General features: G+C 42.8%; 1 protein-coding gene across 1 annotated transcript; it reads right to left on the reverse strand.

The window, feature by feature from the left end:
* Positions 1 to 28,437: 28,437 nt before the first annotated feature.
* On the reverse strand, positions 28,438 to 105,276 carry LOC126234242 (UDP-glucosyltransferase 2-like). Its single transcript, XM_049942935.1, has 7 exons — positions 105,194 to 105,276; positions 104,438 to 104,616; positions 97,571 to 97,749; positions 74,118 to 74,577; positions 41,337 to 41,559; positions 38,979 to 39,198; positions 28,438 to 29,301 (listed from the first exon to the last, which is right to left on the reverse strand). The coding sequence occupies exons 1-7, from the start codon at positions 105,198 to 105,200 to the stop codon at positions 29,016 to 29,018; spliced, it is 1,554 nt and encodes a 517-aa protein (XP_049798892.1). The 5' UTR covers positions 105,201 to 105,276; the 3' UTR covers positions 28,438 to 29,015.
* Between the last annotated feature and the right edge of the window lie 16,620 nt (positions 105,277 to 121,896).

Here is a 121,896-nt window from a genome sequence, read left to right on the forward strand (position 1 = left end):
CCGTGAGGCTATTTGCAGATGACACGGTTGTCTACAAGAAAGTAGCAACATCAGAAGACTCGTACGTACTCCAGGAAGACCTGCAGAGGATTAATGAATGGTGCGACAGCTGGCAGCTTTCCCTAAATGTAGATAAATGTAATATAATGCGCATACATAGGGGCAGAAATCCATTCCAGTACGATTATGCCATAGGTGGTAAATCATTGGAAGCGGTAACGACCGTAAAATACTTAGGAGTTACTATCCGGAGCGATCTGAAGTGGAATGATCACATAAAACAAATAGTGGGAAAAGCAGGCGCCAGGTTGAGATTCATAGGAAGAATTCTAAGAAAATGTGACTCATCGACGAAAGAAGTAGCTTACAAAACGCTTGTTCGTCCGATTCTTGAGTATTGCTCATCAGTATGGGACCCTTACCAGGTTGGATTAATAGAAGAGATAGACATGATCCAGCGAAAAGCAGCGCGATTCGTCATGGGGACATTTAGTCAGCGCGAGAGCGTTACGGAGATGCTGAACAAGCTCCAGTGGCAGACACTTCAAGAAAGGCGTTACGCAATACGGAGAGGTTTATTATCGAAATTACGAGAGAGCACATTCCGGGAAGAGATGGGCAACATATTACTACCGCCCACATATATCTCGCGTAATGATCACAACGAAAAGATCCGAGAAATTAGAGCAAATACGGAGACTTACAAGCAGTCGTTCTTCCCACGCACAATTCGTGAATGGAACAGGGAAGGGGGGATCAGATGTACAATAAGTACCCTCCGCCACACACCGTAAGGTGGCTCGCGGAGTATAGATGTAGATGTAGAAATGGTTATGCTGCCATTGCACATAGCCAGCTATCCCGGAGCATCCAGTCTCACAGAAAAAAAATTAATCATTCTTTGAATGGATTATCACGTAATATTAAAGAAAGATTTTTAATCCATCTTGAGTAAGACGGATGTCTTCACGTTGGGATACGTATGATATTCTTGGAGATAGCGCCGTGTGAAAAATCAGCCGTGGCTTTTAACAAACATGAAAGAGTACTTTCAAAACCATTCCATACGATAGGAAAAACGGCACAGTTATCGTTGTATGAAGTAGTATTCAATTTAATTCACTCAAAATAAAAAAAAATACGCGATAACCTGACATAAACCTTTAAGCAAAGCAAAAATGAAATTGCTTCACCTAATAGTTTCTGTAAGATCGTTTAGGAAAAACTGCAGGGCGTTCGCCTCGATTTTGTCACAAGCGATTGGGTGAGAGGAGGTAAGACGCTCATGGCGTCGCCCTGCACGAATGGATGAACTCGCACAGCGATTTGGAGGATCGGCCACCGTATCCTGTGCTGACTTCACTAGGTTTGCTAGTATCTGTCAGGCGCTGGTTTCAATCCTCAGATGCATTTCTGTATTGAGTTATTTGTTTTGTAGGCAATGTTAAGGTCCTACTTCTTGCAATGTTGATCTCTGATTTTTTAATATATCATTCATTTTCCATGTGAGTTTACCGTAGTAGGTCACTGTATGCCATTTTCTTGTGACTGTAATGCACGTATGTGTTGGTGTGATTTGGCTCATTTATTTCGTCATCTGTGTCTTAATTTTGTTAGACACATCTACTTGTGCTTCTTTATACCAAATTTATTAATGCCATCTTTTTTATAATGGCTATATCTTTTTGGTAATCAGATGGGTTTAGTAAAGTGTTATTGAGCCTGTTTAGAATGAATCTTATTGCTGCTTGTTTGTGACTATGTGGGTGATTGAAGGTTGCACTTAGTAGTGAGTATGTCGTTGTGGGTTTTCTGTATAACCCAGAGGAGCGCATGTCATAGTGTTCTCTTGCATTTGGGTGTAGAAAGTTAAGTGTGTTTTCTTGTCCTTCTTTCCTTATTCATATGTAACTATTATGGTCTGATGTAAAGTACTTATGTCTTTGCGTAATGACTGTATTTTATTTTGAGGCTCATCTACCATAGGTATTATGTGATCCATATACATCTACCGGCAGATGATGTTGTAAATTTTCTTTTTTATTAGATCTTCAAATATTAGTAAGTCTATACGATTCATGAAGATTTTAGCCAGTATTCACAAAATAGGTGAACCCATGGTTAAACTTCCTTCTTGTATGTAGTACAGCCGAGTGAATTCAAAATGGTTTTTTAGTGTTACTAATTGTAATGAATTTATTGTTCTATGTAGAAGATCCTGATATCGCTCTCTGTGAATTTTATAGTTTTTGTTTTAGTTAGGGTGATGGTTTCATTAATAGGGATGCAACTGTGAATGCATTATACATCAGAGGAACGCAGTGTTGCTGTGCATGTAATTTTTATGTCTCACGCATGTTTCATTAGCTGAGTGGTCTTTCTTATTGTCCCATCATTTTCGAATTATTAGTATTAAATAGGGTGTGACTGCATTTGTTTTGCAAGTAGGTACATAGAAGCGACTCTGAAATTTCCTGCCTAAAAGATGGGAATATCTTACGTATTTTGGCAGGCATCTTATTTTGGGTGATGCGGATTGTACTGTACATATCGCTCATAACATCGGTGAACAGGCATAAAGAGTCAGTCACGTACAGGGCAGATGGCGCCAGGTGCCCAAATGTATGTAATTTCTATGCCATCTGGTAGAGGTCACTAGCTGATGGACACTGAGCTATAGTCAAAATACTGTCATTTTCATTTACAGTTCTGTTTGTTTACTTTTGTAATAGTTTATTAGTTTCTATTACTTATTCTTAGTTATCAGTGTGAATGAAGGTGTGAATGTAGCATAATGTTTGGTGTAAAGTTTTTATACTATGCATTGAAGTAACTGGTCTCGTGAGGAATCTTAGAGAATGGCGTACGTGTTAGCCATCCATACTGGAGAATTTGCTGTAAACCACTTCGTTAGTTTATGGTCCTGGGAAAATGGGATTATGATTTTGGTAAAGTAGTTTTCTTAAGAGGGGATTATGATTTCTCAAAATTCTTTTATGTTAATTTACTGTTCTGAATCAGTGATAAATTTTAAGTGGTTCCATATATATGCGTGGGATTGAGCGGGTTTGATGCTGCTTTCCGATTGGCTGTGATGTTTCTCTCCCAATCAGAAATTAGCATATTCGCGCGTATTTTGGGGACTAGAAACTTCTTTTGTGTCGAGTGATGAGTATAGTCAGCGCTTGGATCTCGCAGTGGTCAGAACTACTGATATGAGCTACAATGAAAATTACCAACACTGTGATATTTCTGTACCAAAATGTTTGAGAAGCGCCACAAAGCGTGGAAGAGAGTACGATTTAACCCACGGTTTACATTCAGAACTTTTGGTAACATTTTAAATAACTAAATTCCTCGTGGCGTGTTGCTCACTCGCGAACGTGGACAATTTGTTGCGTGACAATGATTATATCAAGATTTGAGCTAGCTATTCTAAAAGAAACTTGAAGTTTGCAAACTTTGGGTGAAGGATACTTAATGCTTACCATAAACTGGCTGTGTTTATGAATTTATACGTGCGTGTGGAGTTTTCAGACTTTGTACAACGTAGAGTAAGTCTCGGTAGTAACTGGTGTACACAAGCTTACAGTAATGCAGTGAAATTTCAGCCACATAAATGCTTCTACTTCACTATTATTAACATTCCACCAACAAAATATATTTAAATTGCTTAAATGGCTCCAACCACTATGGGAGTTAACATCTGAGGTCATCAGTCCCCTAGAACTTAGAACTACTTAAACCTAACTAGTCAAAGGACATCACACACATCCATGCCCGAGGCAGGATTCGAACGAAAGGAAATGTGGGAAAAAGAACTGAAGGGTTTTGATGAAAAGGCCGAAGTTAAGGTTTCACAAGTTAAGGAAAGTTGTAAGAAATACGCAGGTAGTGTAATAAAGGAATTAACAGAGACTATACAAAGGGTAGCTAATGAAAACAAGCCAAGAATGGGTCAGAGCCAAGAAAATTCTCAGAAAGTAGAGCATAAAATTGCTGCAGTTCTAGGTGTATGTAAAAGTGAGCACACAATTTTGAATAGTAAAAGCAATGAAGGAAGTGAAAATTGTTTAAAATCTGTAAAGGTTGTGCTTCACCGATTGTAACAAATAGAAACTAACATATATCATTTGACTAATCAGGTGTGAGTGGTACCAACTGAATTGCATGACCATAACAACAAACTAACGAAAGCTGAACATCATACTCAAGCAGGTACTAACAGCGTTGGTATTAGGCAGATAACCTAGTCGGCTACATTCCTAGCAGACAGTTCTTACGTTTTGATCCTGCTGGACATATGCATTTTAATGAAATTAAATTAAATAAATAAACAGTTACCTTCTTTTATTTGTTTTTAGTTAATTTGCCTTTCTTTCAGTACGTACGAACTTTGTTGTAGAACCTCTTATTTACGTGTGGTAATAAAAATTCATTTAGACAGAATTAAGTACATTTAAAATTACGTGAACTTAGTCAGCCCTCTCATGCTGATAAATTCATATTAACTGATTAAGAATATTTAGTTGAGAATTATATCTTTTACATAATTCGGCCTTGGCACACATTTTCTAAATGCAGTGGTTTTTTTTTTTTTTTTTTAATTTACTGAATTCTTTCCCGGCGTTAGCTATGGAACGCAAGACTGTCTCTATTAGCAGAAAATGGTTAAATATTGCCAAGCCGACGTTTAATTATCATTGATAAAACACACTTCACTATACATTTAAGTTATTTGAAAGAACCAACAAATTGTTAAATTTCAACGTTAACTATCCGCCTATGAATGCACAAATGTGAAACTAGTAATAAATTCCGTCAGTCTCAGGATCGCTGTAAAAGAAAAGCATTTTCTTAATTCACTGCTAATTTTTATCTGCTCCGGGTTTGGTTAATTTTTCTTAGCGGAACAATTTTTTAAATGTGCCGCCGCTGCAAATCGTTCGGTCGCGGCACAGCCCAGCAACACCGCTAAAAATGCTGAAAATTCTTTAAAGAAATATTATAGATGACTTGGGCAAGCTAATTTACATTAGTAATACACACTTTTGATAAATTATAATGTGTTTAGACCACAACAATAATTCAACTTACATTAGTTTGTAATTTCTCCTCCAATGGCGGCTAACTCTAGATACAGACAGATGAAGTCTACCCATTCATAAAATGCTACGTCACAGGTTCCTCTCTCTCTCAGCTCTCGAGGAAGACGACAAAGAATGCACACTATGTATTCCTATTTATATCACTATCAACCGTTATTGTCTCTTTGCAATCTGCGGCTGTATTTTACATTTTTCTTATCGCAGATATTGACACATTTCGTAATTACATTATGAGTATAGAAATATTACAATCATAAATACATCGATAATATTATTACAGAAAATATTACAATAATAACGAATGTCCTTTACACAAAATTAAATAATATTTTTTGTTAAATAATTACAGTATAGACAAATTGCTTCATAGCTGCGTATATATTACAATTAAATTTTAGTTTATTAATAGTGTGTGTGCTGCCAGGGAACGTTACAGCATCCAAAGGAATTTTGAAATGATTGTGAGAATGTGTTACCAAGATTGTGGACCGATAAGCAGAAGATCGGTTTTATTTCGTCAAAATTTACGGGATAGATAGGTCATGGAGTGTGAATGCTACTGAATGGTACGATACTTTGCAAAAGTTTTAAAACACATTTCTGACAGACTACTTGGGTACACAAAAGGAGATGGAACTGAAAAACAATTTCGGGGACGGGGAAAAGTTTGATCCCAAAAAGCAGAGTGCGGAAAGTTTTGCTTTAAAGTGGGTTGCTAATTTATCATATCTCAATAACAAATAAGAGCCAGAGCAGATTATAAAGGGTTGAGATGGGAAGTTGCCTGTGAACTGGCGTAACAAAATAATTGCTGCTCCCAGGGACGATATTAATAAATTTATTAATTATCTGGAAGAGTAGAGAAACTAATGCAGGAGAAGGAGGGGGTTAATAGAAACTTTAGGACCCCGAATAATGCAGACCCCAGAGAGAATGTAAGTGTAAGCAGAGTAGGTGTGACTCGAGGTAATGATAGGAGAACAGGCGCAAGAGGCTGGCGCCATGCTACGGCAGATGGGTAAACTAACTCCTATCAAGGACGTACTAATATATCGATATATCCAGTATACGACAATAGTAATGTCCAAAACAGACTACACAGGGGAATGCGAGCGGAAGAGAGCGCAGAATCACCGAGTATGGGAAATTAGATCCTCTCTGTGAAGAAGCTGGCGTTTGCAAGACGGGAAATGGTAGTTTTAAATCGAACTTCTTTTGTGATGTGTAATGATGAAGTGACTGAATTAGGAAGTAATGATGTGGGCAGTACAAATGAGTCAAGTAACATCGAAACATGTGTATTTAATGATTGCGTAGGTGACGTTTTGAGTAGGAACAGGCTCAGGGAACACCGCAGTAATGACGATTTGATATGTATGTGTGTACAGATGATGACACAGCCTCAAATGAACAGGGAAACATGTGCAATGTAACAGATGAATCTTTTCACGAAGAAGGGGAGAGCGCAGATAGTAGAGAACTGCAGGATTTAGATGAGAGAAATATTGTGAAAGTGATGAATGAGAATTTGTTTGCAGTACTTGCAGAGGTGCATGCTGAGGATGATTATAATTGGCGTCAGTTAAGTAGTGGATTAGAGGAGTAAAAGGTGATGTGTCAAGAAGTTCTGTTTTGTCATTAGTCGACAGACTGACTGCTACTATGAGGATAACTAATGAAAATATCCTACAAACATCTGTCTAATCTCTAGGCATGGTGAAGGTTTTGAGAGAAGGGAGTTGCATGCGATTTGCTAGGTGAATCTGAAGTCAGGAATAGTGGTCAGAAGACAGGCCAAGTTCTATTTAAGTTAGTGCTACAAGTGGAAGAAGCGCAGTGTTCAGCTGACACTGGCAGTGATCTATGTGCTGATAATCTAAAGTGGTTAGAGGCTTTGCCAGACAATGAGTAATTAGTAATAATGCCTGTTGTGGGAATTCAAATAATCGTAGACAGAGGAAAGGTTAAGAAACCTGTTAAATATGAAGTGTTCCTGCCTCTTAAACTAGATGGTATACAGTTGTATCATAACTTTCTGGTAATTGAAGGATTAAGTTTGGAACTGTTGGTAGGGGTGGACTTCTTCAATAAATACAGAGGGAAGCTAGATTTCAACGAGGATTTTATGGTATTGGAAATACAGGGAAGAAATATAATTATACCATTTTGTAGACAAGAGAATTTAACTACTGAAGCGAGCGACAGCTTTTGCATTAGGTATTGCAGAAAAAGTTAATGTATGGAAAATTATAATGAATATGGGAATGAGCAAACGGTGGTTGAGCCAGCAGTGTTGCTGGTTGTATAGGACAAGATAGAAGGGAAAGTAGAAGAAGTACCTGAATGAAATGAATGTCAGAAGGAAGAGTTCAAAGAGATTTTGCTTAACATAAAAGTGTTTTCTCAGGTCAGCCATCATTGGCAAGCGACTATAAATGTTATTTGACTGAGAAAGAAATGTAAAATTTTTCAAAAACCCTGTACCGACTGCGGAAAAGGGGGAACGGGGGGGGGGGGCATTCATTTTTTCTGGTGTGGTGCACTCTGTCCTAGATCTTTCCTATCTGGGTTCTCTTCATCCTGTGCTCTTCAGTTTTTGTTTTACTCTCCTATTTGGGGTTATCCAATTAGATGTGACCGCAGCTTATATAAATTAGGTGATTTGGAATAGGAATCTTTGGTACAGTTATACACCTGTCATCTCTTGCATAAAAATTCTTGCAAAGTAGGGCATGAAATAACTTTTGTCGTAGCATAATTTAATATGCTGAAGGTTCAATGTTCTGTGTGGAAGTTAAATTTGGAAACAATAAGGTTCTGGTATCCACTCTCGATTGCAAATTAGAGTCAACTGTGGAGTTCGGTAAAATTAATGTGTACTGTGGCGATAGGGGCTAGTGATGGGCAACAGAGGCAATATTGAAGGAAGTAAAGTGGAGTCTGTTTCAGTGAAATTCAGTGGTTATTGAGGACAGAGATTAAGGGCTGAAGCTGGTGTTTTTATAGGTAGTAATGCCAAAGAAGGGGTGCTTATTGCAATGATGAGGTGGAATTTTGGAGTGAAGAGGCAATGGTTCTTGTGTCACATGTTGTGGTTGAAGTAGTAATGTACAAAAGGGTGCTTATTTTAAGGAAGTAAGAGAAGTTTATGTGGCGGGAAAAGGTTCAAAAATGGCTCTAAGCTAGGATTTAAGATCTGAGGTCATCAGTTCCCTAGACTTAGAACTACTTAAACCTAATGGACCTAAGGACATCACACACACCCATGCCCGAGGCAGGATTCGAACCTGCGACCGTAGCAGCAGCGCGGCTCCGGACTGAAGCGCCTACAACCGCTCGCCCACAGCGACCGGCACAGAAAAGGATTGATGTTGCTGCGATAGATGAAGCTGTCTTCATGAAGTTAAGTTCTGTTGCATGTGGTATGAATGTTAGTGTTAAGGGGACACATTTATTTTGATAAAGCATGTGAAAGTAAGATGGAGAGAGAATTGGATTCCAGTAATTTGATAGCCAGAGAAAAATAGATTCAGAAATGGGCCACTGAAAGTCGTGAGTTCAGTAATGCTGAAGGTCTCAGGAAGTTAAAAAAAAAAGAAGGTTTGGGGTAAATACCTCAGAGGGCACTGCACTATTTGCAGCGCTAGGATAATGACGGTTACCGGATGCCGAATTATTGACACATACTTCAATTTCCTTTTAGGTTGTCAGTCTTCCTCCTCTGTCATTCTGAAGTTTAATCTGTCATTTTTAATTTTTTCACTTATGTAATTATGTAGAAGCAGCATGGGGTATTATTAAGCTGAAGGTTACAAAGAGAGAGAAATGTTTAATTGTGGAAGGAAGGGTTAATGAAGTATGGGCAGTTGAATTTGAACCGATTATGTGAAGTTTAATGAAGGTGACATGTGAAGGAACATTTTTGCAAATGGAGACTCATGAGGAATAAAGTGTTCTGTTGAAACCACAGGTCAGTTCTCATGATAAAAAAACATATAAAGGTGGAGTAAGATGACTTGTTGCAAGGAAATTGCGTGTTGTTCTGATAGAAAATGATTAACAGATTTTTGTAACATGGAAAAATAACTGATGTAACTGTTGAGATTAACTGATTAGTACTGTAATGTAAAGAATGTGATGAAGTTTGGAAAGAAGAATACTAATCTTAGTATTAGGTAAACTCAAATGTGAGAAAGATGGAAAGTAAGCAGGCGAAATGGAAAAGTTCTATATAAGTTCTCTGAATTGTATATAATCTATGTCTATATTAAGTCAAAACATTATATTGAAGATAGTGAGAGGCATTGAGGCTTCACAACGTTATTTCTACCGAATGAGCGACTGTACGTGACATGTAATGAAGGAACTGGTATAAGCAGTGGAAACTATGTTATGTGGTAAATATTGTCAAAGAATGATTTCTACTAGATGTAAGACAATTTTGAAAGAAATTGAATCTACTTAAGGTAAATATTTCAGTTACCTAAGTAAATAAATAAATGCTTGCACTAGCTACCATAGTTTGCTGAAGTTTTGAAATTATTTCGGTTTAATTACTTATGTTTTCAAGTAAATTTAATTGGATGCCACTTGAACACACTAATTAGAGTAAAGTTTCTGTTAATTTTCTGGAAAATGGAATGTATGAAACATATGTATTAATGATTGTTTTTTGGAAGATGTAACTGTCATTTGTAGGCTGAGACGAAACTCTTTTTTTCTGGTTCAAAATGGTTCAAATGGCTCTGAGCACTATGGGACTTAACGTCTGAGGTCATCAGTCCCCTAGAACTTAGAACTACTTAAACCTAACTAACCTAAGGACAGCACATACATCCATGCCCGAGGCAGGATTCGAATCTGCCACCGTAGCGATCGCGCAGTTCCAGACTGTAGCGCCTAGAACTGCTCGGCCACTCCGACCGGCCTGTTTTTCTGGGTTTCTAACTGAAGCCTGAGTTGAAGTTTAAGGTCAAATCTTATGTACCCCACATACTTGGGTGCTCTACATGTATGAGGAAGTAATGAAAAAAATTGTGGCGCTAACGATGCGTCAACTTCAAGGTAGGAGAGATTTTAATTGGTGTAAAGTAAAGAAATGCCGTCTATATCAAAAAAGAAAAAAATTATAAATACTATAAAATGCATTGTAAATATATGTTTCATTGTTCTGTGAAACAAATAATTTTGCATGAAAAACTATTTTCATTTGTTTGGAAGCAATATGATTTTGTCAAGTCGTAGGCTAAGAGAGTTTTAGAAGTACCATGTAGGAAGTAAGGGGAATGAAATTTACTACATTTTGGTTTTCGAATTGGCCCGATGTTTGCGTTTAATTATTCAGAATTTTTATTTGCAAGGAAAACTTTTTCGTAATTAAAGTGGGTGTGAGGTATAGCGCCGTACATCTTGCCTACTGAGATCGTAACAGCAGTGAACACACGTGGAGTATCAGTCATGGCCAAGACAGGTGGCGTAACATACCTGACTGTATGTAGTGTCTGTGCGATAGAGTAGGGATCACTAGCTGACGGACGCTGTTTGAGCTGCAGTCAAAATATTATCCTTTTTATTTGCTTAATTTTCTAGTTGTTTATTAATTACTATTATAATTCTTCTTAGCTATGAGAGACAATGAAGGTGTGAATGTGGAATAATGTTTCATTTAACGTTTTTGTGCTATTCATTGAAGTAACTGGTCTCGTGGTGAGTTTTCGAGAATCACATCTGTGTTAGTCATTCTACTGGGGAAACGGGATTATGATTTTGGTAAAGCAGTTTTGTTAAGATGGTGTTAATTTACGTAGTTACGGGTTTTCAAAATGTATTTATGAGAATTTACTGTTCTGAACCAGTGACAAATTTGGATTGGTTGCGTATATATGCATGAGACTGAAAGGGTTAGATGCTGCTTTCCGACTGGCTGTGATGTTTCTCTGCCAATCGTAAATTAGCATATTTGCTGGTATTTTGGGATTTAGAAACTTAATTTTGTGTAGACAGGTGAGTAGAGTCTGTCCTTGGATATCATAGTGATCAGACGTATTAATAGGTGCCCCGATGAAAATTATCAATTTTATGTTATTCAGTATGTTTGAGAAGCGCTTAAAATGTGGAAGAGAGTTTTATTTAACGCAGGGTCTGAAAATCTGAAGTTTTGGTGACATTTTTAATAACGAAGTTCCTCTTGGCGTGTTGCTCACGGACGAACGTGAACATTTTGTTATGTGAGAGTGATTACAGCAATATTTAAGCGAGCCATTCTAAAAGAAACAATCCGTTTATAAGCTTTCGGTGGAGGATAATTAATAATTAGCATAAAGTGGCTGTGATTATAAATGATGCGTGCGCGTGGACTTTTCAGACTTTGTACAACTTGGAGTAAGGCAGTGAAATGCTACGCACATAAATACTTCCGTTTAACTATTATTAACCTTCTACTGACAAAACAGTTTTAAGTGCGACTTGTGGTGACGAGGTGCAAAGCTTTTTTTCCCTATAGCTCTTTCCAGCTGAAAACTGCACTTCAGTAACTTCAAGGGGGCGCGCGTGTGACAAGAAACTCACCACAAGGTGAGTGTAACTTTATACACACCAGCACTCGCAACGCCCGGCGCTGTTTCTCTGTTTCTTCTTGTCTGAAAATGTATGATGTGTGTTTTTGAATATGTTTTTAACATGTGTTTGAAATGTGGTGTTGGCTTTTATTTTAACTTTTTTGCTGTTTTTGTGACGACTTCCTCTGTTTTTTTTTCTATGTATTCTTTTGCTTCCATGAACACTGCGGTATTGACTTTGTAATTTTTGTTAGAATAATATTTTCATTACGTGTTTTTTTTTTTTAGATTTATAAGTTTTGATTCATCAATAATTACTTTGAATTTTTTGCTTTCTTCTCTGATTTGTGTTGCCATGTTTTTTAATTCATTTTTCATTAATTTTCCAGTTAATCTTGTTTTTACATTACTGTGGTCTTCTTTTTTCTTCTACGGTGAGAATATTCTCAGAGTATATAATGAGATTTTCTATTCGCTGTTCATTTGCTGATGAGTCTTTATTGTGTATTAACCCTTTTTCTAATAGCTGGTTTTCTTTGTCGCCTCGTGTCTTGTTTGTAAACCTGGCGACTCTTGTGTAGAGATGATTGTGTACGTTTGTGTGTGTGTATGTGTGTGTGTTGTGCAGAGGTCTTGTATTTTACATTTCGTGGTTTGCTTCTACGATGCGGAAGTCGCCCAGTATGGCGTCGAATGCAATAAGTACTTGCCCTCGGCGGCCGAATATCCCCGAATGGGGGACTCCCGGACCACAATGCCGTCGCTCATTTCCATTTGTGGTTTGCCGTTTTCTTTTTGAGATTTAGTCGCAGTTTTTCCATTGCTGTGCATGTACAGCCTTGGAATCTTTCCATGATGGAACCAAAAATAGCGAGAGACGGAGTTATGCCAAAAAAAATTAAAAATTGAGCTTTGGCAGTTTTCTATCGCCATCTAGCGTCTATTCTGTGAACTAGAACCTCTTGGCATGGGGTCCCGCTCTTTCTGTGGAAGTTGTTCTAAGTTCTTGAATGCGACCTTATGACCATTGCAAGTGAGAGTAGGTGCTATACCACTTAACGATATTGTCTGCTATGTGACCTGCAGATGTACCAACATAGAAGTGTTTCAGAATGATTTGTCAGTTATAAGGGAAGAATATATTGTTCCAGTATGTAATTCTTGCTTGTATATCCCTCTTCGTTTATACGTATTAAACAAAATTTGCATTTTGCCCCTAGCTTGTAATAAACATGTCATTCTTACATGTATGTAAGTTGTTGTGCTACTGGTAACCCTGTTTTACGTTAGTGAGAGAAACATGTAGTGAGTGATGAAAATACCGATGTGGATAGTCGCGAAAAACATGACAATGTTAAGCACAGAATGAGTGAAGCCACGTTGGAAACTGTTCGAGACCATATTAAAAAATTACCGAAATGTAGAAGCCATTATTCACGGAAAAGCAATTCACATAAGGTGTATATTACAAATGTGGAATCCGTGCCTAAAATGCACAGCCTCTACGAAAGAGAATGCAAATCAGAAGATTTACCAGTAAAATATGAAGCGTGTGCTAAAGTTTTCAACACAGAGTTTAATATAAGCTTTAAGTTACAACCTTCAGACACAAGTGAAGCGTGCAGTACTTCTCCGAACGACGACATTCTTTTGAATGTCAGGTTACATCAGCTTCGAGCTGACAAAGCATATGCTCTGTTGAAGAAATACACAAAGACTTCTTCCAGTAACGATTGTGAACACTGTCTAGTCGTGTACGATTTACGACAACCGCCTACAATTCCGACAGAGACATTGTTCCGTCTAAGACAACTGTGGGTAAACAACCTTGTCTTCCAAATATGCAACTCTAACACAGGTATTATAAGCATGACGTATCGTGAAAGTGCTGAGTGATCCCTCAGATGTACATTACAAAAGAAAGTTGACTTTTTTCTCTGATTCTAGCATTGAATAAAACAAAAACAATACAGTGATTAATGTGTACTATTATCTCATTGTCAAAAGATTCTGTGGCCCCATTCAGCATATTTCCTTGTTCCTGGACATATCTACACTCCTGGAAATGGAAAAAAGAACACATTGACACCGGTGTGTCAGACCCACCATACTTGCTCCGGACACTGCGAGAGGGCTGTACAAGCAATGATCACACGCACGGCACAGCGGACACACCAGGAACCGCGGTGTTGGCCGTCGAATGGCGCTAGCTGCGCAGCATTTGTGCACCGCCGCCGTCAGTGTCAGCCAGTTTGCCGTGGCATACGGAGCTCCATCGCAGTCTTTAACACTGGTAGCATGCCGCGACAGCGTGGACGTGAACCGTATGTGCAGTTGACGGACTTTGAGCGAGGGCGTATAGTGGGCATGCGGGAGGCCGGGTGGACGTACCGCCGAATTGCTCAACACGTGGGGCGTGAGGTCTCCACAGTACATCGATGTTGTCGCCAGTGGTCGGCGGAAGGTGCACGTGCCTGTCGACCTGGGACCGGACCGCAGCGACGCACGGATGCACGCCAAGACCGTAGGATCCTACGCAGTGCCGTAGGGGACCGCACCGCCACTTCCCAGCAAATTAGGGACACTGTTGCTCCTGGGGTATCGGCGAGGACCATTCGCAACCGTCTCCATGAAGCTGGGCTACGGTCCCGCACACCGTTAGGCCGTCTTCCGCTCACGCCCCAACATCGTGCAGCCCGCCTCCAGTGGTGTCGCGACAGGCGTGAATGGAGGGACGAATGGAGACGTGTCGTCTTCAGCGATGAGAGTCGCTTCTGCCTTGGTGCCAATGATGGTCGTATGCGTGTTTGGCGCCGTGCAGGTGAGCGCCACAATCAGGACTGCATACGACCGAGGCACACAGGGCCAACACCCGGCATCATGGTGTGGGGAGCGATCTCTTACACTGGCCGTACACCACTGGTGATCGTCGAGGGGACACTGAATAGTGCACGGTACATCCAAACCGTCATCGAACCCATCGTTCTACCATTCCTAGACCGGCAAGGGAACTTGCTGTTCCAACAGGACAATGCACGTCCGCATGTATCCCGTGCCACCCAACGTGCTCTAGAAGGTGTAAGTCAACTACCCTGGCCAGCAAGATCTCCGGATCTGTCCCCCACTGAGCATGTTTGGGACTGGATGAAGCGTCGTCTCACGCGGTCTGCACGTCCAGAACGAACGCTGGTCCAACTGAGGCGCCAGGTGGAAATGGCATGGCAAGCCGTTCCACAGGACTACATCCAGCATCTCTACGATCGTCTCCATGGGAGAATAGCAGCCTGCATTGCTGCGAAAGGTGGATATACACTGTACTAGTGCCGACATTGTGCATGCTCTGTTGCCTGTGTCTATGTGCCTGTGGTTCTGTCAGTTTGATCATGTGATGTATCTGACCCCAGGAATGTGTCAATAAAGTTTCCCCTTCCTGGGACAATGAATTCACGGTGTTCTTATTTCAATTTCCAGGAGTGTATTTACCCAGTAACCGAGATTTTGCCGCAGTAGAAAGAAAATCCGAAAAACAGATAATATTTACTCATACGACCAGTGTTATGAACTCGTAAAAAATACCAGAGCCAAAAACCCGTTTATTTGGTCATTCCAGTGACAACGGAAGACATCACGGATTTTCAGCAGGAAAACGATAAAGATTGGTGTCACAGTACATGGTGTTATTTGCTAAACACGATGCCAAATTACCTTAAACGGGTTCCAGTCTAAAGACTGTCTTTGAGAAAGTTACATCGTCCAAATAGTTTCATTACTTTAATCACATTGTAGCAGAACTTTTATAAAAAAAGGGAAAAATAATATTGATTGATTGGCTGACAAAACATAATTAGAATCCAAAAACAAAAAATTGAAAACTTAGAACTTGACAATTCAAAATTAACTTAGTGAACGAGCAGTTTCTCGCCAGCATATTGCTGTTTACCTGAGTGTCCTAGAGGAGAACTTCAGGTCCGCTCACATTCCAGCTGGGACGTACCCCTAATGTCAGTAGCGGTGACTGCAATTCATTTACTGATAATACCACTACATCCGCCACACACGTATATGCCACCAGATCCGTGGAATTCCCGAAATGTTTCTAAGACAAACTATGATCCTAAATACTATGCACTGCTGGTATTTTTTAATAAAATGAAACTACTACAAGGCATTAAAAGTAGAACTAGATTAAAATACTGCTTCTTAAACATGTGATTAACATTTATATCAACTTCCTCGTAACATCCGCTAGACTACCTGTGGCTGTTCGCATCAACAGTTAACAGACTACGATCGAAGCACGTTGCGATACCTATAACCACGACGTTGTTCTATCTGGTAAAATCGAAAACTGTCGTAAAGGAAAGACAACTCATGTCATGGATACAGAGGTAGACAAAATTAAGAATCGTAGAGAAATTATATCCTGTTTTAATGTAATGGTATTTATAGAAATCAGGAATTTAGTGAAACTCCTTGCGAAACTGTCCTAACGAGCATACTGCGACGCTTATCAGAATACGAGGCAAAGTTCACCTACGACGAGACTGAAACATCAGTGAAGTGTGCGGGAATACGGAATCCCCCGCGACCTCACAGCGTTACTGCAGAGTTCTGTCACTGTTATCTGGACATTCTAGGACCTGTACGGGTGAAATGGCAAACGTAATGTGGAACAATGACAATATGTCACACTCTCATACTATACCAAAGAAGGGCAATAACAATAAGGTGGAGGAAACCCGCCCCGTTCCACCACTGAAAAGTAATTTTCAAATAATATGGAGAACAATAATGTTTGTATGTAAAAACTTTCAAAGGTGACTTTCGGAAGTTAACAATACCAAGTAGTACCTGGATGAAATGTCATAAACGCTTTCTCTGGATTCCGAAAAAGTATACGTACACTGTGTGATCAAAAGTATCCATACACCTGGCCGAAAATGACTAACCAAGTTCGAGGTGCTCTCCATAGGTAATGCTGGAATTCAGTATGGTGCTGGCCTACCCTTCGCCTTGATGACAGCTTCCACTCTCTGCAACATACGTTCAATCAGGTTCTGAAAGGTTTGTTGAGGAATGGCAGCCCATTCTTGACGGAGTGTTCCATGAGGAGAGGTAGCGATTTCTGTCGCTGAGGCCTGGCAGGAAGTCGGCGTTCCAAAACATTCCAGAGGTGTGCTATAGGCTTCACGTCAGGACTCTGTGCAGGCCAGTGCATTACATGGATGTTATTGTCGTGTAACCGCTCCGCCATAGGCCGTGCACTATGAACAGGTGCTCGATCGTGTTGAAAGATGCAATCGCCATCTCTGAATTGCCATTCAGCAGTGGGAAGCAAGAAGGTGCTTAAAACATCAGTGTAGGTTTGTACTGTAAGTGCCACGCCAAACAACACGGGGTGGAAGCTCCCTCCATGAAAAACACGACCACACCATAACACCACCGCCTCCGAAATTTACTGTTGGCACTACACACGCTGGCAGACGACGTTCACCAGGCATTCGCCATACCCACACCCTGCCATTGGATCGCCGCATTGCCTACCGTGATTCGTCACTCCACACAGCGTTTTTACACTGTTCAATCGTCCAGTGTTTACGCTCCTTACACAAAGTCAGGCGTCGTTTGCTATCTCCCGGCGTGATGTGTGGCTTATGAGCAGCTGCTCGACCCTGAAATCCAAGTTTTCTCAGCTCCCGCCTAACTGCCATAGTAATTGCAGTGGATCCTGATGCAGTTTGGAATTCCTGTGTGATGGTCTAAATAGATGTCTGCCTATTACACATTACGATCTCTTCAACTGTCGGTGGTTCAAATGGCTCTGAGCACTATGGGACTCAACTGCTGAGGTCATTAGTCCCCTAGAACTTAGAACTACTTAAACCTAACTAACCGAAGGACATCACAAACATCCATTCCCGAGGCGGGATTCGAACCTGCGACCATAGCGGTCTTGCGGTTCCAGACTGCAGCGCCTTTAACCGCACGGCCACTTCGGCCGGCCAACTGTCGGTGGTCTCTGTCAGTCAACAGACGAGGTCGGCCTGTACGCTTTTGTGCTGTACGTGTCCCTTCACGTTTCCATTTCACTATCACAATGGAAACAGTGGATCTAGGGATGTTTAGGAGTTAGAAATCTCGCGTACAGACGTATGGCGCAAGTGGCAACCAATCATTTGACCACATTCCAAGTCCGCGAGTTCCGCGGAGCGCCCCATTCTGCTCTCTCACGATTTCTAATGACTACTGAGGGCGCTGATGTGGAGTACCTGACAGCACAATTCACTTAATATGAAAGACGTATGTTTTTGGGGGCGCATGGTGTACATAAACTGCAAATAGGGGACCAGAAGCCCTACTGGTTTCTGGCTTCGAAAAGGCTTTCAACTGAATAAATCACACCTACTTCCACAAGGCAACAAAGTTAAAGGATCGCTTTATCTAAACCCCGTAATTGTCTCCCATTGCGACGCTCAAGTCTGCTCTAATACCTGAATGTAGGCAAACCAAACACAAAGGATGTCGAAGAGGTTGCCTGACCCTCAGGCGCTAGAGCAACCGCCGGGCTGATTTGGTGTCTTTCTGAAGATACATTACTAATGCGCTCAACAAAGAGGGAACCTTTGCTGTTCTATCCAGGCCTATGTTAGTGTTAAGATGTAAATGTCGTGTGACTAGGGCCTCCCGTCGGGTAGACCGTTCGCCGGGTGCAAGTATTTCGATTTGACCCCACTTCCGCAACTTGCGCGTCGATGGAAAAAATCTCCGACCCAGCCGGGAATCGAACCCGGACCCTCAGGATTGACATTCTGTCACGCTGACCACTCAGCTACTGGGTGCGGACCATGTTAGTGTTGCACTCCCGCGTTATTATGCCACAGGATTGAGGAAAATAGAAGGTTTAGAGAAGTGTAACTACCCTGTGATGCTTCAGGTCACGTTCAAATTTCGTCGAGCGGTTTTGAAAGGTACCTAGTGTTTTCGACCTGTACAATAGAGCAAAAACTGCGGTTGCACAGCACTCAAAACGGGTGCTATCACGTTCATTGGGGATGCAGCCGCTAAAGTCTTTTGGGAAGAGCTGATGCGTCCAAAGGTGTCAACAGTGTCAAAGGTTGTCAAGAACATCTTCCTACTGCTCACACACTGTAACATTCACGAGATAAATTTTTACTACAGTGCGACGAGCGGAAATGATGCCTCTAACAGTTATAAACATTATCTATTCGACATATAAAAAACAGTGATAACGATAATAAATATTAATTATTTATATATTTTGTGATGTAATTGGACATATCGATTTGTTTAATAGAATGACAATGATAATTGTAAATTCCTTTTATGATCTGCGTTTGTCTTCCTTTGTTTTTACTTTTTGTTGGATGGCTTTTGTAGGTTGCGGACGCTTATCAAACTGAGGTCTGTTAAGAAATTGTAATTATTTGTTAATTATTACTTGAGAATAGAGTTCATTATTATTATAAATATGAGTGAATAATTATTCGTAACTTTAATTCCTCTCTCAGTAAGCATTATCTGTGTTAATTATTTCTTTCCACTGCAAGGAGAACAGCCATTGATGATAGCGATTTGTATCGCGTTTTTTGTCTGTGTCTTCCTTAGAAAAAAATCAAATGTTTGCTTGATGAAGTCTAAATAGTGCACGATACAAAAGTAAAGTTTAATAAGCATTTCAAATACTTGTCCTATTTGCTCTAACAATAGAAAGTCTCTATCAATTGTCTGCCGCCATCTTAACAATTATTTCAGCGGCAAATTCAAATTACGCAACACTGCAGATATAAATGCCGAAGGTAGCAAAATTGTGTACAAATAAATGAGCACCGGTGGTACCGAACTCATTTTAATGAAAATAATTCGAATCAGATTGGGTCTTTAATAAAAGTGCTCATAGCAGGATCCTTATAACAAACTTTTCTAGCTGATGTATGGAGTCGAAATTAATTAAGCACGAGTTGCGAAGAATATTGTTTCAGGTAACATACGTCAGTGCTGTGCGCGGCTGATATTCGGTGGTTTTAATGATCATTTTGCTGAAGATAACTGCTTCCATCATAATCAATAGTTGTATAGAATCTGTTGTATGAACTGCGATTTAGTGACACACAACTTACAGACAACACTTTAACACGACGTTAACTTGGAGTTCTTTAGCAACTTGACCAAATTTTTATACGGGAGAAAAATTATTTAGTAATTACTGAATGTAATAAAATAAGATTATTATTTTCATTTACAATTTAGTTAAATACCAAACCACTGAATAAAACAGCGAACGCCACAACACTGACTGTCGTTTCCGACCCCGAAATACACTCCTGGAAATGGAAAAAAGAACACATTGACACCGGTGTGTCAGACCCACCATACTTGCTCCGGACACTGCGAGAGGGCTGTACAAGCAATGATCACACGCACGGCACAGCGGACACACCAGGAACCGCGGTGTTGGCCGTCGAATGGCGCTAGCTGCGCAGCATTTGTGCACCGCCGCCGTCAGTGTCAGCCAGTTTGCCGTGGCATACGGAGCTCCATCGCAGTCTTTAACACTGGTAGCATGCCGCGACAGCGTGGACGTGAACCGTATGTGCAGTTGACGGACTTTGAGCGAGGGCGTATAGTGGGCATGCGGGAGGCCGGGTGGACGTACCGCCGAATTGCTCAACACGTGGGGCGTGAGGTCTCCACAGTACATCGAAGTTGTCGCCAGAGGTCGGCGGAAGGTGCACGTGCCCGTCGACCTGGGACCGGACCGCAGCGACGCACGGATGCACGCCAAGACCGTAGGATCCTACGCAGTGCCGTAGGGGACCGCACCGCCACTTCCCAGCAAATTAGGGACACTGTTGCTCCTGGGGTATCTGCGAGGACCATTCGCAACCGTCTCCATGAAGCTGGGCTACGGTCCCGCACACCGTTAGGCCGTCTTCCGCTCACGCGCCAACATCGTGCAGCCCGCCTCCAGTGGTGTCGCGACAGGCGTGAATGGAGGGACGAATGGAGACGTGTCCTCTTCAGCGATGAGAGTCGCTTCTGCCTTGGTGCCAATGATGGGCGTATGCGTGTTCGGCGCCATGCAGGTGAGCGCCACAATCAGGACTGCATACGACCGAGGCACACAGGGCCAACACCCGGCATCATGGTGTGGGGAGCGATCTCCTACACTGGCCGTACACCACTGGTGATCGTCGAGGGAACACTGAATAGTGCACGGTACATCCAAACCGTCATCGAACCCATCGTTCTACCATTCCTAGACCGGCAAGGGAACTTGCTGTTCCAACAGGACAATGCACGTCCGCATGTATCCCGTGCCACCCAACGTGCTCTAGAAGGTGTAAGTCAACTACCCTGGCCAGCAAGATCTCCGGATCTGTCCCCCATTGAGCATGTTTGGGACTGGATGAAGCGTCGTCTCACGCGGTCTGCACGTCAAGCACGAACGCTGGTCCAACTGAGGCGCCAGGTGGAAATGGCATGGCAAGCCGTTCCACAGGACTACATCCAGCATCTCTACGATCGTCTCCATGGGAGAATAGCAGCCTGCATTGCTGCGAAAGGTGGATATACACTGTACTAGTGCCGACATTGTGCATGCTCTGTTGCCTGTGTCTATGTGCCTGTGGTTCTGTCAGTGTGATCATGTGATGTATCTGACCCCAGGAATGTGTCAATAAAGTTTCCCCTTCCTGGGACAATGAATTCACGGTGTTCTTATTTCAATTTCCAGGAGTGTATGTGGCAGTCAACGCTCCAGGGTGTAATGGGGCACTCTCTTCTGACACTACCATTTTTTTTATACGTAGGTCGGAACTTAAATAGTGACAACACTGCAGCGGAGACACTATGCAATGGAATCTACTATTGTCGTTGTTGACATACCTGACTTACGTCCGAGCAAATGGACTCGCCCGTCCCACGTCATCGGCGTGCGCACAATCGAGGGAAACACAGTCGCTTGTGAGCGATTGGTCTAACGTAAAGGTGTCACTATGTTTTCGAAATCGGATCAACGGAATTGGATCAAGACTGAATGTGCCAGAGGTCGTACAACACGACGGTGTCATCAAGGTCTTCAAGAGGCGTGCAGGGAATCGGCATTGCCGTACAGAACAGTGGCACGTTGGGTAAACGCCTTCAACGAAGGTCAGCAAACTGTGGCTGACATACATCGGGCGACTGTGTTTCGCATCCTGAAGGAACGCCTGGGCATGCGAAAAATTGCATCACGATGGGTTCCGAATGACTCGACGGAAATGCAGAAATGGATGCGTTACGTCGCTGCTCAGACGTACTTGGAGTGCTATGATTGCGAAGGAGAGGCTTTGTTACGCCGTATCACAACACTCAATGAGACATGGGCCACTCGTACGCCGGTCGGAGTGGCCGAGCGGTTCTAGGCGCTACAGTCTGGAACCGTGCGACCGCTACGGTCGTAGGTTCGAATCCTGCCTCGGGCATGGATGTGTGTGATGTCCTTAGGTTAGTTAGGATTAAGTAGTTCTAAGTTCTAGGGGACTGATGACCTCGCAGTTAAGTCCCATAGTGGTCAGAGCCATTTTTGAACCACACCGTACGAGCAAAAACTGAAACGCCAATCCGACGAATGGCGTCATTATGGGTCGCCGCGAAAGTCGAAAGTGCGTCAGAGCCACAGCAGGGTGAAATTTATGGCGATTCTCTTGTACTATGCTGATCAGCGTTATCCTAACGCATTACGTTCCTCCTTGGCAGACCGTCAATGCACAGTATCACTGTTCGTTTTTGGCGCATAACCTGTAACCAGCTTTGCGAAAGAAGTGGTGACAATTTCTGCGGAACCCACCCATCATTTTGCACGACAATGTGTGGGTGCATACAGCGCAAGCTGTGGTTGCTCTATTCGGTCGATGGGACTGGGAAATACTGTACCATCCACCTTACTTCCCGGACTTATGTCCTTGTGAATTTTATTTGATTCCGAAGAAGAAGGAACCACTTCTTGGCATTCGCTTCAGAACTGTTAAAGATATTCGACAGGCAGTAGACTTCTCCGTTCGCACCATCAACAGAACAGGCTCTGCTAACGGTATACTACGTCTTCCACATCGCTGGCAACGGGTTCTACACAACGCTGGTGACTACATGGAATGACAGTAACAGGTGTAAACATGTAACTTTTCTGTATCGGTTGTGAATAAATAGTTGCCACTATTTAAGTTCCAGTCCTCGTAGAAATCACCGATACCATGTATACTATCGATTCTTGTAAAGGTCAACATTATCTCAGTTGTTTAACTAAATGAATTTCGTATGATTTTGTGTACGATGTATTATATTTCAGGCTAAATTGTATCAAAAGAAATTTATTTGTTACACTCTGTATGTATGGTTAAAATTATTCTTGTTTTAGAAATATTTGAAAGTACGAAATATCTGGCACACTTAAAATTCCTATCACTGATTGCACAATCTGACGATAATTATGAAATTTATTTCAGGATTCATTGACAAAATCATGATGTATTTTAGCGAAGATTCTTCTTGTGCGAATAAAGTTTGTGAACTCTTTTGCATTGTAAACTCTTTCGAAATTTGTGAGTATCGCAGAATGTAAGTTGTAGTGGGCACGCCTCTGATGGATGAGACGCGTCTTTGATTGTCACTAATAATGTAATTTGTGGTGTGATAGAAATGGAAATTGTAACGTCGGCGTGATATTGAAAAATGTGATAAAGAATAAAATTCAAGAAATATACAGGCAAATCTTCATCAATATTTGCTATCAGAAACAGTCTTGATCACAAATTATTTATTCCGGTGACCGGTTTCGACCACAACTGTGGTCATCTTCAGACCAATGAGCAAGAACCTCCTTCTGGTGGTAAATCAGTACTCATCTTCGTCAGTTATTTAGTCATCAGGAACCCACAACGTTGAATCAAAATTCCAGTCTTAATAACTGGAGCCACCAAGAACAGAAAAAGAACATAAGTGAAAAGTTTTTCTTTTGTATATCTTACGCCTCTCGAAGCTTTCAAAACTTGTGCAGAGACAGATTACAAGGGGTAGGGGTTATTCAGTGACGGCCCTCTATGCCATCCTCAGGAGCCCAACCTTATCGTTCCTGAGCGGCGGAGTGCCTGAAATGTTTCTCTCAGCCACCCATAATAAAACCGCTGATTGCAACGCCGGATGTCGCGGTTCTGGCCTCCGACGCAGAGACCAAAAGAAAAGTTGAAATGTGGGTAAGAGATGCTGTGATGATTTTCTCATCGTCCGACACGTCTACGATGGCACTGGGCATAACTTTGATGATATCCACGACGTCTATGACCCATCTTACAACCCACATGAACTTCTGAGTTCTGACCTTCTTTCTCGCATGTGTCAACACTCAGCTGTTTGAAGCGTTTCCGAGCCCGAGGTTGAGGTCGCAGGGTGCCACTGTTTTGTATCATTACAGAGGAAAGCTGTAGGTGCCTTTGAGCCAAATTTCAGTCTTATGAGTCTTAGTGGGAGACAATTACGAGGTTTAGAAAGGGCGATTCCTCATTCGGTTGAGCAGTGTAGTTCTTACATGTGACGCTTAAACAAATAGTGCGTCCAGTTTCTGTGAAGGTGGCACCCAACGCACACGGAAAAGCGGGCACGCCCCGTTGAAACTGAGGGCTTCCAGTTTGTTTACACTCACTGTAGATGACACACCGAACCCACACATCCACAAACATTCATTCTGCGGAAGCTTAAGGATCGTATCCTACAATGCGGCTAATTTATACAGTCAATGACTATGATTTTCTTTTAGAATTACTGATTTTGTACATATATTTCTTTAAAGACAGTTATACATACCGCTAGGGGTCATTCAATAAATGACTACATCGCATTGCTTCGTAACAATCTTAATTTGTTACTGTATGGAGTTTAAATTAAATTAGGCTGAGCATTAGGTTACAGACAGAAAATAAATCCTTATGTGCTGATAAAACAGGAAATAAACTGTTTGCATCACAGTATCACAATTCAAGCTTCTCACTTTTCTTAATACTCGGTAATTAAAGGATAAAGCGAAATTGGTTAGTGCATCTGAATTGGGGAGGAAGTTGTGAACTTGAAAGAGATGGAAACAAAGACTTCAGTTTGGATCCGGAAATGGTCTTCAAATGCTGGTGAAGAATATTACTAACTTTTTTACGGGTAGCGCAAAGTGAAGAGAAGAGTAAAAGTGTCCAAAATCCGAAAGTTTGTGTGAGTAACATGATGCAGATGGTACATTGTTAAACTCCGACGCCGAGTGGAGCGCAATTCAATGACCGATCTTAATATAAACTTTACCTTTCATAAAAATTTATAACAACTAGCATTTTTATTATTATTAATGTTTTATCAACATTATTAAAACAATATCAAGTTAAACAAACTGTAAAATAAGTCGTCGCTATCGTATTGCTTTTTCTTGGCATATATTGTCAACAGAAGAAGCTATTTTAATGCAATCCTTCCTTCAAACTCAGGAATGCTGCTGTATTTGTCCTTTTCTCCGGTACTAATAAACCGGTTACACATTCCTGAAACGATATGAAATACAGATTGTTATAAAACAAATTTCTGTCAGTATTTCAATATCTAATTGTACGTTCTTTTCTCAGCAAACAGTCTTTTATCACACTCCTGGTGTCATATTCAGAAGTGATAGATTTACCTCTGATTTACCAGTGCCACAGTTTTGAAACGATATGAACACAGACTAGCTACAGTAGTAGTCGGTGCTAATCGAACGGTCATAGAGTTTTCGGGAAAGAATTACTTCAAAGCAGTTCTAATTTTCCGCCTACCTTTCGCATTTCGAAATTGTTATTTTTTTATATCTATAATTTTATAACCCGCATGAGAAGTGAGAATTTCGATCAGAATTTCGTTTTGTGTAGAGGCATATTTCTCCCACTCTCAATGAGCTTATTTTTTTGATACAATGCTGGAATCGAATGTGTTACACTGAACGCCATCAAACAGATTTTAAGATTTGTAATTTAAGCAGCAACCAGTCACAAGTGTGCCTTAAAAAAGAGTATTTAACTGAAACCATCACTGGTTTCGGACGTATTACACACAAACCCATCTTCAGATGGCTGTTGCACCTTTCCTTCCTTTCTGTCGTTTCGTTTTGCTTTTGGTACTGGTGTAGTGCACTAAACTAAACAAAATGTCTTCAGCTTACAGCTTTGTCAAGTTGCATGAACTTTTTTTTTCATTTTGACCTTCACGGAAACAATCATGAAACGATTTTTAAGTTTATAAAACATGAAATAGGGTGGATGATTATGTGCGACCAATTCGTGCTGTATTTGTTTATTGCATTATAAAGTTAACACATATTTGCAGTTAAAATTATAAACCTTACGATATTAAAAAAGAAAAACTTCCTAATATTCTGCAAAACTATATTTAATCGATCACGAACCGGCTTTTGTCTTCTTAGGCCATCTTCAGTTGACAAATGAGTGTTTCAAACGCGTTGGAGTGACGTCACGGTCGCCGCCCCTGTTCGCGCTGTCAGCAATGCCGGACGTCTATTGTTTCACATCAGAGGCAACTGGATTCCTCCACCAAGCTGTTCCTGATCTACGACGTCTGAGGACCGGAATAAATAAGTTAATTAAACAAATCGACTGCCGTCCTGGCGTCTCGTTTCACTCTCTAAGGGCGACAATCAAAGGGCTGTCTAACGGACGGAACTCTTCTGCAGAAAGCCACATTGAGATTTCCCCGAGCGTCTTTAAATCGATGGTTTGTGACCGATTTTATTGAGGCGCCATTTGGCCCTGTGATAGAATGCTCATGTGCACTATAAGTGGCCCAGGATGGATTCCTGGTTGATGCTACTTTTTGAACAATAGTGCATATTGAACGAGTCCGCACCGATAGCTGAGTAGACGGCGCGGCGGAATGCCGCGCCAAGGAGCCCAGGTTCGATTCCTGGCTGGGTCGGGGATTTTTCTCCGCTGTGGGACTGGGTGTTGTGTTGTCTTCATCATCCTCTCATCCACCGGGGTGGCTACAGGAAGGGCATCCGGCCACCCCTTAAGTTAACCTTGCCAAATCAGACGATAACCATGCCGACCCTGCGAAGGAGCGGGTCACAGGCACAAGGAAAGAGAGAGAAAGGGTGCATGTTCAACGATCGTAAAACGAGCAAAACAGAAATTTAAAAATTTTAATATATGATTTTATTCAAACAATTCTTATTAACAATCTGTTATAAAAGATCAGTAATTCAGAATTTACATTCTGTGTGCGATATGTAATTAGAAATAAGAAGCTGTGAATTTTTCATAAAAAATTACATTTATGTATGTTATGGATACCTGACATCATGATTCATGGCAGGAGGCGATCTGTAATATCTTACCCTAGTCTTCATTTGAAAACCAATTTATTTGCCAAGATCACTTTTTTAAGGTCATTACTGTATTAATAGTTTCAGCACTATGTATTGGCGTCCTCAGAGTCATAAACAGGAAATATGTCGAGGTTACATACAAAAAATACATTTGAGCATTCACAATAGCTCAATGACAAAAATTACATACCCATAAAACTGGGCATTGTTAGTTACATCATACAATGTTTACACACTGTGTCACATGAGAACTATATAATATGGTATAAAATAATAACTTCATAAAATTCTATTCATTTGGATGGATACAGCCCGGAGTCAACAAATAGTTACGAATACCTCCAGTAAAAAATGGTTCAAATGGCTCTGAGCACTATGGGACTCAACTTCTGAGGTCATTAGTCCCCTAGAACTTAGAACTAGTTAAACCTAACTAACCTAAGGACATCACACACATCCATGCCCGAGGCAGGATTCGAACCTGCGACCGTAGCAGTCCCACGGTTCCGGACTGCAGCGCCTAGAACCGCACGGCCACTACGGCCGGCACCTGCAGTAACTAAAATTTTAAATAAAAACATACCACAAAAAGTCAAGGAATTACAGTGACATGCAAAGTGTACTATAATAAAATATGTACAACTGTGAGTACAAAAGGCACGAAAAAGACAGACACATACCACATTTTGTCACTTCGTTGTATTATGCGGTGTAGGCTGCGACAGAATACTTATTAGACTAATCTGCCACTGAGCTGTTGTGTATATCTTACTAAACTGTTTATTTTATTGTAACCGTGTAACTTCGATATAGTTTCCTTTTTATAGCTCTGGGGATGACAATACATATTTCCGAGACTATTAATCCAATAAATGTGTGAAGATAGTGATCATGGCAGTTACATTGATTTTGAAAAGAAGACTACAGTACATTTATATATGTACTGATTAGTATATATTTCATGAATTTTACATTTCAATGACGCAGTTATTAGATCGTAATGGAAAATAGGAACACGAGACTCAAACCAGCGATTGCCAACTTTGTTTCGTATTTACGATTTATGAGGTTCATGCAAATGCTCGTAGAACATCTACCATAGCTATAAAAAAAAAATTGAATCGGCTGAGAATCGAACTGAGGCCAGCCACGTTGCAAGCGAGCAATATATGACGATACAATGACCTCCAGCAACAAAATCGGCAAAGAATTGGAGAATTATGGATGAAGTCGATTTTGAGCATGTTATTTTAAATTTCAGGCAACTGAAGCCATATTTCCACATTGTGAACGAAACGATCCGCACTCGCTGCAAAATACTTTTTATTTAAAGTCACGACCGCTTTAGCGTCAATTGAAGACGCATCTTCAGGTGGTGGAGATCCTTTTTAACATGTGATAGAGGAAAGCTAACTGCCTTCGAGCCGCTCCCCACTATTCTCGTCAAGTTAGAATCAAACAGCACGCTAAAAGCGGTAGTCCACAATAAAAATAAACAAGGCGGAAGAATCGTGCCACGGGCAGGAAGATGGCAAGGCAGTACTGACCGCTCTGCGATCATTTCCGTGGTTTACTTAATTGAAATAGTCGATTTTCTCGTGAATTTTTGAAAGCTCCATCGATTTTGTTTGGGCTGTGTGATATTTCAGTTCTGTTTTTCAAGTAAAAAAAAAATATAGAAAACATAAAACTCCGATTGCCATTTGGTTTTCTTGCAAGACTACAGCTTGGATTGCCCACCCAGGAGTGCCTGAGAATTATACAATACCAGACTGCAAGCTATCGCAACGTTAATTTGATGTACACTTCGTCTGGCAGAAAATAAAACACATGTAATGTGTTACAATTTGGATTTTCCTATTCCTTAGGAACTGGGGGCATGGCAAGATTATCGAAGCTCAGATTACGAAATAGTACACTGCCCACAGTGTATTTTTTGGTTTATCACTGTTTCTTCTGCTTCTGCTTTTGTTTGCTGCCTCTGAAGAAGGAGACTATCCGCCGCGTGACGAAGTAGACAAGGCAGAGTGTGAGAGCGGCGACCGCCAGAACGAAAGCGACGACGTCTATCAGCAGCAGCTGCCACCAGTGCAGGTCGAGGGCGGCGCTGCGCAGGTGTGGGGCCCCCCTGTGGCGGATCACGTACTCGATCCACCACACGGCACGCTCCAGCGAGTCCGCCTTGTGCTCGCGGAACACGGCCGACAGCTTCTTCATATTATCCATGTACCTGCACAGTGGAAACAAAACGATAAGTTCAGCTGTCCTCTAAAGCAGCGAATGAAGTCGTTAATTCCTGTACAACAAAAATACATCTTTTGGCATTACGTGAGTTACTGGTGTCAGTGTATTCACAACACGCCAGGAAAGTCAATGACGGTGAAAGCAGCAGAGAGTTCTCAACTCTGGGGTGTTTTATGGAGCCAATGATATTCATGACAGCACAGGTGCATGAACTAGTGCAACTGATACCTGCCTTGTGATTGTGATTTTGCCCGCATAGAACCGAAGAAAGGATAGCGCGTGATTTTGCCCGCATAGAACCGAAGAGAGGATAGCGACTTACGTCTACACACCAAACCAGCGGATAAAGGTAATTCGGGAGAGTGCTTAGCAACAAAGCATTGTTGATGCTGAGCGATCCATGATCAGAGATCAGAAAATCTTCTCCATCTACATCCACATTTATAATCTGCAAGCCACCCAACGGTGTGTGGCGGAGGGCACTTTACGTGCCACTGTCATTGCCTCCCTTACCTGTTCCAGTCGCGTATAGTTCGCGGGAAGAACGACTGCCAGAAAGGCTCCGTGTGCGCTCCAATCTCTCTAATTTTACATTCGTGATCTCCTCGGGAGGTGTAAGCAGGGGGAAGCAATATATTCGATACGTCATCCAGAAACGCACCCTCTCGAAACCTGGACAGCAAGTTACACCGCGATGCAGAGCGCCTCTCTGGCAGAGTCTGCCACTCGTGTTTGCTAAACATCTCCGTAACGCTATCACGCTTACCAAATAACCCTGTGACGAAACGTGCCGCTCTTCTTTGGATCTTCTCTATCTCCTCTGTCAACCCGACCTGGTACGGATCCCAGTGTGAAATAACCTATTCTTCTGGCAAGTAATCAAGGGAAGTCGAAAATGACGTATAAACTCATCGAGTGTCATAAGAATTGTATGACTGCAAACAGTCTGGTCACATTTCCGTTCCAAGAGAAACGGGTTCGTAATTATCAATTGCATAACATGCTTCTGAAGATTTTCACTGAGGTGACAACATTCACGTGATGTGCATATAAACAGATGGCGGTAGTGTCGCGTGCACAAGGTGTAAAAGGGCAGTGCGTTGACAGAGCTCTCATACGTCCACAGATAATTCATGTGAACAGGTTTCCGATGTGATGACTATGGCCGCATGACAGGATTTATCAGACTACTGGACAATTCTAGCATGCTGGTCCCCGGCACGTATCAGTTCTGCGGATTAGTGTCGAGGTCCGGTGCGCCGGCCAGTCTGTGGATCGTTTTTAACGCGGTTTTCCATCTGCCTCGGCGAGTGCGGGCTGGGTCCCCTTGCTCCGCCTCAGTTACACTATGTCGACGATTGCTGCGCAAACACTGTCTCCACGCACGCGTACAGCCTAATTACTCCTACCACGCAAACAGGGGCTACACTCGCCTGGTGTGAGACGTTGACGTTCTCGGGGGGGGGGGTCCACTGGGGGCCGAACTGCACAATAGCCCTAGGTTCGGTGTGGGGCGGCGGTGGGGTGAGTGGACGGCTTTAGCCTGTTGTGAACCACTGAAGGCTACGGCGGGGACGAAGCCTCTCCGTCGTTTCTGTGTCCCCATTTCCATACAGTACAATACAGTACAAAGTATCCGAAAATACATTGCTATAATCTGAAAGCTTAAAAGTACATAGAGTACTGTGCCGTCCCCAGTGCAAATACTGCAAATAACTCGAACATTATATTCAAAAACAAATACAGTCAACGAGAGTTTTTATACTAAATATTATGTTGTGTGTGATACTGACCGCTCACGCGGTGTATAATTTTTCTCCTGTGTATTGTGATTATTATTAAAATATGGACGTAGACTTTCGATTGCAAAAAGTAGTCGCGTGTGCGCTACTGCCACAATGAACAATTAATGTGAAGAAGAACTGTGTTCAATTGTCTTCTTTTATCAGTTCACTCTCTCTCTCTTGTCTGCTGTCTGAGAAGTCGGACATATTGGTTCACGGCAGTTGAATGTAAGCTCAGTTTAATATTAATCTGATAATATATTAGTTTAATGTTATTATTCACTTTTATTTGTAAGAGGTGAGCCCTATCTCATGTCCGTTTCCTTTGAATACCACTATTCTGAGTAATTTTCAGCACAACAATTGCTGCCGCCGCTGCAGTCACAGAAGCCATTACGTTGCAATCTCAATTCATGAAATTCGCGGAAGCGAAGAATTCGTCGACTTAAAATATAATAAACATTTTTCCCACAGCCGACTGACGCAGCAGAAGAAGAAGACGTAGTTTTAAGATTTTCATTTTCAATTCTAGGCCGAATCCAGAGCCACGACTCAGACTACAATTTAATTATTAAAAGTGGTAAGAAAGAAACCTCTCGCGCGTGTGTGGGCAATTGCAAATAATAATCAAAGATCTCGATAAGAATGTTCAGCCGAGGCAAAAATACCAAAAAATTATTTTAGTCCTTATTTTAAATGTAACGTGTTTCAAGATTAGTTCGTATTACAGTAATTAACGTGAGCAATTAGTTTTCTCAGAAGTAATCTTTATTAACCAACCAATTTTCAAAAAGTAATTTAAATTCAAATCAAAACCAAAGTATGAACTATTTTGAAACAAAAAAGCCCACCACGTCACAACATCTAAATATTTTATTATATTTTTTTATTATTAACAGTATTAGGGAGAGTATCTCTGGATAACACTTTTGAGTGTCTCAAGTAGTATTATAACCAACAACACTGAGCATACCCAAATCTCCATAAAACCGGAACTAAGCCCCTCCCCACACCCCCTGATGTACGAGATCGTGCCATGTCAGCTACTTGTCGCTACTGGGTAATAGTGCCAGTTCGGTTTCCAGATACCAAGCACGTGCGGCATCTAAGTCGTAAACTACACTTCAGGGAGATGCTGTTAAATGCAAACCAAACATCAAATATAGTACGTAGTCACATCAATGTCAAAAACTGCCAGTGTTAACTATGTCACACCCTATACAAACACAGCCATCCCTCAGTTTAAAAGCTGATTAAAAGAGTCAGTCTTAAAAATCGCACTTCGAGAGAATAATGAAGCTCCTTGTTACAGACATACGGTTACATCAGCTCAAGAGAGCCGGTGGCAGCTATATGTTATAAGGTGCATTGTAAGAAGCAACAAGCTTAAAATGTTCATTTTCCAAACTATAATGGTTCTTCTTGTTAAAAACGTAAAGTTATATGAGCCCACGAACGCTAGTAACAGGTGTATCTCACAGTGTCCGCACCATAGAACACACACTGAGTGTAAAAACCAAAAATAAAAATCAGTAAACTCTAAAAAGTTAAACATTTAACAAGATAACCTTTCAGAAAACGCAGTATGTAGCATAATTCAATTACACAGCATCCAGCGCGTAGCCATTAATATTAAATAATGATCTCAGTGTGTCGAAATACACTTGCTACCTTCCAGCCAGTTACTCATTTAGGAGTCGCCTGTGTGTTTGTCCTATGTGCTTAGTTCGCTACTTCCATTTCTTTCAGGATGTTAAATGCTTTTCCTTTTTGAGCATAGTGGGGAATCTTTAAATTTTTCAACGTGGGAGGGCGGGGGGGGGGGGGGGGGGGCACTAGATTTTAGCTATGACGCAAGGCCAGAGTGATGTCTAACTTGGCAGTTTTTATTTAAGAGGTGTTCTTGAAATCTGACTTACAGTGTTCTGCCACTTTGGGAAACGTACGCAGCTTGACATTCGTCACATTTTGGCAAGTACACGCTTCAACATCGGTATCTACCTCTGATCGACTGCTTACTCCGTATATACGTAAACTGAATAGTTTTACCTCCAGAGAGAACTACTTGAACGTCTATTCCACGGAAGAGTTTAGCTAGATGCTACCAAAAGTTACGTAAAAAAGGCAAGTGTATGTAGTTGATATGTACATCATACAGAGTGTTAGGAGAAGTAACGTGATTTTTACACCTATTTTCTTCATAGAGTTTATTTACTATAGAAGTGCTGTAGCCATTTTTAACAAAATGTGTTTGAGGTTCTCAAGTTCTACGCTGACAGCTGAGACAGCTAAGACCTAATACTAGAACCCGCGCAGCCATTGCTTTTAAAAAACTGGGCCTATATTGCCGGGGGTGTTATGATGAAGGATGGACGGTGGAGTCGCTCGTGGTCATTTCTCTGAAAATGTCAATGTGGAGTTTAGTAACTACCTGAAGCAGCTGCATGTCAAGATAAAGTAATACTGGGTCCAAGTTCTCATGGGTGTACACCACTTTGGGATGGAGCGCATAGAATTCATTGGTTAGTGTAACATTCTCTGAAGCATCACCATTAAATCCAACTGTTACATCATCGACATAGCGCGATAAAATGGGATATTATAACACGTCGGTGACTTCTCGAAAAATTTACAGTTGAGATGATTTACAAAGACATCCACTAGAAAACCAGTTAGGCTACTACCCAGAGCGAGTCATTCGCATCATTTATATACATGATTATTATGTGCAAGATAACTGTGTGACGTGGCTGCCCTCTTCTCGAAAAATTTACAGTTGAGATGATTTACAAAGACATCCACTAGAAAACCAGTTAGGCTACTACCCAGAGCGAGTCATTCGCATCATTTATATACATGATTATTATGTGCAAGATAACTGTGTGACGTGGCTGCCCTCTTCTCGAAAAATTTACAGTTGAGATGATTTACAAAGACATCCACTAGAAAACCAGTTAGGCTACTACCCAGAGCGAGTCATTCGCATCATTTATATACATGATTATTATGTGCAAGATAACTGTGTGACGTGGCTGCCCTCGCACTCTCGTGAAGGCATGTTTTCATTATCTAGCAGGTTGGTCAACCTTACCAATACCTCCTTTAGTAATGAACAAACAGAATTAGGTGGCAAAGTGCTAAAATATACACTACTGGCCATTACAAATGCTACACCAAGAAGAAATCCAGATGATAAACGGGTATTCATTGGACAAATATATTATACTAGAACTGACATGTGATTATATTTTCACGCAGTTTGGGTTTACAGATCCTGGAAAATCAGTAACCAGAACAACCACCTCTGGCCGTAATATCGGCGCCGATACGTCTGGGCACTGAGTCAAACAGGGCTTGAATGGCGTGTACATTTATGACAAGGAACATTTACCTACTGGGTTATTTTTACGCGCGGTATGTCATGTAGAAATGTAGAAACACGTAAGGCAATACTGACCCTACGACTTATCTTAGAAGATAGATTAAGGAAAGGCAAACCTACGTTTTAGCATTTGTAGACTTATAGAAAGCTTTTGACAATATTGACTGGAATATTCTCTTTCAAATTCTGAAGGTGGCAGGGGTAAAATACAGGGAGCAATAGGCTATTTACAATTTGTACAGAAACCAGATGGCAGTTATAAGAGTCGAGGGGCATGAAAGGTAAGCAGTGGATGGGAAGGGAGTGAGACAGGGTTGTAGCCTATCCCCGATGTTATTCAGTCTGTACATTGAGGCCGGCCGAAGTGGCCGTGCGGTTAAAGGCGCTGCAGTCTGGAACCGCAAGACCGCTACGGTCGCAGGTTCGAATCCTGCCTCGGGCATGGATGTTTGTGATGTCCTTAGGTTAGTTAGGTTTAACTAGTTCTAAGTTCTAGGGGACTAATGACCTCAGCAGTTGAGTCCCATAGTGCTCAGAGCCATTTGAACCATTTGTACATTGAGCAAACAATAAAGGAAATAAAAGAAAAATTCGGAGTAGGAATTAAAATGTATGGAGAAGAAATAAAAACTTTGAGGTTCGCCGATGAGATTGTAATTCTGTCAGAGACAGCAAAGGATTTGGAAGAGCTGTTAAACGGAATGGACAGTGTCTTGAAAAGAGGCTATAAGATAATCATAAAGAAAAGGAAAGCAAGGATAATGGAATGTAGTCTAACTGCATCAGGTGATGCTTAGGGAATTAGAATAGGAAATGAGACACTTAAAGTACGAGATGAGTTTTGCTATTTCGGGAGCAAAATAACTGATGACAGTCGAAGTAGGGAGGATATAAAATTTAGACTGGCAATGGCAAGAAAGGCGTTTCTGAAGAAGAGAAATTTGTTAACATCGAGTATAGGTTTAACTGTCAGAAAGTCATTTCTCAAAGTATTTGTATAGAGTGTCGCCTTGGATGGATGTGAAATGTGGACAATAAATAGTTTAGACAAGAAGAGAATGGAAGCTTTCGAAATGTGGTGCTACAGAAGATTGTTGAAGATTAGATGGGCAGATCACATAACTAATGAGGAGGTAGTGAATAGAATTGGGGAGAAGAGAAATTTGTAGCACAACTTGACTAGAAGATCGGATCGGTTTGGTAGGACATATTCTGAGGCATCAATGGATCACTAATTTAGTATTGGAGGGCAGCTTGGAGGGTAAAAATCGTAGGGGGAGACCAAGAGATGAGTACACTAAGCAGATTCAAAAGGATGTAGGTTTAAGTAGGTACTGGGAGATGAAGAAGCTTGCACAGGATAGAGTAGCAAGGAGAGCTGCACCAAACCAGTCTCTCGAATGAAGACCACAACAACAACATCCCATGCATTCACAGCTATCGAATATCGATAAGTTCTTTTATGTCTTCTTGGAAATCCAGTGTCACTAGGTGGGGTCATGCCACTAATATGAAATTATCTATTTCTTCCGTAGGCCAAGCCGAAGATGCAGAATTAAGGTAAAATGCGTCATTGGTAAGTAATAAAATTTTTTAACACTGCAACCAAAACTGCTTGTTTCTTCATATCACACATATTTGTTGCTATACCAGTCCCGGAGTGAAATGGAAAAAGTTTTAGTTTCACACATTTAGAGCCATATCTTCAAGGACACATCCGTGTACAAACAACAGCATACTGTATAAGAATACTGTTTCGTTTAAAATGTAGTTGAAAAACGGAAGAAACTATATAGGGAAATTATTTACTCACTTTTATTTCATAATTCAGTTCAAACAATAAGCAGTAGATGACCCAACATTCTTTGTCCATGTACATGTTGGACAGCCGTCAGCTGTATAAGCAAAAGACGACAGTGAAAATACCACTTATTGCGGAAAATCTGTGTTCGAGTCACTGTCCAGCACAAATTTTCAATGTATTCATTTCGTTATACAGTTGATGGTTGTTGGTATTTACAGCTGCGATACGTATCACTTATTTCCTAACGGCTGTAATCCCCACACTGCGTGATCCTTCCAACAAGCATGCATGATCGAGAGAACTTTGCGTCGTACTTGTTAGCAACACAGGCACCCCAATATAGGACCCTTTGCCCAGTTGCGGTAAAAATGTTCAGCTGTCAAGACGTTGGTAGTACATTTCAAAATATGGAAGAATACACGAAACATCATCCCGACACAGGAAAACTAGGTTGAAGTGTAAAACAGATGCATTGAAAGAACAGAAAAAATGATATGTTTTGGTGCTGAAAGCTACGTTCATATTGGTAAGGTAAAATAATGCTCATAAAGCAGATCCTGTATGATTGTGCGATAGGGTGTGAAGGTAAGAATGTAGATAAAATACTACTTATAAAATAGATCATCATACCATGTCTGCTTTAAGAAATTTATTGTACCTTACCATTGTGAACGTAAATTGGAAGGAAGGTCAGCGTTGGTCGTAATATTGATGTTTTATTGACAGCAAAATCGATTTTCAATCACATAGTGATCATCCTCAGTGCCGTAGTGTACAAATTAAACTCATTGTGATCGTTTCATAGCTTTGGTTATTGATAATAACTTGACATCAGTGCCTAAGATTTTAATTTGTACACTATAGCACTGAAGATGATCACTATGTGATTGAAAATCGATTTTGCTGTCCATAAAACATCAATATAACGGCCAACGCTGACCTTCCTTCTAATTTCACGTATATGGTCGTTGTGCACACAGTACTCTATGGAGACGCCAATCAATTGTGAACGTAGCTTTCAACACCTACAGATGTCATTTGTTTTTTTCTTTGGCACGCGTCTGTTTTACCGCTATATGCTTATCCTAGATGTTCTACTTTACTTCTGCCAGTATCTCGTCTCCTACCTTCCAAACTTTACAGAAGCTCTTCTGTGAACCAGGAGAACTAGCACTCCTGAAAGAAAGGATACTGCGGAAACATGGCTTAGCCACAGCCTGGGGGATGTTTCCAGAATGAGATTTTCACTCTGCAGCGGAGTGTGCGCTGGTATGAAACTTCCTGGCAGATTAAAACTGTGTGCCCGACCGAGACTCGAACTCGGGACCTTTGCCTTTCGCGGGCAAGTGCTCTACCAACTGAGCTACCCAAGCACGACACACGCCCCGTCCTCACAGCCTTTCTTCAGCCAGTATCTCGTCTCCTACCTTGCAAACTTTACAGAAGCTCTTCTGCGAACCTAGCATTCATTCTGGAAACATCCCCCAGGGCGGTGGCTACGCCATGTCTCCACAGTATCCTTTCTTTCAGGAGTTCTAGTTCTGCTAGGTTCGCAGAAGAGCTTCTGTAAAGTTTCGAAGGTAGGAGACGAGATACTGGCAGAAGTGGAGCTGTGAGGACCGGGCGTGAGTCGTGCTTGGATAGCTCAGATGGTAGAGCACTTGTCCGCGAAAGGCAAAGGTCCCGAGTTCGAGTCTCGGTCGGGCACACAGTTTTAATCTGCCAGGAAGTTTCATATTTATCACAATTTAACTAAGAAAGTTGGGTGATCTATTGATTATTGCTTAAACTAAAGTATGAAGTAAAATATGCGTACGTAAATTTTCCTATATAGTTTCGTATATAGTTCAAGTAAATTTTAACCAAAAAAGGATCTTCGTATGTTTCGGTCTGATGTAAACGTGAAGATGTGGTTCTAACGCTGCCGAACTAGTTGGATCGTATGTAGATATTTATGATACAGGTGAAGCTGTCGTCTTCGTTATGAGACAATTCCACAGTTGTGAACGCCTACAAAACATAATTTACTGGATTGGACAGAAGTTGCTTGCAGGCGTGTCCGACGGGTCGCGATTTAGTCGCTTTGGAAAGATGCTGAGCTTCGAGAGCATCGATGGTGAATTGAGGCCTTTAACCGAGAGTGTATATGACGTGTAGTTAAGGCCGGGTTCTTCTGTGATGTTTTGGGCGTGTATTTCGTATCACTACTCTGGTTCACTTCCTTAGGTTAACGGGAACGTTAACCAGGGTGTTTGCCTCAGCATTCTCGGTGACCAAGGCTTTCTCCTTCTTCTCCCTGTTCAGGATCAGTGTGCCGTGAACACACCCGCCGTACAAGACGATAACAGCCGTTATCACAAGGCTGTCTTGTTGACGAACACTCAAGCGACCTATCCCAGCTCAGATGGCCTGCTTAATCACCCGGTCTTAATCCCACATAAACTGACTGGGATTTTATCGTGAGTGTCTTCATCTTGATATACCTGAAGAAATTTCGTCGCGAAGACGGGCCTTTAACGCGGCTAGAGGCGGTGGTGTACCTGACAGCGTTACATCTTCAGGGAAGAGTCATTTGTGATTCGATGTGCTTAGTTACAGTGTTGGCGTTATTGAAATAGAAATAAGAGTCGTAATAATAGATCAGATCACAAGTGTTCAAGACACATAATCTGATAGGAACGTCGATTACTTACTTTGGATCCTCCAAAACAGTTCGTATAGCAGACACTAGTGTGTCCATCGTAACGTCTCTCAACTCCATTCTCACGCCGATCTCGGCTTGGGCAATCTTGGCAGCAATATGTGGCTGGTCAGCCATGAATGGGATGACCAGAAACGGAACCGCGTGGTACATGGCCTCATTCATGCTCTGCAGGCCGCCTTGCGTAATGAAGAGACGAACTTTCGGGTGAGCTGTGGACAAAATTTAACGTGTAATGCGTTTAGAGAGTTGTACAAGACAAAGTACTTGGTTTGGATGAGATCCTTATTTCTTATGTACTGATATGGGAGTTGTAAAACACTTTAACAATGTCAGGTAGGAGAGAATGTTTTACCTGGACTAGAATGTAAGTAATGGGACAACGTGGTTCCTGACCCACTCTGAGAGAGGGGGGGGATATTTTCAGAGAGGGGGGAGGACGAAACGGTCATAAAGAGGGGGAAGAAGGATAGGCAGAGAGTGGGCTGGAGGACACGGACACAGGGGGGTAAGAGGAGAAGGGGAACAGGATATGTTCAGAGAGAGGGGGAAGTGGAAATGGACAGTGTGGGAGGAAGGTGTAGGAGGTAGATGGAATATGGAGATGGTAGTAGGCAGGCGGAAAATGAAGAGGGTTAGGAGAGATGGATAAAGACTTGGTGGAGGAGGAGATAGAGAGGGTGAGGAGATGGACAAGGAGAGGGGGCAGGAGGAGATGGATCGAGAGAGGGGGAGGAGCCACATCTGTAAGTGGGAGAATCTGCAGGTAAAAGCTTCATTTTTTGTAATACTTGTTGCTCAGATTAAGATGACGTACTCCCCTACTCCTACATGAATTATCGATCTGATGGCTCTCTCTTTCTTTGTATTTTTGATCTCTATCTTACGAAATGCTGCCAAATTTGTGTTGTATCATTGCAACGAATTTCTCCAAAATTTCTTTTCCATTTGATACATCTACATCTATATCTACATACATACTCCGCAAGCCACCTGACGGTCTGTGGCGGAGGGTACCTTGAGTACCTCTATCGGTTCTCCCTTCTATTCCAGTCTCGTATTGTTCGTGGAAAGAAGGATTGTCGGTATACCTCTGTGTGGGCTCTAATCTCTCTGATTTTATCCTCGTGGTCTCTTCACGAGTCATACGTAGGAGGGAGCAATATACTGCATGACTCTTCGGTGAAGGTATATTCTCGAAACTTCAACAAAAGCCCGTACCGAGCTACTCAACGTCTCTCCTGCAGAGTCTTCCACTGAAGTTTGTCTATCATCTCCGCAACGCTTTCGCGATTACTAAATGATCCTGTAACGAAGTGCGCTGCTCTCCGTTGGATCTTCTCTATCTCTTCTATCAACCCTACCTGGTACGGATCCCACACTGCTGAGCAGTATTCAAGCAGTGGGCGAACAAACGTACTGTAACTTACTTCCTTTGCTTTCGGCTTGCATTTCCTTAGGATTCTTCCAATGAATCTCAGTCTGGAATCTGCTTTACCGACGATCAACTTTATATGATCATTCCATTTTAAATCACTCCTAATGCGTACTCCCAGATAATTTATGGAATTAACTGCTTCCAGTTGCTGACCTGCTACATTATAGCTAAATGATAAGGGATCTATCTTTCTATGTATTCGCAGCACATAACACTTGTCTACATTGAGATTCAATTGCCATTCCCTGCACCAAAGCGTCAATTCGCTGCAGATCCTCCTGCGTTTCAGTACAATTTTCCATTGTTACAACCTCTCAGTATACTACATCATCATCCGCGGAAAGCCTCAGTGAACTTCCGATGTCATCCACAAGGTCATTTATGTATATTGTGAATAGCAACGGTCCTACGACACTCCCCTGCGGCACACCTGAAATCACTCTTACTTTGGAAGATAAAGTGCAGTGAGTTTAATTTTAACCCCATCTAGTGTTTGTCAAGTCCATTTCTATTTATTTTCTTTCGGAAGTAAGTCCTAAGAACACATATGTCGTTCTTCTGACAAACTGATACCCTTTTCTATTTCTAGTGTAATATCGAATGTCTCCATCGTACTTTACGTTTTATCCTACTTTCGTATTAAAATCACTCACTTTCATCAGTGTACTTTGCGGTCATATATGGTTTCCTTTATGTCTGCATGGAGTTCTTCTATTTCATTACCAGAATGTGAGCTAGTGCATGGAGCTGAGTAGTCTCCACGGAAGATCTTTCGTGTTTTCTAAAAACAGTGCTCCTATTCTGTCTGAGGATGCTTGAATACATCTATATTTGGGTATTAATAGTTAATACAAAGGTAAAAGTATCTTCACACTTCGGCATTTAGAAAAATTGACTGCAGGGTAAGCTCACCAAGGACGGCTTCCTGCGGCAGCCACTTGCTGACCATCAGATTGTCTGGCTGAGACGGCATGGAGTCGTTCTCCCATTTCCAGAGGACGCGCTGCGGCAGCTGCCTGAACGCCTCCAGGAAGGCCTGGATCTTCTCCACTGGCAGAGCGTTGCTTCGGACATTCGAGCCGAGACTGAAGTAGATGACACCGTGTTCGGCTCCATCGAGGAATTCCTGCAGGTTCTGCAACGTTCAACATTGTTGTAATACCTGTCTGACAAGTGAATAACAGGAGCGTCGAAAATGAATTGATAGGAGTAAATAAGGAATTCGATTACTCGATAAATAGTACAGTTCTCATGCCTGTCAATTCAACTAAGTATCTGGGTGATAAAGTTACGAACAACTTCAGTTGGAAAGACCACATAGATAATATTGTGGGGAAGGCGAGCCAAAGGTTGCGTTTCATTGACAGGACACTTAGAAGATGCAACAAGTCCACTAAAGAGACAGCTTACACTACACTCGTTCGTCCTCTGTTAGAATATTGCTACGCGGTGTGGGATCCTTACCAGGTGGGATTGACGGAGGACATCGAAAGGGTGCAAAAAAGGGCAGCTCGTTTTCTATTATCACGTAATAGGGGAGAGAGTGTGGTAGGTATGATACGCGAGTTGGGATGGAAGTCATTAAAGCAAAGACGTTTTTCGTCGCGGCGAGATCTATTTACGAAATTTCAGTCACCAACTTTCTATTCCGAATGCGAAAATATTTTGTTGAGCCCAACCTACATAGGTAGGAATGATCATCAAAATAAAATAAGGGAAATCAGAGCTCGAACAGAAAGGTTTAGGTGTTCGTTTTTCCCGCGCGCTGTTCGGGAGTGGAATGGTAGAGAGATAGTATGATTGTGATTCCATGAACCCTCAGCCAAGCACTTAAATATGAATTGCAGAGTAATCATGTAGATGTAGATGATGTAGATGATGCCACTCCAACCGAAAACTGGAGTTAACGGCATTGAAACAGGTGGCGTGAATAGTACAGGGTTTTTTTATAAATGAATATCAAGGATTTAACGCTTTATAATATTTATTACATTAAACTTACAGTTATAAATGATATATCAGATGAAAGAGAAACTCAAACAGTTTTACCAGGAACCTTATAAATGTTCAGTGTGAGCACCTTTGTCACACGGCACACATCAAGTCTATATTCGAGTTAGTTGCTGTGCAACGTGCGTTCCGGCTGAAGTTCGGTTGTGATCCTCCAAGTGATAATAACATTCATAGATGGTATCATCGATTTGAAGATACCGGCTGCGTTTGTAAAGGGAAGAGCACAGGACGACCAAGAGTTAGGGAAGAGACTGTTGAGCGAGTGAGAGAGCCGTTCACTTGCAGCCCAGAGAAATGAGTCCAGAAGGCTGTTCGTGAATTACAAGTTCTCGTGTCGACTGTTTGGAAAGTTTTAAGAAAACACGTAGAACTACGTCCTTACCGTTTACAGTTATTACAGGCTCTAAAGCCGGCAGACCATGGATTACGTGCCAACTTCGCAAACGAAATGTTGTTTCATTGTGATGAACATTTTCTGGAACATGTTGTCTTTAGTGTTAAATCGACCTTTCACCTTAGTGGACATGTTAACACTCAGAATGTGCGCATCTGGGGCTTAGAAAATCCTCAAGAAGTGGTATAAATGCAACGAGATTCCCCTAAAGTGACTGTTTTTTGTGCCGTATCCCGGCAGAAAGCTTATGGGCCTTTCTTTTTTGTTGAACCTACTGTAACTGGCACTTCTTACCTTGACACACTAGAGCAGTGGATGTCCCCTCAGTTCGAAGAAGATGAGCCAGGCGATTGGTTTAACTTCACTGTACCCAAGCGCAGGATAGGCCGCAAGGGGCCCAATGACAGGGCTTACTTTGCATGGCCTCCACGTTCACCCGACCTAACGCCATGCGATTTCTTCCTTTGTGGCTTCATCAATGATCGTGTGTACGTGCCTCTGCTATCAGCAAACCTCCCTGAATTAAGAAACCGGATTGAAGCAGCTGTTGCTATAATCACTGAAGACACACTTATCAACGTTTGGGAAGAACTCGGCTTCAGACTTGATGTGTGCCGTGTGACAAATGGTGCTCACATTGAACATTTATAAGGTTTTTGGTAAAACTGTGTGAGTTGCTCTTTCATTTGACATATCATTTATAACTGTAAGTTTAATGTAATAAATATTGTAAAGCGTTAACACCCCGATATTCGTTTATAAACACCCTGTATTATTGCTTTGTATTGGAGGCCCTTTGATCGAATTGAGAGCTGACAGAAATATTTTACCAATAGCTAGTGTTTCGTCTGCCGAACTAAAAACATCAAATTTAGTATAAGAAAATAAGCACATCAAACAAAACAATTATTCACCCTCAGGAGACATTACACATAAACTGTGAATTGCCCCATCTAGCCTAGGGAACAGCTACATTTCGGATAGGAAAAAGAGACCACACGTATCTTCAGGCGTGCACTATCTACCAGGAATGTAAGCGTGCAGTCCTATGAACACGAATATTGTCATCTGGGGTGAAAAGTGCGTCCACAGCAAACCCAATTCGAATACTTGCTCCCTGAGAATGTTGTAATAAAAACCATTGTAAAAGTTCATAGAAAACTGAATGCATGGGTGCAAGTCACGGTACGAAAAGCACCCTCAAAACATCACAAAACTATCTCTGGGCGAAGTATTCCTCCCGCACGTCTCTTTGGACTGTCGGGGCATTCGACGCCTGGCATCATTTGAAAAGATGCAAACTAGCGACTCGTCGGGAAACACTACTCGCTTGCAGTCATCTACTGTCGAGTTTCTGTGTGGTTTGCCCATTCAGACGGCGCAGCTGCAAATGCCGCTGTGAGTAACGTCCGTTTTCGTTCAACCCAAGTCTAAACGTCTACTGCGTACAGTTCCCCCATCAATTTTCACTTGGAGAGTTGTTGAGATAAACCTGCATCCACTGACAGCAGCAGTTGTTTGGTTATGAATCCGAATGTCACTAACAATACATCACACTCACCTCCGTTCCCTGTCGGTTAGGTTTTCTTTTCCGGCCCTGTTGTTAAGTCCTGCTACCTTGACTACATCACCATCAGCAAACAGTTGTAGATTGCTGCTCACCCTATACTGCAGATCATTAATGCATATAGAGAACAAGAGTGGTTGTATGACACTTTTATTTGGTACTCACGACGAGGTCCTCGAATACGAACACTCACCGTCAAGGAGAACACACTGTGTTCTATTACTTAAAACGTTTTCGAGTGACCCACATATCTGGAAACCCATTCCGTATTCTCAGACCTTCGTTAATAGTCTGCAGTGGATCATCGTGTCAAACGCTACCCGAAAATCACACGTGCGGAGTTTTCCAAAACCGTGCTGATTTGTGGATGGGAGTTTTCCGCGTCAAGGATATTTATTATATACGAACTTAGAATATGTTCGAGAATTCTTCAGCATACTGCTGTTAAGGATACGATTCTATAATTTTGGGAGTCCTTTCCTTCAACTTCTTATGTACAGGACCCTCTTGCGCTTTATGAGAGTCATTTGGGACTTTGTGCTGAGCATTAGATTCGCTATAGATACGTACATGTGTGCCCTCTTTAAAGCCGAAGTGGGATTCCCCCGTGGGCTACCAATTAATTTGTCGTCAACTCCTTGAGTTGCTTCTAACCGTCAGGGATGCCTATTTCTATGTGTTCCGTAGGGCAGTCTTTGTGATGGTCAAACGATGGTATGTTCCTCCTGCATGAATGATGTTCTATGCACCTATTTTAACAGTTCAGATTTCCATTCGCTGTCTTCTGTTGCTACATCAAAAACGGCTCTCAGCACTATGGGACTCAACATCTGACGTCATCAGTCGACTAGACTTAGAACAACTTAAACCTTACTATCCTGAGGACATCACACATATCCATGCCCGAGACAGGATTCGAACCTGCGACCGTAGCAGCAGCGCGGTTCCAGACTGAAGCACCTAGAACCCCACTGCTACAGCGGCCGGCTGTTGCTACAGCAGGCTCAGGACAAGAATTTTCTAATTCTCTCGGCGAGAACCTTCGCCAAGGTATGGCGATGGAAATTTTATTCTTCGTGCATGTATCTCTTTAAAGAAGCAGGAATTTCAACTAATTTTTGCCTCTTGACATTTCCACTTTTTTTTCTTTTTTTAACCCTAGAGTGCAGCATTTCCCGAATTTTGTTACTGAACCACCATTAATCCACTTACTCGGCACACACTTGTCCAAAGTGCGATTTACTGTGAGTGTAAACTTTACCCACAGTTCATCTACGCCCGTCATAGTGGAAATAAATGATGTTCATTCACTGTACAAGTAGGATGCTGCAACTACTTAAATGCTCTTTCAGGCTTAAATGCTCTCGTAGCCCTCTTGACGGTTCTGTTAAATTTTGTGACTATAGTCGCTGCGAAGACATTATGATCACTAATCGCTGTCTCTATAACGACACTCTTGGTAAGGTCGGGACTGACTGTAGCTACAGGGACTGAAATATTTTCGTTTTGCGTGGGTTTTCGAAATAGGTAGGCTAGCGACCTTGCTGCAGTGGTAATACCGGTTTCCGTCGTATTACCGTAGTTAAGCTCTGTCGGGCTTGGCTAACAGTTGAACGGGTCACCGCCCGAGTCTGGCGAGGGCTATTCGCAAGTGGTGTGGACTCACCCTGTGTGAGGCAATTGAGGAGCTACTTGACTGAGAAGCAGCGGCACAGGTCACGAAAACTGACAACTGCAGGAGAGCGATGTACTGACCACACGCCCCTCCTTATCCACATCCGGTGACGCTCTGAGAATGGCCGCGCGGGGTAGCCACGCGGTCTGGTGCGCCTTGTCACGGTCCGTGCGGCTCCCCCCGTCGGAGGTTCGAGTCCTCCCTCGGGCATGGGTGTGTGTGTCTTCCTTAACGTAAGTTAGTTTAAGTTACATTAAGTAGTGTGTAAGCTCAGGGACCGATGAACTCAGCGGTTTGGTCCCTTAAGACCTTACCACAAATTTCCAATTTTCTGAGGATGACATGGCGGCCGGTCGGTAACGTTGGGCCTTCAAGGCCTGTTCGGACGGTGTTTTATTGCTTGTTTTCGCCGAACTAACTGCTCAAGACAGTTTCCAGAAAATGTATTGAGAACTACTTAACAAGACTGGCTCTCCGTACTAGCAGCAATGAATCCACAGAATTCCCGCTCCATGCTCGCTGAAACAACTTCATTCATGGAGCGGTCATGGGCACACACTAATGCGATAGCTCCTTTGTGTAACTCAGTCACGTCTCCCCGTCGATACGTCTTGCGCAGCTGATTACATATAACCTAGTGGCTCATACACGCCACATCACTGCTATGACTTACGTGAGTGGTGAACGGTCACATTGAGGCATAGTACTACCGTCATGCCTATACAGAAGTGACATTATATAGTGATCTGACGTGCAGTATGAGTCACGCGCTAGGTAGGAGGCGTCAGATGGCTCGAGCGCACGTAGTTTCTGTGCGAGATGATAGAGGTCACTAGCTGACGGACAATGTTTGAGCTGCAGCCAAAATAGTCAGTTTTATTTCTGGTTTTGTTTGTTTAATTTTCTAGTTCTTTATTAATTACTATTATAACAGTGTTTAGTTATGAGAATGAATGAAGATGTGAATTTGAAATACTGTTTAATGCAAAGTTTTTATATAATACAGTGGTCACGTGTGTGTTACGTATTCATCCTGGAGAATGTGTTGTAAACTATTTCATCTGTTGATGGTACTGGGGAAATGGGATAACGATTTTGGAAAAGTAATTAGTTTTATATTGTGGGTTTTCTAAATTTGTTTAAGGCAATTTACTCTTCTGATTCAGTGACAAAATTTCATTGTTTCTGTATAGATTCGCGGGATAGATCGGGTTTCATACCGTTTTCCGACTGGCTGTGATGTTTCTGTTCCAATCAAAAATTAGCATATTTACACATTTTTTGGGGAACAAGAAACTTATTTTGTGTAGAGAGAGTAGAGTTGGGCCTTGGATCTCATAGTGATTAGATCAGCTGATATGTGCTGCACTGAAAATTATTAATATTGTGATATTTCGGTACCAAAAATGTTGGAGAAGTGCCGTAAAGTGTGGAAAGGAGTTAGATTTAGAGCAAAGAGTGAAATTCAGAACATTTGCTGGCATTCAAATAACTAAATTCCGCGTGGCGTGTTGCTTACTCACGAACTTGAACATTTTGTTCCGCGAGACTGATATTAGCAACATTTGGGCGAGTAGTTCTAAAAGAAACAATTCGTCTGTAAGCTTTCTGCGAAGGATGCATGATAATTACCATAAACTGGCTACGGTTCTGAATGATGCGTGCGTATTGTAACGTTCCCTGGCAAACTCACACATTAACAAACTAAAATTTATTTGTACCATATACGCCGCTCTGAGCAAGTTGTATATAATATAGATGAACAAAAATATTATTGAATTCTGTGTAAAAGACATTTGTTACTATCGTAATATTTTTTGTAGTAATATTCTTTCTGTATTTAGGATAGTAATTTTTCTATATTTATTATGTGATTGTAAAATGTGTCAGTATCTGCGATAACAGAGATGTGGAATTTAGCCAGAGGAGAATAATATTGTCAAATTACAAAGAAATGTTAATAGTCAGCAGTCGTATAAAAGAACCATGTACAGCGTATTCTTTGGCCTTGGCGAATGCGAGAAGAAGCTGTGTTGAAGCGATTCATGAAAGGGTAGATGTCTTTTGTCTCTGTCTAGACTTAGCCGCCATTAGAGGAGGCGTTACGAATTAATGTGAGTTCAATTATTGTTTGATCTAAATATATCAGAATTTATCAAAAGTGTGTATTATTAATGTAAATTAGCTTGCCCATGTCATCTATATTATTTCTTTAAAGAATTTTCAGCATTTTTAGCGGTGTTGCTGGGCTGTGCCGCGACCGATCGATTTGCAGCGGCGGCACATTTAAAAAATTGTTCCGCTAAAGAAAAAATCAACCAAACCCGTAAATCGGGAACAGATAGATAAAAATTAACAGTGAATTAAGAAATTGTTCTTCCTTTACAGTAATCCTGAGACCGAAGAATTTTTAACCTAATAATACATTTGTGCATTCGTAGGCGGCTAGTTAATGTTAGTTAACATTGAAATTTAACAATTTTGGTTCTTTCAAATAGCTTAAATGTATAGCGAAGTAGGTTTGATCAGTGATAATTAAATGTCGGCTTGGCAATAATTAACCATTTTCTGCTAATAGAGATAATCTTGTGTTCTATAGTTAACGCCGGGATAGAATTCAGTAATTATTTAACAAAAAATCCACTGCATTTAGAAAATGTGTGTCAAGGCCGAATGATGTAAAGGATTTAATTCTCAACTAAATATTCTTAATCAGTTAACATGAGTTCACGTAATCTTTAAATGTACGTAATTCTTTTGAAAGTGAATTTTTTTATTACCACACGTAAATAAGAGTGAGGTTCTACAACAAAGTTCGTACTTACAGAAGACAATTAAAGAAAGGCAAATTAATTAACTTAAAAGCAAATTTATTATTCTTTAACGAAATTTCATTCAGCATCGAATTCGTTAAATTGGCGCCCAACGTGGGGCCCGAATATGCAGTGGCCACTAAATACCCATGAGATAACTAGGGAATTATTATAGTCGAACTTTGTTGGAGAACATTTAATAATTTTTCCATGTATTGTATGTATTGCATAACCAATATTGTGTGGTAATACCTGTATATGATTTTTTGCATGAGAACACTATATACCCAGAGGCAAGCTGAAGAAGAGAGCTCATTATAGCGAAAAATTAATTACCTACCACCATATCAGGGGACAGCTGCACCCAAGATAGATCACCAAAAGGTAAAGCTACAGTGTAGTTGTCCTGTGGGTAGTAAAGTAGCCTCAGTGCAGTGTTCTCGGATCATTAGTGGTGTGCTTGTTGTTAGTGCTTTGTTTTAAAATAACAGGACATTTCAGTAGTTAGTCATTGTAGTATATAGTAAGTGTGTATTAACAAATGACCATTTCTTGTGTGATTATGTCAGTGAAACCTGAGTGTTAGGATATTTAGTTCAGATTTTATTTCTTTTGTTTACTATGGTTAGATTGCGTAGTCAGAAGGATATCAACATGGATAATGAACAACAGTTAGTAAGTAGTGATACTGAGTTAGAAAGTGGGACACAGAGTAATGCTAGTGACGTAGTTCAGGAAGTACAATGTGAGAATCTGGGGGCAGAAGGGCAAGAAATGTTGCCACTGCCACCCACTGATTCAGTTGATAGCGGAAATACTGTGCCACCCGCAAGCACTGGACACGGACCAGAGAGTGGTGAGGTGTCAGAAGTGCAATCATTAAGAGCTATGTTCGAGCGCATGCTCAATTTCCAGGCTGAATTTGTACGTATGCAAGCAGAGCGTGAAAGAGAACGTGATGCTGAACAAGCAGAGCGTGACCAGAGATTGGTAGCTGAATTTGCATGTAAACAAGCAGAGCGTGATAGAGAACGTGATGCTGAACAAGCAGAGCGTGACCAGAGATTGGTAGCTGAATTTGCATGTAAACAAGCAGAGCGTGATAGAGAACGTGATGCTAAACAAGCAAAGCGTGACCAGAGATTGGTAGCTGAATTTGCCCGTATGCAAGCAGAACGCGAAAGAGAACGTGATGCTAAACAAGCAGAGCGTGACCGACGCCTGCATGAGAGAGACTTGCAGTTAATGCAATCTTTGGAAGCTATGCAAAGTGAGATAGTTAGTTTGAAACAAAACTATGAAACCATACCCAAAACGGTGCAAGAACTAAGCGAAAGAGTAGATAGTATCCAAGTGGCTAACGCCAGTATCGTAGAGGAAATCAGTGTACTGACCAACAGGGTGGAACAATTAGAGATTGACACAAATCAAGTAATTGAGCACAAAGTGTCCGAACAAGTGCACGCCGCGATTGAAGCCAAAGATGTGGGCTCAAATGCGGAAGTGCAGAACCTGAAAAAGGTGGTACACACTGACATTCCGCTGTGGCAGCGGAATGTCAACCGTCGCCTTGCAGAGCTGGAAACCAGCTTGCTGCACGGCGACGCGCAGGCGTGTGTCACGCCAGCCAGGTCCAACAATGATAGGCGTATAAATACAGCTGTAAAAAATTGCGACTGCGAGACAGAACAGGCAACCAATGTAAGCGAAACAAATAAATGTCATTCCAAAGTAGTGATTGAAGAAAGCCTGATTAGAAACCGACAGTTTCAGATCTTTACAACGGAGAAGAAATCTGTTCACCCTGTAGTGTTTATCAAGGGATTTAGAAACATTTTGCCCAGCGTTTGGAGTCATACACAGAAAATACAGTTCGTTATATCTTACATACAAGGAGATGCTGCATTATGGGCAACCGAAGCAGCTGACAGTTGCGATACATATGAGCAATTTGAAAAGGCATTCTTGGCCAAATATTGGTCAACATGTATTCAGGAGAGATTACGGAAGGAGGTATATAATCCAGATCCGTATTCTCCACGATTAGGGAATTTGCGAAAATATTTTGAGAAGTACATTAATAACACCCGTTATTGGGATGAGCAGATTTCATCTCGGGATTTGATCAGACTTTTGAAATCACACTTGCCGATACACGTAAAGGAAAAACTTATACACGTGCCCGAAAACGATATGGAACATTTCTTGTCTGTTCTGGACTCAATTGACCTGATTCAGGAGGATGTTAGGCAGCCACTGAACAGGCTAGAAGTAACGGAAACGGTTACAGAAATGGTAGAAATAACACGCCTCCACTAAATAATGGAAATGGCGGAGGTAATAATAGGAGACAACATTATGCACAAAACGGGAATAGAGGTAGAGACCGGAACGGCAATAGTCCGCCGGTGAATAATGACCGGAAAAGGAGGTATGATGACCGATATGAAACAGGCCCACCAAGCAATAGTAGATGGAAAAATGCCAGGGGGCCGTGCAACACTAATACTTATAATGATGCAAACCGAACTTGGCCACAGAACCAGAGGCCCAGTCCGGACCGGCAAAACAGTGAAAGATATGACAATAACCGACCGCCACCACAAAATGCGCCAATTGCGCAACCGTGGCGGCCGACGCAACACAACTTACACATAGTGGAGGTCAGTGACACAGAGCAGCCACACCCATCCACCAGCAATAATCCAACAAACTAGATTCAGCCGAGATACGCTCTCCATCGTCGGCTGAGGTTTGGAGTGAGAGCAGCCCGACACAAAACAAAACATCGGGAATCTGTATCCTTAGGTATAATGACGGGGTACAGATAGGACATGAATTAATAACTGAACCATCCACGTGCATAAAGGAGCACAAAGACAAAGTACAAGCGATAATAGAGATCAAAATTAACAATATTGACGTGCAAGCAATTGTAGATACAGGTGCTACTGTCAGTGTCATGAGTATGGACTTATTCAGAGTACTGGGGAAAGAAACGCGTATGCTGACTTTTCCCGTGAATAATTGTTAAGTCACTGGAGCCATAAGTGCACAGCGACAAATAATTAAACTCCAAGTGCGGGTAGAGATGTATTTAGGGGATGAAGCCATAGCGTGCTCATTCCTGGTAGTAAAGGGTTTGAAGGTAGCCTGCATTTTGGGGGTAGATTTTTTGAGAGAAAGGGACGCAATAATCGACCTTTCTCGGGGAAAATTAAGTTTGATGAACGCTGGTAGGAGGATAGAATTGTCCATGCTCAGATCTGAAGAGGTACCTGTGCCTAATTGTAATACTATTAACGTAAAATGTAGGAATCAGTGGATACTACATTTAGATAATCATTGTCAAGGACAAAATCTCTATTATCCAGACGTGCAAAGTGATCAATTAAAAGCAAATGTGGACGCACTTGTGAACAAAGTATCACAGTCCGAAAATTTGAATTCAATGCAACAGCAGGATTTGGTACAGTTATTATCTAATTATGCAGATGTATTTTCAGAACGACCAGGAATTGTTAAGGGATATCAGTACAATATCGAGGTGAAACCTCACAAAACCTACTGTCGAGCCTCATACTCCATTCCTTGGTCCAAGAAGGAAGTAGTAGCTAAAGAAATAAGAAAACTGATCGAGTGGGGAATAATAGAACCGTCTTTGTCCCCTTATAGTAGTCCTTTGGTAGCGGTAGCAAAAGCAGACGGACAGGTACGGTTAGTATTAGATGCGAGAGACATAAACGAAATTATTGTACCTGTCAGGACTCATCCGGAAAACTTAGATGAGCAAATTCAAAAATTCCATGGAGTGCAATATTTGACATCTATTGATATGAAAAGTTCATTCTGGCAAATCCTGCTCACACCCGAGTCGAGGAAATATACTGCATTTATATTTGGGGGAGGGAGCTACCAATTTAGGGTACTACCTTTGGCTCTGAGCACTATGGGACTGAACTGCTGTGGTCATAAGTCCCCTAGAACTCAAACCACCTAAACCTAACTAACCTAAGGACAGCACACAACACCCAGCCATCACGAGGCAGAGAAAATCCCTGACCCCGCCGGGAATCGAACCCGGGAACCCGGGCGTGGGAAGCGAGAACGCTACCGCACGACCACGAGATGCGGGCGGTACTACCTTTCGGCTTAAATGTGGGTGCAGGAGTTTTCATAACAGCCCTCGACGTGGTTTTAGATCCGGATTTGCTGAAAAGGGTAACAGTGTATGTAGACGATCTGGTGATTGCCACTGCCACCTGGGAGGAGCACGTAGAACTACTGGGTAGAGTCTTAGAAAGGTTTAAGCAAGCGGGGGTAACAGCGAATCTTGAGAAATCCAAATTTGGACGTAATCAGATTAAATTTCTAGGTCACATAATAACACCACAAGGCATCAAACCTGACAGCAAAAAACTTGACGCAATTCGAGGGTTTCCTAGTCCGAGAACTAAGAGACAACTCAAAGCGTTTATAGGTCTTGCATCCTTTTTTAGACGGTTTGTTCCAAACCAATTAACGAATAACGAATCTTTATTGAGCCTGTTGCGTAAAAATGCGCACTGGGTGTGGACAGAAGAATGTCAACGCGCATTTGACGCTATCAAAAACGCCTTGGTGAATGCAAACATATTGCGACACCCAGACATGACAAAAGATTTTTGCATAGCGACAGATTCGTGTTCATACGGTCTGGGCGCTTGTTTATTTCAGTGGGACAGGAGCAACGACCCCACAACAATCAATGTAATCGGATTTGCCAGCCGCACACTAAACAGCTGTGAGAGAGCATATTCCGCTACCGAATTAGAGGCTCTTGCAGTGGTTTGGGCGGTAAAGAAATTCAATTATTACATCTATGGTAAAGAAGTCAAAGTATTCGGTGACCACCAGGCTCTGAGCTATTTAATGTCTTGCAAATTATACCATACCCGCTTGCTAAGATGGAGGTTAGCATTGCAGGAATATAAAATTAAGATTATGTACCTAAAAGGACAAGATAATGTTGTAGCTGACGCCTTGTCGAGGCTTCCACTAGGGCAATCCTCAATGTCAAAGATTTTGGAACAATCGGAGGAATATCGAATACTCTTAGTACAAAATAAGGTACATACGAGGGACTTTTTACATATGTGTAAGAATATGTCTATATTGCAGGAAACTGATCCGATTTGGCGAGATATCATTAGCAAAATTAAAGAAGGAACCAATCTTAAAAGTGTTCAGAATTTCAAAATAATAGATGATATTCTGTATTATAAAACGGGTGTGTCAAATGACCATGGAGTCGTGCGTATACCGCAACAGGCTATCCCAGCTGTAGTGTGGCACACGCATTTAGCATGGGGTCACGCTGGAATAGGCAAAACAATAAGGATTTTATCCAAATTCTGTTACTTTAAGGGAATAAGCCAGCAGACTCGCACCATTATCAGGACTTGTCCTCTGTGCCAAAAAGCTAAGTTTCAAAATAAGTCCACAAGGTTTGAACTGCATCCTATAGTGCCTCATCGGCCACTTCAGTTAGTATCTATAGACATAGCAGGACCCTACCCACGAGCCAGGGGTGGATTAAAGTACATTTTAGCGGTGTATGACCTTTTCTCTAAATACTTAAAAATATACTGCCTTAAATCAGCCACTGCTCGTGGAATAATTAAATGGTTAGGGAAAGAATATTTTACACAAGTGGGTAAGCCTGAAGCGATGATATCGGATAATGCTTCCTGTTTTACAGGCCATACCTGGAAAAACTATTTACATGAACAAGATATAAAGCACATACTAATTTCCCATTTTCACCCACAAGCAAGTTTAGTAGAGAGAACATTTGGAGAGTTAAATAAATTTTTCAGGTTATACATTGCATATAAGCACACAAGATGGCCAGATCTGATACCTAAGTTTTTGGAAATTCACAACGCAGCCCCGCATGCTTCTACGGGGTACCCACCAAACGAGATTATAATGAATAATAATAGAGTTTTGAATGAGTGGCTGGCACCTTTGCCAAAGGTCCCAGTCATTCCTGAGCCTAAGGAAGAGAAGATAAGAAAAGCAGGGTGCAACCTTACCAGGTGCGCTCAGAACAGGAAAGAAAAATATAATCGACATGTGACGAATAACCAAAAATTTAGTGTTGGGGACTTGGTACTCTTACGCAATCATCCTAAGTCCTCGGCATCCTTGAAACAGAATAGCAAGTGGCAATTGGTGTACAATGGACCTTTTAGAGTAGTAAGTGTGCCACATGAGTGTAGCTATCTCTTAGCAGATCCCCACTCAGGGAGAGTACGGGGACTGTATCCGCGTAAGGATGTAAAAATATTCTTACAGTAAAAGACTAATAGTCCTATGTGGACACCATTCTTTTGTAAATAATGAACATTAATGATGTGTCATCTGTAGAGATAATGTACTAGTGTAGAAGTGTTTAGTTATAAGAATATGATTGACCTTCTCATGTGTTTATGAATATTTGTGTCATGTACTCTTTTAATTAGATAATCTGATTAGTGCAATTATTTGTAGTGTTAAGCTGTGACAGAGTTCAGTCAAGAGGAACATTTTAATAATGATTAGTTTGTGTACTGCATAATTTTCTATATGTGTGTCAAATTTGAAATATTTCTTGGCACAATCTGTTCTATTATATGTGTATATATGTATATATGTGTAGCTGTCAGTTGGACAGATTCGAACCCAGAATAATGTCAATAATATGAAGCCCTGAGAACTTTATTATCCAACCAATGTTATCAGAAAGAATAATGCACCCAGTAGTGACCCGAGGGCACCATGGGAGGCAAACTTATTGCAAATTTAAGTAACGCAAAGTTACGCACAAAGAAGCTTCAATTGAAGCATGTGCAGATTCAATCAGTAAAAAAAAGAGCTAGCCAGATACAGTCCAAGTCAATTTTAACCTACAGAGACTACACTGTAGTTACGTAGGACCTTGATAGTAAAGTGAGACATGATTTCAAAGGAGTTATTGAACAATATGCCTGAATCCGGCTGGAATGCACAAATAAAATCTACTCGAACACGAATATAGATGAGTTTTGGGCAAACTAATACGAAATTTTAATATTTGTTACCATGTACGCAAATATCACACACCTTGGTAAAGAGTTACGAATGTGCTGTTACAAAAATTGCACAGCGGACATTGTAAATAAAAATAAAGGAACTTAAACAAAAGTGCAGTATTGTGTGGCAGAGACAGACAGTGACTGTTAAACCTGCAGCAATACGTCACGAAGTTGTTGTATATAAGTAATAAAAAAAAAAAACTGTATCATCGCCGTGTGTGCAAGTGGACAATGAACTAACACGACACGAACAGTGAACCGATAACGGACGGTGGACCAAGTTAGTGTCAAACTTTAACTCTTTGCGTGTCAACGGACGCCAGAAAAGCGCATTGACTACAGAGATACATTTTGTCCTAAGGTGAAAACTTGCGTGTGACTAATGACAAGTCATGACATGGTGAAAAATGTTCTGTGCCCATAAAACGTGTTACTGTGACAACGAAACATTGTGCAAACCAGACTAGTGAAGGCCTACTGAATAATAACTGCCAATAACTGTGTGCGTTTTTTCCCACAGAAAAAAAAATGCCCATAAGGATAGTACATTGTTTGTGAACTTGTTGCATGTTTGCTGGAGCACTGCAAGAAGATGTCACACGGGCGAGCTGATATCCAACGCGCAACCGGCTACATCAGCCATGCAGCGGCCGCAGCAGCCCGTAGCAGACCAGACAGCCACGCCCCTCCGCGCCGTAGCTGTCAACACCGGGGGCGGTGACCTACACGGAGCCGACGCGCCGCGCCGAGCGCCGCTCAACAATCACTCCGCACCGCTCACCGACTACAGCATTGTTGTCATTTTCCAAAATATTTACACAAACTGCATAACATGTGAATGACTCCATTTTTGATAAACACTGAACATTTATTATGTATACCTGTGAACTGTTAAGAGAAAATGAACACTAACAAGTGCAAGAGATGAATTTGTAACACGTAGGTAGTGGAAACATTATGAAAAGTGATCCTGTGACTGTGATATTATGTAACCGTTGGTGACAAACTGCTAAATTAATTCAAATGAATGACTGTTAAAGAGACAATATTAATCATGAACCAACTGGGATGGCTGGGCTCCGGCACAGTTTTGCCCAGGTTTCCTGTCTGCCTTCGCCCAAATGGGGGAGCCATGAACATATATAAACCTGGGACTAATTAAAAGAGCCATTCCATAAAAAATACAGAATTGTAAAGAACGTTACTGGCACCATTGTGTCAAAGTATAGAAACTCTTTGCCAAATGCTGCCAGGGGGCAATGTAACGTTCCCTGGCAAACTCACACATTAACAAACTAAAATTTATTTGTACCATATACGCCGCTCTGAGCAAGTTGTATATAACGTAATTATTGAACAAAAATATTATTGAATTCTGTGTAAAAGACATTTGTTACTATCGTAATATTTTTTGTAGTAATATTCTTTCTGTATTTAGGATAGTAATTTTTCTATATTTATTATGTGATTGTAAAATGTGTCAGTATCTCCGATAACAGAGATGTGGAATTTAGCCAGAGGAGAATAATATTGTCAAATTACAAAGAAATGTTAATAGTCAGCAGTCGTATAAAAGAACTATGTACAGCGTATTCTTTGGCCTTCTGTGTGTAGATGCGAATGCGAGAAGAAGCTGTGTTGAAGCGATTCATGAAAGGGTAGATGTCTTTTGTCTCTGTCTAGACTTAGCCGCCATTAGAGGAGGCGTTACGAATTAATGTGAGTTCAATTATTGTTTGATCTAAATATATCAGAATTTATCAAAAGTGTGTATTATTAATGTAAATTAGCTTGCCCATGTCATCTATATTATTTCTTTGAAGAATTTTCAGCATTTTCAGCGGTGTTGCTGGGCTGTGCCGCGACCGATCGATTTGCAGCGGCGGCACATTTAAAAAATTGCTCCGCTAAAGAAAAAATCAACCAAACCCGTAAATCGGGAACAAATAGATAAAAATTAACAGTGAATTAAGAAATTGTTCTTCCTTTACAGTGAACCTGAGACCGAAGAATTTTTAACCTAATAATACATTTGTGCATTCGTAGGCGGCTAGTTAATGTTAGTTAACATTGAAATTTAACAATTTTGGTTCTTTCAAATAGCTTAAATGTATAGCGAAGTAGGTTTGATCAGTGATAATTAAATGTCGGCTTGGCAATAATTAACCATTTTCTGCTAATAGAGATAATCTTGTGTTCTATAGTTAACGCCGGGATAGAATTCAGTAATTATTTAACAAAAAATCCACTGCATTTAGAAAATGTGTGTCAAGGCCGAATGATGTAAAGGATTTAATTCTCAACTAAATATTCTTAATCAGTTAACATGAGTTCACGTAACCTTTAAATGTACGTAATTCTTTTGAAAGTGAATTTTTTTATTACCACACGCAAATAAGAGTGAGGTTCTACAACAAAGTTCGTACTTACAGAAAACAATTAAAGAAAGGCAAATTAATTAACTTAAAAGCAAATTTATTATTCTTTAACGAAATTTCATTCAGCATCGATTTCGTTAAAGTATGACCTTTTCAGACGTTGTACAGATTAGAGTAATATACTTATATGGATATGGTGTCTGTTCTATCAGACATGTCCGAAACAACAGACACCATATCCATATAAGTACATAGTTCTCACAATACCGGCCATGACCTTCTTCTTCTGTGCGGATGCACACATATTCGCCGAACACTTACGGGACTTGGTAAGAATGTCTTCCTCGAGTAATAAGTGTGTTGGGGTGGGACACTACGAATATAGTGTGTGGACATACAAGGTGAGAATGTGGGTCTCGCGGGAGGCGTGCGCGAGATAGTCACTGCAGTCGCGCTATCCTCTGTGCCCTCGGTGGCTCAGATGGCTAGAGCGTCTGCCATGTAACCAGGAGATCCTCGGTTCGAGTCCCGGTCGGGGCGCACAGTTTCACCTGTCCCCGTTGATATATATCAACGCCCGTCAGCAGCTGACGGTATTAATACATTACTGGCCATTAAAATAGCTACACCATGAAGACGTGCGACATACGCGACATTTAACCGACAGGAAGAAGATGTTGTGATGTGCAAATGATGAGCTTTTCAGAGCTTTCACACAAAGTTGGTGCCGGTGGCGACACCTACAACATGCTGACATGACGATAGTTTCCCACCGATTTCTCATACACAAACAGCAGTTGACCGGCGTTGCCTGGTGAAACGTTGTTGTGATGCCTCGTGTAAGGAGGAGGAATGCGTACCATCACGTTTCCGACTTTGATAAAGGTCGCATTGTAGCCTATCGCGTTTGCGGTTTATCGTATCGCGACATTGCTGCTCGCGTTGCTAGAGATCCAATGACTGTTTGCAGAATATGGAATCGGTGGATTCAGGAGGGTGATACGGAACGCCGTGCTGGATCCCAACGGCCTCGTATCACTAGCAGTCGAGATGACAGGCATCTTATTGCATGGCTGTGACGGATCGTGCAGCCACGTCTCGATCCCTGAGTCAACAGATGGGGACGTTTGCAAGACAACAACCATCTGTACAAACAGATCGACGACGTTTGCAGCTGCAAGGACTAACAGCTCGGAGACCATGGCTGCGGTTACCCTTGACGCTGCATCACAGACAGGAGCACCTGCCATGGTGTACTCAACGACGAACCTGGGTGCACGAATGGCAAAACGTCATTTTTTTGGATGAATCCAGGTTCTGTTTACAGCATCATGATGATCACATCCGTGTTTGACGACATCGCGGTGAACGCACATTGGAAGCGTGTATTCGTCATCGCCATACTGGCATATCACCTGGCGTGTTGGTTTGGGGTGCCATTGGTTACACGTCTCGGTCACCTCTTGTTCACATTGACGGCACTTTGAACAGTGGACGTTACATTTCGGACGTGTTACGACCCGTGGCTCTACCATTCATTAGATCCCTGCGAAACCCTACATTTCAGCAGGATAATGCACGACCGCATGTCACAGGTTCTGTACTGGTCTCTCTGGATACAGAAAATGTTCGACTGCTGCCCTGGGCAGCACATTCTCCTGGTCTCTCACCAATTGAAAACGTCTGGTCAATGGTGGCCGAGCAACTGGCTCGTCACAACACGCCAGGCACTACTCTTGATGAACTGTGGTATCGTGTTGAAGCTGCATGGACAGCTGTACCTGTACACGCCATCCAAGCTCTGTTTGACTCAATGCCCAGGCGTATCAAGGCCGTTATTACGACCAGAGGTGGTTGTTCTGGGTACTGATTTTTCAGGATCTATGCACCCAAATTGCGTGAAAATGTAATCACATGTCAGTTCTAGTATAATATATTTGTCCAATGAATACTCGTTTATCATCTGCATTTCTTCTTGGTGTAGCAATTTTAATGGCCGGTAGTGTATAATTCTAATTTCGTTAGATTAGAGTAAGGTTTGGTATTGAATGGTGCATGCAAGTTTACCGTAATAGAGTGAAATTCTTCAAACATAAATATTTCTATTAAGCTATCCCTTCTAACAAAAAAAGAATTTGAACGCGACTTGTGATTACAATGTGCACAGCTGTATTTTTCTGTGACTTTTCCCGACTGAGAACTGCTTGTCATTAACTTCAAGCAGTCGTGCGTGTGAGAAAAAAATTCACCATCAGGTGAGTGGAACTTTGCGATGCACCGCACCGCCGCAGCTTGGTCAGCAGGCATCACCTCTATACGATTTACAACTCTCCCAAGCGACAAATCTGCTGTATTAAAGGGAAGTATAATGGAACGATGTCACATTTATTAAGTTGGTGTGTAAGTTCGTAGCCTTTCTGTCTTGGATGTTGCTGCGGGTTTATTTATCCATTGTCAGTTTTTATTTGTAGTTCATTGTTGCTATTTGAGTTAGCATCTCCTCATTTTGTCATGTGGAGATAGTGAATGGAGATGTGAACGCTATAAAATGAAACGGCAAGTGGAGAAATCGTAAATTTCCGACATTTTCTTCTATTTCTGTTTAGTAGTGGGGTGGCAGCAGCGGAGGCAGCCAGAAACATATGGGGATAACGCCACAGGACAGAGCACAGAAAGGAAATGGTTTTCCCGTTTTAAGGTGGATCGGTTTAACATTACCGATTCTCCACGTTCAGGACGACTTTCGGGATTTTATAAACGGACTAACCCACAATGATCATCTACATCTACAGCCATACTCCGCAAGCCACCTGACGGTGTGTGGCAGAGGGTACCCTGAGTACCTCTTTCGGTTCTCCCTTATATTCCAGTCTCGTATTGTTCGTGGAAAGATGGATTGTCGGTATGCTTCTGTGTGGGCTCTAATCTCTCTGATTTTATCATCATGGTCTCTTCGCGAGATATACGTAGGAGGGAGCAATATACTGCTTGACTCTTCGGTGAAGGTATGTTCTAGAAACTTCAACAAAACCCCGTACCGAGCTATTGAGCGTCTCTCCTGTAAAGTCTTCCACTGGAGTTTATCTATCATCTCCGTAACGCTTTCGCGATTACTAAATGATCCTGTAACGAAGTGCGCTGCTCTCCGTTGGATGTTCTCTATCTCTTCCATCAACCCTACCTGGTACGGATCCCACACTGCTGAGCAGTATTCAAACAGTGGGCGAACAAGCATACTGTAACCTACTTCCTTTGTTTTTGGATTGCATTTCCTTAGGATTCTTCCAATGAATCTCAGTCTGGCATCTGCTGTACCGACGATCAACTTTATATGATCATTCCATTTTAAATCACTCCTAATGCGTACTCCCAGATAATTTATGGAATTAACTGCTCCCAGTTGCTGACCTGCTATTCTGTAGCTAAATGATAATGGATCTATCTTTCTATGTATTCGCAGCACATAACACGTGTCTACATTGAGATTCAATTACCATTCCCTGCACCATGCGTCTATTTGCTGCAGATCCCCCTGCATATCAGTACAATTTGCCATTGTTACAACCTCTCGATACACCACAGCATCATCTACAAAAAGCCTCAGTGAACTTCCGATGTCATCCACAAGGTCATTTATGTATATTGTGAATAGCAACGGTCCTACGACACTCCCCTGCGGCACACCTGAAATCACTCTTACTTCGGAAGACTTCTCTCCATTGAGAATGACAAGCAGCGTTCTGTTATCTAGGAACTCTTAAATCCAATCACACAATTGGTCTGATAGTCCATATGCTCTTACTTTGTTCATTAAACGACTGTGGGGAACTGTATCGAACGCATTGCGGAAGTCAAAAAACACGGCATCTACCTGTGAACCCGTGTCAGTGTACAGGATAACTGGCAAATATTATGAACTGTGATCATTCCACCATCGTGCGAGATTTGCATGCAATGGGGAAGGTTCAAAATCGGGAGTATGGGTACCGCATGCTCTAAGCCAACATCACACAAACCAACGGGAAACCATATGTTCATCTCTGGTTGCTCGTCATCTATTGACTTTTGAACAACACAGACCGTTCCTATACTGTATCGTTACTGGTGACGAGAAACGGAGACTTAATACTAACGTAATGAAAAGAATAGTTGATCCGACACAACGCAGCAACTCCCCGTATAAAGACTTGCGCACGCCGCTAAAGACAATGTTATGCAACCGGTGGAAAACTGCCTCCCTTAGCTGTAACGATCACTGCTGACATTTATTGTCAACATCTGAGACGTCTTGCAGACGCAGTTCAAGAACAATGACCAGGAAGACAGCGTGAAGCTATACTACACCACAATAACACCCGGTCGCATTCTGATAGACGGACAAAAAACGCTATACAGGAGTTGTGTTCGGAAGCCATTCTACATTCACCATACTCGCCTGATCTTGTGGCCTCAAATTTTCACCTTTCCCGCTCTCTATCAAACAACCTCCAAGAAACTTCCTTTTTGGATGAAAATACGCTCGGAACATGACGAGTTTTTCGCCTCAGAACCACGTGATTTCTACAGTCGCGGAATCGAAAAGTTACCCCAGCTTTGGCAGACTGTTGTAGACAGTGTAGGATACGAGGGTGAATAGAATGAAAACCTTAAATTTGTAATAACAAATCGAAATTTCGCGCCGTTATCATGTAAGTTGGTAAGCGTGCTACAAACGGCGTGCAGAATGGCCTGTAGGTGGCAACATAGTGCAGATGCACACATACCGTCGCAGTATCAGTGTAAAGATGGCCGCCCCACTTGCGTCTTGCACCAGGGAAGAACAGCGTTCTGTTATTCGGTTTTTGCGGAGTGAAGGTGTTAAACCTACTGAAATTTATCGACGAATGAAGGTTCAGTACGGTGATGCATGTTTGTCACAGCAGCAAGTCTACGAATGGAGTAGGAAGTTCGCAAATGATGTGACTTCAGTGGAAGATGCTCCTCGTCCAGGTCAGGCACAACGAGTTGTGACACAGACCATTGCATGCCTAGAGCGACCACTGTCACCAGTGCATCATACACAGATCTCCTAAAATATCATTTGCGACCTGCAATCAAATCAAAGCGACGTGGATTGCTGTCAGCAGGTGTCGTTTTGCAACACGACAATGCAAGACCCCACACTGCCCGTACAACAGTTGCAACAATCACAGACCAGCATTTTGAGTGTCTTCCTCATCCACCATACTCACCACACCTTGCCCCAAGTGATTTCGATACGTTTGGACCACTCAAAGACGCAATGGGAGGAAAGAAGTTCCGTTCTGATGAAGAGGTACGCCACACGGTGCATGAGTGGTTGCGCGGACTACGAAAAGAATTTTTTTCTAAAGGAATTTATGCACTTTTTAAGCGCTGGAGGACTTTCATTGAGCGTGGGAGGGGTTATGATGAAAAATGATACAGCTTTGTACCACTTCTGCACAATAAATAATATTTTAAAAAATATTTAAGGTTTTCATTTGACTCACCCTCGTTATATAGTATTGAAGACTAAAATCTATGTTACGTTCATCTGTTGTGTTTAACAAACTTACTGAAAACGCTACGAACTTATGCACTAACCGTATAATATAATAAGACATCTTGGAAGAAGGCCTGTACGAAATTCTCGACTGCACTGCTTCTAACAAGGCAAACTACTGAGATTTTATTACGTAGTCAAAGTAAAGCACGAGTGGTATTTAGAACAACAGTGGCGATAGTGCTTTTACATTAATACGGTAACCAATAACTCTCAAACTTTTCATTTCTAGTACCTTATGCTACTTTATTTAAATTCTACCTCAAAGTTATTAATTATTAGATGGAAAAGTCATTGCCTTTAATATTATGTTTGTGTGGTTCATTTACGTAAGTAGGTGGAGACGCACAACCTTCATGGCCCGCATTGTAGCACTATTTCGTTAAATTCTTTTGCATAGTTTGTCAAGACTCAAGTAAATTCAATTTTGCAAGAATAGCTTCATGTTTATTTGAAAAGTTTCGTAAAGTGGTTGTTCAAAAGCAAGTCGTTAAAGGTACTGCGTGTTGCATTCTGGTACTAAAAGTTAAAATTCGTTTATTCAACGATCCAGTTATTAATAGTTTACAGTTACATGAAAAGAATTATTTTCAATATTCATCCCTTCAGGAATGGGGACTGGCGTTAGAGAGTAGAACCATTCGTTTTCAGATGGAAATGTCTCAAGGCGAGTTGCTATTGAATTCTGTCTCAGCGATGGCTAATGGTCTCGTGAATTAGTACGAAACTTTAAATTTGAAAAAGGTATTTTAAAGCTAAGGAGTGTAAGTGAGGTGTTTGACTTGGTTTCTCAATAGAACGACACCCTACGTTTTTCACTAAACGCTACTAAAAATTGTTGTTGTGGTCTTCATTCCTGAGACTGGTTTGATGCAGTTCTCCATGCTACTCTATCCTGTGCAAGGTTCTTCATCTCCCAGTACCTACCACAACCTACATCCTTCTGACTCTACTTAGTGTATTGATCTCTTGGTCTCCCTGTACGATTTTTACCCTCCACGGTGCCCTCCATTAATAAATTGATGATCCCTTGATGCCTCAGAACATGTCCTACCAACCGATCCCTTCTTCTAGTCAAGTTGTGCCACAAACTTTTCTTCTCCCCAATCCTATTCAATACTTCCTCATTAGTTATGTGATCTACCCATCTAATCTTCAGCATTCTTCTGTAGCACCACATTTAAAAAGCTTCTATTCTCTTCTTGTCTAAAGTATTTGTCGTCCATGTCTCACTTCCATACATGGCTACACTCCATACAAATACTTTCAGAAATGATTTCCTGACACTTAAATCTATACTCGATGTTAACAAATTTCTGTTCTTCAGGAACGCTTTCCTTGCCATTGCCAGTCTACATTTTATATCCTCTCTACTTCGACCGTCATCAATTATTTTACTCCCCAAACAGCAAAACTCCTTTACTACTTTAAGTGTCTCATTTCCTAATCTAATTGTTCGTGGGAAAGTTCACTTAAAGCAGAAAATATCTCAAAGTGTAAATTTATTGTTCTTTGCGAGCTAGTAACGAGGTTCCATTCAAGCGAGGGTTATGTTATGGCTCTGAGCACTATGGGACTTAACTGCTGAGGTCATCAGCCCTCTAGAACTTAGAACTACTTAAACCTAACTAACCTAAGGACATCACACACATCCATGCCCGAGGCAGGATTCGAACTTGCGACCGTAGCGGTCGCGCGGTTCCAGACTGTAGCGCCTAGAACTGCTCGGCGACCCCGGACGGCTCAAGCGAGGGTGCAGGTGCGACTAGGTACTCGTAGTAGAAGATGAAAAAAGGGAACCAGAAACGCAATCAAAATAGAGGAAAACAGTGTCGCTGTAGGGTCAGTAATATTTTTTTTCGATGGGTGTACAAACAACATGACGCTGGAAACAGACGTCGCTATAAAGTCGCTGAAAAGTAAAATAAGCAGAAGTGTTTGGGTTCGTTGTAGTTCCGTCATAGGTGACTACAAAGGCAAATGCTCGTTACATAATCAGCTTCTTGACTGCTACTCAGCGAGAGGCCCACATGTGTGACATGAGGAAAAATCAGTAAAATAGTGAACGTCTCCCGTAGCCAACAAGCTTAAAGAAAATATATTTTGTTACAACTTGATTTACAGAAGCAGTATTTTTATTTTTAGATCTCTCAATGAAGGCCATTGCTCAACAATATTCGTTTCTTTCTTTTCTGGACAATTATAGAGTGCAACATAATTAAAGGATCGCTTTTTCTAAACTACGAAATGGTTTCCGTTGCTGCGCATAGGTATGAAATTTGGATCTAAGGGGTCTCTGCAACTGCTCTCTGTAATGGTGGAAAGCGTGGGGCCCTGAAAGGTGTATATACAAGAGAAAAATACCCCAGAGCCCAGAAGTTCATGTGACCTGGGAAGTAGGCTAATTTATGCCGCATTGGCGCCAGATGTCACCGGAATACTGCCCAAAGCCACCCTGGACGTGTCCCACGGTGGTCATGTCGTCACAGCCCCTATTAGGTACATTTCACCCCCAATTTTGACGCCTCTGCGATGGATGTCAGAAAATCGGCGCGCAGTTTGGAAATCGCGCTGTTTTCTTATGAGTGGCCGAGAACACTGCAGGCCCATTGGACCAGACCTCAACCCTTTTGAGTGCCGCTCACGTGTTCAGGGCGGAATCACGAGGGACCGTTCAAAACCATTAGACGAAATCCACAGATACGTCCAAAGCAGCAATGGGAGGTTATTCTTTTTTAGCTCTTCTTACGTGCTCGTCTGTGGCGTGATCATGAAGGGATGCGACATTGACATATGTATGAATACAATGGTAAAGGTTCCCCCTAAGCCCCTCCCCCCTCCCCTTCTTTACCCCGTTCGGCAGTACCCGCGGTGGCAGCTGACCACATTTGCTGAGAATTTTAAAACAGTACCTTTAAAGAAAACACCTGTGAAGTAGCTCTAGGCTTCTGCAACAGCTTGATACACTGCTGACGTCACTTGCCTGATTGCAGGCCTCCAGGACTACTTCGCCAGTTTTCTCTGTGATGGAAAGTATTTAAAACTCTTTGTAAATGTGGGACTGTGCCACAAAGGTTGTTGCCGAGAAGCTGGGAGGGTGGGGGAGGAGAGGGGGAGGGGGCCTTAGAGGACCCTTTGGCATCATCGTATTCGCACATGTGTCAATGTCACGCACCTCCATCATCACGCCACATGAGAGGTGAACTAGGAAGCCTAAAAAATCGTAAGCTAACTTTTTGCTCCTTTGGATCACGTTCAAATATCGACTAATGATTTTGAACTGTCCCCAGTCGTGTTTTTCATCGCACCCTTTGCTACATAGGATCACGTTCAGAGTCCAACTAGCGACTTTGAACTACCCCCAGTAGTTCCACACCGTGTTGTTGTTGTGGTCTTCAGTCCTGAGACTGGTTTGATGCAGCTCTCCATGCTACTTTATCCTGTGCAAGCTTCTTCATCTCCCAGTACCTACCGCAACCTACATCCTTCTGAATCTGCTTAATGTATTCATCTCTTGGTCTCCCCCTACGATTTTTACCCTCCACGCTGCCCTCCAATACTAAATTTGTGATCCCTTGATGCCTCAGAACATGTCCTACCAACCGGTCCCTTCTACTTGTCAAGTTGTGCCACAAAATCCTCTTTTCTCCAATTCTATTCAATACCTCCTCATTAGTTATATGATCTACCTATCTAAACTTCAGCATTCTTCTGTAGCACCACATCTCAAAAGCTTCTATTCCCTTCTTGTCCAAACTATTTATCGTCCATATTTCACTTCCATACATGGCTACACTTTATACAAATACTTTCAGAAACGACTTGCTGACACTTAAATCTATACTCGATGTTAACAAATTTCTCTTCTTCAGAAACGATTTCCTTGCCATTGCCAGTCTACATTTTATATCCTCTCTACTTCGACCGTCATCAGTTATTTTGCTCCCCAAATAGCAAAACTCCTTTACTACTTTAAGTGTCTCATTTCCTAATCTAATTCCCTCAGCATCACCAGATTTAATTTGACTACATTCCATTATCCTCGTTTTGCTTTTGTTGATGTTCATCTTATATCCTCCTTTCAAGACACTATCCATTCCGTTCAACTGCTCTTCCTAGTCCTTTGTTGTCTCTGACAGAATTACAATGTCATCGGCGAACCTCAAAGTTTTTAATTCTTCTCCATGGATTTTAATACCTACTCCGAATTTTTCTTTTGTTTCCTTCACTGCTTGCTCAATATACAGATTGAATAACATCGGGGAGAGACTACAACCCTGTCTCACTCCCTTCCCAACCACTGCTTCACTTTCATGCCCCTCGACTCTTATAAGTGCCATCTGGTTTCTGTACAAATTGTAAATAGCCTTTCTCTCCCTGTATTTTACCCCTGCCAACTTCAGAATTTGAAAGAGAGTATTTCACACCGTATACAAAAGAAAAATTGCAGGCACCCTGCACTCCAAAGGGGGGATATCACATTTAGTGTGTTTACAGCCCCTTGCTGTCCATTGCGCCTAGGAAGTGTCAGCAGTGTCAAATGTTGTCAAGAATAACTTCCTCTCTCTACGAACTGTTGTTTTCGGCCGGAAATTGTGTGGGAATCGACGTCCCAAGGAAAGGGATGCTGCCATTGAAGCTCTTGAAGCCACCTTCTAAAGCCTTTCCTCGTCAGTTCTGAGCGGTGGTCTGTTCGAAATATTTTCCTCGGCCACTCATAAGAAAATCGTGATTTCCACGCGTTCTGAACTCCATCACAGCGGTATCAACACGAGGGATGAAATGTGCGTAAGAGCATCCGTTACAACCTTCCCATCCTTTGTCACGTCCACGATGGCCTTGAGCAGAATTGTGGTGACATTTGGTGTCAGTGAGATGCAGGTAGCCACATTACGCGTCACATGGCGTTTTGTTTTCGCCTGTGTCGGCACCTTGCTGTATGAAGCGCCGTCGACAGCGAGAATGACTTCGCAGGGCGTAATGCGTTTGCGCCACTGAAATGGAAACCGTAGGCCACTTTGGGCCAAATTTAAAACTTGTGCTCTGCAATGGGAGAAATTACAGGATTTCGGAAAAGCAACCCTTCAATTCTGGATTGCCGTGTACGTATTGCTTCAGATGGAAAAAGCATCAGTTGTTGACTTCTGTAATGGTAAAACTAGCCTCCCAACTGTTCCTCATAAAGGGAGCTATACGTCATGAGGGTCCGAAAAATGGAACTTGGTTTCATGAAATCCAGTGGTTCTTCCTGAGTCCAAAACTGTATACATATTTTCGTGTTTAAGTGCCTTCCTAGTGCAGTTGCGGCGCGCGAATGGCTAGCTGTCGCATCAGTGTCTGACACATAACGTTTCGTTATTTAATTTTTGCGGCACTGTTTCCATAGCAACTTGCTTCTGTAATATCCTTGAACATGTAGACTGTGCTATGAGCAGGGATTTATTCAATCGATCTTTCTGTCTATACCTGTAGATTATTTGAATTTATTTATGTTTTTCTCGTACGTTTGTTCTGTAAAGTTGATGTTATGACTGCCTGTTTTAACTATTTTACATCTTAAAATGCGCAAAAGACGGAAGTTCAATTGCATTCGTAAATTTTACGAAGAAGCGTGTTGTTGGATATTGTAAAAATGAAGAAGTTGTTATGCCGCAGCGAACTGAGGTTAGGCCTAAAAGTTTTCCAGGAAGTGTTTCAAAACGCAAGTTGAAACACCTTACCGAAAATGACCAAGATGTTGGTGTTTTAAGTGTTAAAAATAACGGGTTCATTTTAATTAATAAATATAAGCTTTCAGAATTAATTTTGTCTGTTGCCAAATGTTAATGTTATAGTAGTGAAAAATCCCTAACGTTTAGATAGAACGTAAGTAAGAGATGAGACCTGTCCATTAGAATTATAGTGGAATGCAAAGTGTGTAAAGTAACGAAACGTATAATGACGTCTACTGTAACATACAAAAATACAGTGAAGTGAATATTCTCTTTGGTTATGCCATAAGGTGTAATGGGAAGGGCAGAAAAACAGCCCAGATATTCTGTACTGTGATGAATCTCCCACCGCCACCTGTCAACTTTGTGAGGTGTTATAAACGTTTGTATATTGCCCTAACGGAAGTCAGTGAAGCTTGTGTGCAGAGGGAGCAAACGAAGCTATAGGTATTTGTCAATCTTGTGATACTGTTGCTGCATTGGACGATTCCTGCCACGGGAGAGGCCGTACATCACCGAATACAGTTGTCACACTTACCTCACTAGATACAGGCAAAGTGGTGGACTGTGAATGTCTCACGAAACATAGCCAAGATTGTGCCAGTAAGGTAAGTAAACACAAATGTGACAAAAACTTTGAAGATCTCAATGGTGGTATCGAAAACAAGGGGCCGTCTCTATCTTTAGCAGGTCAATTGCTACACGAGGCTTACGATACACCCACTGCCTTGTTGATGATGGCTCTAAAGACTTCAACAATGTTGTGGCTGCTGAATTATGTGCTGAAACTGAAATTAAAGAAATGGTATGTATAGGATATGTGCAGAAGAGAATGGGGGCAAGGTTTAGGAAACTGTGCAAGGACATGACAGGAAAAAAATTCTCTTATGGCAAAGCAATTGATGGGCAGGCGGACTCGCCATATCAGATACAGAAAACCTTACCGAATATTATGGTCTAGCCATCAGGAGAAACAGCGAAAATATCGGTGAGATGAGAAAAGCAATTTGGGCAACTCTGTTTCACAGAATATCCATTGATGAGCATCCACTGCGTGGCCTTTGTCAAAAGTGAAACACTTCGTGATGCAAGTATAACAGGTGTGAAGCAAATGGACAAAAACATACACGAGCCCATTCCATGCCAGAGACTGTCACGGTGGAAGTAAAACCAATATGTAGAGATTTTTCAGATTCTAAACTCCTGGAGAAATGCTTACATAGCATGGATCTGAATAAAAACTTCAGTAATTGCATTTGGGAACGCTTGCGAAGAACTATGTTCGTTCGTATGCTTGCTTTTCAGATCGGACATTGTAATACACTCCTGGAAATGGAAAAAAGAACACCGTGAATTCATTGTCCCAGGAAGGGGAAACTTTATTGACACATTCCTGGGGTCAGATACATCACATGATCACACTGACAGAACCACAGGCACATAGACACAGGCAACAGAGCATGCACAATGTCGGCACTAGTACAGTGTATATCCACCTTTCGCAGCAATGCAGGCTGCTATTCTCCCATGGAGACGATCGTAGAGATGCTGGATGTAGTCCTGTGGAACGGCTTGCTATGCCATTTCCACCTGGCGCCTCAGTTGGACCAGCGTTCGTGCTGGACGTGCAGACCGCGTGAGACGACACTTCATCCAGTCCCAAACATGCTCAATGGGGGACAGATCCGGAGATCTTGCTGGCCAGGGTAGTTGACTTACACCTTCTAGAACACGTTGGGTGGCACGGGATACATGCGGACGTGCATTGTCCTGTTGGAACAGCAAGTTCCCTTGCCGGTCTAGGAATGGTAGAACGATGGGTTCGATGACGGTTTGGATGTACCGTGCACTATTCAGTGTCCCCTCGACGATCACCAGTGGTGTACGGCCAGTGTAGGAGATCGCTCCCCACACCATGATGCCGGGTGTTGGCCCTGTGTGCCTCGGTCGTATGCAGTCCTGATTGTGGCGCTCACCTGCACGGCGCCAAACACGCATACGACCATCATTGGCACCAAGGCAGAAGCGACTCTCATCGCTGAAGACGACACGTCTCCATTCGTCCCTCCATTCACGCCTGTCGCGACACCACTGGAGGCGGGCTGCACGATGTTGGGGCGTGAGCGGAAGACGGCCTAACGGTGTGCGGGACCGTAGCCCAGCTTCATGGAGACGGTTGCGAATGGTCCTCGCCGATACCCCAGGAGCAACAGTGTCCCTAATTTGCTGGGAAGTGGCGGTGCGGTCCCCTACGGCACTGCGTAGGATCCTACGGTCTTGGCGTGCATCCGTGCGTCGCTGCGGTCCGGTCCCAGGTCGACGGGCACGTGCACCTTCCGCCGACCACTGGCGACAACATCGATGTACTGTGGAGACCTCACGCCCCACGTGTTGAGCAATTCGGCGGTACGTCCACCCGGCCTCCCGCATGCCCACTATACGCCCTCGCTCAAAGTCCGTCAACTGCACATACGGTTCACGTCCACGCTGTCGCGGCATGCTACCAGTGTTAAAGACTGCGATGGAGCTCCGTATGCCACGGCAAACTGGCTGACACTGACGGCGGCGGTGCACAAATGCTGCGCAGCTAGCGCCATTCGACGGCCAACACCGCGGTTCCTGGTGTGTCCACTGTGCCGTGCGTGTGATCATTGCTTGTACAGCCCTCTCGCAGTGTCCGGAGCAAGTATGGTGGGTCTGACACACCGGTGTCAATGTGTTCTTTTTTCCATTTCCAGGAGTGTATGTTTTAATGGTGGAGACATAGCAGATTAAAAATCATGAGTAGACTAGACATCAGAACTGGGGACAACACGAAATGTGGACTGATATGAGAGGCCAGGCTGAGGGTCGCTGAAACTGAACTGCTGAAGGCCAGATAACAAAGAAATGAAAACAAAACTCAGGTTAACAAGATTATGGAGTTGGAGTGCTTTGACATTTTATTACTGAGAAGAAAATGACATGCAAATCTTTAGTTTCAATTTCCGGCAATCAACGACTTTGTATACTTAGGTATCATTATCTCATTCAAACAAAATATTGCATGAATTGTAATATAGTGGTTCCCTACTCAATAAACTACGCTATTCATAAATGGATTAAAGATTTTAAGCTGGAGCATGTCATGGGTTCTTAAATTATTAGGAGAAATAATTGAATTCTGAAAGCAGTTCTTTTAAAAATACACAAGACAATAAATTGTTAAATATTCATTGGTTACTGTGTCAGCAACTTAATAACCAAAAGAATGAAATTTGTTTTGACCTTTTATTTTGGATAGTGTGGAAGTACAGTGCACCTAAAATAAAAATTACACGTAATTCAGTACGTAAGGTAAAAATCATTATTCACTCTACACAGTTATTGAAAGCTTTTCACCTAGAGGCCACAATATACTGGTTGTTTGGTTACTGTTGCATTCCAGTATTTATTTAAGGTTCTGGGTTATTAAATTTCAAAATGCTATCAAAAACAGGGCTCTTAACAAGTGGAGCCCAAGGACAAAGATTCTGGTTCGTGCCGCCTGAAAGGATGGTGCTCGATCCCAGCTTACAGGGGTAATTTAAATCTTGCTCTCATACGTAGTGATATCACTTTTAACACTCCGACGTAACTGGAAGATGTTACACCGCGAAACACCAATCCGATATTTATGAAACTACGTGGAGGTGCTCACTACCTATAAAATAATATTATTATCATCTGCATTCTCTGTATGCAGTTACGTTGTTGTGGGTGTTGTGGTTTGCAGTCCGAAGAGTGATGAAGCACTCCATGTGACTTTCTTCTTTTCTAAATAATTATTTCAACCTATATCCACCTATACCTGATTGCTGTATTATAATCTTGGTTCAGACTATAGTCCACCTCCCACTTTGTTCCCACCATTAGTAAATTAACCAATCCTCGATGGAACAGGGTCACTTCTTTAAGTCAATTAATCAAGTTCTTCCATGAAATATTTTATCCTTAATTAGATACACTAGCTCTTCACCGAAATTGGTGGCAAGTTAAAAATATGTGCTGGACCGGGTCTCGAACCCAGGGTCTTTCTCTTTCACAGGCAGTTAATCTACCAAATGAGTTATATCGGAAATGTCTGCGAAATTTGGAAGGTAGGGGAAAAGCATTTACGGAAGTAAAGTTGTGAGATCCATACGTGGGTTGTATCTGGATAGCTCAGTAAGTCGAACACTGTCCCACGAAACGGAAAGGATTCCGTTTCGAATCCTGGTCCGGTACACATTTTTAATCTGCCAGGAACTTACAAATCAGAACACAATTCGCTGCAGAATGCAAATTAATTCCGGATATTTCTCCACTGTTGTCTCGAACTGCCCATAAATTGTTCACGACTGTTCTGTACGTACTAACACGTATTTCCTGCCGTCATTAGAATAGTTCCATTGAAACACGGCGCTCGTTACGTGGTATTTATCGTGCAATAATAAAATTAAGTTAGAATAGAAAGAAGCTTACCTTTGGTAATCGTTCTGTCTTTGGCGATACATGGATGCCAGTGACCTCTACGACACTCGGTAGGTGTGGTCGTGGATACTCCGTCGAAAAGTGGCTGTTGACGATAAACAAGCTGTAGTTATGCTCAGTTTCGAAAACTGAAGGCGGGTCCGTACCGAAGTACTCTCTCATGACGTTGTCTTGCCGCGCGAGAATTTCGCAATACCAAAGATAGTAGATCCAGAGGTAGAAGAACGTATTGTACAGGCGTTGCCAGAAGGTCATGTGATCGGAGAACCCCAACCAGACATCGGGTAGGTAGGCTGGGTTCATTGCATTTCCGTGGCTGTAGTACATGGTCGACAGCGGCGTCATCGTCACGACACCAATTACCGGAGGCGACCCGACCTTGTGGAAGAGGCCGTGGTAGGCCTGGTAAGGCAGCCTCTCGAACATCACCAGGTCGAACGTGTGGTTTTTCCTGCGCAGAAATTGTACAACTAGTCTCATTTAGAATGATGCTACTGGCAACCTATAGTCAAGATTACACTACATATCGAAAGACACACAAATATAACTATATAGCATTTTGGAGGCAAAGCACATGACCTACCGGATGGAGTATGCTAAAATGACCCCAGGTCTAGGAAACACTCCGATAGCTGCCTACAGGCCTGGATTTCGGAAGTTTCAGTTGAACCTTTAACATTCCGCAAGCTATCTTTCGCTGTGTCACAGAGAATATTTCTAGTACCAGCATCAACTACTCCTGTCACGAATAGTGGGCGGGAAGAATGACTTTCGTGAAGGTGGAATTTCTTTGGTTTCCCCTTGACGGTTATTTCCCGAGTGCAGTGGGATGAAGTAACACGATAACTCTCGGTAGGATCTATGAAGTAGAAATTTTAACAGTACGGCGTTTCCCTCGAATATTTTCGCGGGGGAAATTCACCTCGGCGACACTATAGCAGTTAGCAGCGCTGTTTCAAATGTCTAGGCCTACGTCACACTGGAAGTGTTCTGCATTTCTGGTAAAAGTGGATCACTTCACCTTATGACAAGGACTTTGGGAGCTGAACGCTGTGTACAAACACCACTATTAATATTACACTACTGGCCATTAAAATTGCTACACCACGAAGATCACGTGCTACAGACGCGAAATTTAACCGACAGGAAGAAGATGCTGCGATATGCTAATGATTAGCTTCTCAGAGCATTCACACAAAGTTGGCGCCGGTGGCGACACCTACAACGTGCCTACATGAGGAAAGTTTCCAACCGATTTCTCATACACAAACAGCAATTGAACGGCGTTGCATGGTGAAACGTTGTTGTGATGCCTCGTGTAAAGAGGAGAAATGCGTACCATCACGTTTCCGACTTTGATAAAGGTCGGATTGTAGCCTATCGCGACTGCGGTTTATCGTATCGCGACATTGCTGCACGCGCTCGTCGAGAGCCAATGACTGTTAGCAGAATATGGAATCGGTGGGTTCAGGAGGGTAATACGGAACGCCATGCGGGATCCCAACGGCGTCGTATCACTAGCAGTCGAGATGACAGGCATCTTATCCGCATGGCTGTAACGGATCGTGGAGCCACGTATCGATCCCTGAGTCAACAGATGGGGACGTTTGCAAGACAACAACCATCTGCACGAACAGTTCGACGACTATTGCAGCAGCATGGACTATCAGCTAGGAGACCATGGCTGCGGTTACCCTTGACACTGCATCACAGACAGGAGCGCCTGCGATGGTGTACTCAACGACGAACCTGGGTGCACGAATGGCAAAACGTCATTTTTTCGGATGAATCCAGGTTCTATTTACATCATCATGATGGTCGCATCCGTGTTTGGCGACATCGCAGAGAACGCAGATTGGAATCGTGTATTCGTCATCGCCATACTGGCGTATCGCCCGGCGTGGTGGTATGGGGTGCCATTGGTTACACGTCTCGGTCACCTCTTGTTCGCCTTGACGGCACTTTGAACAGTGGACGTTACATTTCAGATGTGTTACGACACGTGACTCTACCCTTCATTCGATCCCTGCGAAACCCTACATTACAGCAGGATAATGCATGACCCCATGTTGCAGGTCCTGTACGGGCCTTTCTGGATACAGAAAATGATCGACTGCTGCCCTGGCCAGCACATTCTCCAGACCTCTCATCAATTGAAAATGTCTGGTCAATGGTGGCCGAGCAACTGGCTCTTCACAATACGCTAGTCACTAACTTTGATGAACTGTGTTATCGTGTTGAAGCTGCATGGGCAGCTATACCTGTACACTCCATCCAAGCTCTGTTTGACTCAATGCCCAGGCGTATCAAGGTCGTTATTACGGCCAGAGGTGGTTGTTCTTTGTACTGATTTGTCAGGATATATGCACCCAAACTGCGTGAAAATGTAATCACATGTCAGTTCTAGTATAATATATTTGTCCAACGAATACCCGTTTATCATCTGCGTTTCTTCTTGGTGTAGCAATTTTAATGGCCAGTAGTGTACTAACTCGGCCCTGAATGAGAAGCCCTCTGAAATTCCATGCAATTTTAAATGACTACTAGTCCTATTCTCTATCCTAAAGAGAAAATTGCGCAACGGAATTTTCATTGCAGAACTCCAGAACGATCTATCAGAGATCTTACTTTGCTGAAATATTAAGTAATTTTCTCTCGAAGGGTACAGGTCGCTAAAATTTACAGGACATGGGAACATGTGTTCCTCTTCACTTTGAGGTGGAGCATAACGAGCCAAGTAGCTGCTTTATTAACATTAGTTCCACACCGTGGAGCATACATCGGAAACTACACTAGATGGCTCAGACTTAAAAATACTAAACCCATGTTCTCTACGAGAAAACAATATCCCGTATTAGGAGACAATACTAATGTACTGATCATTTGTCAGTAAAACGACGAGTGAGATAAGGGAGCGCGTATGAACGCGGAGTTACACACAAAAAGATTCGAATAACAAATTCACAACCTTCCATTACTAACTGAACTATGAAAGCCAGCTCCTGACTCACAACGAAAATAATATATACACCAATCAGCCAGAGCGTTATGAGCACCTACCTAACAGCCGGTATGTCCAGCTTTGGCACGGTAATAGCGGCGACGCGTCTTGGAACGGAACCAATGAGGCTTTGGTAAGTCGCTGGAGGGAGCTGACACCACAACTGCACGCGCAAGTCGCCTAATTCGCACAAATTCTGGGGATGGGGCGATGAGCTCTGACGCCACGTAGAATCACAACCCAGATGTGTTCAATCAGATTCAGATCTGTCAAGTTGGGAGGCCAACACATCAACTGGAACTCTTCACTGTGTTCCTCGAGCCAGTGCAACGTACTCCTGGCCTCGTGACATCGTGCATTATCTTGTTGAAAAACGCCGCTGCCGTCGGGTAACATGATCTTCATGAAGGGGTGTACGTGGTCTACAACCAGTGTACGATACATCTTGTCCATCATGGTGCCTTGCACGAGCTCCACTGGGTTCATGTATGGCCAAGTGAATGTTCACCAGAGAATAATGGAGCTGCTACCATCTTGGATTCGTCCCACAGTACAGGTGTCAAGGAGCTCTTTCCCTGGAAGACGACGGATTCGCGCCCTCCAGTCGGCATGGCGATCGGGATTCATCAGAGCATGCAAATCTGTGCCACTGCGCCAACGCCCAGTGCCGATGGTCATGTGCCCATTTCAGTGCTGTTTGCCGATGTCGTGGTGTTGACATTGGCTTATGGTTCAAATGGCTCTGAGCACTATGGGACTCAACATCTGAGGTCATCAGTCCCTTAGAACTTAGAACTACCTAAACCTAACTAACCTAAGGACATCACACACACCGATGCCCGAGGCAGGATTCGAACCTGCGACCGTAGCGGTCGCGCGGTTCCAGACTGTAGCGCCTAGAACCGCTCGGCCACCCTGTCCGGTGACATTGGCTTATACATGGGTCAGCGGCTGTAGTGGCCATCGTTAGGAGTGTTCGCTGCACTGTGTGCTCACACACACTTATATTCCGCTCAGAACTAAAGTCTGGTGTTGGTTTCGCCACAGTTGGCCGCGTGTCCTGTTTTGCCTGTCTGCCCAGCCTATGACGTCCAACATCTGTAATGAGGGGTGGCCACCCATCCCCACGACGTCTGGACACCTTTGTTTCGCCACGTGTTGGAGGATCTCGCCACAGCACTCCGCGAACAACAGACAAGTCGTGCAGTTCCCGAAATGCTCGTGCTGAACTTCCAGGCCGTCACAGTCTGCCCTCGGTCAAACTCAGGTAGATCGCGTGATTTCCCCATTCTACACATGGACAGCACGCTCGCTGATACTAGATGAACCATCCGTTTGTCTGACTAGCAGTCATTCTACGCCAGGTGACGTTGCTGTCGCTTGGACGGATTTACATCGATACTAGGTCGGTGGTATTAATGGTTTGGCTGTTCAGTGTATATAGCGCGTTGAGAAGTCCTCGTTAGAAACTTTTAGCACTTGTAGAGGATAGTGAATAACATGCTGAAAGATGTGAACGAAGGTTGTGCGGAATATGGGATGTAAATAAACACAGCAAAAACAAAGAGTATGGTCATCAGTACAAGACGCAGACGGTCCAATATTAAAATAGGACAATCTACCATTAGCCAGGTAAGTGAATTTAAATATCTCGGAAGCACAATACCTGAAGACTTGAGATGTCAGCAGGAGGGGAAAACTCGAATTGCCATAGCGAAGGAGGCATTCAACAGAAAGAGCAGACTCTTATGTTAATGTTACTTAAAATCCGTCTTGATTGCAAATTTTTTTATTATTCATATGACCGGTTTAATAAAAAAAAAAAAAAAAAAAAAAAAAAAAAAATTGCAATCAAGACGGATTTTAAGTAACATTAAAAAAATCACTGATTGCGGTTATCCCGTAAGACATTATGTCTGTTTTTGCAAAGACTCTTATGTGGCAAATTAGATAAAGGACTAAGGAAAAGGCTTGGCAAATGTTTTGTCTGGAGTGTGGCACTGTATGGGGCAGAAACATGGACACTGAAACGAGAGGATGAAAAAAGGTTAGAAGCTTTTGAGATGTAGATGTGGAGGAGAATGGAGAGAATAAGCTGAATGGAAAGAGTGTGTATTGAAAGAGTGTTGGAAAGGGTTGGTGAGAGAAGATGTCTGCTGAAGGTTGTAAGAGAAAGGAAAAAGAACTGGTTGGGACATTCATTGAGAAGGGAGTGCTTGCTAGTAGATGCTTTGGAAGGATTGGTTTGTGGGAGAAGACTGAGAGGAAGCAGAAGATACAAGATGATAGAGGACATAAAGAGGAGAGGAAATTATGCAGACCTGAAGGGGATGGCAGAAGACTGGACAGCCTGGAGAACTACCACGTGAAAACCTGCCTTTAGGCAGAACACTGATGATAATGATGATGATGAGGGGATTGAGTACAAAATATTTTGAACAGGAACCCACATCTGTAAACGTACCGTTTTCGTGCTACAGGCGTTTGAAAACATGTTTTCTAAGCAGGTATGCAACAGTGTAACCATGGTGGTGGTTGTTACGTCTGATCAGCTGACGTCATTTGGCGTCTGTCCTACCTCTCTGAGATGGTTCGAGCCTCGTTCGTGTGTCCTTGAGAGTTAGAGCAACATGCCTGAGTACAAGTTTGCAGAATACACAGTCATTACCCTTCTGAAGGCGAAGCTCACTGCACTGCTTCTCGCCTTGGCCACCATGGCCAAGCAGGGGACAGACTCGAAGGGTGGTAGTTAGCTAGCTGGAGTGATCGGAACTTGCAGTAGATCCCGGAAGCCAGTGGCCTCTATACGCTCGGAAGCAGCGGCACATCGTCGGAAATCAGTATGGTGTATGGAGGATTGTAGCGGTGGCTGAGGTTGATGGCTCGAGCTGTGCTTGGCAATGGGCTCTGAACTGGAGGTCAGGAACTGTCAGCATACGATCCAGAATAGAGGGTGGAGTGACGGATTGCTACAGTGACTAGAAGCAGTGAGACTTAGGTGCATCAACAGCGAGGGCAGCGAGAAGCAGGTGTGTGTGGGACGGTTGCCTGAAGAGACGACGGTCAGCATGCAGAAACTACCGTATGGACAAAAACCTGATGGATTGCTGGCCAGTCGGACGCACTGCAGTTCGTCATGAAGTGAAGAGTGGTTTCTGTTGAAAATAAGGAGCCCTGTCTGAGCCGTTCTGCAGCTGTTGGTGGCAGCCTGGTAGCCACTTGGTTGTGGCGGTGCACTGAGTGTAGACACTTGTAAACAACTTTCTGCAAGAAATCTGAGAATACTGTGTAACTGGTTGCGTGTTATTTGTGGCACACGGGCGACGATGTGTTCTGTGATACAGAGTGGGCACAATCGTACGTACACTACTGGCCGTTAAAATTGCTACACCAAGAAGAAATGCAGATGATGAACGGGTATTCATTGGACAAATATATTATACTAGAACTGACATGTGATTACATTTTCACGCAATTTGCGTGCATAGGTCCTGAGAAATCAGTACAAAGAACAACCACCTCTGGTCGTAGTAACGGCCTTGATACGCCTGGGCATTGAATCAAACAGAGCTTGGATGGCGTCTACAGGTACAGCTGCCCATGCAACTTCAACACGATACCAGAGTTCATTATGAGTAGTGACTGGCGTATTGTGACGAGACAGTTGCTCGGCCACCATTGACCAGACGTTTCCAATTGGTGAGAGATCTGGAGAATGTGCTGGCCAAAGCAGCAGTCGAACATTTCCTGTATCCAGAAAGGCCCGTACAGGATCTGCAACATGCGGTCGTCCATTATCCTGCTGTAATGTAGGATTTCGCAGGGATCGAATGAAGGGTCGAGCCGCCAGTCGTAACACATCTGAAATGTAACGTCCACTGTTCAAAGTGCCGTCAATGCGAACAAGAGGTGTAACCAATGGCACCCCATACCATCACGCCGAGTCATAAGCCAGTATGGCGATGACGAATACACGCTTCCAATTTGCGGTCACCGCAATGTCGCCAAACACGGATGCGACCATCGTGATGCTGTAAACAGAACCTGGATTCATCCGAAAAAATGACGTTTTACCATTCGTGCAGCCGGGTTCGTCGTTGAGTACACCATCGCAGGTGCTCCTGTCTGTGATGCAGCGTCAAGGGTAACCGCAACCATGGTCTCCGAGCTCATAGTGCATGCTGCTGCAAACGTCATCGAACTCTTCGTGCAGATGGTTGTTGTCTTGCAAACGTCCCCATCTGTTGACTCAGGGATCGATACGAGGCTGAACGATACGTTACAGCCATGCGCATAAGATGCCTGTCATCTCGACTGCTAGTGATACGAGGCCGTTGGGATCCAGCACGGCGTTCCATATTACCCTCCTGAACCCGCCGATTCCATATTCTGCTAACAGCCATTGGATCTCGACCAACGCGAGCGGTAATGTCGCTATACGATAAACCGCAGTCGCGATAGGCTACAATCCGACCTTTGTCAAAGTCGGAAATGTGATGGTACGCATTTCTCCTCCTTACTCGATGCATCACAACAAGGTTTCACCATGCAACGCCGGTAAACTGCTGTTTGTATATGAGAAATCGGTTGGAAACTTTCCTCATGTCAGCACGTTGTAGGTGTCGCCACCGGTGCCAACCTTGTGCGAATGATCTGAAAAACTAATCAATTGCATATCACAGCATCTTCTTCCTGTCGGCTAAATTTCGCGTCTGTAGCACGCCATCTTCGTGGTGTAGCAATTTTAATGGCCAGTAGTGTATTAGTATGCTCTGGATGTGATAAGGCATATGAAACTGAAGTTGGTTCTTAACTGCTGTGATTGTGGATCAGTTTCTTACGGCAGTGAATCTATGTGCTACTCTGTTAATGATTTTATGTGACTGAGATAGCGGTTCACTCCTGGTGCATTAAATGTGAATGGAGTGTGGGGTCACGTATGACACTTCAGAAGATGTTATTTAGACCTTAGCTCGGGTAGTTCGCAGTTCTGAGGGTAGATGGTGTCTTATCTCTCTGCTGATAGTAGCCACAGTACAACAGGTTGCAGCTGGACACTATATTACTAACTTTGTCATCTGAAGTTTTACCATGTTTATTTCCAGTTACAGTAGGGTCCCAGTCGTCGTCAATTGTGTGTTACTGCCCGGTTATCCGCTGAAGGGCAAGAGTAGAACTTGTTCGATATTTGAATTTGATGTGTTATTCTTATGAGGATAATTATTGTAATGGTTATTTTAGCCCTACCTAACTTCTTGTGGGCTACAAAACGTAGATTTTGTCTTATTGCAAGTGGTTACTGTCTTTGTACAGCAAATTAATGTTTAGTAAAATGACTTATGCTGAGGCCCATGCCTGCATAACCCCCAGCCCAAACCCCCACTGGCTCTGAGCACTATAGGACTTAACATCTATGGCCATCAGTCCCCTAGAACTTAGAACTACTTAAACCTAAGTAATCTAAGGACAGCACACAACACCCAGCCATCACGAGGCAGAGAAAATCCCTGACCCCGCCGGGAATCGAACCCGGGAACCAGGGCGCGGGAAGCGAGAACGCTACCGCACGACCACGAGCTGCGGACAAACCCCCACTCCAGCCTAAGATCCACACTACACACGGAGGGGGATAAGATTATGCGTATAGTGAATACCGCACTTGCGTACGTGTACTAAAGAATACGGAATACACTGACTGACAAAACAGTGAAGCACATACAGAATATGGTGGACTATCAATGTAACTTTGTGCACGTACCATCCATTGGTACGTAAATTACACTTAAGCGCCAAAGAAACAGGTACAGACACGTGTATTCAGATGTAGAGATATATAAACTGGCAGAATACGGTGCTGTGGTCTTCAACGCCGATCTAAGACAATAAGTGTCTGGCGCAGTTGTTACATTGATTTCTGCTGCTACAATGGCAGGTTATCAAGATTTAAGTGAGTTTGAACGTGGTGCTACAGTCGGCGCATGAGCGATGGGCGCAGCATCTCCGAGGTAGCGATGAAGCGGGGATATTCCCGTGCGAACATTTCACGAGTGTACCGTGAATGTCAGGAATCCGGTAAAACATCAATGCTTCTACATCGCTGCGGATGGAAAAACACGGGACCAAAGACAACTGAAGAGAATCGTTCAACGTGACAGACGTGTAACACTTACGCAAATTGCTGCAGATTTCAATGCTGGGCCATCAACGAGTGTCAGAGTGCGAACCATACAATGAAGCATCATCGATATGGGATTTCGGAGCCGAAGGACCACTTGCGTACCCTTGATGACTGCACAACACAAAGCTTCAAGCCTCGAATGGGCCCGTCAACACCGACATTGGACTGTTGACGACTGGAAATATATTGCCTCATCGGACGAGCCTCGTTTGAAATTGTATCGAGCGGATGGACGTGTACGGGTATGGAGACAACCTCATGAAACCACGGAGTCTGCATGTCAGCAGGGGGCTGTTCTGGCTGTTGGAGGCTCTGTAATGGTGTGGAGCATGTGCAGTTGGAGTGATGTGGGACCGCTGATACGTCTAGATACGACTCTAACAGGTGACGCGTACGTAACCATCCTGTCTGATCTCCTGCATCCATTCATTTCCATTGTGCATTCCGACAGACTTGGGCAACTTCAGCAGGACCATGCGACACCCTACACGTGCAGAATTGCTACAGAGTTGCTTCTGAATTTCAATACTTCTGCTGGCCACCAAACACCCCAGACATGAACATTATTGAGTATAACTGGGATTCCTTGCAACGTGCTGTTCAGAAGAGATCCCCACCCCCTCGTACTCTTACGGATTTATGGACATCGCTGCAAGAGTCATGGTGTCAGTTCCCTCTTGCATTACTTCAGGCATTAGTCCAGTCCATGCCAAGTCGTGTTGCGGCGTTTCTGCATGCTCGCGGGGGCCCTACACAATATTAGGCAGATGTACCAGTTTCTTTGGCTCTTCAGTGTATTAGTGATGTAGTTATCAGCACGTAAAAGACTCTGAAAGGGTCGTTATTGTCGGTCTCCATTTGGCCGACTGGTCGAACTGTGCAGTACCCGGATTTGAAGGTCATTCGGACGTGCCGGGAGCCCCAGGTCGGACGAGAACTTCAGAGCAGATCTGCTCGTCGTCATCGCACCAGTTGACGAAGCCTGACCACTGCAAGGGAGTGTCGCCTCTCTGTCCACCACGCGCCTCGTAACCTCTTCACGTCCATGTCTACCATCTGAGAACAGGTAATGGACTCACTGCAATACTTTGTGTCATACCGCATCTTTGGTCGGAGACTAACACCAGCCGGACTGGGGTATTCCCATTCCATATGTAAGCTGCTGTTAACACCACATCAAAAAACGCTGCGCTTGCAGCGATTCAATGACTGGCTGTTGATGAATGGCGTCGCATAGCGGTTAGCGACGCACAGCGGTTCTGCGCAACATCTACATCTTCATCTACGCCTATGTGACTACTCTGCAGTGCAGAACCTGGTAGAACGTTCGTCGAGACACTTTCAGACCATTTCGCTACCGTTCCACACTCGAACACCGGGCGGGAAAAGTGAATACTTAAATCTTTCCATGTGAGCTATGATTTTCGTTGTTTTATTACGACGATCATTTCTCCTCGTAGGTGTGCGACGAATTCTGTGTTTCTCTCTCTCTCTTTCTCTCTCTCTCTCTAACTGTCCTAACAGGCCTTACAAGGCCTAACGTTACCGACGGACCACGTGTCATCCTCAGCTGTTAAGCGTCACTGCAAGCAGACGTGGAGGTGCATGCTTTCAACACACCACTCTCCAGGCCATTGTTAGTTTTTGTGACCAAAGCAGAAATTTCTCAAATTTTTCTGTAACTCTTCGTCCGGCCGTAGAGGCTGAGCGGTTCAAGGCGCTTCAGTCTGGAACCGCGCGACGGCTACGGTCGCAGGTTCGAATCCTGCCTCGGGCATGGATGTGTGTGATGTCCTTAGGTTAGTTAGGTTTAAGTAGTTCTAAGTTCTAGGGGACTGATGACCTCAGATGTTAAGTCCCATAGTGCTCAGAGCCATTTTCTTTGTAATTCTTCTGTAACTGCTGTTTTAGAGGTGTCCATTACTCTTCAACTGAATTGCCTACTGAGGTAATCCTTATCGCAGTATCTATAGCGTCAGAGAACTTCAAGCGTATGTATTCATTGGGTGGTACTTCCATGTTGTTGTTGTTGTGGTCTTCAATCCTGAGAATCCTGTGCAAGCTTCTTCATCTGCCAGTACTTACTGCAACCTACAGCCTTCTGAATCTGTTTAGTGTATTCATCTCTTGGTCTCCCTCTAAGATTTTTACCATCCACGCTGCCCTCCAATACTAAATTGGTGATCCCTTGATGCCTCAGAACATGTCCTACCAACCGATCCCTTCTTCTAGTTCAGTTGTGCCACAAATTTCTCTTCTCCCCAACTCTATTCAATACCTCCTCATTAGTTATGTGATCTACCCATCTAACCTTCAGCATTCTTCTGTAGCGCCACATTTCGAAAGCTTCCATTCTCTTCTTGTCTAAACTATTTATCGTCCACGTTTCACTTCCATACATGGCTACACTCCGTACAAATACTTTCAGAAACAACTTCCTGACACTTAAATCTATACTCGATGTTAACAAATTTCTCTTCTTCAGATACGCTTTCCTTGCCATTGCCAGTCTACATTTTATATCCTCTCTACTTCGACCATCATCAGTTATTTTGCTCCCCAAATAGCAAAACTCATTTACTACTTCAAGCGTCTCATTTGCTATTCTAATTCCCTCAGCATCACCTGACTAAATTCGACTACATTCCATTATCCTCGTTTTGATTTTGTTGATGTTCATCTTATAACCTCCTTTCAAGACACTGCCCATTCCGTTCATTGCTCTTCCAGGTCCTTTGCTGTCTCTGACAGAATTACAATGTCATCGGCGAACCTCAAGGTTTTTATTTCTTCTCCATGGATTTTAATTCCGACTCCCAATTTTTCTTTTGTTTCCTTTACTGCTTCCTCAATATACAGATTGAATAACATCGGGGATAGGCTACAACCCTTTCTCACTCCCTTCCCAACCACTGCTTCCCTTTCATGTCCCTCGACTCTTATAACTGCCATCTGGTCTCCGTACAAATTGTAAATAGCCTTTCGCTCCCTGAATGTTACCCCTGCCACCTTCAGAATCTGAGAGAGAGTATTCCAGTCAAAAGCTTTCTCTAAGTCTACAAACGCTAGAAATGTAGGTTTGCCTTTCCTTAATCTATTTTCTAAGATAAGCCGTAGGGTCAGCATAGCCTCACTGATAATCGCTGAAATTTGGTATTCTCGGCACACGATTGACGTTGTCGATCTCGAAACATTCAATACTCTAACGATTTCCGAAATGCCCCATGCGTCTAGCTCCAGTTATCATTCCGCGTTCAGCATCTGTTAATTCTCATTGTGTGGCCCCAGTCACGTCGGAAACTTTCACGAGAAACATGCGCGCTTTTATGCCTTGTGTATGAGATACTTTCGCCATCTGTATAGGTGCATTTCAATATCCTATGACTTTTGTCATCTCATTGTATGTGGTGTGCTGAATATTCCCCAAGACTAAGTCTGAGGTTGTAAACACAACATTGAGCGGTATCGGCTGAGGATCGAAAGGCGTCCGCTTGCGGCAGTAAGCAAGAGTGAGGTAATGGGTTGGGCACTTCAGCTGATGCCAGTAACATCTCCAGTTGTAAAAAGCGTGGCCATGGGTGGTCCGAGTAGGATGTGGTGGTGTCAGGAGAGGGCAGAGTGGAGCGGTGGTTTGGCTGTCGAACTCAGTGGCAGAGCAACTGGCGTACCAGAAATTAATGCGCACTGGATGATTCAAAACTGAAACTCATATATTCTCTAGCAGTTGCTGGATGTGTTTGTAACATTACAGAAAAGAATGGCCGATATTGCTACAGGCGCAGTCGATTCTACTTCAGCTTCACAAAGAAGGAGCTAAGCAGTGAGGAGGTTTCCAGTCCTGATAGGTACTTGATAGAGTGTTGTGTGACGAGGGAGCGGGCTAAGCATCTACCGGTATTGTATCGTCAGAATCAGTCAAAGTTAAAACACTGGAAAGCATCCTGAGCGATTCAGTTGATGCAGATATTTACGACTCTCAGGAAATGACAGATGAAGTAGCGAAGCAGTTCTTTCCATATGTACTGTCAGATGAGCAAAATATTTTACTCTTGTCACTAATTGAAACGTCAGCTAACTCAGGTTGGATTTTACTGTAGAGACGAGTAAAATAAATTCCAGCGTGCAAATGAAAATAATTAAAGTAAATTTCAATGTGTAAGCGGAAATAAGTAAAGAAAATTCCAGTGTGGAAAGTAGAATAAGTGACTTGAAATAAGACGTTCTTGGTTGCAAACCGTTTTATCTAGTTATTGGTGACGACGTGTTTCACCCTTTTGGGGCGTCTTGAGGTTACTCTAGGTGAGTACAAGTGTAAAGTAACACTGTCAGGCATAGGTACATTAAAAAGGGGGCAATGAGGGTAGTATGAGGCAAAGTTCCAGGATGTGTAATTGTCTCTATGTTAAAAAATGGCTCTGAGCATTATGGGACTTAACTTCTGAGGTCATCAGTCCCCTAGAACTTAGAACTACTTAAACCATCCATATATCCATGACCGAGGCAGGATTCGAACCTACGACCGTAGCGGTGGCGCGGGTCTACATCTACATCTACATCTATACTCCGCGAGCCACCTTACGGTGTGTGGCGGAGGGTACTTATTGTACCACTATCTGATCCCCCCTTCCCTGTTCCATTCACGAATTGTGCGTGGGAAGAACGACTGCTTGTAAGTCTCCGTATTTGCTCTAATTTCTCGGATCTTTTCGTTGTGATCATTACGCGAGATATATGTGGGCGGTAGTAATATGTTGCCCGTCTCTTCCCGGAATGTGCTCTCTCGTAATTTCGATAATAAACGTCTCCGTATTGCGTAACGCCTTTCTTGAAGTGTCCGCCACTGGAGCTTGTTCAGCATCTCCGTAACGCTCTCGCGCTGACTAAATGTCCCCATGACGAATCGCGCTGCTTTTCGCTGGATCATGTCTATCTCTTCTATTAATCCAACCTGGTAAGGGTCCCATACTGATGAGCAATACTCAAGAATCGGACGAACAAGCGTTTTGTAAGCTACTTCTTTCGTCGATGAGTCACATTTTCTTAGAATTCTTCCTATGAATCTCAACCTGGCGCCTGCTTTTCCCACTATTTGTTTTATGTGATCATTCCACTTCAGATCGCTCCGGATAGTAACTCCTAAGTATTTTACGGTCGTTACCGCTTCCAATGATTTACCACCTATGGCATAATCGTACTGGAATGGATTTCTGCCCCTATGTATGCGCATTATATTACATTTATCTACGTTTAGGGAAAGCTGCCAGCTGTCGCACCATTCATTAATCCTCTGCAGGTCTTCCTGGAGTACGTACGAGTCTTCTGATGTTGCTACTTTCTTTTAGACAACCGTGTCATCTGCAAATAGCCTCACGGAGCTACCGATGTTGTCAACTAAGTCATTTATGTATATTGTAAACAATAAAGGTCCTATCACGCTTCCTTGCGGTACTCCCGAAATTACCTCTACATCTGCAGATTTTGAACCGTTAAGAATGACATGTTGTGTTCTTTCTTCTAGGAAATCCTGAATCCAATCACAAACCTGGTCCGATATTCCGTAAGCTCGTATTTTTTTCACTAAACGTAAGTGCGGAACCGGCTAACGTCAGACCTCGCAGCCTAGAACCGCTCGGCCACTCCGGCCGGCCGTCTCTATGTGTGAGCCCATATAGGTCCTCAGCGCCAGAATATGGCATTAAGATAAAAAAGTGTAAAGAAACATCATCCAGTCGTCATTAGGCATATAGAAGAATGAGGGACCTGAAACCGGAAATAAAATGCCGTGTTATAACTACAATATCTACTGGAAAGAGGAATAGTGACAATCCAAGAAAACTATTTAAAAGAGCTTATATAACACAGAGCCAACCGCGTTCCAGCATACACAGGATGGAGCGTTGCGTATAGCGGACGAAATACAAACACAAGATACGTCAGACCTCGCAGCCGGCCACTCAAAGATACAGCTGTAAAGATATGATTATACTGCCTGAGTAACAGACATTGAGGGTAGATGGTGTTGGTTAACCAATGTACTTAAGAAAAACGGTTGCACAGCTAAATTACATAAGCGGAAAACAATTAATTAGGTAAACAGTAAAATATTAACATGAAAGCAGGGCAAGACTGTCATTAGAGGACGGTTGTTTGCTCCCCCACATTACTTTTTACGTAAGTTGACAGTTATTTTTAGCTGTGGAAGCGGTTACACTCAGCCTGGGACTTTGCCTTATACTACCCTAACCTCCTCCATTTTTAATATACCTATGCCTCACGATCTTACTCCTATATTAATCTGAAGATGCCCTACAAGGGCGAAATGCATCATTACTAATAAACAGATAAAACAAATTGCAACCAAGACCGTCTGTTTCAAGAAATTCGTAACCGGTTGTTGTACCATCCTCCCAGCATGTAATGCCACCAATTTTACGAAATAAGTAAAATTAATAATCACGTGTCAACAGAAAGGGCGACGTTAAGGCTGGACGGAAAGTGTGGTGTTGTGCAGCAGTTTGCCCTACAATGACACCCAAACACCAGGTGTCAAGTCACTCAGGTCGTTACCAAACACTGTATGCCGATAGAGTATCAACCAAAAGTCCGATTTAGCTCGTACTGTATGTTGTCGCCCAGCAGAACGGGCGTAAACGTTAATTAAAAGTAACACTAGAACTGTGGAGGACAGGAAAAGCATAACTGTGAGTAACTACAACGCAGAGCTGCCGTGGAGAAGTTGGTAGAGCGTTCCGTTCCAGGGGTCCTGGGTTTCTACCACAATGATGAAAATTTTTTTAATTGTACAATGCGTGAAAGTTTTATAAGGGGCTATTAATACTTCCGCAGGTGTGATGCATTTTTTCTTTATTCTACTGTTCCGATTGTTTATGTTTATTCTGTGAAACAACAAATGCACTAGCTGCTTCATCACGAGTCGTGACAGAACACCACACCTATCTACAGGGTGTTACAAAAAGGTACGGCCAAACTTTCAGGAAACATTCCTCACACGCAAAGAAAGAAAATATGTTATGTGGACACGTGTCCGGAAACGCTTACTTTCCGTGTTAGAGCTCATTTTATTACTTCTCTTCAAATCACATTAATCATGGAATGGAAACATACAGCAACAGAACGTACCAGCGTGACTTCAAACACTTTGTTACAGGAAATGTTCAAAATGTCCTCCGTTAGCGAGGATACATGCATGCATCCACCCTCCGTCGCATGGAATCCCTGATGCGCTGATGCAGCCCCTTGAGAATGGCGTATTCTATCACAGCCGTCCACAATACGAGCACGAAGAGTCTCTACATTTGGTACCGGGGTTGCGTAGACAAGAGCTTTCAAATGCCCCCATAAATGAAAGTCAAGAGGGTTGAGGTCAGGAGAGCGTGGAGGCCATGGAATTGGTCCGCCTCTACCAATCCATCGGTCACCGAATCTGTTGTTGAGAAGCGTACGAACACTTCGACTGAAATGTGCAGGAGCTCCATCGCGCATGAACCACATGTTGTGTCGTACTTGTAAAGGCACATGTTCTAGCAGCACAGGTAGAGTATCCCGTATGAAATCATGATAACGTGGCGTTGAATCGAGGAAGTACAGTACATACTGACGAAACTAAAATGAGCTCTAACATGGAAATTAAGCGTTTCCGGACACATGTCCACATAACATCTTTTCTTTATTTGTGTGTGAGGAATTTTTGTAACACCCTGTATACAAACGTACTCTATTGGTTTGCTACGTTCAACCAACGAAACGAAAGCGACTGCCGAAATAGCATTGCTCCAAACAACGAAAAGTCTTCTTATATGTCAGGAAAGTGTTCTCCCGTATAACAATATCAGACGTAAACAGTTAAAACAAATTGTCATTAGTAGGGTTTGAACGCGGGACCTTTCGTACAACGGCCATACGCTCTACTAACTCACTCACGGGGGTTTACAAAACTATCACTCACACATACACATTTCCCCTTCTCCGTAGTTCTCGTGTTACTTTTAATTACCGTCTACGCATGTTCTACTGGACGACTTCATATCTTAGCTAGATGCACAAACATTGTGTTGCACAAGTTAAAGAATCTGAAGGAAAGGTCTTGGAAAGGTTGGAAGCTAACGAAACTAGTGCACTTGCAATGAGGAAGCAGAGCTAATGTATTGACAACATGAGCATGCAGTGGTCCTAGAATTAAGCTGTCACTGCTAGGATAATACTTGATCAGAGCACTAATTCTAAGGAGCATGCTGCCGAGGTGATTCGCATGCTGGTTACAGGGCAACCACCATGCGAGTCGTTTCAGTCAGCGCAGCTGTTGCATAACACAGTAGTTGATGGGAAAATTGCCAAAACCGGCTAGGAGATTTTAAGGTTATCAAGGAGGGTACTAAATATTCCCCCTGTTACTTCAGCTCAAGCTGCATTTATTCACTGGCGAAAATTTAATTATTTAGATCTTCACTGACGCGTATTCAGAACTTATTCACACGGGTTTTTATGGACATTTCACTGGTATCCTGGTCTGCACAAGAATAAATTTCTTTTGTAGCAGGACGTTTCAGAGGCGACGCCGTTTGGTAGAGAATGATGCAGACAAAGATTGTAAAGGTTTAAACGAGTTCAAAGAAAAGATTTTAAATAAATATTGGTCTGCAGAAATTCACCGAGAGTTGCTAGTAGATATCTAGAGCCGAACAGTGAAAGGATGCTGCGTGTACTGTACCTTGGTGTAGGCACGTATATACAGGGTGAAAAGTATTTAAACCGACAAACTCTGTGAGGTTGTAGGGGACATCAAAACAAATATTTTTCCCTAATGTCATTTTTTCGTATGAAGAGTATTTAAAGCGGTAGAGGAAGATTTCTCTGGCGGCAAATTAATTAAACCAAAAAAACACTTTTCCATTTTTTATCACCAAGAGACAACACATTAAAACAACCCAATTTCAATTAAAGTAGATTTTCAAACATGCCTCCATTGACACGTAAACAAAGGTTACACCGTCGGATCATGTTCTGCCTGACATGGGCAAAAACCCCAGGAGTATCCTGAATTGTTCCTGCTGCTGCTACTATCCGGGCAACCAGTTCCTCTTCTGATGCAACAGAATTTGTGTAAACAAGGTTGCGCATCTCTCCCCACACAAAAAAAAACCCAGAGGGGATATATCTGGGGATCGAGCAGGCCACGGTACAGGACCACCTCTGCAAATCCACGTTTCTGGGAACCGTCGATCCAGTAATCGACGCACACGACGACTGAAATATGCCGGCGCCCCGTCATGTTGGAACCAGATACGTTGTCTTGTAGGGAGCGGGACGTCTTCCAGCAATTCTGGCAATGCTCTGGCGAGAAAATTGTAATAGTGCCTGCCATTTAATGGCGTAGGTAGCAGATACGGACCAATTAAGCAGTCCCCAACAACACCGACCCACACGTTAACGAAGAGTCGCACTTGATGAGCGCTAGTAACTATGGCATGTAGGTTATCCTCACTCCAAATATGCGATTTGTGCATGTTGAAGACTCCATCACGCCTGAACGTTGCTTCATCGGTAAACAACACAGAGGATGGAAATGTAGGATGCATTTCACACTGTTCCAGGTACTACTGCGAAAACTGTGCTCTGGGTGGATAATCAACTGGTTCCAAGTTGTGGACACGCTGTAAGTGAAATGGACGTAACAATTACTCTCGAAGGAGTGTTCTTACATTCGCCTGATTCGTCTCCATGTTACGTGCAATTGCACGAGTGCTGATTGAAGGATCCCGCTCCACATGCTGCAAGACAGCTTCCTCAAATTGCAGCGTTCTTACCGTGCGACGGCGTCGCTGTCCAGGTAATCTGCTAAATGGCCCGGTCTCACGCAGACGTTGGTACACAGCAGCAAAGGTCGTATGATGCGGGATACGGCGATTAGGATATTGTTGTTGATAAACCCGCTGTGCAGCTCGTCCGTTGTGATGCGCTACGTAGTACGCACCAACCATATCAGTGTACTCACTCCAGGTGCATCGCTCCATTAGTAAACAGAGACAATGCACTGCTACACTGGTGGACAGAATTTGCCTACAACTGAGGAGCATAATACGCCCTCTAACAACTGATGATCGTAATACGGCGTCTAACAACTGAAGAGCGTAATATGGCCTCCACCGGTTTAAATAATACTCAAAGGAAAAAATTATATTAGGGAAAAATATTTGTTTTGATGTCCCCTACAACCTCCCAGAGTTTGTCGGTTTAAATACTTTGCACCTTGTAGAACTGTTGCCACGAGTTTAGAACACATGTTACGCTTTTGTGCTGGGAAGATTTGGTTTTCAGTGCCATTTGGTTATTTTGATAATTATGTGTTGTTAGCTAAAAGAGTAGAATACTTACATAGACATTATTACGCACAGCAGAATGTACAACAGCGACTGTATGGTGCAGTTGCCATGAGTCTTTTGAATGGTCAGAACCACGTGCAGACCGCATACCACAGGCAACAGAGAAGCAGCTTCTGTGATGACAGTGAGCATATCCCAATATAACCCATTAAAATAAACAGTATCTCAATGCGTAAATGTCCACAAATGATTAGATCTTAGGTCCCAATGTTGAGTAGAAAACCGGCAGACAGAGTTCGGATAATGACTAGAAACAGTGCCCAGCCAGCCAGTCAAAGTTGGCATTAGGAATTTGGGGGAGTGGTGAGGGTTGGTGGGGGGAGGGGGGAGGGAGGGAGGGGTAGGGGGGGAGGGGCGTTCAGTGAGGGAAGCAGGTCTGCAGACCAGCTTAGAAAAGCAGTGGCTGGGGTACTCTAGGGACTTTGGTAGGAGTGGGGAGATTAATAGACATGAGGAGTGTGAGAGAGGCATCCAAAGAGTGCCAAGAATGACCTTCACAGCAATACTTGAAACCATCGTGATACATCTGACGAATTTCACACCACCGATACATTCAGGATTCCATGACTGTTTGTCGAACAGGAATCGATTGGAACGGAAGCAAGGAAGTAACTTTTCAGTGAGCTGGCAGGTGTGAGATCTTGGACTCCAACACAATAAAAACCTTATCAACACAGACTGGCCGTTAAAACTGCTACACAAAGAAGAAATGCAGATGATAAACGGGTTTTCATTGGACAAATATATTATACTATAACTGACATGTGATTACATTTTCACGCAGTTTGGGTGCATAGATCCTGAGAAATCAGTACCCAGAACAACCAACTCTGGCCGTAATAACGGCCTTGATACGCCTGGGCATTGAGTCACACAGAGCTTGGATGGCATGCACAGGTACAGCTGCCCCTGAAACTTCAACACGATACCACAATTCATCAAGAGTAGTGACTGGCGTATTGTGACGAGCCAGTTCAAAAATGGTTCAAATGGCTCTGAGCACTATGCGACTTAACTTCTGAGGTCATCAGTCGCCTAGAACTTAGAACTAATTAAACCTAACTAACCTAAGGACATCACACACATCCACGCCCGAGGCAGGTTTCGAACCTGCGACCGTAGCGGTCGCCCGGTTCCAGACTGTAGCGCCTAGAAACGCACGGCCACTCCGGCCGACGAGCCAGTTGCTCGGCCACCATTGACCAGACGTTTTCACTTGGTGAGAGATCTTGTGAAAGTGCTGGCCAGGGCAACAGTCGAACATTTTCTGTATTAAGAAAGGCCTGTACAGGACCTGCAACATGCAGTCGTGCATTATCCTGCTGAAATGTAGGGTTTCACAGGGATCGAATGAAGGGTAGAGCCACGGGTCGTAACACATCTGAACTGTAACGTCCTCTGTTCAAAGTGCCGTCAATGCGAACAAGAGGTGACCGAGACGTGTAACCAATGGCACCCCATACCATCACGCCGGGTGATACGCCAGTATGGCGATGACGAATAGACGCTTCCAACATGCGTTCACCGCGATATCGCCAAACACGGATGCGACCATCATGATGTTGTAAACATAAACTGGATTCATCAGAAAAAAATGACGTTTTGTCATTCGTGCACCCAGGTTCGTCGTTGAGTACACCAAGGCAGGCGCTCCTGTCTGTGATGCAGCGTCAAGGGTAAGCGCGGCCATTGTCTGTGAGCTGATAGTCCATGCTGCTGCAAACGTCGTCGAACTGTTCGTGAGGATGGTTGTTGTCTTGCAAACGTCCTCATCTGTTGACTCAGGGATCGAGACGTGGCTGCACGATCCGTTAGAGCGATACGGATAAGATGCCTATCATCTCGACTGCTAGTGATACGAGGCCGTTGGGATCCAGCACGGCGTTCCGTATTAGCCTCCTGAACCCACCGATTCCATATTCTGCTAACAGTCACTGGATCTCGACCAATGCGAGCAGTAATGTCGCGATACGATAAACCACAATCGCGATAGGCTACAATCCGACCTTTATCAAAGTCGGATACGTGATGGTAGGCATTTCTCCTCCTTACACGAGGCATCACAACAACGTTTCACCAGGCAACGCCGGTCAACTGCTGTTTGTGTATGAGAAATCGGTTGGAAACTTTCCTCATTTCAGCACGTTGTAGGTGTCGCCACCGGCGCCAACCTTGTGTGATTGCTCTGAAAAGCTAATCATTTGCATATCACAGCATCTTCGGCAGTAGTGTAGAATGTAGAGGTAAAAGAATTTCCCAACTGCAAGCGAGAGGATTGGAACAAGGAAGTACTTTAGAAAGTACAATACTGCCTTTAGATGGAAGCAAAATTGTCTGTAATTTCGTATCTGATCGAGACTACGAACATGAACTGCCCTTGAGGTCATATAGCGATCAGTTTTATTTGAGTCGGCTTTTTGAAAACCTCATCGTCATTTAAGTGAAGAATCATGAGGTATCTGAATTTTAATGTAGCATGATAATCCGAAATCACTCGAGCCAACGGGAAGTGCGTACAGCCATTTTACTGAAGTCGTCAGCATGACCCGAATCGACGCTGCGGCAGTTGAAGTTTCGACGACCGGCTTACGAATACCAACAGCGACGTAAATAAAAATTTATAGTGTGCACGGACCGACAACTCTTCGCTACGACACGGTGAAAGAGTTCACGCAAGTGATGAAGGGAAAACAGAAAATTGGACATGATAAAGTTACGGATGGTCATAGGAGGTAAGAGCAAGTGTGGTATGTGCTGAGACTGTCTTCAATGGAGCCACCGATTTAAACAAATATTTGATACCACATTAGTGATGCCTATGAGGGGCAGCAGAGAGGGCGATGCTCATTGTTTGTTTTACAATCCTACAATTTTAATGTTTCTTGATGACTAGAAATTACTCGAGCCTCATGAAAGAGAGAAACAAACGGGTGTAATCATCCAGCAATAGCAAAGCAAAACAAGCAAAATGAGAGGACAGTGCACAGAAGTGTAAATATCTAACCACTGAATATGCTTTAAAATAAAGCAAAACGCGTCTGGTTTTGAAAAGGTTTTTATTACAGTTGTTAAAAAAGGCAATTAACTTTTATAACTTGAGTATGTGCCGCTGCGAGAAAGAAGAGGCAAAACAAGATGACAGCATGTACAGAAACACAGTGTTAAAAAAAAAAAGAATCAGAAGAGCTCAACGCCAATATTTGCCAATTTCTCGTAAGTGAAGTTGAGGAGCGTCGTCTGAACTATGACAAGATGAGAGGAAACACGGATTTTGGTAGGGCAGCCGAGAAATCTTTGACTTTCTTAGTAAAAATGGTATGAAAGGGGCAACTTGTAACAACTAACGAAATATTGATAGCTATTCTATAGAGCATGATCTGAAGAATTATTACCGAACGCTGTTGTAAGTTGTGGCGGTGTCTAGTAAATTCACTTACTTAATGAAAGTCACTTGCAACAACGAACTAAACGCTGTTCATTATTACAGCGTGACGATAGGATCAACTACAGGGAATATCTTTATAGTATTACGAAAGCATATGCTCGCTAACTGGCCGTTCCATGAGATACAAAACTGTTGAAACTTCTGTAGCCACTTTCTGACGAACTGCCCATCAGCATCTGTGTCGGGATCTTCGGCCGATGTCTACTAAACGATTTTCCTGGAGTTCACCATTTGCACGAATGACTGGCATTGTCCGCCACCAGTATTTGCGGAGGGACCTGTCAGAATGACAGCCATACGCGCTGGCGAATCGTCAGGAAAATCGTTAAACATACGTCGGCCGAAAATCCCTGGCAAAGCCAATATCTGGTACATCATTCCACGAAATAAATGACGTAAGTAAATGAGAAACGTACTCACCTAATGAAATCCTGTACCGCCGGCTCACTCAGCTGAGCCCTAACCACGTTAACCCCCATGTCTGAGAACATCGCAACAGACTGTACAGGTGACATATCAGTCATAGCTACAAAATCCATTTGCCTTATCAGTTTGTACGTCACAGATATATCGATCTGTGTAAGATTCTCGTGGGATATCTGAAGAAAAAGAAAGCATAAATATTAGAGTAGATCATAACTATGTGCATATTACATAGTAAATCAGTGTATCTTTGCCCTCTAACGCTAAGGTTCAATAGACGGTCCTGTCAAAGGTGCAGAAGCACGGACGAAATGGCGGAGTGATTAAGACATTGGAAAATCCGAAGAAATTCTGGTCGTATGTAAAGTACACAAGCGGCAAGACGCAGTCAATACCTTCGCTGCGCAGTTCCGATGGTACTGTTACCGACGACTGTGCCGCTAAAGCGGAGTTATTGAACGCAGTTTTCCGAAATTCCTTCACCAGGGAAGACGAATGGGATATTCCAGAATTTGAAACACAAACAGCTGCTAGCATGAGTTTCTTAGAAGTAGATACCTTAGGGGTTGCGAAGCAACTCAAATCGCTTGATACGGACAAGTCTTCAGGTCCAGATTGTATACCGATTAGGTTCCTTTCAGATTACCCTGATACAATAGCTCCTTATTTAGCAATCATATACAACCGCTCGCTCACCGATAGATCTGTACCTACAGATTGGAAAATTTCGCAGGTCGTACCAGTGTTTAAGAAGGGTAGTAGGAGTAATGCATCGAAATACAGACCTATATCATTGACGTCGGTTTGCAGTAGGGTTTTGGAGCATATACTGTATTCAAACATTATGAATCACCTCGAAGGGAACGATCTATTGATACGTATTCAGCATGGTTTCAGAAAACATCGTTCTTGTGCAACGCAGCTAGCTCTTTATTCGCACGAAGTAATGGCCGCTATCGACAGGGGATCTCAAGTTGATTCCGTATTTCTAGATTTCCGGAAAGCTTTTGACACCGTTCCTCACAAACGACTTCTAATCAAGCTGCGGGCCTGTGGGGTATCGTCTCAGTTGTGCGACTGGATTTGTGATTTCCTGTCAGGAAGGTCGCAGTTCATAGTAATAGATGGCAAATCATCGAGTAAAACTGAAGTGATATCAGTTGTTCCCCAGGGAAGCGTCCTGGGACCTCTGCTGTTCCTGATCTATATAAATGACCTGGGTGACAATCTGAGCAGTTCTCTTAGGATGTTCGCAGATGATGCTGTAATTTACCGTCTAGTAAGGTCATCCGAAGACCAGTATCAGTTGTAAAGTGATTTAGAAAAGATTGCTGTGTGGTGTGGCAGGTTGCAGTTGACGTTAAATAACGAAAAGTGTGAGGTGATCCACATGAGTTCCAAAAGAAATCCGTTTGAATTCGATTACTCGATAAATAGTACAATTCTCAAGGCTGTCAATTCAACTAAGTACCTGGGTGTTAAAATTACGAACAACTCCAGTTGGAAAGACCACATAGATAATATTGTGGGGAAGGCGAGCCAAATGTTGCGTTTAATTGGCAGGACACTTAGAAGATGCAACAAGTGCACTAAAGAGACAGCTTACACTACACTCGCTCGTCCTCTGTTAGAATATTGCTGAGCGGTGTGGGATCCTTGCCAGGTGGGATTGACGGAGGACATGGAAATGGTGCAAAAAAGGGCAGCTCGTTTTGTATTATCACGTAATAGGGGAGAGAGTGTGGCAGATATGATACGCGAGTTGGGATGCAAGTCATTAAAGCAAAGACGTTTTTCATCGCGGCGAGATCTATTTACGAAATTTCAGTCACCAGTTTCTCTTCCGAATGCGAAAATATTTTGTTGAACCCAGCCTACATAGGTAGGAATGATCATCAAAATAAAATAAGAGAAATCAGAGCTCGAACAGACAGGTTTAGGTGTTCGTTTTTCCCGCGCGCTGTTCAGGAGTGAAATGATAGAGAGATAGTATGATTGTGGTTCAGTGAACCATCTGCCAAGCACTTAAATGTGAATTGCAGAGTGATCATGTAGATGCAGATGTAGACTGGTATTCAAGAGAACGGCCCTTCAGCTCCCCGTCTGCCCATCGACATTGAGTTCCCCCGCTTAAGACAAATACGAATGTGGTTTGTTTCAAAACGAAGTGCTGAGTTCCCTTCCTTATCTTTGACCAGTTCGAGAGGCACGACCAGCTTTCATCAAAACACAACAGCCTGCCACACTGCCATCCAATGAGCTCTCGCGTGACACCACTAAAGACATAAACGTCAGTGGTTTGCGGCCAGTGGAACGCAAGCAACAGAGCGTCTGGCTCGGAGCTGTCCTCGGAGTAACCGATTCGTAACAGCGGTGCCAAGTGATGCTCAAATTGCTTCTGCAGATGCAGTACGATGCGTCAGAGCCATACGCTGGACACGATGATGGTCTTCCCTCCCAGGAGTGCCACGTGGCAGTCCGGAGACCGGTCTTCTTGCGACCGTACATTCCAGTGACCACAACTGCCAGCAGTCACGTACAGTTGTGGACAAAACGAGCGAGACCCCTCGCCTTTTCGTTATGCTGACCCACACAGCTTTAAAGTCTGCTACACAGCATAACAGGCAAGGCGACGAAGTGCTGCCAACGTACTATGCACAGGCCTGAAATTGAAAATCTATCCGAACTTTGTCAGACTGTTTTCAATCATGTTGTTGTGTACATAGTTCCGCATAGTCAGCGCATACACAACTTTCCCACTAGAGCGCGCCCCGCTAAGCACAACAGCGCACGTGTAGCGCTCGTCCGTCTCTGCACTACGAGATGGCGCTGTCTTAGAGACGGACCAAATTCTGCTTCCGCCGATCCGCGTATTAATATGTAACGAAGCCAATGAGATTGCTGCTAACGTAGAACCTTTTCCCCTCGCGGATCAACCTCGCGCAGTGATACCTGAACGCGCGAGGTATTATAACGAGTGTACAGACCTCCGATTAGTCAGTCTCCATTAGTCTGCATTAGTCTGTAGTCAAGTTTCAGTCTGCACCTAAAAAGATTATCATATTCCTGTACATAGCCATGAGGAGAAATGAATAGACACTTTGTCAAGTATCAGAGATATGTGAGAATAAGATTAACGTACCAAGACCAAGGGAACTTCAGATTGTCAACTGTAAACAGCATCCAGAATCAAGTTACGTAATATCTATGTGTTTTATTATTTTAATAAATGTGTGTGAAAATTAATCAAGTTCTGTTTAATGTTGGTCACCGTCAATCTGCTACTCTAAGCGTGCAAGTGGCATTTCTTTCGTCTGACTAACGGCAGAAGATAAACACGCCACGATAAGACCACGAGACATATTGCTGACACTCGCCTACTTCGTTAGAGCGACAAGTCAAATAATCTGATGGTGTGTGTACCGAAGGTCTTACAGTACGCACACCACACATGTGTAACGCTTTATTAATGCAGATATTAATGTGTTAAACACAACACGTAAATATAGGATATAAATGAAAGAAGAAACGCTAATTAGTATGAACTGTACTAATAAAAATGTATTTTAGCTTATCGAGACAACATAACTGTTTTAGTAAGACAAAGTACCCCAGATTGTTACGAATTAGCAACATATTATGCGCATTCGGCCGCGAAACGGTCGGTGTCGACGTTCAGACCAGTCATACTGGATTATTGTTGCTGACCTACCATGAAAGTTGTTGTGGATTGGCGTGAGGTCTGGAACAGGACAAGGTAATTAGAACTTAGAAAAAAGGAGGTAACTGGTAGAATACTTAACTTTAATCCATTAATGTTGAACGTAGCTCTTGTCTGTACATTCTTTACAATAGCAATAGCAACTGATAATGGCGCCTTGCTAGGTCGTAGCAAATGACGTAGCTGAAGGCTATGCTAACTATCGTCTCGGCAAATGAGAGCGTATTTTGTCAGTGAACAATCGCTAGCAAAGTCGGTTGTACAACTGGGGCGAGTGCTAGGAAATATCTCTAGACCTGCCGTGGGGCGGCGCTCGGTCTGCAATCACTGATAGTGGCGACACGCGGGTCCGACGTATACTACCGGACCGCGGCCGATTTAAAGGTTACCATCTAGCAAGTGTGGTGTCTGGCGGTGACACCACAAAAGTTTGCAAATTTAGCAATTCGTGAAGATTCGTAACGAAATTCAGTTAACAATCATTCAGTGCCACATTTAAGTCAATTCACTTATTGACAGAAGCGGAAAATATAGGCAGTAATAAGTATGAAATTCTACAAGAGTTTTATATTGACACCCACGGGCGCCGGTACAGAATAAAGGTGCAATAAAACGTACTGGGGGCGAGAGAATTTCTTAAAATTGCTTCACTGATAGTCTATCTGCTTCCATCGAGATTAGAATCGAAAACAAACCAGACCTCCTTTGCAGTAGCAAACACCTTTCACTACGCTAGCAGACAACCTAGGCAAACAGCCCTCTATTATTACACCAGACATGAATATGCCGCAATGAAAATGGCAAAGTGATCTGCAGTTTCTGTTGCATAGAGCTTTCTGGACTCAAAAACAAGAATTTTCTACCTTTATGTTACCGGTTATGTCACAATCATTCGGGATGTTTATCGAAATAACAAAATACTGTTATTAGAGAGTAAATTTAGTAGGATAATTCTGCACCACCCCAGGGAATAAACGGCGACATACACCAATGAGAAATGCAGATGATAAACGGGTATTCATTGGACAAATATATTATACTAGAACTGACTGTGATTACACTTTCACGCAATTTGGATGCATAGATCCTGAGAAATCAGTACCCAGAACAACCACCTCTGGCCATAATAACGGCTTTTACGCCTGGGCATTTAGTCAAACAGAGTTTGGATGGCGTGTACAGGTATAGCTGCCCATGCAGCTTCAACACGATAACACAGTTCATCAAGAGTAGTGACTGGCGTAATGTGACGAGACAGTTCCTCGGCCACCATTGACCAGACGTTTCCATTTGGTGAGACATCTGGAGAATGTGCTGGCCAGGGCAGCAGTCGAACATATGTGTCCAGAAAGGAGCGTACAGGACCTGCAACATGCGTTCGTGCATTATCCTGCTGAAATGTAGGGTTTCGCCGGGATCGAATGAAGGGTAGAGCCAAGTGTCGTAACACATCTGAAATGTAACGTCCACTGTTCGAAGTGCCGTCAATGCGAACAACAGATGACCGAGAAGTGTAACCAATGGCACCCCATACCATCACGTCGGGAGTTTCACCAGTATGGCGATGACGAATACACGCTTCCCATGTGCGTTCACCGCGATGTCGCCAAACACGAATGCGACCATCATGATGCTGTAAACAGAACCTAGATTCATCCGAAAAAATGACGTTTTGCCATTCGTGCACCCAGGTTCGTCGTTGAGTACACCATGGCAGGCGCTCCTGTCTGTGATGCAGCGTCAAGGGTAACCGCAGCCATGGTCTCCGAGCTGATAGTTCATGCTGCTGCAAACGTCGTCGAACTGTTCGTGCAGATGATTGTTCTCTTGCAAACGTCCCCATCTGTTGACTCGGGGATCGAGACGTGGTTGCACGATTCGTTACAGCCATGCGGATAAGATGCCTGTCATCTCGACTGCTAGTGATACGAGCCCGTTTGGATCGAGCACGGCGTTCCGTATTACCCTCCTGAACCCACCGATTCCAGATTCTGCCAGCAGTCGTTGGATCTCGACCAACGCGAGCAGCAATGTCGCGATACGATAAACAGCAATCGCGATAGGCTACAATCCGACCTTTATCAAAGTCGGAAACGTGATGGTACGCATTTCTCCTCCTTACACGATGCATCACAACAACGTTTCACCAGGCAACGCCGGTCAACTGCTGGTTGTATAATTTTGTATTAGCTTGTACCTAATGTTGTGTAATCTATTAGTGCATCACGTCCGCTCTATGGCAGAGATTATATGAAACAGACAGTATTTATACGGGAAATTTTTTTTCATTATATTCTCTTAACGTAAAGATATTGAATGTGAAAGTTTGTCTGGACTTTTGAGACAATACGCCAGTTAATAGAAGCCTGTGGTTGCTCAAATTGGTGAGGTACTTACTTACATTAGGCGGCAACAAAGCTCATTGGCCGTCGGCTGTTCCAGCCAATCTTAGAAGAGTTTCGTCTCGCGTTCTGGCTCAGATAGATTGACTACGAGGGCTAAATTATCGAGAAATAAGGATCTAGCTTCATAGAGGAAGAATGTGTCTTCAGTGGCTCTAAAAATTTCGGCAACGTGTTCAATAATGCTTTCCGATGAGTAACAGCATGATAAATGACAGGATAAACCGAACAACAGCATTAATTTCCCGTTTTCATTAGAGTTTTATTAATTAAAGCGCAATTTTCTTTCTTACTTCATGTAAGACCCCTTGGGGTACTACGAAGATAGTGTTTAGATACACTGGCTCGCTGACCAGTAGGGAACTGCATTATGTTTTTCGAACCAAAGTGATCAGTGTAACAAGATTATTTTCTAGAAGAATACGCAATATGTGTTTAGTGGAGTTTACGGAAAGTGGATTATGAAAACACTCCTTTAAAAACTGCGAGTGACCACTGAAAGACAGCGCCACAGGTTCCTCAAGAGTCGTAGACAGAAACCGTTCATGACATTATTTCGCTTTATATATTTAGAGATGGAAGTATAAGCCTCCGAAAAGTTTAGTGGAAAAACAACGGATATGGCTGAGTAGAGTAATTTGTTATTTCAATTGATATTCAAAACGGTCACGATGAAACCTATCCTAAAAGTTTTCATTTACAGATAACGATTATGCAGAAGAATTTTGAAAGACAACTCACCGTGAGGGGATCGGTTGTGAAAAACGCAACCTCGTGGCCGCGTTGAAGCAAAGCCTTCGTTAAAATTTGAAATGGCTTTTGGTGGCTGATAGATGCTGTTGGTGCTACGATCAGTATCTTGGAGGCGGACGCATCGCGTACCAGCACCACCATCAGCAGAACTACGTTGAGCAACCACCCTGGAACAACGATTTAAAAATACAGATTTAGATTGCAGGCCAAACTTCTGGATAGAAAGCAACGTACAAAAATAAAAATGGCTAATTTGAGACTACAGATGTGATTCCAGGGCAGCTCATGATCATTACAAGTACCGACGTCTGACTATGCTTAAATTTGTATTAACTATCTGCTTTGCCTGGTGGTCTCATCTTTCTGTCCTCTTGACAAACATTTGAATTTATAGGCATAGTTACTCACAAATGGGAAGTGCAGTCAGACATGTACACAATGACTATATATATGTTGGATTTCTTTCATACCAAGGGCTACGCTTGAAATTGTTCAAATAACTAGGCATCAAATGAATATCTGTACTGCCAGTTGCAGTTGACGCTCAACCGCAAAGAAGCTACTAATGTCAAAAAAATCGGCTTAGCCATTACGTCTCACTCATTTCAAAACTTTCAGAAAACCAGTAAGTACTACAATATTTACAAAATAAAAATTTAAAAAAAATATTAAAATTCTGCTATTACTGAGATCTTTCGCCATTCACTGATAAAAGTGAATTTAAATTCTATATAAGATTCTTACTGTTCATTTTGGCTGGACGGCGCCTGTAAGAAGCGCTCAGATTTCGCAGAGCTGCCCTGGTTTTGCTTTACAGCCCCGTGTCGTAACCTCAGAACTGCCTGTCTAGCACAGAGGGGGATTCTGTCTTGCAACTGAGTTATCTGCTTTTGTGTACAGGTGTTCTTATCTTGTAGAGTAAGCCTACCATGGACAACGCAACTGATAAAGTGTGTATTCTGCTGCTCACGGTGAGTAGTAATACTCTCTTTCACATATCGTCAAATGTCACATGATGTAGCAGTATTGCCAGCCATAGACAACGCAATTGATAAAGTGTACGTTCATCTGCTCACGCTGAGTGGCAATACTTCCTTTCAGATATCATCAAATCTCACATGATGTAGGAGTATTGCCATTAAGATACGGGACACAGATGAGAAGCAATTTTGTGCACGCATACTTCGCCCGTAACTTGTAAAGTTATGCAACTGCGGCGTATTTCTACAGCATAGACGAGCTCCTTTTGAGAGATATACGTAGATGTCGGAAAGTATTTACGCCTAAAGTCACAGTGTAAGTGTTGTAATGTGGCGTTTTGTACGTTGCTGTTTCCAAGTCTGTGGTTGTTTCTCCATTCCTGTTGCTTGTCAGCTGTCTTCCTCGTAATAGCATAACTGCTGCAATGCGACATCGCCAAATATCTACTCTACGTATTCATATCCAGTCTTGCCGCTGCGACCCATTCCTTTCACCGCTCTTAAGCTACATATCCGAACAACAACTCATGCCGTTAAGTGGCTTTCCGGTCTTGTAGCCTAATTTTTATGAAAAAATATTTTTTCCGTACAAATATTTATTAACGAACAAAAGTAGATATCCTAGAAACTGTTTATTAACATCTGGGCGGTAAATTTATGAGCCTATGCATCACAAAATGGGGAATTGCTCAGTCAAACAGTTCGCACTATTGAAGGTGAAAAATAGGTCTCGAATAAAAACTAAACATATGTACATCATAAGAATTAAATTCTCGATGGCGTGAACCTCGAAAATCAAAATTCCTGATGTGCATTTCAAAATGACGTAGGTATTGGACCGCAACCTACGTATTTTGTTGCCTTTAAATGTTAATAAGTAACCAACACCGTGAAAACCTATTTTTATTTTGAAGTTCACATCAAAATTAAGTTGTATTAAACAGAAAATGGCATCAAATTTTACCGATCAGTTTTTTTTTATGTGAACAATTTTCAAATCGTTGTGTCGTGAAATATGCACTTAAAGTTTTGAATTCGACTTCTGTGTATATAATTTTAAAATTTTTCTACTTACCCGTTAATCTGCTACTATTCTAAGATCCTATTTTGTAAAGCGCGAGTCCCTCTAGCCGCAGTTCTAGCCTCGACGCTGTTTTGGTCTGAAGGATTGATTTTCAGGTATAAAGATTACTTTCCAGACATGACCCTTTTGATCACATACGCTCAGGACCACCAGAGGTCAAAATATGCAAGAAAATAATTTTTTGAAATTTCAAGACGGGAAAACCTCTTTAATGTGCACAACCATTCTATCCGGCCGACTCTCTATTTTCTTTATTAAGCTTTTCTTCCCGTTAACTCGTTACAGGACGCCTTCATTCCATACCCGATCGATTCACATGTTTTGCAACACCTTCCTGTAACAATACGTTTCAAGGTTTCAAATCGTCGCATTTGTTTTCTTCCCCATTTTGATGTTCCGAATTTACACTCTGCTCTTCTCCAACATGGCGTTACATGAACTTTCTCTCGTACGCACGTTTATATTTTTGAACGTTAGATGCCGTTTGTATCATAAAAGCGACTATATCTATGTCTTAGTGTGTATCTCAGTAAAAGATGGCCAAAGAGTTGGTTCAAATAGCTCTGAGCACTATGGGACTTAACATCTATGGTCATCAGTCCCCAACAATTTAGAACTACTTAAACCTAACTAACCTAAGGACATGACACACATCCATGCCCGAGGCAGGAATCGAACCTGCGACCGTAGCGGTCTCGCGCTTCCAGACTGTAGCGCCTAGAACAGCACGGCCACACCGGCCGGCGCCAAAGAGTGAATGATGAGTTATTTAAAAGGTTGTAGTCCATGCTTTGTTGCGTCTGTGGTCTAGGTACGGCGTATTTGACTAGTGATCAAAATGTGCTGGGTCCCGCGTTGGAATACAGCAAGTGCTTAAGTAATGAAGACTTCAGGTGTAAAAAGTCACCTGCATTCTGCCAACGGCCTTGTCAAAGAGGGCGGAGGAACAGACATAGTTTCGGAGCAGCTTCTTGCCGCTCGGGTGGGAAGCTGCACCTAAAAGGCGAAAGAATTTGCAGTGACCAATGGCATGGGGATGCGTGTATCCACGCATGCGGCGTGTAGTTGAAGAGAATTTCGTGACGACCTCTATACTGGGAAAAGATTCATTTTTATTCTCTCACTGGGAAATCCCAGAGAGGTCTGCCACGAGAAGAAGATTGAACAGCCAACGACAGGGCAATGTTGTATGAATCTTCAGCGTGTACTGTCAGAAGTGTGAATCAGAAGTGCTAGGGAAATGCAAAGACTCAGTCAGTGTAGAGGAGAAGGTGGTGGGGATGCGGTGAATGCAAAGGAAAAAAAGATGGAGATTTCTGCTCACATGAACGTAGGGTGCGAGAACAGGGGACTAAAATGATGTAACAGGAGAAGGGTCGTCATGTATAGGGAATTACTGTGAATAGTTCAGTGATAGGCTTGTTCCCATCAGAATCAACAGCAAACAACAATAAATCAAGAATACATGCCGACGCCACAAGGAGAATATGAGAATATTGTGCCGCGATTCCTCGGCACAGAGCAGGCTCCGTCATACCGAGCAGTGCCACGACTGCAGCAAGTTCGTCACCTTGCTAGGGAGGGGCTGGCTGCTCTCGAGGGTGGAGCCAAGTGAGCAGCAAGCAAGTGGCAGCGGCTACCAGAGTCAGTCTGTCGGAGAGCAACGGAACAGCCTGTCGAATGGCGGTTGTTGGCTGACTACTCATGGTGGCAGCCACGAACACCAGGACAACGGCTGCCTGCTATCGACTTGGTGTTCGAGAAGTCTCTTCTCCTAGAGAGAGAAATTAACGGCGTCTTGTGCTGTGTGTCGTACAAGGGAGCCTCATCTAGGGCAGCGTCTGCGTCTGCACTCTGTATGACAGACTGTGTCCTTAAAACAAACAGAACAGGCGCCAGGGCTTCGCAGTATACATGAGCAGGGGTTTCTAACAACAACGACTCTGTACTATTGTACATACGAGGGCCGTTCGGAAAGTAACCTCCGGTTGATTTAAAAAAATACACCAAGTTAAATAAAAATATTTTAATATATACATCTTACAACTACATCTTTGCACTACTTTTCTACATAGTCTCCATAGCGATTGAGGCACTTATCGTATCTCTTCACAAGCTTTGAAATTCCTTCTGCATAAAAATCACCCGCTTGTGCCTGGAGCCAGCCTGTGACCGCATCTTTGAGCTCTTCGTCGTCATCAAACCGCTGTGACCCGAGCCATTTCTTCAAATGCATGAAGAGGTGATAATCACTTGGCGCCAGGTCTGGGCTGTAAGGTGGATGGTTGATAACGTCCCACTTGAAGGACTCAAGAAGGGCCGTTGTTCTGCGAGCAGAGTGAGGACGGGCGTTATCGTGCAAAAAAACGATACCGGAAGTCAGCATACCACGGCGTTTGTTCTGTATAGCCCGTCGTAACATTTTTATTGTTTCACAGTACACGTCTTGATTAATGGTCGTACCACGTTCCATGAATTCAACCAACAACACCCCTTTGGCATCCCAAAACACCGTTGCCATCAGTTTTCTGGCAGAAAAATCTTGCGAGGCTTTTCTTGGTTTGGTAGGCGAATTTGAATGTGCCCACATCTTTGTTCTTTTGTCTCAGGGTTCACGTACTTAATCCAGGTTTCGTCACCGGTCACGATTCTGTTTAACAATGGTTCTCCTTCGTCCTCATAACGTGACAGAAAGTCTAATGCAGAGGCCATTCTTTGAGTTGTGTGGTGGTCGGTAAGAATTTTGGGCACCCATCGTGCACAGAACTTACGGTAACCCAATCTTGCTGTCACTATCTCGTACAAGAGAGTCTTAGAAATCTGTGGAAAACCAGTAGACAACTCCGACATTGAGAAACGTCGATTTTCACGAACTTTTGCATCAACTGTCTGAACGAGTTCGTCAGTCACCAATGATGGTCTACCACTCCTCTCTTCATCATGAACGTTTTCTCGTCCACTTTTAAATAAACGTACCCATTCACGGACAACTCCTTCACTCATAACTCTTGGTCCGTACATGGCACAAAGCTCACGATGAATAGCTGCTGCAGAATATCCTTTGGCTGTAAAAAACCTTATGACAGCACGCACTTCACATTTGGCGGGGTTTTCTATTGCAGCACACATTTCAAACTGCCACAAAAACTAAACTAGCGCAGGTACGACGTTCACTCGACCACGGCTTGATGCCGACTGACCTGTTGAGTGCGTGAACGCACAGATGGCGTCGCTACTCCCCCCACAAGCCGCACTGTGACCAGTCGGAGGTTACTTTCTGAACCGCCCTCGTATAAGTAATTCTTTTCATCTAATTTTACGGTAAACTTGTGTATTTGATGTTCTGATTTCATTTCTTTTTGTTCCATGCCATTATGTTAAGAAAACTGTAAATAAGTTTCAATGAGAATATTAATGTTTATGTCAAATGTCAAGTAATATTGTAATAGAACTGAAATGTAACAAATGTTGAAACTGTTGTAAGATGTTTGAAATTGTAACTGTACGTCTGGTCCATACGTAGGCAATGTGTTAGGATGTGTAGAATGCAAAACCTCGGGTGAATACCCTGTCTGTAGGGGAGCGGTAAAAGGTGGATGGCAGGCGAGCGCGGGAAAATGCGCACGGGCACTGCACGGCACAAGGGGCACAGTAGTTGTTGGAGTTTGGCAGTGGTTTGAGCAACACCTTCTGGAGCGAGGAGGCTCTCCTGGAAGACATAGCTCCACTGAGCCTCGGGTATGCCATTCCAATGCCCACACACCATGGCAAAATTCCATAGGCACTTAATGGAAAAGTATTGCGACGCTAAGAAGAACTAAAGTGCCGATACGTCAGGAGCCATAGCTGTGGTTGTATGTGTGCTCTGTGCCTCGCCATCTTGCCGCCCGCCAACCGCCGCATCGATACTAGCAGGCTGAAACTTTTAGTACTGTATTCGTATGGATCAGAGTGAACTGTGCTTACTTGGTGCAACAATAACCTAAATTTTACCAGAACTTTCCCATCATTTAATTATCCTCACGACTAACATAGACAGAGTCCTTTCCAAACGTTGTGCAATCCGAGTGTCCCGAAATGAAAATAAAAAATTGTGTTAATAATAATTATTTGCACAACTAGTTATATTAGAATGGTGTTTAAAGAAATGTTTTGTTAATGAACCAGTAAATGAATAGCGAAGGTCTAACAAAGTCGGAAGATAACTTTAGTATTGATATGGTATTGAAGTTTATTATTTCGAGACAGATTTAAAGGCATTTAAATGAACAGTAAATAAGATGAAAAGAGTAGTAACTTATATACTGCAAATCTTGAATGAATAATAAATTCAGTAATCATTTTTTTTAATACAGCGATCGTAACAGTTTCAGGGTCCCCCCTTCATTCATTTGAATTCTGAAGTGTTCTAAATTGGTTTCACCAGCAAAAGTTAAAGTCAATATAAAAGTCAAAATTTATCAGTGTTTTATCTTTACCAAAACAGACATTTTTTGTGTGGCATGAAAGTACAATTTCTAGGGTAACCTATGCCTGATTTTAATCAGATTAATAGACAGTATAAAGTTTTGTAGTAAACATTGTAGTGTAGTGTTATGTATTCATGATTTTCCATATCAGTACAGAACGTGAAACTACCATTTCAATTGATTTTCTGGTTCTAAAATTCTACTATATTATGCAGTGTTACAACTTGTTGTTTTGCAAGAATATATACCAACTTGTTCAGGGAAGAAACTCAGTTAATGCCTAATTAGGCTGGCGACCGTATTATTGTTACATTGGTAGCATCTTCTGGTTTGCTTTTGATCCATCCTGACGTGTGATTGCATTTCGAACATGCTTGACGTATCATTGTTGTTCCAGAGTGGATGTAAGTCTGATTTGCCACCATTCAGGTACACGCGGTCGATATTTATACGAAAATCCTTTCTCATAAGGTGAATCCCGCTCACTTACCACAGCACAGGCTTTAACGAGTACTGTGCCAGGGATTACAGGTTGTGTACAGAGTTGTCCATATTCTTACACTGCCTTTGATGGTACATGCAGTTGGTTATGATTCTTCTGGTTAGTATTATAACGTGCAGTCATCGTACCAAATTCTGCGTATGTGTGTAATAAGTACTTGCATCTGCAAGATAACTTCGTTTCACTGACAACTAAGCTAGTAATGGCTGTGTTATTGATTTAAGTTACCATTTCATTGATTTATTTTGTCCCTGTGAGGCTTTTGAGCATTGCAAACTAGGGCGCAGTTATTACGTGGGTTGTGTGGCATATGCTGCAAATGTAAATTTATTCGGCTGTTTTTTGGCATCATTAACATTGATCTGGCTCTCAAGTTTTGTTCTTTTCGTGAGGCTTCATTAAGAATGTTCTTAATTATTGTGGAGTGAATCATACGCCTTGACCCCACATAAGAATTGGTTTTATTCGTGGTACATTTACTAAGGAAGCGCTGAACTGCAGTTCGTTGAATCAAAGGCGTCTGTACACCTACACTGCACCAAGTCACTTCAACTCCTCAGCCTCGCCCTTTTTTTTTTTTTTTTAAATTCTACTGTCGAATTCCTCTCTTGGACCAGCCTCCTCATCTTACAGCAGCACTTGTAACCTATGTCTTCAATTATTTGTTGTATCCGTTCCCATCTTTGATTTTCCTACAGCTTTTACCATCTACAGCTCCCTCTAGTACCATAGAAGATATTCACTGCTGTCCCAACTCGTGTTACAGGCCGCAACCTCCGCCTCTAGAAATGTCGAAATGTCCCTTTTTTCGCTGATTCTGTGGAGAATATCCTCATTCTTTGTCTTAATATTCCACGTGATTTTCAACATGCTTCAGTAGGATTAAATCTCAAATGCTTCGAATTTCTTTTGATACAGTTTTGACACAGTCCTTGATTGACTAACATACAATGCTGCGCTCAAAAATGAGTGGTCTTTTGCCAGAATGAACTAAGTTACATTTAGTTAGTTTTGAGAAACAAAGGACTGAAGTTATGAGTTTGCAGAAATTTATTTATTCAAAGATATTTATGGTTATAGATGTGGTATGGTGCATAATGGGTGTGAAAAACTTTACAAACATTCTGAGCCTTGCAGCACATTATTAAATTACAGTATGAAACTTAATGCTGCAACATAAAAACATCCATGTAGGTCACGTTATTTTGTCCACACCACATTAATGCACTTCAGATACAAAATGTAAAGTAATTTTTTGGTTTTACTATTATATCCGAGCATACATATATTTGGCAACTGAAACGTACAGAAATAATTTAAGTATCTATGTAATACAATGATGTTAAACAATTTTTGGAATTAGGAAAGAACATTGCAATATACTTAAGGTGATGCCTGTACTTCTCTACAACCCATATTGGTTCTGTATTACTCATCTTCTTCATTACTGCCATTGCTCATTTCTGTTACTTCGTCCGTTTTGAGACCCTTATAGAATTCAAGGTATGTTGGGATACATAGATTATAAGGCTTAGAATATGTTTGAGTATATCAGTGCGTGGAGTGCGTCCTGATGAATACGGTGTATGCAGTGCGATTTGACTGAGACAACAGTGGTGAGCGTTTAGTCGTTTATTGAAATTCACTGAAGAGTATTCTTCAACTTTATACTTTAATTCCATTATCCCTGGCTTCTCTTTTGAAAATCTCGTTTCCTTAATCCTAAGACACTCCATCTTTCCTCCAGAAAGATTTACTTTTCTGTTAGTCATTGGTTATCGCAGTACCATAACACTTCTGAAATCACTACAATCTATTTTTACAATTTAAAATTTACCTATCTTCTTTCTGGCATTCTCAATAATACAATGAAGCTGTTGTGGAGGAAATATTTCTGGACAACGCTGTAGTTTCCTGTGTGTACCCCCAAAATGACTGTCATTCAGAAGATAAGTGTGACCAGGTTCACCAAATTTGTGGGTAATTTCCTTAATGTTACTTATGCCATTCTGAACCAAATACATCCAAATTGTCGTAATGTTAAAAATCCTGTTTTGTCCTCCACACTAATTCGACTATACTAACATCTTTCGACCAATATCATGAGATTCGATATACTTCAACACACAACAAACCACCTTTTGAACTCCTCTTGAAGCAATACTTTCATTCCAGCAATGTATTGCTACCTTTCCACTTTTAAAGTCATGCATTCTAATATTACAGCAAGAGAATTGACGTTTATAGCATGCAACACTTGTTGTAATCTTGGCAGCAGTAATGCTTTCTGCAGATCAAATGAAAAAACCGTAAGATTATCTTCTGTCTTCGAGTTCCCCATATCCCTTTTCAGACAATCTGTTGCAGCTTCAGCCTTTATGTGGTGCAATTCCTGCACCTTTCCTAATCTTCGTAGCATCTCAGTGTCTACCTCACCAAGCCTAAGTGTCTCCTCTGTTGTAATTAGAACTTTTAGCCTGACGCATGTCAGACATGTATCCTTTTGAGGAGGCTTGAAACTGAGATTGAAGTCTCGTTTAAATACTTTTTCGTAGAGTGATTGGCTGGGAGGTTTAACATTGGGCTCTTCTTTTTTCAGCTTATCAATGAACAATCTGTACATCAAACTAAGATTAAGTCTGCTGTCCAAGTACTTTTTTGTCGAATCTCTTCTGCAGTTGTTACTCGATGTAGTGTAAAAACTATTAATATGATTTGGATACGAATAATCATTGAATCAGCACGTTTATTATGAAGTACGTGTTTTCCGCGCTGATCACATATAGAACTTGTCTTTCTTTTGGCTATGCCCCGATGCACCCTGCTGCTAGAAATCTGCAGTGCCATTAGATAAGTTTCTTTTCATGCCTTCACATCATTTACACCCGCACTAGGAATCTAATAGTTCCTAGAAAACTTCTTCTTGTCGGTTTTAGAATGCGTTCTTTTCATGGGAGCATTTTTAACTGAAGCATATGTTACTGATGTCTGCACATCCCAAAACCCACTTTCATAAAAAGTGTCAAAAAACTTTCTTTTCTCCTCACAATTTATTTCTTGCCAGTATTTTTCTCTAGAGGATCAATTAAAATCAACAAATGTCTTTCCTGGGGCAGTCATCCCCTTTACTGTTAACATAAGTGTTCCCACTATGTCGGTTCTTCTTCCTTAGGTTTGTCTTCCATTGTTCCCTGTTTCCTTTGTTTCTTTTACTCCCGGAAATTTCATGTTCATCTGAAAAACAAATTACTTAGATTTACAAATCGGTTTTAAAAATTGATTTCTTCAGTATTCCAGTTATGAGACTAAGTTAAGATATTCCATTTCATTAATTTGGGGCTGACGAATATGCGAGATACAATTCTTTAAGGAACTCTTTTGACAGAGTGAACAATCTCCACAGTAAAGCATGCTTCCTGCCCTAAATAAAAAGGTATTTTATTCAACAAGGTCAATATTTCTCTCCTCATTATTATGTGGAAACACTGGCCGCAATAACGAAATCCACTCACTACTGATTGTGCAGTGACCGTAGATTTACCACTCGTGGTCATAGTTCATTCTGGCATGTGAGATAAACAACGTAACGTCAAATAAACCAGTTTATTATGTAAATGAAAGTGTAACTAGTTATTACAATTCACTTTAACATCTGATGATTGAAAGGGGCCATCGCTAGGTTCATATACATTGACGAACAAGAAATAAACGGCTCGACTTCACAATCAGCATCGTTTTCTGCCATTGCGCAGAAACGTGTTACCGAGCTATGTACCGCGTTAGCTACCCTGTCATGTCGTATGGTTCACTTTGAAATAAGAGAATGAATAGTGCTAACTTACTGCCAGAGAAATGCCTTGCTGCAGCAACGGAATGAGTCGAGTTGTCAGATAGTTTGTTTTGGCACAAGACTGAATGAGACCCCATCATTTTAAAACTGTGAATAACTCAATTTCTTAAAAAATACCCCTTTGTTCATTCTGGCATAAGACCACCCAGAAATGTCTCCCTCAAAGTAAGGCCCACGTTTGATACTAGCAGACTTCTCTTGGCTAGGAATGCCCTTTTTGCCTGCACTAGGTGCTTTTTCTGTCCGCCTTGCTTCATCCGTCATGGGCAATTTTGCTTCTGGGATAGCAGAATTCCTTATCTTCTTTTACTTCGTAATTACTTGTTCTTTTCTCAAGTATTTCGAGTTTCTCATTTTGTCTTTCTTCAGTTTACTCTCAATCAATATTCTGTGCTCATTAGACCGTTCATTCTGTCCAACACATCCTGTAATTTTTCCTCACTTTGACTGAGGATAGCAATGTCAGCAACGAGTCTTACCATTGACTTCTTTTTATCCTGAATCTTGATTCTACACTCGAACCTTGCTTTTATTTCTCTCATTTATTGTTTGATGTATAGATTGAACGGGAGAAGAGAAAAACAGCATCCCTGTCCTGGAGCTTTTTTACGGTTCCCTCTTTGTTCTTGTACAAATTGTGTATTACCTCTTTTTTCTGTATAGCTTACTCCTATCTCTCTCAGAATTCCTAGCATCTTGCGCCATTTTACACAGTCAAACCTTTTTTCCTGGTCGGCAGATCCTATGAATATTTCATTTTGGTTCCATTATCAATCTCTACATCAGGACTGCTCTCTGGTGCCTTCACCTTTCCTAAGCGCAAACTGATCGTAATCTAATAGAACTTGAGTTTTCTTCTCCATTCTCATGTATGTAATTCTTATCACCAACCTGGTTGTGTCACACCTAGCAGCTCATGCTACCTTTGGAACTGTGTGGATGATGACAAACTGCCTATTGGCTTCTGTCTCGGGTTCTTCGGCCGACGTTCATCTAATGATTTTTCTGACGTTTCGCCAGCACGAGTGGCTGGCATTGTCAAAGCTTCACCCTCCATTGCCGGTGGTGAACTGGAGGCGAGCTCGCGGCCGCAGACTATATGTACCTGGCGCGCCAACGTCCGAGGGCTTCTCCGCGGTCATTTCCGGTGCGGTTCTCCTCTTGCTACCTGCGACGGTCGTTCGCTGCAGTACGGGAAGCCAGGATGCGTTTACCTTAAGGCTTTCCTATTTCTTGTTGAAACTGTTCGCGTGTTTTTGTATTTCTACAGCTTCTCTAAACAAGCGCGTGTGATAGTGCTTCTCTGCTGCCAGAACTTCCGTGTCGGCGAATTTTATTACGTGGTCGGTCTCATTCAGTGCGTGCTCTGCCACGGCCGATTTCTCCACCTGCCCCAACCTGCAATGTCGCTTATGCTCTTTGATCCTGGTGTTAATGGATCGTCCAGTCATTCCGACATAAACTTTTCCGCGTGTGCATGGTATACGGTATATTCCCGACATTGCAAGTGGGTCTCTTTTCTCCTTCGCCGATCTAAGACACTCTTTGATCTTCCTTGTCGGTTTGAAAATCGTCTTTACGCCATGTTTGCGCAATATACGGCCGATTCTGTCCGTCCCTCTGGGAATGTATGGCAGAAAGGCCGTACCCGACATTTCTTCTTCTGGTGCCTTACTTCGCTGAGTGTTTGGCTCTGTTACACTTCTAATGTAATTTGTGGAGTACCCATTGCTCCTCAGAACAGTTTCCAGGTGTTGAATTTCTCGTTTGAGGTGTTGCGGCTCACATGTTCGTCCTGCTCTCGTTACAAGCGTACTAATCATGCCTCTTTTCTGGCTCGGGTGGTGGGTTGACAGTTTGTGCAGGCATCGGTCCGTGCGTGTCGGTTTTCGATACACGCTGAAGTTCTGGCTGTAGAGAAGCACTATCACACGCGCTTGTTTAGAGAAGCTGTAGAAATACAAAAACACGCGAACAGTTTCAACAAGAAAGAGGAAAGCCTTAAGGTAAACGGATCCTGGCTTCCCGTACTGCAGCGAACGACCGTCGCAGGTAGCAAGAGGAGAACCGCACCGGAAATGACCGCGGAGAAGCCCTCGGACGTTGGCGCGCCAGGTACATATAGTCTGCGGCCGCGAGCTCGCCTCCAGTTCACCACCGGCAATGGAGGGTGAAGCTTTGACAATGCCAGCCACTCGTGCTGGCGAAACGTCAGAAAAATCATTAGATGAACGTCGGCCGAAGAACCCGAGACAGAAGCCAATAGGCAGTTTGTCAACAAGTGGCCACGAAAGCCTTAACAATTTTGTGTGGATGATGTTTTTCTGAATGTCTGGTGGTATGGAGTCGGCGTCATACGCTCCGCACACTCACGTGAATACTCGTTTAGTTGTCATTTTTCCCAATGATTTTAGAAATTCCGATGGACGTCATCCATCACTTCTGCCTCGGCCTATACTGCTGCGAATGTTACTGTGCCAAATGAATGCAGAGCTTGGTTAAGTGTTGTGAAGGCGTGTGGATATTGTATAGTACAAGTCTGGAAATTTGTCTTTTCGCGTCTTTGCTGTTGTGGTGGTATCGCCGTGAGAGTTATTTCCAGGATACCATGGCTGCAGAATGACAAATTGGCCTACAAAGTTGCTATTTGTGGAGAAGCCCCTGCAGATAAACTGACCCAACATCTTCACCAGGTGTTGGCGAAACCTGTTCAGTTGTCTGGAAGGGACAGCGTACTGAAAGTAACGGCAGTGCTGCAGTTGAAGTAGTTTTGTCCGAGACTCATTCCTTTATTAAATTCCTAGAAGTGTAAATCTCTTCAAGGTCCTATACGAGCAAGTTCCGCGAAGGGGTAGCACATTATGCCAATCGTTTGGGTGACATGAAGCTGCTACTCGAAAAAGGAGAGGACGCTGATGTTCTAGATTGTCTCCAAGTAACGATTGCACTAACAGAGTTAACGTTCAGTAACGAGTTGTCGGCAGTATCCATACAGGGTAACAGGTCTGTAGTACAGAGCGGGATGGTGAATGTTGCCAGGATCATGAAAGAGCGGGTGCGCGTAGTGATATAGGCCCCCGTTTTTCATGGACCCTCATTTGTCTTCGAGAATGATGAAAGAAGGTCAAGTGTATTCGGTTGATATGATTTCAGATTCTGTTGAAGTTTAGTATTGCTTGGTACTGCCCGCTGAGCAGAAAGATGTGTTTAGGCTCTGAGATACTGGACTACAGAAGATGTTGCATCCACACGTAAAGGGGAATTTTATACAATGATTGGCTACGACCGTAGTATCGCGACAAACAGTTGGAAGGTTTCATAGACAACTTTGCCATAAAGTAATCCCCGCTAGGGAAATGCGGCGTTTGATTGATATGTACTTCGGTCGTTAATAGGTGATAGAGAACCCTTTAGGATGTATATGAGTAGAGTGAAAAGGCTCCAGGGGCCTTGTGCATGGAACAAGATGTGGTGCCGAACACTGTAAGAGTTAATTCTCTGCACAGACCGCGAATTATCTTTGCTCTACAATCCAATAGTTAAATGGAGTAGGAAACCTTGGCTCATAAAACTAAAGGAACTAAAAGAACCCGAGACAGAAGCAAATAGGAAATTTGTCATTATGCAATTTATCTGAAACCTTCTGGTGTTTCCATGCCTCTTCCACATATACAACCGCCTTTCATGGTTCTTAAACTAAATGTTAGCCATGCGTAAATTGTGCTCTATGCAGAATTCTGCCAGGTGGCTTCCTCTTTCACTCCTTTTCCCAAGTCCATGTTCACCTACTGTTTTCCCTTCTCTTCCTTTTCCTACTATCGAATTCCAGTCCCCAATGACTGATAAATTTTCGTCTTCCTTAACTACCCGAATAACTTCTTTTATCTCATCATACATTTTTCAATCTCTTCATTATCTGCGGAGCTAATTGGCATATAAACTTGTACTACTGTTGTACGCGTTGGCTTCGTGTCTATCTTGGCTACAATAATGCGTTCACTAAGCTGCTTGTAGTAGCTTACCGGCGCTCCTATTGTTTTATTAATTGATAAACCTACTCCTGCATTACCCCTATTTGATTTTGTATTTATAACCATGTATTCACCTGACCAGAAGTCTTGTTTCTCGTGCACACCGAACTTCACTAATTCCCACTACATCAAACTCAAACCAATCGATTTCCCTATTTAATTTTTCCATCCTGGCTGCCCGATTAAGGGATCTGACATTCAATGCTCCGATGCGTAGAAAGCCGGTTTTGTTTCTCCTGATAACGACTTCCGCCTGAGCAGTCCCCGCCGGGAGATCGTAATGAGGGACTGTTTTACTTCCGGAATATTTTACCCACGAGGATAACATCATCATTTAATCATGCGGTAGAGGATGCATGCTCTCGGGGAAAATATCGACTGTAGGTTTCCCTTGTTTTCAGCCGCTCGCAGCACCAGCATAGCAAGGCCGTTTTGGTTGATCAGCCAATCATCCAGACTGTTGCCCCGGCAACTACTGATAAGGCGAGGAACGAGACGTTTTTCTGGTCTCTAAACAGATAGCCCTCCGTTCTGGTTACACCTACAGTACGGCTATCTGTATTACTGAGGAGCGCAAGCCTCTCCATCAACGGCAAGGCCCATTGTCCACGGGGTTTGTGGGAAGGGTGGCTGGGGGGGGGGGGCGGTGGGGCGCAGTGAATCGTGTATTAAATCTGAACGGCGGCGCCAGTGAACGTGAGTATGGGTGTTCGGATGCAATGGACAGTGGCGTGGGATGAGCTATTGTGTGTATGTGTGTGTGTGTGTGTGTGTGAGATACGTTACGACTGTATTTTGTATACGACTCCCAGCAACATTATAACCAACACCAGCTGAGCTCCGTCCGAAGTTGTGATCGGTACATATCGACTTAGGTTTACGACTGCCGTCTACCTCAGCGTTCTGTTGCATGGCTGTGTGTCGTGTTATGTGGGCGGATGAGTAATAAATAACTGTAACGTAAGGAGTGTTTGAACATAAGAGTCTGTGTAATGTGCTTTCACGAGATCTGTTTTTTTTTTCTTTTTTTGTGTCGTAATTTATGCTATAGCATATAGTAATCGACATCAGGTGTAATACCGCTCAATGGGTGGGAGAAAATTGACATTTGAAGCATTTTCTTAACGTCTAACTTCAGGTATCAAATCACACTGTGTTTTGTTTTCCCTAACTCCTCAGGAAGTCGGAAATGTACATGATCCAGATGGGCCAGGAATATCTTTAGCGGGGTGTAAACCACACGTGCATCCCGGGTAACGATAAATGAGCAAGAACGAATGGGCATCCGGACCAGATATAGGATATACTGGCTACAAACATGCTCACAAATTAAATGAAAAAGCTTTACAAAATGGATCTTTTCAGGACCAGCTGATTAAGAGGCCTGGCCCTTCAATCCGAGTATGCTATTTAAACATTGAAGGCATTAGCCGATCTAAAAGCGAGTATCTATCTAAATTCCTTGTAGATAATGATACTGTCGTAGTTCTAATCCAGGAACCACATGCTCCAACTATGGAAGATCTGCGTAAAAGAGGTCGAATCCATGGTTATGATCTTACGGGTGCTACATATTACAGTGTGTATGGTGTTGCCACGTATGTAAGGAGCAATGTCGAGCATGCTCGTCTCATTTCGACAAATACACAAAATGAGATCCATTATGTCTGTACACAAGTGGAGGAGACCATTATAAATAATATTTTCAAGTCACCAAATATGCCGTGGCCATTGGATTTTCTGTAAATTACTGCCCACACGTCGATTTTTGCTGGAGACTTTAATAGCTACCACGATCACTGGAACTATGCACGTGACAATGGGTGTGGTATTGCGCACAACGACTGGGCTGAAAATGAAAGTCTATACCTGATTTATGATGCCAATGATTTGCGAACTTTCAGATCGCCCGCTTGGCGAAGATATTACGACCAGGATCTCCGCTTCGTGTCCCGGAACCGCAGAGGGCACCCGGTGCATATATCCAGAGAAGTCATACCTAATTTCCCACACAGCCACCACAGTTCAGCAATCCTCGATATGGGGTTCTCTGTCGCAATATCGAGATGTGTACCACAACCCACATCGAATTTCCGCAGGGCTGAATGGCGGAGTTTTTCTGACCACCTAGATAAATGTATCTGTTTTATTGGTTCAAATGGCTCTGAGAACTATGGGCCTTAACTTCTGAGGTCATCAGTCCCCTAGAACTTATAACTACTTAAACCTAACTAACCTAAGGACACCACACACATCCATGCCCGAGGCAGGATTCAAACCTGCGACCTTAGCGGTCGCACGGTTCCAGACTGCAGCGCCTAGAACCGCTCGGCCACTCAGGCCGGCATTTGTTTTATCCCAACAGAACCTAAAAACTACCCTCGATTCGTCGGGGCTGTTCTTACTGCTGCTAAGAATTTTGGCCCTCATGGGTACGAAAAGGAATATATACAAGGCTGGAATAGTCATTGTGAACAACTTTATGATGAGCATAACAATATTGCAGACGACCTCCTCCAAAGTATTGACGC

This window comes from Schistocerca nitens, chromosome 2 (assembly GCF_023898315.1).
Source record: "Schistocerca nitens isolate TAMUIC-IGC-003100 chromosome 2, iqSchNite1.1, whole genome shotgun sequence".
NCBI lineage: Eukaryota > Metazoa > Arthropoda > Insecta > Orthoptera > Acrididae > Schistocerca > Schistocerca nitens.

What these genes read in the sequence shown, in the direction of transcription:
- LOC126234242 (XM_049942935.1), bottom strand. An exon ending in TCACAACCGATCCCCTCACG is followed by an intron (nt 97,750 to 104,437) that starts GTGAGTTGTCTT and finishes CTTTTTCTTCAG; the next exon opens with ATATCCCACGAGAATCTTAC. An exon ending in AGACAGAACGATTACCAAAG is followed by an intron (nt 41,560 to 74,117) that starts GTAAGCTTCTTT and finishes TGAACGTTGCAG; the next exon opens with AACCTGCAGGAATTCCTCGA.